Consider the following 140,434-nt stretch of genomic DNA (forward strand, 5'->3'; position numbering starts at 1 on the left):
AATATTGTCTTAGTAAAAAGAGCTCTTATAAATAATAAGCAGCCTTAATTTTGTATAATATGATATAACTTTAATTTTGTATAATATGATAATCAACTTATAAGATGTTCATTTTTTAAGAATGCCAAGAAGAAAAATTTCATGCCAGGCTTCGACCTGCGATTGTGTACCAGGTACTGTTTCAAACTTATGCCTGTATTAGCTTATCCTGTCCTCGTGACTTAATGTAATACAGACACGTGTTTTTAAATGTGCTATAAACAGGAATTGTAACAGTCAATACACTTGAAATTGTGAGGAAAACAGATGGGATTGTATTACATGAGAAGCCAAAGCAGATGGAATGAAAGCAAAAAAGGAGGCAGATATACAAAAAACAAAAAGCAATTTCAGAGCAGGAGGAATACCTGGGATCTTTAGGTTAAAAATGAGAACAGATGAGACAGATGCTTCTCTCCCCTTAAAGATAACAAATAAACATATGAAATCATGTCAGATTTTAGCTGTAAGTGGAAAACCCTAAAGTAGAACTACATGCCACTTCTCCCCTCTTAAATTGTTGGCACTGAAAATATATTTAACAGTGTTAGGAAAACATGGGGACCGGGAACACACATTCATTCTTAGAGCTAATGTAAATCAGCACAGACTTCAGAGAGCAGTTGTGTGATATGGATCTAAATTAAAGTGTCTAATGTCCTTTAGTTCAGCAAGTCTACTTCTTGATTTTAACCTTACAGATATATACTTAAAGAAGTTTACAAAGACATAGACACAAGTTCATTACTGTGAATTATATATAATAGCAAAAAAAAAAAATAAAATGTACTGCGAAATATCTACCACAAGGGAATAAAACGGTGGTAAAGCAGTTCAAAAATGTGTTCCTTGTAGATAACTCAAGTTTCATTGAGGAACGTTGTCAGTTCCAGATATCTACCCAACTGTATTTTTGAGAAATTTATCTATGAAAATGTATGTAGTTTCCAGTATACACAGATACTGGGCATTGAAAAAGTAAAGTAATACATTTGGAGGGATTTTATTTTCTCTTTTTTTCTGAAATGACAGAACATGTTGTAACAATAACAAAAATGCTAAAAGCATATGTTGAGCGATGCCAGGTTCATGGTATGATTACCATTGTTAATTCATATCATCTTTATATCAATCTTCTGTTGCTTGGTACCTGTATTCTTAACTCTCCTGTAAAGTAAGAAAAAGAGCCATTCAGTATAACATCACTTTCACATTAATCAGATGGGCATGACTAGCTAGAGAAACAAAAGCAGATGGAACTTCAGGGGAAGATATTTCAAAATCAGCAGAGATAAGAACAATCCTAGACACTCCACAGGCTCAGAATATACAAATGATAAGGACAGCCGGAGCCTTTCAGTCATCTTCCCGGAAGTAAATAAGCAAAAGACAGCCGAAGCAGAGAAGAAACAAGACTCAGTTGTTGGAATCCCAGTGATAAGTATTAAATAATTATCAATGTCAGAAAAAAAAAAAAAAAAAAAACGCTCATTAGAGATCCCTTGTGTAAAGTTTTAGTCCTTAATCATGTCCATCCTTGCATGAAATGTTCCCTTGATATCTCCAATTTTCATGAATAGATCTCTAATCTTTCCCACTCTATTGTTTTCCTGTTTCTTTGCATTGTTCACTTAAGAAGGCCTTCTTAGCGTTCCTTGATATTCTCTGTAACTCTGCACTCAGTTTAGGTATATCTTTCCTTTTCTCCTTGCCTTTCACTTCTCTTCTTTCCTCAGATATTTGTAAGGCCTCCTCAGACAACCACTTTGCCTTCTTGCATTTCTTTTCCTTTGGGATGGTTTTGGTCACTGCCTCCTATACAATGTTACAAACCTCTGTCTATAGTTCTTCAGGCACTCCATCTACCAGATCTAATCCCTTGAATCTGTTTATCACTTCCACTGTAAAATCATAAGGGATTTTATTTAGGTCATATCTGAATGGCTTAGTGGTTTTCACTACTTTCTTCAATTTAAGCCTGAATTTTACAGTAAGAACCTGATGATCTGAGTCACAAGCTCCAGGTCTTGTTTTTGCTGACTCTATAGAGCTTCTCCATCTTTGGCTGCAAAGAATATAGTCAATCTGATTTCGGTATTGACCATCTGGTGATGTCCATGTGCAGAGTTCTCTCTTAGATTGCTGGAAAAGGCATAGTGAAAAAGTTGACTTGAAACTCACATTAAAAAACAACAACAACAACAAAAAAAAACTAAGATCATGGCATACAGTCACATCACTTCATGGCAAATAGAAAGGGAAAAAGGGAAGCAGCAACAGATTTTTCTTGGACTCTAATATCACTGCTGGTAATGAACAGGGACACCTGACATGCTGCAGTCCATGGGGTCACAAAGAGTCAGACATGACTGAGCGACTGACCTGAACTGAACTGAATATCACTGCAAATGATAACTGCAGCTATGAAGTTAAAAGACATTTGCTGCTTGGAAGGAAACCTATGACAAACCTAGACAGCATATTAGAAAGTAGAGACATCACTTTGCCAACAAAGGTCTGCAAAGTCAAAGCTATGTTTTTTCTAGTAGTCATGTACAGATGTGAGAAAGCTGGTCCATAAAGGCTGAACACCAAAGGGTGCTTTCAAACCATGGAGGTGGAGAAGACTCTTGAAAGTCCCTTGAACTTCAAGGAGATTAGGCTAGTCAATCCTAAAGGAAATCAATCGTTAATATTCACCAGAAGAATTGAAGCTGAAGCTCAAGTATTTTGGTTACCTGCTGCTGCTGCTAAGTTGCTTCAGTCGTGTCCGACTCTGTGCGACCCCATAGACGGAAGCCCACCAGGCACCCCCATCCCTGGGATTCTCCAGGCAAGAACACTGGAGTGGGTTGTCATTTCCTTCTCCAATGCATGAAAGTGAAAAGTGAAAGTGAAGTCGCTCAGTCGTGTCCGACTCTTAGCGATCCCATGGACTACAGCCTACTAGGCTTCTCTATCCATGGGATTTTCCAGGCAAGAGTACTAATGCATATTAAAAAGCAGAGACATTACTTTGCCAACAAAGGTCCATCTAGTCAAGGCTATGGTTTTTCCAGTAGTCATGTATGGATGTGAGAGTCGGACTGTGAAGAAAGCTGAGCGTCAAAGAATTGATGCTTTTGAACTGTGGTGTTGGAGAAGACTCTTGAGAGTCCCTTGGACTGCAAGGAGATCCAACCAGTCCATCCTAAAGGAGATCAGTCCTGGGTGTTCTTTGGAAGGAATGATGCTAAAGCTGAAACTCCAGTACTTTGGCCACATCCTGCAAAGAGTTGACTCATTGGAAAAGACCCTGATGCTGGGAGGGATTGGGGGCAGGAGGAGAAGGGGACAACAGAGGATGAGATGGCTGGATGGCATCAATAACTCAATGGATGTGAGTCTGAGTGAACTCTGGGGGTTGGTGATGGACAGGGAGGCCTGGCGTGCTACTATTCATGGGGTTGCAAATAGTCGGACATGACTGAGCGACTGAACTGAACTGAATGCAAAGAGCCAACTTTTTGAAAAAGACCCTGATACTGGGAAAGATTGAAGAGCAAACAGAGAAGGGGTAGCTGAGGCTGAGATGGTTAGGTAGCATCATTGATTCAATGGATATGAATTTGAGCAAACTCTAGAAGATAGTGGAGGACAGAGGTCCATGGGGTTGCAAAGAGTCAGGCAAGACTTAGTGACTGAAAAAGTGTAAAGGTTGCCACATAATTTTAGCCTCAGTCCTTTATGATTTTGAAATAAATAACAAGAATTATAGAGAACCACTGACATTAAGGTTCTTTACTCAGAACCATCTTCTGTTATTTCTAAACCAAAAACACTGATGTTACTCTCTTCCTTTTTCTTTTCTTTTTCCTCCTGAATGCACTGTACAGTTATTCATTTATGACTGGCAGAAAGAAATTTCAATAAATTATGATTGCCACTTTATGAATTTTCAGAACATCTGAGTAATGTAAAATGATATATTTCAACAGAGAAAATGTTTCAGGTACTGTGGAGACATTTTCAATAGGTTTAGTGGGTAGATGAAAAATGGTATTTCAAAGACTCTTCAGTATGAAATATCCTTCAGAAAATGACTGCTCGAGTGAAAATTTCTCTCTGTATAACTAAGATAACTTTTATAGGGGTCGTCTAGTGATAAAGATAAGCTGGGGGGGAAAAAAACTTGTATGAGATGTAAATGTTAACTATGTTCTTTTTCAAATAGTTTTTAATCCCAGTAGAAGTCATAGAAAAGAAGAATGGTTTTCCTTTTCTCTTCATGGTAACTTGTGCTGGCTACTATTACTTATTTCCATGATTGTTCAAAGCGAAACAGGAGGAGACAGAAATTCTCAGTCTTTCTGCCCTATGTTATGGTGCCAATTTCACTAGTGCAAGTGAGAACTCAGTACCTTATCTCACCATATTTAGAGATAAAGTAAAGATCAGATGTAGTATTGCACTGTATTTCCTGAGCTAAGTGGATGCTGCTGCTGCTAAGTCGCTTCAGTCGTGTCCGACTCTGTGAGACCCCATAGATGGCAGCCCACAAGGCTCCCCCATCCCTGGGATTCTCCAGGCAAGAACACTGGAGTGGGTTGCCATTTCCTTCTCCAATGCATGAAAGTTAAAAGTGAAAGCGAAGTCGCTCAATCGTGTCCGACTCTTAGCGACCCCATGGGCTGCAGCCCACCAGGTTCCTCAGTCCATGTGAGTTTCCAGGCAAGAGTACTGGAGTGGGGTGCCATTGCCTTCTCCGAAGTGGAGGCTAGATGTTACCAAAGGCTCCTCCCAAACAAGTCCAGGACTGTATATCACAATCAGTACTAAGAAAGAATATAGGAAAAGCCCGACAGTTCAAAAGCATCAACCTTCTGGCACTCAGCCTTCTTTGTGGTCCAGCTGTGACATTCCTACTTGTCTCAATTTAAGCCTGAATTTGACAAAGAGGAGCTCATGATCTGAGCTGCAGTTAACCCCAGGTCTTGTTTTTACTGACTGTATAGAGCTTCTCCCCCTTAGACTATTCCCTGACTCTTAGTAACATGTCTTGAAACATATAAATGTAATTAGAATGGATTTGTTTTTAAAAAAAACTTTCAAAGTTGAGTTCATATACATAGAAAAAAATCTGTAACTTATCTTCAAATGAACATAAACTTTGAATTTCACAAATTTGGCAATTAAAAATGTGCCTTTGAGTTTTCAGCATAATTTCTTCTTGAATAAGGAGTTCTCAAAATAGAAATTTAGTATTTCTAGGCTCTTTAAAATCCCACTAGAAATTATTACAGTATGTTTTCACTACAAATATCAGTTTCTTATATGAGGGCAGGAAGCTAAAATTTTAACAAGAATTGTTGAAATGAGGAAAATTTAATTCAAGGAAAAAATAAATGAAGAAATATGGTTACTATTATATAGCTATTTGTATATTGAATTATTCCATGTTTAACAAATCAACTGACGAACAAGCAATACACATGTCAGAGAAAGTGTTTTGGGGATGTGAGGAGAAATAATACATATATATATGTAGTAGTAGTAAGTTTGCTGCCCCCCTGCTGTTGGTCCTTCTGTTGACTATAAAAATTGCCTTTTTCAAAATGAGTTTCAAGAAATCTGGTTGAGTATGCCCAGCTGGCCTTCTAAAATACTATCAGTTCAGTTTAGTTCAGTCACTCAGTCGTGTCCGACTCCTTGTGACCCCATGAATCATAGCACGCCAGGCCTCCCTGTCTATCACCAACTCCTGGAGTTCACTCAAATACTATACCCACTCATAAAATGGACAATGCTTGAGAAACAGATGAATTCACCTTGTTATATTTTCTAAAATTTACCTTGTAAATTCCTCCCAAATGAAGACTTGTATATGTCTTTGCAGCAGAGTTAAACGAGAGAATGTCTGTTGTGACTTTATTTTTTCCACAATATCTGTGGAAAATCTGTCAAACCGATTTTTATTATTTTAATTATCAATATTAATATAATTTTTTAAAAGAGAATGGCTTCTCATGAAGCTCATCAAGACTCATTTTATCTATCCTCAAAGACTAAATATTTTAGGTCTATTAGTCATAGGAAGGCTGAAATTATCTAGAGTGAAATTTAATTAAAAACTAAGCAATAAGATTCCAAGATTCTTAAGCCATAGGATATGGTTCATTAAATATTAGAGAATATTTTTAAAAGAAACAGTGTTAGACTTTTTGAGGATGGAGAAAAATTATCTGATGTGCTTCCATGATAAGCTGAATTATATATATTTTGAGAAATAAAAATTGGTGGAAAGTGCTCCATCATCATTTTGAGAAATTACTTGTTTTTTTAGACAAATTAAACATACTAAGTTAAAGAGAATACTAGGCCAGAACTCAAAAAATAACTTAATCTTAGGTATGTAGAATAAAAATTATAAGACATTCTCTTTAACCTCTGTGAGGCTGAAAAAGCATCTCAGAAGGGCAAAAACCTGTCCAAGTGCTGAGGGCATGAAAACACTAAATCAAGTAATAAGACAATTGGGAGAGATCTCCCACTAGCACTGTTAAAGAGAAAGGAAGGTAAATTCTTTTCCTAAGAGAGAAACTGTTGTATATTGAAAAAAATGAATTTAAATAAAGTTATTATGTGTGTGATCATCTACAGGCAATTAATTAAAAAAATCAGGAGAGAGAATCTCCCACATGTTGAATTCTGCAAAGGTAGCAAACACAGTTCCAACCCATCTGCCCATCTATCTGGAATAGCACAAGAACCCAAACAGCAGACAGTTAAAGTCTACTAATAGAAGGAGTCGAAAGAGTGTTTAGTAGAAGGAGTGTTGGTGTAGGAGGAGAGCAGACGTTATCTGGTGATGCTAGAGAGGGTCTGCAGTTCCTGGAGCCCTTAGGTCAGTTTTTTATTACTTTATTACTTGTTAGAATCAAGTGGGGTAGCTATGAAAAATACTCATGCTGGGGTTTCAGTTCTGGAAATTCTAATTGAATAGGTCTTGGATGTGAACTGAGCAGTGGGAATTTTGAAGAATCCTTGGGTTTTCATTTTCATCCAAATTTGAGAACCACTGCTTCAAGGCAGAGTTTATGCTTTCCAGGTTCCTGGCAGTCAGGGGACAGAATCCTATAAATGATTTTGGGAAAGAGTTTCAACAGTCATTTTAATGCTGGTGCTTCTAAGTGTGTGAAGGTGAAAGTGAAAGTGTTAGCCCATCAGACTTCTCTACCCATGGGATTCTCCAGGCAAGAATACTGAAGTGGTAGCCATTCCCTTCTGCAGGGTATCTTCCCAACCCAGGGATCGAACTCAGGTCTCCCACATTGCAGGCAGATTTTTTACTGTCTGAGTCACCAGGAAAGCCCATCTGACTCTCCAGATCTACCAACCATGGGATAGGGAGCTTCCCAGGAAGACTACTTTTCCTTTAGTTTCTGAGGATGGCAGGAAAACTCAGCTCAACAAAGCCCATCTGTTACTGTTAACCCTCAACCAAAGAGATTATTATGCCTTTACCAAACTAGCCAGACTCTGCTCAAGAGGCCATAGCAAAATGATACATGATGGCAAAAGAAACAAACTAAAATAAACAATCAGTTCAGTTCAGTTACTCAGTCATGTCTGAATCTTTGCAACCCCATGGACTACAGCATGCCAGGCCACCCTGTCCATCACTAACTCCAAGAGTTTACTCAAACTCATGTCCATTGAGTCAGTGATGCCATCCAATCACCTCATCCTCTGTCGTCCCCTTCTCTTCCCACCTTCAAACTTTCCCAGAAACAGGGTCTTTACCAATGAGTCACTTCTTTCAACCAGGTGGCCAAAGTATTGGAGTTTCAGCTTCAGCATCAGCCCTTCCAATGAATGTTTAGGACTGATTTGCTTTAGGATTGACTGAATGGATCTCCTTGCTGCCCAAGGGACTCTGAAGAGTTTTCTCCAACACCACAGTTCAAAAACATCAATTCTTCAGCCCTCAGCTTTCTTTAGAGTCCAACTCTCACATCCATACATGACTACAGGAAAAAGCACAGCTTTGACTTGATGGACATTTGTTGGCAAAGTAATGTCTCTGCTTTTTAATATGCTGTCTATTTTGGTCATAACTTTCTTTCAAGGAGGAAGCGTCTTCTAATTTCATGGCTTCAGTCACCATCTGCAGTTATTTTGTAGCACCCCCACCCCCCCCCCCCAAAAATAAAGTCTGCCACTGTTTCCCCATCTATTTGCCGTGAAATAGCAAACATTTAAGGGAATCAAAAACTTGAAGGATGAAAATCAAGTTGAACATCTAAAAGAAGGGGTTGCCTTTTTTTAATGTGGTGGTTGTTTAAAAATTATTATTAAGTACTTTCAAAATTACAGAATGATTTTGAAAATAGCACCAAGAACTCCCACAGCTCCTTCACTGTATTCCCAGTTTTAACATTTTGCTTCGTTTGCTCTATCATTCTCTCTTCCTGTAGAAGGACATATTTTTTTCTGAACCATTTGAGCCAGTTGAAGATCTAATGGTCATTTAAAAATATTAACTTCAGTTTATTCCATATAAAATTTTCTCTTTTTTTAATTTTATTTTTAACTTTACAATATTGTATTGGTTTTGCCATATATCAACATGAATCCACCACAGGTATACACGTGTTCCCCATCCTGAACCCTCCTCCCTCCTCCCTCTCCATACCATCCCTCTGGGTCGTCCCAGAGCACCAGCCCCAAGCATCCAGTATTGTGCATCGAACCTGGACTGGCGACCCGTTTCATATATGATATTACACATGTTTCAATGCCGTTCTCCCAAATCATCCCACCCTCTCCCTCTCCCACAGAGTCCAAAAGAGTGTTCTATACATCAGTGTCTCTTATGCTATCTCATATACAGGGTTATTGTTACCACCTTTCTAAATTCCATATATATGAGTTAGTATACTGTATTGGTGTTTTTCTTTCTGGCTTACTTCACTCTGTATAATAGGCTCCAGTTTCATCCACCTCATTAGAACTGATTCAAATGTATTCTTAAAGATTAGCTTGTCTTTTGGTCTTTGGAGATTTCTTATATAACATTATATAGATAGATAAACTTGCAATATATAAAGGCAAATATCTTGTAGTGTGTAGTCTTACTAAATGCTTTCTACTCACTATTATAAATAATTTATTTATGAATCTATTTTCATGGAATAATATACCATAAGCGGTTCTGCTACTTCCTTTTTTATTTGCTTAAAAATAGTCTCAGGTTAGTAACAATTTTACTATTCTCCCAGTTTTTATTTTTTATTTATTTATTTTAATTAACTTATTTATTTTAATTGGAGGCTAATTACAATATTGTAGTGATTTGTTCTATACATTGACATGAATCAGCCATGGGTGTACATGTGTCCCCCATCCTGAACCCCCCTCCCACCTCCCTCCCCATTCCACCCCTCAGGGTTGTCCCAGTGCACCGGCTTTGAGTGCCCTGTTTTATGCATTGAACTTGGACTGGTGATCTATTTCACATATGGTAATATACATGTTTCAATGGTATTTTTTCAAATCATCCCACCCTCGCCTTCTCCCACAGAGTCCAAAAGTCTGTTCTTTATATCTGTGTCTCTTTTGCTGTCTTGCATAGAGGGTCATCATTACTATCTTTCTAAATTCCATAATTAGTGGTGGATTCAAAAGAGAAAGAGAGACAGGCATCATGAGGGGAAATTTATGAAACCTGATAAAAATCTCAAGCAGATCAAGATGGATTAAAAAAAAATCAATGGGCTATCCTTACAAGGTTCTGCAAAAGGGAACAAAAGAACATGAAGAGAACTTATAGGATAACAATAAACATACTAGCTGAATAATCCCCTGGACTGTGGAAGAGTTTGCCTTATGAGACTGAAAGTGATCCCTGAGTCACAAATGGAATTAATGACAAATCTCATACATGTCAACATTCTCTGGTTAAATTCTAGATGTGGAAGGATAAAGAAAACAAAACCTTACAGATGTTCAGACTAAATGTGAAAATACTTTACCACTTAGAATGCAGATAGAGTTGGTTGAGATCTTTCATAGGTAGCACAGGGAACTAGGAAGCGATAGAAAAGTTTGAGAGAAGAGTTCACAGAATAGCTCATGAGAAAATGTTTTAAAAACTGAGAATCCCAAGAATTAATCCATTTTCTCTGGATGATTAGAAAGATACATAGCCTATGCAATAATATAGAAAATTCTAAATATAAATATGCATGTCCTGCATCTTCTGCATTGACAGGGGAATTCTTTACCACTGCACCACCTGGGAAGCTCCCAAGTATAAATATGTTTACCCATGTTCCATATCTCTGAAAGATAATTGATAAAGGACTTGAGCAAATGGCTAATTGGATCCAAAGAGACACCTGAAGATAAAGAAAAACAAAGTGGAAAATACTGAGAAATGTGTACAAGTGGAAAGCTGCATTAAGTTTATGAAGGTGAAGAGAAAATAGGATGATAAACTATTCTGAAAACAAATGCTTACATCAAATCCCAGGAGTTGGAAGGAAGCATCTGAGGAAATGTTAATAAAGTATTCCTAAATCCTCAAGTAGTTATCAAATAAACAATACAATTTTAGCCTGAAAAAGAAGTTTGACAAATGCTGTTGACCTGCCCTTTTTGGTTATGCTTTAGTCTATGATTGTTTTAGCTGTTTGGGTATTTGGGAAACATTTAGTCCAATCCCACCTTGCAACACACTCATAAAAATCACCTTCCTATTCGCTCCCTGAATCAAGGTTAGAGCAATGATATGGACTGAATTTTGTTCCCTCAAAGTTTGAATGCAAAAGCCCTAATCTGCAACGTGACCGTATTTACAGATACAGTTGTTGTTGTTATTGTTCGATCACTAAGTCATGTCCAACTCTTTGCAGATGGAGTACTTTCAGTTAAATGAGGTCATAAAGGTGAGCCCTTAATCCAATGGGAGTAGCATCCTTCTAAGAAGGCTAGACCAGAGCTTTTGCTCTCTCTTTGTGTGCACACAGAGGACAGGCCCTGTGGACACATAGCAAGAAGGTAATCATCTATAAACCGATAAGAATTGCATCCCCAGAAACTAAACCTGAGGGCACTGGGCTCAGACTTCCAGTCTCCAAATCCGTGGGAAACACTTTTCTGCTGAAGTCACCTACACTGTGAAATTTTGTCATGGCAGCAACATATCATTAAAATAGGTTTCTATAAGGTTTTTCTACAAAGAGACCAATACTAAATGTTCTCTGCTGTTATACTGTGAAGGCAGTCATGGATAATATGCAAGTAAATAACATAGCTGTATTTCAATAAAGCTTTCTTTAGAAAAACAGGCTGCAGTTGTAGCCTGCTAACTTCTGCTCAAAAAGTCTCTCAGTAACAGTACCATGTATCAAAAACATCCCAAGAGTTTGCTTCTGGCAGACACCTGAATCAACGCTTAATATTACCAAGAGAACTTGAATATTTCGTGCAAGGGTACAAGACACTGAAGAACTGAGAACACTTCATTCTGACTCTCCTGTGTTCCCCACGCCTGCTTTTTCACACATTCTCCTCATTGTCCTTTTAAAAATGCCCAAACAATGGCTTCTAATCCTTAAGTACACTATTCTCTTCCAAAACAAGCTACATTTTGCCTGTTTCCCTCCTTTTAAAGTAATCCTAGAAGATATTATGTCCTCCTTCTCAGATTAGAATGTTCCTTCAGGGCCTTCTCATGCCTGGAAATTCCACAGATATTTCTGCAGTTGTATCAGGCTCAAACACCCTCAAGCACATCTTTTATGTTGACTTAATTTTCTTTCAAAAAATTTCTTGCCATAGACTCCTAGTTCCTAGTGTCGAAAGCCTACTCCTTTATATCTCTCAAACCCCTGCACCTATAACCTGGGCCAGGACAGATTGGCAGAGGCAGGCAAGTAAGAAAAACCGGGATTGAGAGATATTGAATTTTTGTTCTCTGCAGGTTAATTATGCCTTTCATACATCCTTAATCCATCAGACTTCCTCAACATAAATCAGTCTGCACCATACTAGACCCTCCATAAATATTTACTGAATGAATGAATTGGAAGCACAATTTCATGTTTTAAATGATGTAAGATCTGTAGTCCAGGAAAGATCACTTTCCACCTTCAAATAACTCAAGCACAGTGGCTGCCGAAAATAGGAATTTTTAACACAGAGAGCATTACTGTCAACCATACATTCTTCTAAGAGAAAGGATTGATATAGAGAAAGACCGCCTGTCTAATACTTCTCCATAAATGTTTGCAAATCAATGCTCTTATTATTACTAACAATGCTGCAAAGAATAACCTTGTATATATTTCTTATCATCCATGGACAGGGAGGAAGGGTTCTGAACTCCTTGCTTCCTCTCTGTAATAGGAATACACTCACCCCCTTCCCATTGTTGCTGTTGTTTTATTGTTCACTTGTTAGGCCCTGTTCAACTCTTTCTGACCCTACGGACTTCAACATACCAGGCTTCCCTGTCCTTCACTATCTCCCGGGGTTTGATCAAATTCACGTGCACTGACTCAATGATGGTTTCTAACCATCTCATCCTCTGCCATCCCCTTCTCCTTTTGCCTTCAATCTTTCACAGCTTTCCCCATAGGTGGACTATACTCCACTGCCTGGATGAGTTCAGACTTAGTCATGTGACTTCTTTGTCCAATAGAATGTGGACAGAAGTAAGCCTGTGCTAATTTCAAGCAGAGACTTGCAGTCTGCCATGTTTCACTAAGTCCCTTTAGCTTCTGCTCCTGCATGAAGAACATGATCCTTATAGCAGGGGAAACTTTAGCACTGGTTCAGGAATGAGCAGTTTCCAGACAGAGCAGAAGCTGACCTGCTGCCCTCATACAAGCAATAATTATATGCTTTGATTGTGAGCCACTGAGATTTCAGAGTTTCTTATGGCTGCTACACAAGCTGACTAGCAGAGTAAGGCTAAATTTCCAGAACTGGGATTTCTGGGTCAAAGGGTAAATGCAATTTTTATTTTGATAGGTATTGCCAACTTTCACTCCATAGCAATAATGCCATTTTGCACGGCAACAACTTATCACTATGTCTATTCCTTAACAGCCTCTGCAACTGTTGATGTTAAATGTCTGGATTTTTCCCAATCTGAGAAGAAATAGTATGTTAGGGTTCTGTGCATTTGTGTTTCTCCAGTCAAAACTGAGATTATTCCTCTTTGTAGCTTAAGGCCCCTGTCTTTCAGAGAACTCTCTGCTAATAACTTTGTCCATTTTTTCTGTTGGTTTCTTCTCAATTTCTAGATGCTGGATAAGTAGTAAGATTAGTCCCTTAACAGTATGAGCAATCTTCTTTATTTGTCCTTTCTCATTTGACTAAGCTTAGGTGTTTTTTGTTTTTGTTTTTTTTTTAACCTTAAATGTTGTTTTATTTGACTTTAAATACCTAAATCTGTGTTATATTTTCATGGCTCAAATGGAAATCAGTTGTAACTTTTGAAGATGTTTCCAAAGGGTGGAAGAAGTAAATGTGGAAAATTATGTTTGAAAGAGCTCTTTGCTGGGTATATTTGGTTATGGTCAGCCTTTTAACATGTGAATTATGTATTTCACAGTATGGAGATACCTGGGTTTGATAAGTCCTACTTTTATTATAAGTAGACAAGAATCTTTGTCTTAAGATATTCAAATCCAGGTTCTATAAAAGCACAATTATTTTGCAGAATTAAATGCCAAGAAAACATTGTTCTAGCCAAATCTGAAAAGAATTAAATGGAATACAAGTCATTTTACATGGATGAATAAGAACAAAAATAACTTTTAAAAAGTCACAATAATGCTCCAAAAGCACAGTGTAGCAGAATAATCTGATTAGTAAAGTACATATACTTTATTTTTTGCTATTGGTTAATCACAAAAGACTGAAAAGTTTATTAGACAATTTACTTGCACATCTTTTATGTTCAATACTCACATCTATAGACAATAATCCAGTATCTATTTTCCAGAATGGTGATTTTTTTAAATATTTCAGTTAGTTTGCACTTTAAAAATTGTAGTGTGTGCTCTCTTAAACATTTTTCAGTGGGAATCTGAAATTATTCACCACCAGTTTAAACAGTTAGACTCTATTTTTAGTTTTTAATAAAAATAAATGGTTTAAAAAATCTTATTTGTGTACTTATATAGACAAGTCTAAGTTATGTTGGTCATAATTTTTGGATACTGCAAATGAATGTGTTACTCGACTTACTCAATTTCTTGAGAATATGAAAAAAAGAAAAAACCCACAAACAAAAAAATCTTATGCAGACATATCCAAAGGCTCTTAATTATACTGTTGATCTTTAACCTTGACACACCTTGATTAACTTAATATATTCAGAAAGGTTTGCAAAGATTGAAATATTGTTGATTTCAATATGTCTTTGCCAATAAATGTTTTGGGTAAAATGTTTTAATCTTATCACACTCTTTATTATATATGTTTGTCAAAACCTGGACTTACAGATTTACCTTATTCAATTTGGAAAATGTCAACCATATAACCTAATTGGTAAAACCAGTCAATACTCTCCAACTAATCAGCCACATCAGAATTCTTTCTGTCAGAGAAGGTTGGACTTCATTTTTCAATTCAAATAAACATATTAATATGCATTCCTATGACAACCAGCTCATTTCTGAATTCTAAGACAGAGCCATCCCATGAATATCTCAGGTGGATGGAATAGTGTGCTGCCATCTCCAATTTTTCTTATGGAAGTTCCCTTGATTTCCTTTCATAGCATTTTCTCAGGAGTAAGTAGTTTTTTCACAGTAGTTGGAGAGTGAAAGTGGGAAGGTCTCCAAATGAAAACTGTCATTGTTTCTCTACTGTCTTACTCTAAAATATATATAAATTACAACAAACTCTGTGCTTCTAAGGCCATTTTAGAAACAAAAAATTTAACTAAGACAGAGACAAATAATGCTGCTTTAATTAAAGGTGTCCTTCTGGAAAATAATTCTTATGTCAAACGATCACTTTGTTTTACACCTTAACAAATCCTCTTTGGATGACACAATCTCAGACTGAAAAATTTTAGGAAAGAACAGGTATAGAATGTGAGTTTCTGGAATATGATTTACTCAAAATGCTCTTGTCTATACAGTTGACCTTTGAGCAGCATGGTTTTGAACTTCCCGGGTCCATATATATGTGAATTTCTTTCACTAAACACACACTACAGTGCTCCATGATATGTAGCTGACCCAAAAAGTGGAACCTTGGATATGAAGGAACCAGGTATACAAGGGCCCATGATGAAATTATACATGGAGTTTTCTACATGCGGAGGATCAGTAGCCCTAACATTCATGTTGTCCTTGGATCAACTGTGTGCTTTGGAATGTTTTATGTACAACAAATAATTGTGCACAGTTTTAAGTTGATTATCTCAAAAGGTAATATTTCTTGCTCCTAGAGGAAACTTAACAGAACTTTTTTAACACATAACCTTTTCAGACAAATCATATTATCTGACAAGGGGGAAAATTTTCCATCTTGAGCAGACAGAAACTAGAAAAACCCACACCTGTAACATATTTAGAATCCCTGTGTACTGGGTTGAATCATGACCTTCCAAAATTCATGGCCACCCAGAACTTACGGAATATGACCTAATTTGGAAATATGGCCTTTTCAGATGATATCAAGTTAAGATGAGGTTATACTGAATTAGAGTAGGCTCTGAATCCAATATGACTGTTTTCATTATGAGAAGAGGGAAATTTGGGCACAGAGATACAGACACACATATGGAAGATGGCAGATGGAACCAACCAAAGCTAGAAGAGGAAAAAAGAGATTCTTCCCTATGAGGCATGGGAGAGAGAATGGCCCTACCACTTTCATTTCATATTTTTGAAATATGAAATAATATTCTCGAGAATAAATGTATTTTTTTTATTTACTACCTAGGTCATAGAACTTTATTATGTCAGTCCCAAATTAGATCTGATAGACAGAGTGCCTGAAGAACTATGGACAGGGGTTCATACATTGTACAGGAGGCACTGAACAAAACTATCCCCCAAAGAAACAAATGCAAAAAGGCAAAATTCTTCTCTGAGGAGGCCTTACAAGTAGCTGAGAAAAGAAGAGAAGCAAAAGACAAAAGAGAAAAGGAACGATATACCCATTTGAATGCAGAGTTCCAAAGAATAGCATGGAGAGATAAGAAGCCTTCCTAAGTGATCAATGCAAGAAATAAAGGAAAACAATAGAATAGGAAAGACTAGAGATATTTTCAAGAAAATTTGAGATACCAAGGGAATATTTCATGCAAAGATGGGCTCAATAAAGGACAGAAATGGTAGGGACCTAACAGAAGCAGAAAATATTAAAAAGAGGTAGCAAGAATACACAGAACTATACAAAAAAGATCTTCATGAGCCAGATAATCACAGTGGTATGATCACTGGACTAGAGCCAAACATCCTGGAATGTGAAGTCAAGTAGGCCTTAGGAAGCATCACTATGAACAAAGCTAGTGGAGATGATGGAATTCCAGTGGAGCTATTTCAAATCTGAAAAGATGATGCTGTGAAAATGCTGCACTCAATATGCCAGCAAATTTGAAAAACTTAGAAGTGGCCACAGAACTGGAAAAGGTCAGATTTCATTCCAATCCCAAAGAAAGGCAATGCCAAAGAATGTTCAGGCTATTGCACAAATGTACTCATTTCACATGCTAGCAAAGTAATGCTCAAAATTCTCCAAGACAGACTTCAACAGTACATGAACTGTGAACCTCCAGATGTTCAAGCTGGATTTAGGAAAGGCAGAGGAACCAGAGATCAAATTGTTGACATCTGTTGGATCATTGAAAAACCAAGAGAATTCCAGAAAAACATCTATTTCTGCTTCACTGACTATTCCAAAGCCTTTGACTATGTGGATCACAACTAACTGTGGAAAATTCTTAAAGAGGTGGAAAATTCTTAAAGAGGTGGGAATACCAGACCACCTTTCCTACTTTCTGTGAAACCTGTATTGCAGGTCAAGAAGCAATATTTAGAACCAGACAAGGAACAATGGACTGGTTCCAAATCAGGAAAGAAGTACGTCAAGGTTGTTTATTGTCACTCTGCTTATTTAACTTCTATGCAGAGTACATCATGCAAAATGCCAGGCTGGATGAAACACAAGCTGGAATCAAGATTGCTGGGAGAAATATCAATAACCTCAGATATGCAGATGACACCATACTATGGCAGAAAGCAAACAGGAACTAAAGAACTTCTTGATGAAGGTGAAAGAAGAGAGTGAAAAATACTGGCTTAAAGCTCAACATTCAGAAAACAAAGGTCATGGCATCCAGTCCCATCACTTCATGACAAACAGATAGGGAAACAATGGAAATAGTGACAGACTTTATTTTCTTGGGCTCCAAAATCACTGCACATGGTGACCGAAGCCACAAAATCAAAAGATGCTTGTTCTTTGGAAGAAAAACTATGACAAACCTAGACAGCTTATAAAAAGCAGAGACTTTACATTGCTGGCAAATGTTCAAAAAGTCAAAGCTATGGGTTTTCCAGTAGTCATATATAGACGTGAGAGTTGGGCCATAAAGAAAGATAAACACCAAAGAATTTATGCTTTTTTTATTTTATTTTATTTTTTAACTTTACAATATTGTATTGGTTTTGCCATATATCAACATGAATTGATGCTTTTGAGCTATGGTGTTGAAGAAGACTCTTCAGGGTCCCTTGGACTACAAGGAAATCAAACCAGTCCATTCTAAAGGAAATCAGTCCTGAATATTCATTGGAGGGACTGATGCTGATGCTGAAGATCCAATACTTTGACACCCTGATGTGAAAAACTTACTCATTTGAAAAGACCTTGATGCTGGGAAAGATTGAAGGCAGGAGGAGAAGGGTATGACAGAGGATGAGGTGGTTGCATGGCATCACTGACTCAATGGATATAAGTTTGAGCAAGCTCCACAAGATGATGAAGGACAGGGAAGCCTGGAGTGCTGCATTCCATGGAGTTGCCAAGAGTCAGACACAACTGAATATTGAACAACAGTTCATGGAATTTTATTATGTTAGCCCTGTAGCTAATACCTGCTGAGGTTAGGATCTCTTAAAAGTGCAGTGAAAGTGTAAGTCACTCAGTTGTGTCTGACTCTCTGTGACCCCGCAGACTATAGCAAACCAGGCTCCTCTGTCCACAGAATTCTCCAGGCAAGAATATTGGACTGGATTGCTATTCCCTTATTCAGGGGATCTTCCAAACTCAGGAATCGAACCTGGGTCTCCTGCATTGCAGGCAAATACTTTACCAACATAGCCACCAGGGAAGGGTCTCTTATATCTATAAATTATTGAATTTTAAAAGGTATGGATATATGCACATTTCAAGTGGCAGAGTTTCAGATAGTGTTGCTGACCTGAAAAGAAGCTAAAAATATCCAGTGATTTTGTTAGGCAAGGATGTAGCTCATAATTAGGCTTTGAATAGACCTTGTGAAATTTAGAAAAGACACTAGCTCCTTGAAAGGAAAGCTATGGCAAACCTAGACAGTGTGTTAAAATGCAGAGACATCACTTTGCTAGTAAAGGTCTCTATAATCAAAGCTATGGTTTTTCCCGTAGTCATGTGTGGATGTGAGAGTTGGACTATAAAGAAGGCTGAACACAAAAGAATGATGCTTGAGAGACCCTTGAACTGCAAGGAGATTAAACCAATCCTAAAGGAAATCAACCCTGAATATTCATTGGAAGGACTGATGCTGAAGCTTCAATACTTTGGCCACCTAATACTAAGAGCTGACACATTGGGGAAAACCTTGATGCTAGGAAAGATTGAAGGCAAATGAAGAAGGGGGTGGCAGAGGAAGAGACCGTTGGATAGCATCACTGACTCAATAGATATGAATTTGAGCAAACTCTGAGAGACAGTGGAGGTTAGAAGAGACTGGTGTGCTGCAGTCCATGGGTCACAAAGAGTAAGACACAATTTAGCAACTGAACAACAACAGACCTTGAGGATTTAGAAAGAGCATTAAATGCTTTAAGGGAAATAATAATTGGCATGAAACCAAAGATAAGTTCTCAAATTTGTAGGAATAGTTAGAGAGCAGAGACCCTCCACTTTCATGATTGACTTTAAATTTCCTCCTGCCCAGGGAGAATTACCCAGTGAGAGAGATGGGGATGGGATTAAATTATATGTTTTAGAAAATAAGAAGATATTTCTTACATATTAGTGTTGAAGAAGAGATCTGCACTGTTTACCTAAGGGTTAGGAGTTCTTGCTGTAGACGGTAGACATACCTTGAACAAAACAGTTGACACTGACTGACTCCCAGGTATTAAGCCAATGAGTTTTTGAGATTAGTAGACTTAAGATGCATGGATTTAAGGGCAAAAATACAAATATTCTTCAATTCTGATGATTTGGAGAAAATGATGGACTCAAATGAAATTGAGTTTGAAAATTTACTAAAAGATGCTTTAAAAATCTTGAGGATATTCAAGATAATTGGTAGAAATTTAAGAAAATGTGCAAAGGCCAATGCAGTCATAGTGAATTTTTCAAAATTAATTTTTGGGGGGGCTTCATACAACTTTAAGACACTATGAGGATAAAAAATAACTTAAAACCCCTTTCTCATCACTGATTTTCTAAAATAAACTAAATCTCTCCTTGTAGTGGAAAAGAAAAAATACAGTGGAGCTAATCTAAGTCTATCTGACTCAGTCTGATTATGGGACCTAAGACACGGTCAATAATATTGAGTTAGGCTCTAGGGAAGGTTTGTGCCTTCCAGAAAATGAAACAATTAATTTGCAGATACGGAAGATGCTTGCTTACATTGGTCTAGATGTTTGCTAATATCTTTTCTGTTACTTTCTGAATTCTATGCCTTCTTTCATTGTGAAATTTTCCAAGGCCCTGATGATTTTGAGTTTCTTTTGAAAAGATTTATGTTTTCCTATCACCTGTGGGTGGTTTCAATTCTGGGCTTCATTGTATTAATTTTTCTTTTTGAGGTCTTCGTGGGCCACACAGCCTGAAAATATACTGCAAAATCATGTAAGGGATCACTGGTGTTTATAAATTCTCAGATGAAATGTTTTTCCTCTCTTCATCTATTTCAAAGGTTCAGAAAACAAGTCTCTTCCTTTTCCCCTTTTTTGGTGAAACTATTATTTCTTTTTCACTCTTACACTGCAGGTATAACCTTTGGGGTAACACTTTGTACAGAGACATTTTGTCAGATTCCCTATTTTCTGTGAGCTAAGGGGGTTATTTTTTCCCCCTTTACTATAAGTCTTCAAAGTAGTTAGTGAATTCCTTTAAGTTTAGATAGAACTGCCTAATAAGAGAAGGCCTTTGAATGCTCTTAATTTCAAGTTCCTGATTTAGTTTCATTTCTGGGCTCTTTTCCCTATATTTGTGCCTGCTTAACTTTGGGTTTAAAAAGAAAAAGGAAAAAAAAGCAACATTGGAAATCAACTATAGTTCAATAAAAATATTTAATTTACAATTTTAGTTGGTTTTATAAGAACTACTTTACTCAGTTTTCCTTCTGAAAGTATAATTTCTTCTATATTTTTTATAGTTTCAGTTGTAATAAAGGATTTCTGAGAGTGTTATGGAATGATAATTTTCAGATTATTAACATAAGTATATCATCCCCCAAATGACTTAAATTGTATTACATTTTTTCTTACTAAAGATAGTAAAATAAATCCAATGCAAAACATAGCAAGCCTTCTAAGACTATTCACCTATTTTCCCCCACCCCTGACTTCCCATACCCCTGACAAAACCTCAAAACTTAAATCAAGTAGGGTTTGTTTTTTTTTTCTGACCAAATTTCTCTCCCTCAATACAAGCAGGCCACTGTAGCCTTTTAAATTTTCTTAGTGTTCTACCTGAGAATAAACTTTCCCAGCATTGTACGCATCAAGGCCATAAGCATGTACTCTAGATCAGCCAACAAAATGTATAATGAGAATTACTTAAAAGCGGTCCAATCGTGAGCTATTCAAAAAGGCAGACATTTGTCAAAAAAAAGCATGAGCGGCAGGAGTTTCTGTGGCAATCACAGTCCCTCAGCCCTGGAGGAGGCAGGTGGTGATTTGGATCAACGTTATTGCCTCTTCTGCTCCGAGACCTGATTCTTGGCTGTTCTTGCTGCCCTATGAGTTAACATCCTTAGGTATTTTCTTTTCTTGCTTAAATCATGTAGAATGGGTTTCTGTTCAAATCTAAACTCATGGCTAACTCGAGTACTGTTTTGCATGTATGGCTACGTATTGGTATCAACTGGGGTGGGGGTGGGGGGTGGTGCTTTTAAAAATACCAGTGCCTGGGATTCATTAGAATTAGTGAAATCATAATTTCTGTGGAAGGGCAAAGACATTTTCAGGTGAATCCAAGATATACCGAAAGAGTTGAGAAAGACAGTTCCAGGGGATATGTATAAAGAAGCCCAGAGTTACGGAAGCAAAAAAGAAATCATGATGAATCTTGTGTAGGTAATTTACCAAAAAATCCTTTCGATTACATCCCATCTGAAAACCAATATTACTCTGTTTATCATAGATCTTTCCCTAAATATTATAATAAAATACATGTGTTATCACCCTTATTTTCAGGCTCTGAATATTCATTCTAATTCGTCTTCAGAGGTCATTTGTTCAAGTTTAACCACAAGTGATATGAAAGAAAAGGAAAGAAAGTGAAATTGACCTTGAGACAGTTATGAACAATAATGAACTTAGCTACAGTTCATGCCAATTTCACAGGGAAGAAGGCTTAAGCCATCAATCAGGAGGCTTTCTACACTTATTTTCTATTTTTTTCTACTTTTTATTTTATATTAGAGTACAGCTGACCAAAGTTAAGACAGTTTCAAGCTAACAGCAAAGTAACTTAGCCATACATATATATATATATATATATATATATATATATATATCCATTATGCCCCAACTCCCTCCCATCCAGCCTGCCACAAAACATGGAGCAGAGTTTCCTGTGCTATATAGTAGGACCTTGTTGGTTATCCATTTTAAATACAGCAGTGGGTACAGGTCTATTTCAAAATCCCTAACTATCCCTTCCCCTCATTTTTCCGCTCTGGCAAAAATAATTTGCATTTAATTCTTAAAAAGGAAATTTGGTCAGCTTGCTTGCTTTTTATTTGTTTTAAAGCCACCTCACAAATGAACTGATGACTTAGAAAACAGAAAAGGATCCTAATAGAATCAGGCGTACTGACAACACTCAGAAGTTATGACTGACATAATAATGAAGAGAAAAACAGATGGAAAAACCATTCAAAGAGGTCAAATAATTAAGAACATGACCTAAGCTTATTTAATTGTAGTGTTCTACATGTTTCAGTATTCTAGATGGAAGATTGTATGACATAAAAATAGCTTTAATCATCAAAAAACATATTATGCTTAGCATCTTTACTAAGTAAAGAGAATATGTAGCTCATTTGAAAAAAATCTCAAATGGATAAATTTTCATGTTATCTTCAAAAGTCTCAAATTTTCTTCAAAATTCACTTTGCAACCATTGTACTACCTATTAATATTAAATGAGTAAAGCCTTATTGCATTTTCTAGAAATACCACTGTTAGTTGAAAACTAAAGTATATTGCATAGATTTTCAAATATCTGATCAATTCAATTTTCTACATGATTTTAAAAACACATTGCATTCATGTTTACTGTTTTAATAAACTTCTACCAAAACTCATATACGTATGCAATATCTGTAAAGTACATAAATAATTTGAACTTCTGTTATTCTTTTGTAAATATATTAAAAATTACTTTTTTCATTATTGGTTTGCTTTCACATATGTAAAAATGCTTCTAGTTTAAGCTAATTTTGGAAAAGTTGTATTTGGAAGTTTTTTTTGAAGTGTAAAATATCTAAAATGCTTTTTATATTTCAATTCAATCTTTCAAATAGCTTATTATAGCTCTGATCTGTAGAGTAAAATATGTTCTAAGAAAAATTTTTAGCTAAATGGCATATAGCCTCCACTTGACCAAAGATTAGTGAAAATGCAAAACGGGTTTCAAAAATTTTAAGGCCTGTGTTAACCATTGCTGAAATTAAAATAAGATCAGGAAACAAAATCGGAGAAGGCAGTGGCACCCCACTCCAGTCCTCTTGCCTGGAAAATCCCATGGACGGAGGAGCCTGGTAGGCTGCAGTCCATGGGGTCACTAAAAGTCGGACACGGCTGGGCGACTTCCCTTTCACTTTTCACTTTCATGCATTGGAGGAGGCCATGGCAACCCACTCCAGTGTTCTTGCCTGGAGAATCCCAGGGACGGCGGAGCCTGGTGGGCTGCCATCTATGGGACTGCAAAGAGTCGGACATGACTGAAGTGACTTAGCTTAGGAAATAAAATGGATTCTTCTGAGAAGAAGGTTGATAACAAAAACAGTTGGAAAAAATCTACTGTGTGACTGATGGAAGGTTTGGGTAATATAATTTTGTGAGTTAATGAAAAATAAGGTTCTTTTGGATCATTATTTTTAAATGTGTGTCTGTTTTTAAAAAAATCAAATATTACCAAATAGTTTAAAGCTAAAATCCTTTCCCCATATCCTCCTAATACAGGTTTACTTTAATTTATAGATGAATCACTGATCAATATTTACATTTTTATTTTGACTGCCTAAACACAATTACTTGTGATATCAAGCAGTTCATGTACATAATTATTTCCCTGTGTAATGTCCCTCTAGGATTTAATAATTTAATCATATTTCCATAAATACATTTCTAAAAACTTATTTTTCAAACTAGCCCTACACCAATCACCAGTATTTTTAGTATTAAGTTTTTCAAATGTTCAAAGGCTTGGTATCATTGTTGCTTTATTTCTTACAGCATCCCCCCAGCCCCTCGTTTTTTTCACTTAATGGAGCTGATTTTTGATAATGCTTTCTTGAGACAGTTCCCTGTTTCTCCAGATATCATATCTTCCTTTTTCTCAGATTTCTCCCTTATTTTGGTGCCAAATAACTTCCATTCATATTCTAAACTAAGATATATAGGAGATATACTTTGTATGTTTTTGTACATCTAAAACTAACTTTTTATTTGGCAATCACATTTTATTAGAATTTGATTCAGTTCAGTTCAGTCCCTCAGTCGTGTCTGACTCTTTCCCGCCAAATGGACTGCAGCACCCAGGCCTCCCTGTCCATCACCAAACCCAGAGTTTACTCAAATTCATGTCCATTGAGTCGGTGATGCCATCCAACCGTCTCATGCTCTGTCATCCCCTTCTCCCGCCTTCATATTCTGATACTTCATTTGTTTAGGTCTGATTTTTTTTTCGTTCATTGTTTGATCTTTTTTTTAATATAAATTTATTTATTTTAATTGGAGATCTTTTCTAACCCATTGACTAAAGGAGATGCACACAGAAAGAAAATTCGTCAAACATCAGAAATTTGGAGACAAAGAGAAGTAGGTGTTAATAAAAAAAAAGAAAAAGAAAGAAAGAAAAAGTACTTTGAGCATGAAAATACTCATTGTTTAGAAGAGATAGATCCCAAAATACCACACAGTAGCCCTAATATTCTGGAGGAGTGGGTTGAAGAAATTTGGTCAAAGATCAGAAAAATAAAATCATTAAAGCTAAGTTATATGCTAACTTGTGACTGGCTGATGTTCACAGAGTTTAAACACTGCTGTGATTCATGGGGTCACAAAGAGTCAGACAAGACTAAGCGACTGAACTGACTGACTGAGTGTAAAGAATCTCTAATCTGAATGTCAATTGTTAGTATAAAATATTCTCTGCCATGCTTTTAAATTCAGTGACATTAAAAATCACTCAATCATTCAATGTTTTGTTTTCGCTTGACAATTGTAAAATATTTAACAAAAATTAAAGTTGCCTGGGTTGATTTGAACTTATAATTTACAAGAAAAGTAAATGACGGAAGTGTAACTTCTTTAAAGGACTTATCACATTTGTATCCTTTAAAACATAAATGTATTGTCTGGTCTCTAGTAGGTGGATATATACCCTAGTATTTGTATTTACCTAAATCATAAAACATCAAAAATGTGTGTTCAGTTCAAACATCTGGTATTTTGTGGTACATAGAACATTGTTTTTTTGTTGTTGTTTAGAGTTTAAGAAGGATAACATATCAATTACTGGGCAATACCTTCATAGAGGATAGGTAAATGGGATTTTACTCATATAATTCTGTAAATCACAAGTAAATAATCATCCTAATAAACATCCTTTTGAATGTTCTTCAACTTTAATTTTTAAAATATTTCAAGTGTAGGATGTCATTTCTAAGAACATTGTACACAATTAAATAAAAATATCTTCAATACACAATGTTTTTTTGCAGCACACAAACTACAGCTGAAAGAAGTTTACTGCAAACTTTCAAAGAACATTTCTAAATTTCAAAGACTGAATCCTCTCAAAGTGAACAGATAGAAATTTAAAGTCAATTAACAGATTCATATTCACATGTGATAAATTTATACCCCACATCAAATGAATAAAATCCACTGGGGCATGTGATTGACACAATGAGAAACTCACCAAAAAGGCATTTTGATCATAATATGGGAGAGTACAAGAGTTCTCACAGAGTGTTCACCTAAAAATGAGAGAAATAAAGCTTTTTTTTATTGTACACCCTTCAATGTAGCCATCAATATTTCAACAAGTATGAATTCCATTCCCACTATTTTATAGTCAATTTGAGAGATAGGAAGTCTCCCATAAGTCATAGAGGAAGACAGCATCAGTCCTAAGGCTAGAATTCTGTTTCCACTCTGTTGATTAAATGCTGTATTTCTACAATTCCCTAAATGGAAACTATCAGTTTTAACAGGACTAAATAATTACCAATAAAGGAATAAATACATTACAGAGATTCAATAGGCAAAAATACAACAAGGTAAACTGAGAAACCAAAACACATAAATTACAGTAATGGAAAATATACAAGAGAAAACAGGGGGTAATCATTTCACTGGTTTAGAGGATGCTTCCTAGTTTCATGGTAATCTTCAAAATAGCCCAAGAATTCCCCAAGGTGTTTTAACTTCCTTATTAAAAACTGAAGATCCTTGTTTCCTTCATTCTAGACTACAAAAGCAAAATAAAATCAACAACACGGGGAAGAAATTACCATATAAGAGACTAAATATTGCAAATACTTCATTGAAAGTGAACTGATTCTTCCCCACCAAATGTTTCAGTGTGCCTTTTATCTTAGTGATGGAGTTTTTCCAGACCAAGATTCCCTAATTTGTTTTTAAGTAATATGATTTTCATTTAATTTTTAATTACCTTCCTAAGGTTCACAACTGCAACTATGAAAACCTTTATATATATATATATATATATTTTTTTTTTACAAAACTACATAGTAAAATTAAAAGCTAAGATCCATCTATTTTTGAAGCACAGACAAATTTTTTACTTTTACAGCTACTTCATTTTGGCAATTTGACCATTGTAAACTCTAGCATTGAACAAAATAGACTTCATTGCTTTAACAGGGCATGACTGTTACTCTTATTAGCTCTTCGCAACATTTAAGTTATTCCACCCATATTTCATGTTTATTATTTAACAAAAACTTCAAACTATGCCAGCAGTGGTTCGTTTGGTCATTTAATGAAAGTATATCTAGTGTTACAATTATGAAACATTATCAGCACCATTATCTGCTCTTTACTTTCCTTCTGTAGCCCATATCATATATTTTAAAAATGTTTTCACACTGCATGATCAACAATATCCAATTTCAATCTCTTTTCAACCATTAGTTTTGGGCTATTTCCATAAAAAGAAAAGTCATATCTTTATGTTTATCAGCTTCTAAGAATTTTTTTTTTTAAACCAGTAAGGAATAACACTCTGACACCTCTGTGATGTATTTATACCCTCCCTGCAATTCCACCCCTACCACCAAAAACATTACACTCAGACTTTAATTAAAACCTAGGATAGACAATGTACTTTTTGAAAAATGTGCTCATCTGAAATTGTTCTGAAAGTATCTTATAATATTATGATTTCCTATTAATAGATAGTATTGGAAAACAAAACCTTGAACACTTCTTCCTAAAATTTGATTGGTAGTATCTGGGACAGAAAAAGAAACCAGAAAAAAAAAAAATTGTTTCTTTTGGAATGAAGGGACTGTACGTCTTGAATACTGGATTGAGTGTTTTGCATTAAAAATATACAAATAAAGAGCCTTTATTGTACTGCTGTGTATTGTGAATCTCCAAGATTGAGCTTTGATGACATTTTCCAAACACAGAGCTTTCCATGTTGCTCTTTTTATTTACATCTATATGTCTTTGTTGTTTAGTTGCAGAGTCATGTCAAATTCTTTTGTCACCCCATGGACTACAGCCCACCAGGCTCCTCTGTTAATGGGATTTCCTAGGCAATAATACGGGACTAGGATGCCATTTTCTTCTCCAAGAGGTCTTATACCTTTAAGGGACTAATGTTAAAAACAAAAAACAACAACCAAAAAAACTATAGTTTGGAAAACTTAAGTTGAAAAACTTAGAACAACAATTTTGATGTTGACTTAGTGAACTCTGTCCATGGATGGGCTTTCAGAGATCCATAATCCTCCATATTTCTCATTACTGTGTAATTTTTGTTCTTTTATTTCTCTTGGATATTCAATATTAATTTATTTCTACTGGTATCTTGAATTTTAAACTTATTGCAATTAAAATAATGTGATACAGTGGCAACTTCACATTTGCAAATCCTAAAATCCCTAATGCTGTGTGCATAATTTTGTTTGGGGGGTATGCTTTTTCTGATAGAAGGGGAATGACACTTGACAGATAATCAGTATCAGAGGCTCAGAAAAAGCTCAGAAATAGTGGGTGGGAAGAAGAAACATTGGCAAGAATGAACACAGTATAGTGCTAAAGCAGAGGAACCAGAGATCAAATTGCCAGCATCTGCTGGATCATCGAAAAAGCAGGAGAGTTCCAGAAAAACATCTATTTCTGCTTTATTGACTATGCCAAAGCCTTTGACTGTGTGGATCACAATAAACTGTGGACAATTCTGAAAGAGATGGGAATACCAGACCACCTGACCTGCCTCTTGAGAAAACTATATGCAGGTCAGGAAGCAACAGTTAGAACTGGACATGGAACAACAGACTGGTGCCAAATAGGAAAAGGAGTACATCAAGGCTGTATATTGTCACCCTGCTTATTTAACTTATATGCAGAGTACATCATGAGGAACGCTGGGCTGGAAGAAGCACAAGCTGAAATCAAGATTGCCAGGAGAAATATCAATAACTTCAGATATGCAGATGACACCACCCTTATGGCAGAAAGTGAAGAGGAACTAAAAAACCTCTTGATGAAAGAGGAGAGTGAAAAAGTTGGTGTAAAGTTCAACATTCAGAGAACTAAGATCATGGCATCTGGTCCTATCACTTCATGGGAAATAGATGGGGAACAGTAGAAACAGTGTTAGACTTAATTTTGGGGGGCTCAAAAATCACTGCAGATGGTGATTGCAGCCATGAAATTAAAAGACACTTACTCCTTGAAAGTAAAGTTATGACCAACCTAGATAGCATATTCAAAAGCAGAGACATTACTTTGTCAACAAAGGTCCGTCTAGTCAAGGCTATGGTTTTTCCAATAGTCATATATGGATGTGAGGGTTGGACTATAAAGAAAGCTGAGCACCAAAGAATTGATGCTTTTGAACTGTGGTGTTGGAGAAGACTCTTGAGAGTCCCTTGGACTGCAAGGAGTTCCAACCAGTCCCTCCTAAAGGGGATCAGTCCTGGGTGTTCATTGGAAGGACTGATGCTGAAGCTGAAGCTGCAACTCCAATACTTTGGCCACTTCATGCAAAGAGTTGACTCATTGGAAAAGACCCTGTTGCTGGGAGGGATTGGGGGCAGGAGGAGAAGGGAATGACAGAGGATGAGATGACTGGATAGCATCACTGACTCGATGGACGTGAGTTTGGGTGAACTCCAGGAGTTGGTGGTGGACAGAGAGGCCTGGCATGCTATGATTCATGGGGTCGCAAAGAGTCAGACACGACTGAGCGACTGAACTGAATATTATACAAGTGGTCAAGTCAGATGATGTCAGTTCAGCTGAGAAACAAATGAGCTGTCAGGTGTCAGAGCTAGAGACCAAAGCAACAGCAAAATTAGAGTCAAGCCTTTAATCTTTTAATGCACTGGTAGAACCAAGTATCTAAAACCAGAGATGGTACAGACACGCCCTATTCTATCTCCCCTTGGAGTTGACATACTGGTTAAGAGTCAAGTGGCTTAACACAGATATGGGGGGTTATCTTCCTGTTGAGGTAGCCCCAACAGAAGACTCAGGCCACTTCATGGGATCTGGAATTGGGGAGGGGAGCGGGCAAGGGCTGTGATCTGGGAGAGTTACAGTCATCACTCGGTTCCGAAGTGTGGTTGTTTCCAGGACTCACTCCCCTGGACACCAATGCATGGAGGGACAGCTGTACTGGGTACTGGGTCCGAGTGGGAAACACAACCTCAAGGTTCCCACTCTTGCCCTCAAAAAGAGATGGAGTGAAGGCATTTGAAGAATGCCGAGGCCTCAGCTCTAGAGACCCAGTGATGCAATCCCAGGGCTAGAATGTAAATCTGTCAAAAAGCATGACTAACCCAGTGTTCTGAGTCATGACTGCAACTCCCTCCAGCATCTGGAGTGCTGACTGTGTCCCAAGGCTGGAGTACAGACAGCAACTTCACCCCACCAACACAACACCACCCCTCAAGGCCCACCAGATCAAAACTTTATAACTGCCAGTAGTGAAGCCTGAAAAATCAAACATAGGCTCTTAACCTGGAGCTGGGCTTCCCTGGTTTATTATACACTAGGTTATGCTCAGTCATGCCCAGATCTACCATGTACTTATATTTATATAAAGGCCCCATGGCTTATGGCTTCCCAAGTGGCACCATGGGTAAAGAGTCCACTTGCAATGCAAGAGATGCAGGTTTGATCCCTGGGTCGGGAAGGAGGAGGGTATGGCAACCCACTCAAGTATTGTGCCTGGAGAATCCCATGGACAGAGAGCCTGATGGGCTACAGTCCATGGGGTGGAAAATCAGACATAACTGAAGTGACAGCACACATGCACCCATGGCTTATTTTGTGTCTCCTGCATCAGCAAGTGAATTCTTTACCACTGCACCACCTGGGAAGCCTACATATAGACACATATTATATATATATATATATATATATAATACTGATATATAATCTGTAAAATCATATATATATAGTATAGATTACTATCATATGTATCAATATTATATTTTCATTCAGGAAAACATCTGCACCAAAAATATGCTATTAATCCAAAAGGATTTTTTTGAATATAAAATAATGGATTTGGAATTCTTACAATCTATGGCTGTTATTATGCCTACATACCATTTGAAATCTAGAGAAATGTAATTGTTATAAATTCAAAATTTTGAACTGTTTTTACATACTTTTCTGTCATAAAGCAATTCATTTGGATTAGTGACACTGTACATCAATGTGAGAGGAACAACAAAGAGGCATTAATCAAATGAAGCCCTCATAAAAAAAAGGTGTTCAGTGAATGATTTCGCTATGCTTGAAGAGTGAGGATTTTTAAATCACTCCAAAAACACTTGACAACATTTTTTCAGTGGCTAATAGATAGCATATTAAAAAGCAGAGACATTACTTTGCCAACAAAGGCCTGTCCAGTCAAGGCTATGGTTTTTCCAGTGATCATGTATGGATGTGAGAGTTGGACTGTGAAGAAAGCTGAGCGCCGAAGAATTGATGCTTTTGAACTGTGGTGCTGGAGAAGACTCTTGAGAGTCCCTTGGACTGTAAGGAGATCCAACCAGTCCTTCCTAAAGGAACTCAACCTGAATATTCATTGGAAGGACTGATGCTGAAGCTGAAACTCCAATACTTTGGCCACCTGATGCAAAGAGTTGACTCATTGGAAAAGACCCTGGTGTCGGAGAAGATTGAAGGCAGGAGGAGAAGGGTACAACAGAAGATGAGATGGTTGGATGGCATCACTGACTCAATGGATATGAGTTTTGAGTAAGCTCCGGGAGTCAGTGATGGATAGAGAAGTCTGGCATGCTGCAGTCCATGGGGTTGCAAAGAGTCGGACACTACTGAGTGACTGAACTAAATCACATATATACATACATATATGCATATATATATATATATATATATATATATGATTTTACAGTCCACACCATAAACAGCAATTCATAATGAATCACTTTTATTAGATAATCAACAAGTGTCTCTCATTTTCTGTCATGTACTCAGCAATGCACTATAGGAAAACAACAGAATTATGAAGTATAAGTCTACCTTTAGGATGACTTACAAGCTACCCAGGTGGCTCCGTTGTAAAGAATCTGCCTGCATTGCAGGAAATATGGGTTCATCCCCTGGGTTGGGAAGATTCCCTGGAGAAGGAAATGGCAAACCACTCCAGAATTCTTGCCTGGGAAATACCATTGACAAAAAATCCTGGTGGGCTACAGGCCATGGGAGTCACAAAAGAGTCATTCATGACTCTGTGACTAAACAACACCTACCGTTAGGGAGATAACTTAATTGAGGTGAAACACATATCTGTATATATCAGGGGAAAAAATCTTGCAATTCATTTCTATTATATTTTTCTGTACACTTCAGTTTTCCCTTTCCAAGTCAACTATCTCAAACCTCTGACTGCAGCATACCAATCTCATTTTCGGAAAAAAGATCAAAAATAAACGTATGGTTACCATAGAGGAAATGTGGGGGAGGGATAAATCAGGAGGTTGGGATTAACAAGAACACACTACTATATGAAAGTTAGATAACCAATAAGAAAGTACTGTATAGCACAGGCAGCTCTATTCAATATTCTGCGATAACCTATATAAGAATCTGAAAAAGAATGAATCTATGTGTAACCGAATCACTTTTCTATACACCTGAAACTAACACATCATTGTAAATCAACTATAATAAAATTTTTAAGAAAGGACTTGCTTACTGACTTAGCCTGAAGCAAAATTCAAGACCAAGAAACGGGTGCACATAGTCCATTTTCAGAGAACAGAAAGGGAATAAAAAAGTGAAGAAATGAAGAAAAACCAAAATGGGAGTCCATTACAGAGTTTACTGCTGTGGGCAACTGAGGCTTGACTCTACTGCACCTTCTCAAAACTGTCCACCCTATGACTAAATAGGGTAATATTTATTCTTTGGTTCTCAACCCACACTGATTTTCCTTGGGCTTGTTAATGACCCTACATTTCAAGACTGATCCGTGTCAAGGTACTTATCCACAGGCTTTAGCGTGTGCCCACAGCATGTCAGAAAGTTCAAGAGAAAGATGAAGAGTGACCATCTCAGACACTGTCAGTATGAATGGAACCTATGCCCGTACATGACTCTGCCAAAGCTGTGGCCCTATTGGAAGTAATAACTCCATAGTAAGAGCTGGAGGCACCAAAGACATATGATACACCTTCTACTATTACTCGACCATAAAAAGGAACAAACCTGGGTCATTTGTAGAGATGTGGATGGACCTGGACCTAGAGAGTGTCATACAGGGTGAAGTAAGTCAGAAAGAATAAATAAATAAATATATATATATTTATATATATATATATTAATGCATATATGTTGAGCCTATTTGCAGGGCAGGAATAGACACACATACGGAGAGAATGGACGTGTGGACATAGACCGAGAAGGGGAGGGTAGATGAATTGGGAGATCAGGATCGATGTCTATACACTACCATATGTAAAATAGATAGCTAGTCGGGGGAACCTGCTATAAAGCCCAGGGAGCTCAGCTTGGTGCTCTGTGATGACCCATGCGGGTGGGATAAGAAGGTTGGGAGGGAGGTCCGAGAGGGAGGGGATGTACGTATACATATAGTTGATTTACTTCATTGTGCAGCAGAAACTAACACATCGCAAAGCAATTATACTCCAATTAAAAAAAAACAAACAAAAAAAAAACTAGTTAAGCATTATCATATGAGAACTCCCTCTACTGAGTTCCAGCAAGATTTCTTCATTTTATACCCACTCTTTCCTTATTTTCTCCTGAGAAAATACACACCCTGTCTTTCTTGCTACTGAATGCTTAGTCCTCCAACCTCACCTTAGTTCTCATCCTCTTCCATTGTTACTTAAGTAACTCAATAAAATCACTCATGAGCTTGTTATGAAGTACAAAGAAACTACTAAAGTTTAGATATTGAGCTATAGGCTTGTAATGCATAAATAAACTGATATTTTAATGAGGGTAGATAAGTATTTTAATTTGAGGAGTCGGGGAAAGGTTAGAGGAATATACTCTAATTAAATTGGGTACTGATACTGTATTCAATTCATACATGCAAACAAATGAAAGAAAATTATTTCATGCGTGTAACTGACAGAAGAGCAAACACAGAGATTCAGAAATGAATATGCTATATATAAAACATGAGGTAATAAAACTTGGAAATAAATATATACACATAATAGTTTATAGTAAAATTGGGTAAAGTAGAACAATATCATTAAAACAATAAAACTTGAAAGATTGAAAATTATGTGCCAGGCTGGATGGGAAGGGGGTTTGAGGGCGAATAGATACATGTATATTTATGGCTAAGTTTCTTTGCTGTTCACCTGAAACTCCCAAAACATTTTTAATTCGCTATACTCCAATAAAAAAATGTTTTTGGTGTTAAAAATATATTTTTTAAAAAAGAGAGAGGATAATTGATAGCAGTAGATTAGGGTGTATAATCAAATAAAATGGGTAAAATGGAGAGAAATGCATAAAAGGAAAGCCAGCTATCAGGGTCTTGTGTTAGGTACATATGGTTGTGATTGATGGTCAGGCAACTGGATGAAAACAGCAGACGGAACCAATAATTATTTCAAATAGATTTTGCCACATTAGATATAGAAAATAAAGAGTAAAGAAAATACAGGATGAATTAAGCTTGATTTCAAGAATGTTTAGTCTAGGAAATAAATTATTTTTTTTTAATTTTAGGAATCATTAAGATGAAATTTTAAAGAGAAAAGCAGTGAGGAAGAAAAAGAATCTGTTGTTACAGAACAGATTGAGAACATTATTAATAATATCAACCCTATCCAGAATTTGGATGGGAATGGCAACCCATCTCAGTACTCTTGCCTGGAGAATTCCATGGACAGAGGAGCCTTGTCAGGCTCCAGTCCATGGAGTTGCAAAGAGTCAGACATGACTGAGGGACTAACATATACAAACTCTATCTCTATGAAGTCTAGGAAACTGAAGTTAGAGAATAAAATCACCAAATGTTAATGGGTCCTAGGTAGATTAAAAATGGCCACAAATTATGTACAGCTCCTCTCTTTAAGAGGGGTTATACATTCCCATATGTAACCTGAATTTCACCTGGTCTTGTGACTAATTTTGACTAATTAAATGAGATAACACTGCACAACTTACAACCCTAGTAATATTGCTGCGATGTGGTTCAGGCCACAGCCACTGCTATTTTCAGCCCCAGGGGGTAAGCTTCATGTTTGAAACAAGATATGACCAGCAGGAGGACAGATCATCACAAGCAAAAAATAAAATAGTTTTGTAATTAAAAAAAAAAAAAACAGTTTTTGGTGTTACACACTAACGCGTGTTCATTCAGTTATGTCTCTTTGCGGCCACATGGACAATAGCCCACCAGGCTCCTCTGCCCATGGAATTTTCCAGGCAAGAATACTGGAGTGGAGTGCATTTCCTACTCCAGGGGATTCCTCTGACCTAAGGATCAAACTCATGTCTCTTGTGTCTCCTGCATGATCAGGTGGATTCTTTACTACTAGTACCACCCGTAAGCCCCATTACACATTAATGGAAAACTGATTAAGTATCCCCCGAAGTGGAGTGACCTTTAAATAAAAATCAAAAACATGTGGCTTTGGCTTTGGGTCCAAGGAGGCTGAGGCTAGGGAGGTGGCAATCAAACTGGTAGAGAAAGAAAATTAAAATCTTGGCTTAGTTGATTGGTGTGTTCAGTTTGTTCTATTTTTCAGAGACATCACAAAATTGCTACTTTAATAATTAGAGGCAATGGAATTCATTTAAGTGTTTTAAAAAGATATCAGACTTTATTTTCCAACTAGCAATGTTGATTCTGTTCTCAAGGGGAAATGAAAAATAGAGGACTGTACAGGCAAAATGGAAGAAATGCCTTACATATGAGAACCAATCATCACAATCTGACCTTCTTTTGAAGTCTGGTGGTTTCAGGAGTTGCCTTCTGTATTTAATTACGTGTCATATGCCTTGATTGATAAATGGAATTTTTAAATGTCAATATGTATGAAGAAATGTATTGGTTAACTTAAGAACCTTTAGTATTTTATTCCATATGTCTCTGGACAGAAAGTTCTTGAAATGCTAGTGCATAGCAGAAATGAAGGTAGGAAATAATTGATCATAATGAAAAAGCTGGTGGCTGCCTCCTGTGACACTGATTGATTATTTCCACTTGGAAATAATCATTGTGCAAAGAGGACTGTTTATACTTTGAGGCTTGTGGTTTACCACAGACCTTATTTTATTTTTATGGTGGGATTAATATGGCATTAAGGGTAAAGGGTGATTCTGAAAACAAATTTATGAGAGAATACTGTTTCATTGACAACCACAACACCCCAGTATTTGCAGAAACTAAAAGTAAATGAGCCATCTTGATGACGAAAGATTATCCATACAGTAGACCAGCTAGTCCTCTCCTATTTGAGGTCAAATAGAAGAGCTGAACAGAATGTGAAATTAATTCATTTGAAGACCATAAATAGATAAACCTATGATGAGCATTTAAACAGCTTCCCATTAGAAAAGGAAAATGATGGATAACAATTAGGACCTACTGTATAGCATAGAGAACTCTACTCAATTTTCCGTGATGACCTACATGGGAAAAGAATCTAAAAAAGAGTTTAGTTCAGTTGCTCACTTGTGTCTGACTCTTTAGAGCCCATGGACTGCAGCACACGAGGCTTCCCTGTCCTCACCAACGCCCAGAGATTACTCAAACTCATGTCCATTGAGTCGGTGATGCCATCCAGCCATCTCATTCTCTGTAGTCCCCTTTTCCTCCTGCCTTCAATCTTTTCCAGCATCAGGGTCTTTTCCAATGAGTCAATTCATCGCATCAGGTGGCCAAAGTATTGGAGTTTCAGCTTCAGCATCAGTCCTTCCAATGAATATTCAGGACTGATTTCCTTTAGGATGGACTGGTTGCATCTCCTTGCAGTCCAAGGGACTCTCAAGAGTCTTTTCCAACATCACAGTTCTCAAACATCAATTCTTCAGTGTTCAGTTTTCTTTATAGTCCAGCTCTCACGTCCATACATGACTACTGGAGAAACCATCCCTTTGACTAGAAGAACCTTTGTTGGCAAAGTAATGTCTCTGCTTTTTAATATGCTTGGTCATAACTTTCCTTCAAAGGAGCAAGCATCTTTTAATTTCATGGCTGCAGTCACCATCTGCAGTGATTTTGGAGTCCCTCCAAAATAAATTCTGTCACTGCTTCCATTGTTTCCCCATCTATTTGCCATGAAGTGATGGGACCAGACGCCATGATGTTTGTTTTCTGAATGTTGTAAGAGTTGTAAGTTGTAAGTTTTAAGAAAAAGTAAGCCAACTTTTTCACTCTCCTCTTTCACTTTCATCAAGAGGCTCTTTAGTTCTTCTTCACTTTCTGCCATAAGTTTAGTGTCATCTGCATATGTGAGGTTATTGATATTTATCTCAGCAATCTTGATTCCAGCTCGTGCTTCATCCAGCCCAGCATTGCTCATGATGTGCTCTGAATATAAGTTAAATAAGCAGGGTGAAGATGTATAGCCTTGACATACTCCTTTCTCAATTTGGACCCAGTCTGTTCTTCCATGTCCAGTTCTAACTGTTGCTTCTTGACCTGCATACAGGTTTCTCAGGAGGAAGGATAGGTGGTCTGATATTCCCATTTCTTTAATAATTCTCCTCAGTTTTTTATGATCTGCACAAAGGTTTTGGCATAAAAAAGAGTGGATACACTTATGACGGAGTCACGTTGCTGTACAGCAGAAACAACATCGTAAATCAACTATGCTCCAATAAATTTATAATAATTTAAAAGAAAAGGAAAATGCCTCAGTCCTCTGAGATTTGGGGATATACTTTAATGGTGCATTTTCTGGTTGTGGGTAGAGGGTTTTTTAAACTTCATTTAATTGTGATAAGAAAACAACGTGAGACACCTAATGTTTCTTGTTTGCAATACTGCATTGACTGTATACACGATGTTGTGTGCAGATCCCTGGAATATATTCATCTTGCTTAATTGAAAGTTTATGTATGTTGATTAGGAATGCCTCACTCCTCCTCCTTCCAGTCCCTGGCAACCACCATTCCACTCTGATCCTATAGCCTTGACTTTTTTATATACCTCATATAAGTAAAATTATGCAATATTTATCCTTTAGTGACTAGATTATTTTGTTTAACATAATGTCTTCCAGGTTCATCCATGTTGTTACATAATGTGGAATTTTTTAAAAAGCTGAATCACTTTCCATTTTTTATACCGGTTGTTCAAAAAGTTCCTTCATTTTTCCATAATGAGCTTTCAGATAACAAGTGAACTTTTTGGACAGCTCAACAAATGGTGTAAAGGTCAATTCTCCACGAGGATAAAACAGTTATAAACATGCACACATACCCAACTTCACAGTGATTGACCAATATCTTGCAACTTGACTACTGTCATGCAATGTTAGATAGAGCAATGCTCTAAGACTCTTTAGTATTAATAGATAAGTAGGCAATGTGATTGAATGGATTATTAAAGAAGATAGTGCAATTACCTCCACATTCTTCTCATTTTGTTAATTGTAAGCAACAGAATGAAAATAGGCTTATATAATAAATAATTTCTTTTTAAACATGAGTGAAAATATTTTAACTTAGTATAAACCAATCTTCCTCTTGCCTTGGATTCTGGATCCCACTTAATTAAATCAGTCTTCTATCCTCTTCCAACCCCAAGAGATTACAGTATTTTACTTTGTTATCAACTTTAAGTTGTAAAGTTCTTAGAGGCCTGGAAACCTGTGACTTTAAACAAAGCCATGGTTAAGAAGCACCTTGCAAGAATTAAACGCAGAATTTCTACCTTACTTATTGAATATATTGACTAATTTACCTTGAGGGTTAAAAGGCATGAGAAGGGACAGGAAGGACCTCCCCAAAAAACATATCTAAGATAAATTAACAATAGGATGTGAGGGTTTGGAGAAAACTGGTAAAAGTACATTTAAAGCAAGAGGACTCATTGAATGGATTTAAGATTTTAGCAAATGGCTGAAATTTAAGATAAGAAGTGAGGGATACTAGATAGGAGAAAGACCCTATGAATTACATAACCTGGTTTCTAATTTGTAATCTTTAACCTGAGCTATCTTTGAAGCCCCTCTGGTGCTAGCCCAGTTAATCACATGGGAGTTAACATTCAGGCAGCTATTTTCCATGTATTTGATTTAAGCCTGGGGACACCTGAAGGTTCCCACACACCTGTGTGATGTCATCAAAGGATACATTTTCAAGTGCTCCCTCCCAGGCTTTCACACCTTTGTTTCTTCCTTCCTCGTTTCATCAATCTACTTACCTATGTATATCTCTATCATGTACTCCTTTTAACCCAATGAATTATTTTGAACCTGGCAACTTAATTGAACTGAGTATGTTTAAACAATGCATAATGAAAAGCAGAGACATTACTTTGCCAACAAAGGTCCGTCCAGTCAAGGCTATGGTTTTTCCAGTGGTCATGTATGGATGTGAGAGTTGGACTGTGAAGAAACCTGAGCACTGAAGAATTGATGCTTTTGAACTGTGGTGTTGGAGAAGACTCTTGAGAGTCCCTTGGACTGCAAGGAGATCCAACCAGTCCATCCTAAAGGAGATCAGTCCTGGGTGTACATTGGAAGGACTGATGCTGAAGCTGAAACTCCAATACTTTGGCCACCTTATGTGAAGAGCTGACTCATTGGAAAAGACCCTGATGCTGGGAAAGATTGAGAGCAGGAGGAGAAGGGAACGATAGAGGATGAGATGGTTGGATGCAATCACCGACTCAATGAGTGAGTTTGGGTAGTCTCTGGGAGTTGGTGATGGACAGGGAGGCCTGGTGTGCTGCAGTTCATGCAGTTGCAAAGAGTCGGACACGACTGAGCGACTGAACTGAACTGAACTGAAACAAATGCAATACAAAAAAAAGAGAGAGGTGGGGGGTGAATTTGGGGGGGTGGGTAGGAAGAGAGAGAGAGACAGAGAACGCACCAAATACCATTAGGTACCAGAGGTGAAAAGAGAATAGGATAGAGACAGGAAAAATGAAGGAGAGACATAGAGAAAACAAGATAGACAGAAAAGGAAGGGGAAAAAGAAACCAAGAGCAAGTCAAAATGAACATGTCATTAAAAAAAAAAAAGTAAATTTTCTACTAGTCATTTGTGAGACTTTGCTTTAAATCTCAAAGTTGCAGACTCTAACTAGATTCTATCATATTCCAACACAAAGTTTTCATCTTTTCACCTAGTATAATGTTTGCAAATATTAAAACATAAGTGTTTGTGGGTTAATTAACTGTGCACATCTAACCCTTTGAATAGTGGTGGTATAATTTGAGTTAGTTCTGGTTCTAAGTTGGGTGCATTTCAAAGAGTGAATTTTTTTAAATGTCTCAGTGGTGGAACAGACACTTGCAACAAAATCCAGTTTACCTTTTACAACAGATGTTGGTTTATGTAATTTATTTTTTCCTTTCTAAATTTCTTGACCCAAAGCTTATTTCCAGAAGCAGTCACTTGTACACCTGAAACTAATTAATATTGTAAATCAACAATTTTTGCTGCTTCTGTTTAGTTGCTAAGTTGGGCCACTCAAAAGGTAAAATAAAGAAGGAAAAAAATGGGCAAAAAGTAAATAACATGTTTTACAAATCTCCATTACATGTCAGAATTTTATATTAGGACCTTGAAAAATTCTATGTTTTTATAGCATGGGTATATATATATAACATTGAGACAAAATACTGACTGACGTATACCACTTTTGGTGTTTTCCAAGTAATTGGAATAATTCCATAAACTAATAGCACATTTTTTGTGACCCAAGATGTGGTCTCTTCCAGAGAATGTTCCATGTGCCCTTAAGAAAATGAATTATTCTGCATTTGGATGGAATGTCCTGAAGATATCAATTAGGTTCATCTAATCTAATGTGTTCAGAGAAGGCAATGGCACCCCACTCCAGTACTCTTGCCTGGAAAATCCCATGGACGGAGGAGCCTGGTAGGCTGCAGTCCATGGGGTCGCTAAGAGTTGGACACGACTGAGCGACTTCCCTTTCACTTTTCACTTTCCTGCATTGGAGAAGGAAATGGCAACCCACTCCAGTGTTCTTGCCTGGAGAATCCCAGGGACGGGGGAGCCTGGTGGGCTGCCGTCTATGGGGTCGCACAGAGTTGGACACGACTGAAGTGACTTCGCAGCAGCAGCAGCAGCAATCTAATGTGTCATTTAAGGCTGTGTTTCCTTGTTTTGGTGATCTCTCCATTGCTAAAAGTGGGGTGTTAAAGCCACCTACTCTAACACCCCACTTAGCACCCCTATTACTGTCCCTGTCCCTTTCATTCCCAAGTGGTGCTAGTTGTAAAGAACCTGCCTGCCAGTGCAGGAGACATAAGAGACGTGGGTTCCGTTTCTGGGTCACGAAGATCCCCTGGAGAAGGGCGGTATTCTTGCTTGGAGAATCCCATGGACAGAGGAGCCTGGTGGGCTGCAGTCCGTGGGAGTAACGAAGAGTCAGACATGCCTGAAGTGACTTAGTATACATGCACACTGTTGCCTTATGCATTGAGATGTTCCTATGTTGGGCGCAAAAATATTTACAATTACTATGTCTTCTTCTTGGATCGATCCCTTCATCATTATAAAGTGTTCTTCCTTATCTCTTGTAATATAACAATGCATTTTTAAACATGTTTGAAAACTGGGGAAAGAAATATTTAGAAGTCCTTAAAAACCTCTAAGTGTCTGAGAATCAAGTGATGTATTACTATTCCTCTAATTTTAATCCTATTAGTGATATTCAGGTAGTAAAAAGCTCTTTTAAAAGCATCTAAATTACATCTAGGTAATACCTTTGAGTTCGTATCCTCTGGCCCACTAATGGCTTCAACCTTATATATAAGCCCTTAAAACACTAGTACAGGAAAATAAACTATATCACAAAATATTTGAACAGTTGCAGTTACCAAAAATATGCATAATTTTTATGGCATTATATATTTATATGTATGCACACACAATGACAGTGATTATGCGTCCCCTCAAATTTTTCTTACTTATAAAATGATGAATATAGCCATGGTTCATAGAAATCTAACTTGCAAGCATCAACACAGAATCTATTTTTAATATCAAGAAGATTGAAACCTATTAAGAATATTGACATGTGTATGTTTATGTTAATTTATTTGAATTATAAATAAATATAACCCACATTCTAGAAGTATAGTATTATATCATGTTTTAAAATAGACTCTCTACCTATGTATCTGATATATTTATTATTTTGCAATCACTCTACCACAGGAAAGATAACCATTTTACAAGCATTGCAAGTGAGGTTTTGTTCAACTGAAAACAACTGTAAACATTTGTCAGTGAGCTAAAGCAAACATTTCCCTGCCAAGTACTATTATGGGTTATGACCTCAATCTTTTCACTCCTCATTTATCAGCTCTATTGTCTTACTGATGGAATCTAGAATCATTTTGAAGTCAAATTTGAATTAAAATTAGAAATTAAAAAAGACTTCCCAGCATTCCCAGCAACCTAGTAAAATATTAGCATCATATGAAGAACAGTTTGGGATTATCCCAATTTGCTTTATTATTGGGAAGATCACCTAGAGAAGGAAATGGAAACCCACTCCAGTATTCTTGCCTGGAAATTTCCACGGATGGAAGAGCCTGGCATGTTACAGTCCATGGAGTCACAAAGAGAGAGACATGACTGAGAAACTGAGCACACACACAATTTGATTTATAATATTCATGCACATAGTCGTATAAAGCCTGTATTCACTGTATGACCAAAAGGTCAAGCACAACAAACTTGGAATTTGGACTCAGACAAACCTCTGGCTTTATCCTCTAAGAAGCATAATTACTGTTTATGGACCTCATATTTTAATTGTTAAAATGAAAATAAGTATTATGCTGGCCAAAAATGGGTCAAGTGGAGTTACATAATTTAAGTTCAGTTCAGTTACTCAGACATGTCCAACTTTTTGCGGCCCCATGGACTGCTGCAAGCCAGGCTTCCCTGTCCATCACCAACTGCCAGAGCTTATTCAAACTCATGTCCATTGAGTCGGTGATGCCATCCAACCATCTCATTCTCTGTCATCCCCTTCTTCTGCCTTCAATCTTTCCCAGCATCAGGGTCTTTTCCAATGAGTCAGTTCTTCACATTAGCTGGCCAGAATATTGGAGCTTCAATATCAGTACTTCCAAAGAGTATTCAGGACTGATTTCCTTTAGAATTTCCTAGTTTGATCTCCTTGCAGTCCAAGGGACTCTCAAGAGTCTTCTCCAACACCACAGTTCAAATGCATCAATTCTTGGTGCTCAGCTTTCTTTATGGTCCAGCTCTCACATCCATACATGTGAGAGTTGGACCATAAAGAAACCATAGCTTTGACTAGATGGACCTTTGTTGACAAAGTAATATCTCTGCTCTTTAACATGCTGTCTAGGTTTGTCATAGCTTTTCTTCCAATGAGCAAGCTTCTTAGTACTTAGCACAATATTCAGCAGATGATAAATCTAAATTTATTAAATTTATCTTTTACACACTCTTTACTAGGCACTCCTTAAGGTAAATTCACATACTTACAAACCCTCTCACCATTATTAATATTGGAATGAGAAATAAAATCCATGATAATATATTATGCATCTTTCATGCATATTACACTACATGAACATCCGGAGAAAGGGAAGAGAAAAATACACTTTCAATCTAGAGAAGGGGACAGCCCACTGCAAGAATTGCATACTGATGGAAAGGAAACCAGCCTCCTCTCAAATGCATGACTGGTGATGACTGAGAGGCATATACATTATTCCTGTTATTAGCATTAGGATGGATGAACCACTCCTTCCATTTAAGAAGTCTGTATGTGTTACAGGCCAACCAATTCCTTCTTAGAATTTCCTAGTCAGTTGAAAGGTTTGGAACCTGCACTAAGTACCCAATTTATGACTTATAAGGTTGGCTGAAAGTGAAGTGAAAATGAAATTGCTTAGTCATATACGACTCTTTGCGACCCCGTAGACTGTAGCCTACCAGGCTCCTCCGTCCATGGGATTTTCCAGGCAAGAATACTGGAGTGGGTTGCCATTTCCTCTGCAGGAGATCTCCCGACCCAGGGATTGAACCCAGGTCTCCGGCATTGTAGGCAGACATATTACCATCTGAGCCATGGGGAAGTCCATAAAGTCGGCTACTTCCCCTTGATTGGGATCCATGATAGATTGTTTCATGCTTCAAACCTCATAAGAAAGGAAGTTCCCACTGTGCAAGTAAATGTGGTAATTATTCTTCCTCTTGTGTACATTTGTAACTTGTTAAAGGATACAGCTTCCATAAGGCAATACATAGCTCTATCATTTAATTAAGGACTGGAAATACTGTCTGCAGTTTATGGAGTAGGCACATGAGTCTCAGAACCGTTAAGTACCTTTCAGAAAAAGAATAAGTAATCAAGCTAAACAGAGGCTGGGACCAAAGTGCCTTTAATATGATTTACTTTAAATAGGGTGAAATTTGGATACTTTAATTGTAGAAACATTTAAGAATATGCATAAATGATACAAACATATCTTTTTAATAACTTTCAAATAAATCTAAAGAAAAGTTTAACAGATTTTATTCAATTCTCTGCTTAATACTTCTTAGTGAACAAATTGCTACATAAACAATTACTTGAGTCTAGTCATCCTGTTACTATCATACTAGAAATGAGTCTAGACATGTAGCTAAAAATAAATCCTATTTTATGAACTTGTGAAAAGGGTCAGATTCCTGCCTTGATTTTCTTTTTCCAGACAAGGAACCAGCTCTATTTCTTGAATTGTTCTGTAAGTTTATTTCAGTGTGTAATTATTATCCTTTATGGAGACTGGCCTTTAATTTAATTTGATAAGAAAGGGGAGAAATCAAAGTAGCCTTCCCCAAAGGGTTTCAGGAAAAAAATTATTTCCCCAGTGGATTAAATGCTCACACAGAGTTTGTGGTTAAATCACAGTTTGGCAAACATTTAGTTAAAATAAGTTCAAGATATTTCGCCTGTCCCAAGATAATGAAAGTAAGTTCCCATATTATCTTCTATATCTTTTATTTATGTATGTATTTATTTTGCTTCTTGTGGTTATGTACACAATTGACTTGAAATTATGTAGTTGGACATAGAAAACAAGTTCTAGTCTTTCCTCGATACTTTGCACACAGCTATACAGTGCTATGTTTATTATGGCTTCTCAGGAATGCAAGAGACACAGGTTCAATCCCTGGGTGGGGAAGATCCCCTGTAGGAGGAAATGACAACCTACTCCATTTTGCCTGAAGAATCCTGTGGACAGAGGAACCTGGCAGGCTACAGTCCATGGGGATCACAAAGAGTCAGACAAAGTCAACTGCCTGCACGCATTATGTCCTGTCTCTAGACTCATGGCAGCTCCGAAGGTTAAGAGTCTGCCTGCAATGTGGGAGACCTGAGTTCAATCCCTGGGTCAGGAAGATCCTCTGGAAAAGGAAAACGTAACCCAATGCAATATTCTTGCCTGGAAAATCCCATGGACCGAGGAGCCTGGTGACCTACAGTCCATGGGGTCATAAAGAGTTGGACATCACTGAGTGACTAACACACACTCTACACTCTTTATTCTGTTCCTTTTGTTTGTTCTTGAACTACTGTCAGATTGTTTTGATAACAAGGCTTCTCACCATCAACATGCTCGGCCATTTACATTTCTGCTTAAAACTTAGAGCAAGCTCATCAATTTCCACAGATACTCAAATGGGGAAATTTGAGCATTTGTGCAATGACTTACATTAATGGGGAAATTTTCATTGGATTGAATTGAATTAGTAATCAGTTTAGGGGGAATTGCCTTTTTTAAAATATTGTCTTCTAAGCTCTAATTGAGACATAGTATTTCCATTTATTTAATTCTTTAAATTTGTTTTATAATTTTCAGTGAAAAGATATGGAATAATTTTGTGATTATTTTAATATATACAATGTATTCTATGGTTATTGATATTAAGATATTAATATGTATTCAATAATGTAGTTATTATAAACTTTCACAACTTTAATTTCTTAACTTGAAAGTATTATATAGAAATTCAAATGTTTGTCTTTTATATTGTCCTTTTACCAAGAAACTTTATGAAAAAATGGTTACTGTAATTAGACATCCTTTTAGTTGTTTCTTTTTTTCCCCCCAAAAAGGTAGCTATATAAGTTGCTTTATAAGTGGACTATTCATGTTTCATTTATTTCACCTGGATCATATCTCTTTCTTTCTTAACATTTCCCTTCTGCTGCATACATACTCATCACAATAAAGGAAAGGAACTTGGGGAATAATATTACATTATATATATATATATCATATAATAATTAACATTTCCACAATCATTGAATACCTGAAAAAATTTTTCCTGCTTCATCTATTCCATATTTTGGCTGAATATAAGTATTCATAGAAGTCTCAAAACTCTAAAATAGTGACTTATTGACAATGCTTTCAATAAAGTGAATCTAGGTAAGTATTGAATTAACTTTTACAAGGAACCTGGGCTCTTAAGGAATTTAAGAAATTTAAGACTTATCAATCCTGAGATTCTAAGTTAGAGGAATCTGTTAGGGAAGAACAGAGTGCATTTAATTGAGGCTGATCAAGAAAGGGAAGAAACAAACAAGTGAACAAGATGGAAACTCAGTTCATAGAGAATGAAGAAATCTAGTCTTGTAATCAAGACAATCTGACAATACTTCAAGAACAAACAAAAGGAACAGAATAGAGTCTGGTGTGTGTGTTAGTCACAACTAACAAGTGGTAGTGTGTGTGTTATACACAACTCTTTGTGACCCAGTGGACTGTAGCCCACCAGGTTCCTCCATCCATGGGATTTTCCAGGCAAGAATGCTGGAGTGGGTTGCCTTTTCCTTCTCCTGGTTCACCAATTGTGTTTAAAAATCTATGGGAGGGATGAAGATCTGACACAGCATTGTTCCTATTCTGAAAGTCTTTCCAGAAATGGCAACCCTAACATGGCATTTCACTTTGAGATCAGAAGGCATGTGGTATTCAACCAAAAAGGTATTCTCAAAAAACAAAGTATATGTATACACACACACATATTATATATATATATATATCACTGTTGTAGTTTAGAAGACATTCCTTCAAGAAGTTATCACTTCTTGGAATTATCCTTTTCCTTAAACAGAGTCAATACATATACTCTTTAGGAGAATACCAATTTTTTACTGTAATGCCTTTAAAGTAATTGTTCTAAGACTGTTACCATCCTGTCAGGGTAGACCATATATAAAATAGTACATTTTTAAGTTTCAATCACACAATAAATTCCTGCTCGAGTTTAGTTTCAATCAGTTATCCATCTTTGTTTTTGTCATTCAGTTCAGCTCAGTTCAGTTCAGTCACTCAATCATGTCCGACTCTTTGCGACCCCATGAATCGCAGCACGCCAGGCTTCCCTGTCCATCACCAACTCCCAGAGTTCACTCAGACTCACATCCATCGAGTCCGTGATGCCATCCAGCCATCTCATCCTCTGTCGTCCCCTTCTCCTCCTGCCTCCAATCCCTCCCAGCATCAGAGTCTTTTCCAATGAGTCAACTCTTCACATGAGGTGGCCAAAGTACTGGAGTTTCAGCTTTAGCATCATTCCTTCCAAAGAAATCCCAGGGCTGATCTCCTTCAGAATGCACTGGTTGGATCTCCTTGCAGTCAAAGGGACTCTCAAGAGTCTTCTCCAACACCACAGTTCAAAAGCATCAATTCTTCGGTGCTCAGCCTTCTTCACAGTCCAACTCTCACATCCATACATGACCACAGGAAAAACCATAGCCTTGACTAGACGGACCTTTATTGGCAAAGTAATGTCTCTGCTTTTGAATATGCTATCTAGGTTGGTCATAACTTTCCTTCCAAGGAGTAAGTGTCTTTTAATTTCATGGCTGCAGTCACCATCTGTAGTGATTTTGGAGCCCCAAAAAATAAAGTCTGACACTGTTTCCATTGTTTCCCCATCTAGTTCCCATGAAGTGATGGGACCGTTTGCCATGATCATACTTGGTGTTAATTGCTGAGCCAAATGCTGACCATAATTTTATAAATAAGTGTGTTTCACATTTCTGCTAGTATCTACACTCTTGTCTTCTATAAAATGAGCTTTGTGCTTTTCAATTTATTACAATTAGCTATGTTTTCACTTTAGTTGTTCTATTACACTGCCTCAAATTATTATGTTAATAAGTAAACTTTAAATAAAAACGAAATGAATAAGAAGTGTAAATGTAATCAAATAAATTTTGGTAAAGTAAAAACAACAGAAAATTACTCCAAGAATAGTGAGTATGCCTATAAAAGTCAGCTTAAATTTATGTACCATATTTTATTGATAATCTCCCTATATTAAATATGTAGGTTTTTATTACTTTTAAATATTATAATAATATTTCATTGATCAACATTATAATTATTAGACAAAAAATTAATCCTTAGCATAAATTGATAAAATAGAATTGAAAGTTCGAGACCTTTGTTGTTTTAATTATCTCAACAAGTAACTTTCAAGTTATCCTTCTGTACCAATTTATAACTGAGATTAACATCTACAAACTTTACAGTTTCAGACAAATATGGCAGTGTGTGAGAATAACAGCTGAGGAGAAAAAGGCGGGTAGCAACTATCTGTAGTAACTTATCTGATTCTTTAGTGCTTAATCAGAATGAAAACTAAGGGTTACTAGATTTATAAAACAAATAAAAAGAATGAAAATAGTCAAATATACAAAAATGAGATCCCCAAGAGAAAACAGAGATCGTTCATAAGCAGAGGAGAGTGTTTTAAAGCATAGTATATTCAGAAGCATTCTAAATGATGTTTCAACAATATGAGAGTCATGAATAGGATTCAATGAAAAATAACTCTCAAAAAAATCCTTTGGAAATTAAAAATATACTGACAAAAATATGTAAATCAATAGGAGGATTAGAAGATTAATTCGAGACATCCTTCTAGCACACATATGTGAAAACACAAAAAGAGAAAGCCTGTAACAGAAAACAAATTGGTCAAGACTATTTATCTAGTAAATAAATAAATAAAAGTAGATAAAGATAGCTTATCTAGGACTTTCAAAAGAGAGACATTAATGGAAAAAATAGGTGGAAATTATTAAATAAGAAAATCTTTCAGAACTAAAGAGAATCCTGTCTCCAGATTCAACAAAACCCACTAATTGCTGAGCTCAATAAATAAATATTGATTCAAAGGCACATCACTGGTGTTTCAGAATACCAAGAATTAAAAGAGTAGATTTTGCTTTTAGAATAAATATGTAGACAGACAACAGACTGTAGTTTTCAGATACCAATGAAAGTAAATATATTGAATTTGGAAATATTTTAAATATAGTTAGACAATATTCAAGTAGAGAAGGTAAAAAAAGAATAAGCCAAGAGGAAGCAATGGGGTTTTGTTTCGTGTTTTGTTTTGTTTTTAGATAATAGTAACTCAATCTCAAAAATGACAGAATGATCTCTGTTCATTTCCAAGGCAAACCATTCAATATCAAAGTAATCCAACTCTATGCCCCAACCATTAATGGTGAAGAAGCTGTAAGAGAATGGTTCTATGAATATCTAAAGATCTTCTAGAACTAACAGCCAAACACAGATGTTATTTTCATCATAGAGAACTAGAATGCAAAAGTAGGGAGTTAAGAGATACCTGGAGTAACAGACAGATTTGGCATTGGAGTGAAAAATTAGGCAGGGCAAAGGCTACAGAGTTTTGCCAATAGAATGCAGTGGTCATAGCAAACACCGTCTTCCAACAACACAAGAGAAGACTCTACACATGGACATCACCAGATGCCCAACACCGAAATCTGACTGATTATATTCTTTGCATCCAAAGATGGAGAAGCTCTATACAGTCAGCAAAAACAAGACCAGGAGCTGACTGTGGCTCAGATCATGAACTCCTTAAGGCAAAATTCAAACTTAAATTTAAGAGTATAGGGAAAACCACTAGACAATTCAGGCATGACCTAAATCATATCCCTCATAATTATATAGTGGAAGTGACAAGTAGGTTCAAGAGATTAGATCTGAGAGACATAGTGCCTGAAGGACTATGGACAGAGGTTCATGACATTGTACAGGAGGCAGTGATCAATAACATCTCCAAGAAAAAGAAGTGCAAAAAGACAAAAAGGTTGTCTGAGGAGGCGTTACAAATAGTAGAGAAAAGAAGAGAAGTGAAATGCAAAGGAGAAAAGGAAATATATACCCATTTGAATGCAGAGTTCCAAAGAATAGCAAGGAGAGATAAGAAAGCCTTCCTCAGTGATCAGTGCAAAGAAATAGAAGAAAACAATAGAATGGGAAAGACTGGGGATCTCTTCAAGAAAATTAGAGATACCAAGGGGACGTTTCATGCAAAGATGGGCTCGATAAAGGACAGAAATGGTATGGACCTAACAGAAGCAGAAGATATTAAGAACAGGTGGCAAGAATACACAGAAGAACTATACAAAAAAGATCTTCATGACCCAGATAACCATGATGGTGTGATCACTCGCCTAGAGCCAGACATTCTGGAATGCAAAGTCAAATGGGCTTTAGGAAGCACCACTACAAATAAAGCTAGTGGAAGTGATGAATTCCACTTGAGCTATTTCAAATCCTGAAAGATGATGCTGTGAAAGTGCTGCACCCAATATGCCAGCAAATTGGGAAAACTCAACAGTGGCCACAGGATTGGAAATGTCAGTTTTCATTCCAATCCCAAAGAAGGGCAATGCCAAAGAATGTTCAGACTACTACACAATTGCACTTATCTCACATGCTAGCAAAGTAATGGTCAAAATTCTCCAAGCCAGGCTTCAACAGTACCTGAACCGTGAACTTCCAGATGTTCAAGCTGGATTTAGAAAAGGCAGAGGAACCAGAGATCAAATTGCCAACATCCATTGGATCATTGAAAAAGCAAGAGAATTAGAGAAAAACATCTACCTCTGCTTTATTGATGACACCAAAGGCTTTGACTGTGTGGATCACAATGAACTGTGGAAAATTCTTAAAGAGAAGGGAATACCAGAACACCTTACCTATCTCCTGAGAAATCTGATACAGGTCAAGAAGCAACGTTAAAAACAGACATGGGAAAACAGACTGGTTCCAAATTGGGAAAGTAATATGTCAAGGCTGTATATTGTCATCCTGCTTATTTAAATTTTAAGTAGAGTACATCATGTGAAATATCAGGCTAGATGAAGCACAAGCTTGAATCAAGATTTCTGGGAGAAATATCAATAACCTCATATATGCAGATGACACCACCCTTATGGCAGAAAGTGAAGAAGAACTAAATAGCTCTTGATGAAAGTGAAAGAGAAGAGTGAAAAAGTTGGCTGAAAACTCAGCATTCAGAAAACGAAGATCATGGCATCTGGTCCCACCACTTCATGGGAAATAGATGGGGAAACAGTGGAAACAGTGTCAGACTTTATTTTTGGGGGCTCCAAAATCACTGCAGATGGTGACTGCAGCCAGGAAATTAAAAGATGCTTACTCCTTGGAAGAAGAGGTATGACAAACCTAGACAGCATATTCAGAAGCAGAGACATTACTTTGCCAACAAAGGTCTATCTAGTCAAAGCTGTGGTTTTTCTAGAAGTAATGTATGGATGTGAGAGTTGGACTGTGAAGAAGGCTGAGTGCCGAAGAATTGATGCTTTTGAACTGTGGTGTTGGAGAAGACTCTTGAGAGTCCCTTGGACTGCAAGGAGATTCAACCAGTCAATCCTAAAGGAAATCCTCCCTGAACATTCATTGGAAGGACTGATGATGAGGCTGAAACTCCAATATTTTGTTCACCTGACGTGAAGAACTGACTCATTGGAAAAGACCCTGATGCTGGAAAAGATCTAAGGCAGGAGGAGAAGGGGACAACAGAGAATGAGATGTTTGGATGGCATCACCAACTCCATAGATATGAGTTTTAGCAAGCTCCAGGAGTTGGTGATGGACAGGGAAGCATGGCACACTGCAGTCCATCAGGTCACAAAGAGTTGGACACAACTGAGTGACTCAACTGAAATGAACTCACCTTATGAAGAGAACAAGAAATAGAAGTCTTATTATTGAAAGTTTCAAGTAGATAATCTAAAGTATAGATAAATGTGCTCATGTGCTCAGTCATGTCCGACTCTTTCTGAACCCATGGACTGGAGCTGTCTGGCTCTTCTATCCTTGAGCTTTTCCAGGCAAGAGTACTGGAATGGATTGTCATTTCCTCCTCCAAAGGCTCTTCCTAACCCAGGGATCAACCCCAGGCCTCCTGTGGTTCTTGCACTGCAGGCAGATTCTTACCTGCTGAACCATCAGGGAAGCCCATGTAGATAAATATAAACATCAAATTTAAGAGATGAGATCATGGAAATGAAAGATTAGTGGAAATAGATTAAACTATTGAATAATGCTAGGTAAATGGAGTGATACAGACAAGCGTGAAAGCACAATATTTTAAGGAACAGTGAAAAAAATCAATATGAATATCATTATGAAAATATTAGCTGGAGATGCAGTTTGAGAACTAACTTGAGACCTTATAGGAAAGAAATGCTTTCTTCTTGTAGTCTAAAATATTATTGTATGAGAAGTGAAGAATAGTTGATTTTCTTAATCACATGCTTCCTACCAAGGGAAATTAAAATTAAATGATAATATAAACCCATCACTTTAAAAAATGTTTTATGCATAAAATGAGTTCCTTCTTAATAAAAAAAAATTCAAGACAGTTGAATGAAAAGGAAGCTTAATGGATATAAGATGAAAAGACATTAGTCAAGAGAATAAATTTCCTTTGTTTATAGAGTACAGAATTCATAAAGTCTATGCATAAGTGAGGGGCTTCCCAGGTGGCTCAGATGGTAAAGAATCTGCCTGCCAATGCAGAAGACACAGGAGACAAGGGTTTGATTCCTAGGTTAGACGATCCCCTGAAGGAGGAAATGGAAATCCAGTCCAGTATTCTTGCCTGGGAAATCCCAAGAACAGAGGAGCCTGGTGAGCTACAGTCCATGGGGTCTCAAGGAGTTGGACATAACTGAGCATGCATACACATGTGAAGGACCTGGAAAAGCGTGGCTAACTCGAGTGCTAACAGTGCTAGAGTGCAGAGAATGAATAAGATGGGATTCTATAAAGAGCCACAACAATCAATCCACCATCTAGAATGGAGTAAAAACTCAAGTTCAGAGGCAATGTTTCTAGCCATGAATTCAACTTGTCTTTAATCATTCTAAACACTTTGTAGGATGCAGAGCAAAAATCATAAAGGTTTTTTCCCCAATTAAATACTATGTAAGAGTATTTCAATTAAACAGCAAATTTCTAAACCAATCTGATCAAGTTCTATATGGGAATAATGATACTTATTTTAATGACTAATTTACTTTCAGTGAGATTCATTATTTGATGTTAAGTATAAATTATTCAAACACAATAAATGAAGATGGCCAAGATAACATAGCTGGAAAGATCTTGAATTTTCAATTTCCTTATACTTACTGCCTAATATTGCAACCTTAATGGAGCCATAATGTCCTTTTATACTATGAGGAATAAGTGAAACTGATTTAATAACTAACTAAATGGTCTCAATCAAATATTAAGTATCTTAAAAATGGCCTCTGCTAGTTTATACCACTTATGTTGATTTGGTTAGCTGCAGATACTGAAAGTGTTTTCTGCCATGTCTTTATGTGACAGTGGAAAGATCAGAATCTCTTTTGCTTTTCTTATTTGACTTATAAGAGTAACTATCCCTTTTGAAAAATGTGGCATAGTAACTTTCATGTTGTTAATACTGAATCCTATAGAATTGTAAAATTTTAAACTGATGGTTAATAAATCATTTGCCCACAAACCTCAGGCTTCTGTCTCCTCAGACAAAAAACTGAACAAGCTTAAGTTCACTGCTTTGTTTTCGCCAGGTTGAAAAGAGCTCATTTCAACACCTCAGTAGGACATGCAGTAGTGGCAGACTATGTCTCTTGGTCACAGACTGGGAAAAAATATTTGCAAATCATACCTATCTAAAGCACCTGTCTGTAATATATGTTTTAAAAACTCAAAACTCAAAAGAAAATGATTCAACTTAAAAATAGGCAAAATTTTGAACAGACACTTCACCATAGAAAATATATAAGTGGCAAAAAAGCACCTAAAAAGATGCTCAACATCATTAGTCAAAGTAATGCAAAGTACAAAAAAAGGATATGACACTCAAACCTAACTGGAATGACTAAAGTGAAGAAGACAGAACATATCAAGTGTCTGGAAGAGTGTATTCAAGTGTGTATGCATGGAACGCGATTGTAGTTGAACAAATACCTGGGAAAAGAGTGTGACAGACTCTTGAAAACTTATCACCTTAGGATCCAAGCACTATATTACTAAATATTTATCCAAGATAAAGAAGACATATGCTCATACAAAACTTTGTACAGAACCAACAAATGGAAACAACCTAAATTTCTACCACTATGTGAATAAACTATAACATATCCATACAATAGACTAATATTCACCAATAAGAAGAAATAGATGGTTGATAAGCCCTGAAATAGAAATCAATTTCAAAAAGCATCTGAATGAAATAAAGCAAGAAAAACAAATGCATGCTGTATGAAACATAATGTAAAAATTTTGGAAATTAATGTTCAGAGAGAAAGGAGATCAGTGTTTGCCTGGGGAAGGAGAGAGAGGGATTCCTTTTTTGGGTAACTTATGTTCATTATCTTGAATATGGTGGTGACTTTATCCAAAGCTTATTAAATTCTATATCTTAAATACATGCCACTTATTAATACATATCCATTATACCAGGGTGATACTGTTAAAAGTTATGAGGAACAATGCTTAATTGAATAAATTCTGAGACTAAATTTGAAAGACATTCAAGAAATAGCAAACATAGGAATTGATGTGTGTGTATGTTGAAGAAAAAAAAGAAGATAGTTAATTATATAATTTCAGATCAGATCAGTCGCTCAGTCATGTCCGACTCTGTGCGACCCCATGAATCGCAGCACGCCAGGCCTCCCTGTCCATCACCAACTCGCGGAGTTCACACAGACTCACGTCCATCGAGTCAGTGATGTCATCCAGCCATCTCATCCTCTGTCGTCCCCTTCTCTTCCTGCCCGCAACCCCTCCCAGCATCAGAGTCTTTTCCAATGAGTCAACTCTTCGCATGAGGTGGCCAAAGGACTGGAGTTTCAGCTTTAGCATCATTCCTTCCAAAGAAATCCCAGGGCTGATCTCCTTCAGAATGCACTGGTTGGATCTCCTTGCAGTCAAAGGGACTCTCAAGAGTCTTCTCCAACACCACAGTTCAAAAGCATCAATTCTTCGGTGCTCAGCCTTCTTCACAGTCCAACACTCACATCCATACATGACCACAGGAAAAACCATAGCCTTGACTAGATGGACCTTTGTTGGCAAAGTAATGTCTCTGCTTTTGAATATGCTATCTAGGTTGGTCATAACTTTCCTTCCAAAGAATAAGCATCTTTTAATTTCATGGCTGCAGTCACCATCTGTAGTGATTTTGGAGCCCAGAAAAATAAAGTCTGACACTGTTTCCACTGTTTCCCCATCTATTTCCCATGAAGTGGTGGAACCGGATGCCATGATCTTCGTTTTCTGAATGTTGAGCTTTAAGCCAACTTTTTCACTCTCCATTTTCACTTTCATCAAGAGGCTTTTTAGTTCCTCTTCACTTTCTGCCATAAGGGTGCTGTCATCTGCATATCTGAGGTTATTGATATTTCTCCTGGCAATCTGGATTCCAGCTTGTGTTTCTTCCAGTCCAGTGTTTCTCATGATGTACTCTGCATGTAAGTTAAATAAGCAGGGTGACAATATACAGCCTTGACACACTCCTTTTCCTATTTGGAACCAGTCTGTTGTTCCATGTCCAGTTCTAACTGTTGCTTCCGACCTGCATACAGGTTTCTCAAGAGGCAGATCAGGTGGTCTGGTATTCCCATCTCTTTCAGAATTTCCCACAGTTTATTTTGATCCACACAGTCAAAGGCTTTGGCATAGTCAATAAAGCAGAAATAGATGTTTTTCTGGAACTCTCTTGCTTTTCTATGATCCAGCAGATGTTGGCAATTTGATCTCTGGTTCCTCTGCCTTTTCTAAAACCAGCTTGAACATCAGGAAGTTCACGGTTCACATATTGCTGAAGCCTGGCTTGGAGAATTTGGACCATTACTTTACTAGCGTATGAGATGAGTACAATTGTGCGGTAGTTTGAGCATTATTTGGAATTGCCTTTCTTTGGGATTGGAATGAAAACTGACCTTTTCCAGTCCTGTGGCCACTACTGAGTTTTCCAAATTTGCTGGCATATTGAGTGCAACACTTTCACAGCATCATCTTTCAGGATTTGGAATAGCTCAACTGGAATTCCATCACCTCCACTAGCTTTGTTCGTACTGATGCTTTCTAAGGCCCACTTGACTTCACATTCCAGGATGTCTGGCTCTAGGTCAGTGATCACACCATCATGATTATCTGGGTTGTGAAGATCTTTTTTGTACAGTTCTTCTGTGTATTCTTGCCACCTCTTCTTAACATCTTCTGCTTCTGTTAGGTCCATACCATTTCTGTCCTTTATCCAGCCCACTTTGCATGAAATATTCCCTTGGTATCTCTAATTTTCTTGAAGAGATCTCTAGTCTTTCCCATTCTGTTGTTTTCCTCTATTTCTTTGCATTGATCGCTGAAGAAGGCTTTCTTATCTCTTCTTGCTATTCTTTGGAACTCTGCATTCAGATGTTTATATCTTTCCTTTTCTCCTTTGCTTTTCGCTTCTCTTCTTTTCACAGCTATTTGTAAGGCCTCCCCAGACAGCCATTTTGCTTTTTTACATTTCTTTTCCATGGGAATGGTCTTGATCCCTGTCTCCTATACAATGTCATGAACCTCATTCCATAGTTTAAAGTGAGAAATAGATTTAAGGGCCTAGATCTGATAGATAGAGTGCCTGATGAACTATGGAATTATATAATTTAGGTGGTAGTAATATAGATATTTACTGTTTACATCTTTTAACTTTTTTATAAATTTGACATTTTACATAAAAGTATTAGAAATTCTATTTAACCACTAGAATACATTTAAAAGGAAAGATTATTTCCTGATACTTGTAAGTGAACATAACAATGATACCAAACTAGGAAAACTGTTTACAAATAAACCAAACAAATCTCACCTATGAATATGAAAGCGACTTACTAAAATATTAAGTATTGTAATCCGGAGAAAAAAAGTTTAATAACAGTTCATTACAAAATGAGGTTTATTCCAGAAATGAGAAGATTGCTGAATTTTTAGGAAATTAATTATTAAAATTAGTTCAATTTTTAGGAATTTATTAAAATTGAGGAAAATGGAATACTACTATATACATGTACACTAAAAGGCAAAATTTAGCAAGATTCACCAATCTCAAGATAAACCAGTACCACAGAAATAAAAACTTTCTTGATGTGTTAATTTTCAGTAACCAGCATTCTATATGAGAAATAGTAATTTTAACCAGAAAGACAAAAAACAGAAAGTATGCTCTCACCATGTAACTTTTTCAGTGCAAGTACAACGCAATATTATTAAGAAGAGAAAGTAATGATATTAATAAAGTTCTAAAAATTCGGAAGAGTAGAAGTAACACTAGATGGAAATTAATCTATATCACCATATTTATACACTTTACATTAGGATAAATTCCAATGTTTCAAGTGTAAATTTTGAAAGATGAGAAATTTTATCACTCCATAGTTATGAAGAAATCTCACCATGTCAGAAATTCCTGAAGTCCTAAACATTTTAAAAAACTAAATACATCTTAAAAATATTTCTGCATAGAAAACACAGACTCAAAAGATAAATGAGGCATTGTAAATTGGATAATCATATTTGTAATTCATATCTCACAGTGAAAATGCCAAATTTCACAAATATCAGTAAGAGGGAAACAGCTTAATTAATAACTGGGCAAGTGGTATAAAAGTAGCTCTTAACAATACTAAATTATTTTAAAATAAGATAGCTGCAAATTTAAGCTGCATTGAAATATAACTTTCACTTACCACACTGACAAATACATAAAATTTTATTATTTAGTATCAAAGATGGTGTAAACTGTTTAACTCGTATGTCAATACTTCTCAAAATTACAAATGAATATACATTTTCTTTTGGGTATTTTACTTCTAGGTATCTGTCTCACAAATATCATGCATATGGAAAATGTTCTATATATATAATATAGCAAAATATATTAGCAAAGTAAATATAATAGATATTTCTCTATAAATATAATAGCGAAAGTTTGGAAACAATCATACATGTATGCCAATAATGTTTTTAAAAGTAAGGCATATCTATATAATGGAATTCTATTCCAATGAAAAATCAAGATAAATCTTTGAATAAATCAGTTGGGAATTAGTAACAAGTATAAAAAGAAAAGGAAACATGTTTTACAAGTATTTCTATTTTAAAAAATGGAAAATATACATCTGTAGTTGCATGAAATGTCTGAAAGGGTAAAATAACAACAACAAAAATAATAAAACATACATAAAAATAAAATGAAAATATTTTAAAAATAACCCCCACAAAAATAGCAATAGCTATCTATTAAGAATTAAGTCTTAATTCTTAATAGGTCTTCCCTGATGGCTCAGATGGTAAACAATCTGCCTGCAATGAGGGAGACCCAGATATGATCCCTGGGTTGGGTTGATCGTCTACAGAAGGAATTGGCAACCCACTCCAGCACTCTTGCTTGAAGAATTCCATGGACAGAGGAAGCTGGCAGGTTACAGCCCATGAGGTCACAAAGAGTCAGACACTATTGAGCAACTAACACTTTCACACACAGGAGATGAATAATAAAGTGAGAGATATCTTATACTGATCTCTTTATACTTGTTTCCACTTCTGAACCATGTAAATATATTGAGTAATGAAAATGACTCTAATATACAAAACAGAAATCATTACTCCTTACAAGAAAAATCTAAATATGTGGACAATCAGTGACTTTTCTTGGTCATGTCAGAAAAGAGGTCACAAGGCAAACTGGCACTAAGTTTCAAAACAGTCAAATCCAGAGTCACACAACCATATCTGACTTCCTGGAACAGAAATAGCAGTAGTTATAAACAGGTGGAGACACTTAAATGGTAATTTTGATGAGTTGCTAAAGTCTAAGTGTAGACCATCATTATAGTGAGTAACTCCTAAGAATTGCAGTCCTAGGGACTACCAAACCTTCCTGGGTTTTAGTTACAGAATCCCCATCAGATTTTCATGATGAAAAACTGAGAGAAACTCTTTGTGACTTGGGCAGAGGGAGGAATAAGTAGTCAAAGATAATCTTTTCCACGAAATGACTTGCATAATTGGACATCCATATGCAAAAAAAAAAAAATCCAAACACATATATTACACCCTTCACTAACATTAACTCAAAACAGATCACAGATCTGAATGGGCAACACAAAACTGTAAAACCATTAGAAGGTAACATAGAAGAAAACCTAGGTGACTTGGATATTAAAAAAAACATTTCAATACAGCACCAAAGATATGGTACATGAAATAAATAATTGCTAAATGGGACTGCATTAAAATTGAAAGCTGCTACTCTGAAATACAGTATCAACAGAATTAGAAGACAAGCCACAGGTAGGGATAAGATATTTGCAAAAGACACATCTGATAAAGGACTGTTATCCAAAGTATTCCAAGAAAGTTTAAAACTCAACAACATGAAGAACCCAATTTAAAAATGAGCCAAACACTTAACAGACATCTCAAAGAAAATATACACATAATAAATAAGCATATAAAGATATGCTGCAAATCATGTCATTCAGTTAAGTTCAGTCACTCAGTCATGTCAACTCTTTGTGACCCCATGAATCACAGCATGCCAGGCCTCCCTGTCCATCACCAACTCCTGGAGTTCACTCAGACTCACGTCCATTGAGTCAGTGATGCCATCCAGCCATCTCATCCTCTGTCGTCCCCTTCTCCTTTTGCACCCAATCCCTCCCAGCATCAGAGTCTTTTCCAATGAGTCAACTCTTCGCATGAGGTGGCCAAAGGACTGGAGTTTCAGCTTTAGCATCATTCCTTCCAAAGAAATCTCAGGGCTGATCTCCTTCAGAATGGACTGGTTGGATCTCCTTGCAGTCCAAGGGACTCTCAAGAGTCTTCTCCAATATCACAGTTCAAAAGCATCAATTCTTCGGCGCTCAGCCTTCTTCACAGTCCAACTCTTACATCCATACATGACCACAGGAAAAACCATAGCCTTGACTAGATGGACTTTTGTTGGAAAAGTAATGTCTCTGCTTTTGAATATACTATCTAAGTTGTACATAACTTTCCTTCCAAGGAGTAAGCGTCTTTTAATTTCATGGCTGCAATCACCATCTGCAGTGATTTTGGAGCCCCCAAAAATAAAGTCTGACACTGTTTACACTGTTTCCCCAACTATTTCCCATGAAGTGATGGGACCAGATGCCATGATCTTCGTTTTCTGAATGTTGAGCTTTAAGCCATGATCTTCGTTTTCTGAATGTTGAGCTTTAAGCCAACTTTTTCACTCTCCACTTTCACTTTCATCAAGAGGCTTTTTAGTTCCTACTCACCTTCTGCCATAATCATGTCATTAGGCAAATGCAAATTAAAACAATGAGACACCACTCTCCACCCATTTGAATGACCAAAATCCAGAACACTGTCAATACCAAATGCTAGTGAAGAGCTGGAACAACAGGAACTCTGATACTTTGCAGTTTGGAATGTCAAAGGGTACAGTGATTTTGGAAGAAATGGGGAGAAAGCCAAAACGTAGAGAAATAAGAGACACATTGAAATCACTTTTACCTCGAGCCAGGCACAGTTGAACTTTAGTTTTAATGCATTTTTGAAGCAAACAGGAAATAAATTTTTTAAGAGTACCTTTTCCTGAAGATGGAGATTTATAAGAGGAGTCCTTCACCATTTGGCTGAATCCAAAGAAATATTCTTCTGGCAAGTACAAAGTAAACTGAGTTGTTCCTGAGCCAGAAAACCAATTTCCCTGAGATTTGTATTTAAATATGTCAGCTTTTGCAAATTGTCTTCTTGATTTGAAGCCTAAAATCCCAACACCTGGATGGTCTAAACAGTCTCACCACATACACCAAAATGCTAAAATCATCATTAAATAGGTTGCTATATCCCTCTAAGACTGACAAAAATTAGAATAAAAGACAAAAGTTGGAAAAAGATTTAGTGTTTTGGAAAACAACTAAATTAACTTAAATTTCTTCTCAGAAGGATGGCTTCTTCATTTATGTCTTCATTTAAGTCTCAAAGACGCATATTGAATAAGGAACAAACAACGAGCAACCCAAAGCAATGTAATTAAAAGCAGAGAAGGGTCACTGAATAGATAGCAGCGGAAACAATACACCATGGACAGAGTCCACAAAGATTTCAGATTGTAAATGAATAATGCTTATGATTAAAGAACTGCAAGCCAAGTTTTATAAGGTCTTTAGGGAACTTCCCTGGTGGCTCAGATGTTAAAGCATCTGTCTACAATGTGGGAGACCTGGGTTCGATCCCTGGGTCAGGAAGATCTCCTGGAGAAGGAAATGGCAACCCACTCCAGTACTATTGCCTGGAATATCCCATGGATGGAGGAGCCTGGTAGGCTACAGTCCATGGGGTCTCAAAGATTCGGACACGACTGAGCGACTTCACTTTCACTTAGGGAACATAAAACCAGTAAAAGTGACTTAATGGTTGGGGGAAAAAGTATCAAATAGGACACCTAAGAAGTTATTCTTTACATCAGAAAAATATATATTTCCCTTTATAAAAGAATTTCAGTAGTTTCACTATGATGCTTCGAAGTATAGATTCTCTTATAGTTATTCAACCGAAAATTTGTAAAGTTCCCTGAACCAGCAAACTATCTTTCATCAATTTTGGAAATTGTTGGTTTCTCTGTCTTGAGATATTGCATCTTTCACAACCCCTCTCTACTCCTTTCAGGATTTTTGTAACATGCAATTTAGATTTTAAACCATATCCCATATATTGCCTATACTTTGTGAAATTTCTATTTATTTTTCTTCCCATGGTCTACTCTGGGTATTCTAATTTTTTTCTAGTTTACTTGTTCTTTCTTCAGCTGTACCTGAACTTTCTTTAATCTACTATTAAAGAAAGAAGAATGAAAGGGAAGTCGCTCAGTCATGTCTGACTCTTTGCAACCCCATAGACTATATAGCCTACCAGGTTCCTCCATCAATGGAATTTTCCAGGCAAGAATACTGGAGTGGGTTGCCATTTCCTTCTCTAGGAGATCTTGACCCCAGGATTGAACCTGGGTCTCCTGCATTGTTGGCAGATGCTTTACCGTCTGAGCCACCAGGGAACTCCAATCTACTATTAAAACCACCACTCAACTATTAATGACTTCCCTTGTAGCTCAGTTGGTAAACAATCTGTCTACAGTGCAAGAGACCTGGCTTCCATTCCTGGGTTGGGAAGATCCCCTGGAGAAAGAAATAGCAACCCAGTCCAGTATTCTTGCCTTGAGAATCCCATGAACACAGGAAGCTGGCAGGCCACAGTCCATGGGGCCGCAAGAGTCAGGCACGACTCAGCAACTAGACCATCACCACCAAACTATTAACATTATTTTTCATCCTAGATATTATATTTGATATTTGGTATTTTTTATTTCTCTGGTGAAAGATTTGATCATGCTAGTTAATCCCTTGGATCTCTTAAATACAATGATTTTAAAATACTACTGATAAAACCTTTTCATATAAAGCCAATATATGGGTCACCTGCATTTCTATTCTTATTAGTTGTTTTTTTATTATGGATTTCCAACATACTTTAATACCTGATTATGTTTAATTGAGAGATGTCCTTATTTGTCATGAAGATCCCCTGGAGAAAGAAATGGCAACCCACTCCAGTATTCTTGCCTGGGAAATCCCATGAACAGAGGAGCCTGGTGGGCTAAAGACCATGGGATCACAGTGTCAGATGCAACTCAGTTACTAAACAACAGCAACTTATTTGTAGGAAAATAAAATAGATCTCTTTTGTGGCTCCAAATGATGTTATTGTCTCCCAGAGGGCATGTAATTTAGTTCTTACAGACAATCTTGCTATGAACAGATAAATTTAAATAACTCAGAAAATTAGCTGATAAAAAAGTTTGAATTTTTAGGATATGGGTTTATTTCAATTACTCCTTATTATGAAATTTGAACATTCTTTGACACCATCTGTCTTTGGAACTGGAATGAAAACTGACCTTTACCAGTCCTGTGGCCACTGTTGAGTTTCCAAATTTGCTGACACTTTAATAGCATCGTCATTTAGAATTTTAAACAGCTCAGCTGGAATTCCATCACCTCCACTAGTTTTGTTCCCATTAATGCTCCCTAAGGCCCACTTGACTTCATACTCCAGGATGTCTTGCTCTAGGTAAGCGACTGCACCACTGTGGTTATCCAGGTCATTACAGTCTTCTTTGTGTAGTTCTTCTGTGTATTCTGACCGCCTCTTGTTCATCTCTTCTGCTTCTATTTCGTCCTCACTTGTTTCTGTCTCTTATCATGCCCATCCCTGCATGAAATGTTCCCTTGTTATCTCCAACTGAGCAAAGGGATCTTTAGTCTTTCCTCTTCTGTTGTTTTCTTCTATTTATTTGCATTATTCACTAAAGAGGCTTTCTTATCTCTCCTTGCTATTGTGGAACTCTGCATTCAGTTGGGTATAACTTTCCCTTTCTCCCTTGACTTTCGTTTTTTGCACAATTCTGCTCATTTCACAAGCTAGCAAAGTAATGCTCAAAATCTTTCAAGCCAGGCTTCAGCACTACATGAACCAAGAACTTCCTGATGTACAAGCTGGATTTAGAAATGGCAGAGGAACCAGAGATCAAATTGCCAACATCCATTGGATCATCGAGAAAACAAGGGAATTCCAGAAATGACATCCATTTCTGCTTCTTGGACTACACTAAAGCCTTTGACTGTGTGGATCACAATAAACTGTGGAAAATTCTTAAACACATGGGGATACCAGACCACCTTACCTGCCTCCTGCAAAACCTGTATGCAGGTCAAGAAGCAACAGTTAGAACCAGACATATAAAAATGGACTGGTTCAAAACTGGGAAAGGAGTACGTCAAAGCTGTATATTGTCACGATACTTATTTAACTTATATGCAGAGTTCAACATGTGAAATGCCAGGCTAGATGAATCACAAATGGAAAAAAAATGGCTGGGAGAAATATCAACAACTTCAGGTATACAGATGATACGTGACAGAAAGCGAACAGGAACTAAAGAGCTTCTTGATGGGAGTGAAAGACAAGAGTGAAAAAGCTGACTTAAAACTCAACATTCAACAACTAAGATCATGGCATCTGGTCCCATCACTACTTGGCAAATAGAAGGCGGAAAAGTAAAAACGTGGGAGATTTTATTTTTGGACTCCAAAATCATTGTGGACATTGACTGCAGTCATGATACTGAAAAATGCTTGCTCTTTGGAAGGAAAGCCATGACAAACCTAGACAGCATATTAAAAAGCAGAGACATCACTTTGCCAACAAGTCAAAGCTATGTTTTTTCCAGTATCCATGTATGGATGTGAGAGTTGGACCATAAAGAAGGCTGAAGTAAAGTGAGGTGAAAGTCACTCAGTCATGACCAACTCTTTGCAACCCAGTGGACTATACAGTCCACGGAATTCTCCAGGCCAGAATACTGGAGTGGGTAGCCATTCTCTTCTCCAGCGGATCTTCACAACCCAGGGACTGAACCCAGGTGTCATGCATTGCAGGCAGATTCTTTACCAGCTGAGCCACAAACGGAAGCCCAAAAACACTGAAGAATTGATGCTTTTGTACTGTGCTGCTGGAGAAGACTCTTAAGGGCCTCTTGGACTGCAAGGAGATCAAACCAGTCTATCCTAAAGGAAATCAACCCTGAACATTCATTGGAAGGTTTGATGCTAAAGCTGAAACAACAATACTTTGGCCAAATGATGCAAAGAACTGACTCGTGTGAAAAGAGCCTGTTGCTGGGAAAGATTGATTGTGATTGAAGGAGGAGAAGGAGACACCCAGGGATAAGATGTTTGAATAGCATAACTGACTCAGATATGAGTCTGTGCAACTTTAATAATGATAAAATATTAACATAATGTTTATATATAGTCAAATACTTCAATATTAGAAGCATCAACATTCTCTAACAAATCAGTGAAATATAGGGAAATAACATGTGTCACTTAATTCTTATTTTAGACAAAACAACTGTTATTTCATCATTTTTAAAAATGTACTTGTCAGAGCTGCTAATTATACTTTTCATTCCTCTTTGAATATACTCAAGTGTGTTATTCTTCTTAAATTAATACTCCAAAATAAAAGCTATACCAAATAAAAATGATCTGATTAGTGTTTAAGTTTAATGATGGGAAAAAGCTCCATTGGCCCTTTACCGTATCTTGATCCATGCTGCTGTAGAAAACTTGAACCACTAAGGTAGCAGATATACTTCTGAGGATATTAAACAAGGTGAGAAAAACCCTGAATAATTAGCTACCTCTGAAATTGATGGTAGAAAGACATGATGGGGGAAAAATATAAATTAGATGTTCAAGGATGAAAAACTGAGCTATTGAAAATAAAACTAAAACCAAATCTGTCTTTGAATAATTAGTAAGAAATAGAGTGAAGAGCATCCTTAGGAATTATTTCACAGAACAACAGGTTTTCAGGCAGACTTTCTTGGGTGGATGTACCAAATCTTTTTAACTAAGAAAGTATCTGCAAGACCCCCATGTATACCAAAATTGGAAGTTTTACTCCAAAGTACATAAAACACAACATCCACAGTTCTAGAAATTACAACTCTACCTAAATATTACTTCCTTTAAATTAAAAAAAATATTCAATTATTTCTCAACTGATAATATTACAATAAAACTTGCTTGCCTACAGCTCAGATAACCAGTATCCATATCAAATGACTTATTTAGGTATCTGTTGCATCTTTGACTTCAACTTTATTATGAGAATTAGAGGCCAGCAATAAAAATGTAACCATTGTTATTCTTACCTCAAAGGTTTGCAGTCAGTAATTGAATTTACTATTGCTATTGTCTATTGATATTGATATTGGAAATTATCAAATATGGCATGTTGAATAGGCCAAATGTGTGTGTGTGTGTGTGTGTGTGTGTGTGTGTGTGTGTTAGTCACTCAGTCATGTCTGACTCTTTGTGACCCCATGGACTGTAGCCCTCCAGGCTCCTTTGTCCATGGAATTCTCCAGGCAAGAATAATTTGCCATTTCCTTCTCCAGGGGATCTTCCCAACCCAGAGACCAAACCCAGGTCTCCTGCATTTCAGGCAGATTCTTTACCATCTGAGCCACCAGGAAAGCCCCAGGCCAAAGATGCCTATGGCTTAATCCTAATCCTGGAAACTGTGAATATGTTATATTACACAGCAAAGGGGAATTAAGGTTGCAGGTGGAATAAATTTTGTAATCCACTGACCTTCAAATGGGGAGATTATCATGAACTATTCAAAAGGACCCAGTGTAATCACATCACTTTTAAGAAGTTAGCCAAGTAGGGCAGAGAGATTCAGCTTGATACAGATTCCTTCTACCTCTTCTGGCTTGGAAGACAGAGTGAGGGGTCATGAGCCAGGACTGTAGTGGTTCCTAGAAGCTGAGAATAATCTTCATTTGACAGCCAGCAAGAAAACAGTGAGCTTTTCCTGTAGCCACAAGGATCTAAATTCTACTAACAAAACAGATGAGCAAAGAAACTAATTTGTCCTTAGAATCTCCAGAAAGGAATTCTACTGATGCTTCATTTTATCCCTGTGGGGCCCATACCAAATTTCTGACTGGCAGAAGATAGAAAATTATATTCTGTAAACTGCTCAGTCTGTTGTAATTTGTTATAGTAGCAAAAAAGGGACACCAAAGTTACAGACCCCATCTCAGGAAACAATAAAAAAAAATACCTATTTCAAATGAGTTGTTATAAATGTGCTAAAAACACACATGTTCACATAAACACTTGAAATACTTTTGCTTACTAAGTCTACTTCATCTTAATTTTATATGTCCCTTATGAAAATCTTGGGAGTAAAGGCAATTTAAATTTAGAATAGAAAATACCATTGGGACTTTATATTTATGGAAATATGGTAAACACAACTATTCTCTCATTCCAATTTAATAGCAATCTTCAAGTGTCTGTTTTATTGGTTTAACCTTTATTAGATCACTTTCAAAGGGCTTGGGAAATGTATGTGTATGTAGACTTCAAACTCTAGGTGTCTGCTCTGTTGTACTCATATAAAACCAACATTAGATTTTAAGGTTTTTAACCTTTAAAAATAAAGCAATCCGTTATGGTAGGTTTTATATGGCATGCTTAATGTTTTCTGTCTCTTTCCTGTCCTAGATTTTAGGACAAAGCAGAGAATTATAACTACCTGAGGGCTGGAAAGATTATTGTTGACACAAAACGAAGAATAACTTAGTGTGATCATAAAATCACCCTGTGCAGCTAACATTAGGAAAAAATAAACTATGTCGATGGTAAAATTATTCTATTATAAACTAAAATAATTTACAATAAAATAAAATTAATGCCATCTTTGTGGGTGTGAATTTTGGTCCTTACATTGCTCTCAACAAATTATAACACCTTTAAGAGTAAAAACTCCCTGAAAAGGTCTTTGAGATGGATTAGATAAAAGAGTATCCTGAATAAACCACTGTGCAGCACTAATATGATACCTTATGATACATTCATACAAGAAGGACCACATATAAAGGAGAGGAACGTATTTCTTTTCTTTTTCTTTGTTTTTTAGATTTTTTTTTTTTTTTGATGAGGGCCACTTTTTAAGTCTTTATTGAATTTGTTATATTATTGCTTCTCTTTCATGTTTTGGTTTCTTTGTGGGATCTTAACTCCCTGACCAGGGATTGAACCCACAATCCCTGTGTTGGAAGGAAAAGTCTTAACCCCTGTACCTCAAGGAAGTTGCAAGAAGATGAACATTTCTTGACAGATTCCTTTCACAGCCATTTTCTATAAACAATACTATAAAAATATGCTGTCTAATTTTTGTAACTGTCTACATATGTATTATTAGAATTTATCATGTTTTTGTCTTACTATGTACAAGAATCTGTTATTGGTAATGAAAGACAGTCAATTAAGACAAGCTGTTTCTACTGGGAATTCCAGGTCTGTTTAGCAGTTTGGACTTTTATACCTACTATGATATAATAAATACTAATGCTTCATCATAGACATTTTATAGCAAGCATCAAAGGTAAATCTTAGTCAGCAAATTCAAAAGTTGGCAAGCTATGGGCCAGAGGTCAAATCCAGCTGGCTGCCTCTTTTTGTAAATAAAATTTTACCTGGACACAATCATGTATATTTCTTTTGGTTTTTGTTTGCTTGCTTGCTTTTTTTAGCTTGTCACTGTCTTCTTCTACATCCATTGCATATTTTTTCATTGGGTCTTTTCTTTTCATAAATTGTTATTTACATATTGTTTATGGTTGATTATGTTTATTATTCGTGCATATCATTTCACACTATAGTGACAGAGTTGAGTTGTTGTAACAGAGACTATGGCCCACAAAGTCTAAAATATTGGCCCTTTATAGAGAAAAATGTTGCCTAGTGATGTAACTGAAGGTAATGTTTGTATATAAACAAATAGTATCAATAAAATATTAATAGCATATAATATATCAATCATATAAATTTTGATTAAAAAATCAATGTCAAAGCTTACCTTTAAGGTCAGGAAACTCTCCCTAGAAGAGATAATGTTTCAGTTGAGTTTTTAATTATTAACTGAAATCTATTAGCTGGATAAGGGGGATACACAAAAATGGCAGTTATGCAAGGAAATGATATGTTAATTAGCTTGATGATAGTAATCATTTATCTCTTTATATATTTCCAATCATCATGGCATATACCCTAATATACTCAATTTAACTCATAAATAAGAACATGTTTAAAAAGTCCTCATGTTCATAACAGCACTATTCAGAATAGCAAGGATATGCAAGCAACCTGTGTCCATCGATGCATCAATGGAGAAATTGGGTCATGAATACACAATAAAATATTATATGGCATTAAAAAAAGAAAAGCCTGCCATTTGCAACAACATGGGTGGACTTTGAGAACATTATTCTAAGTTAAATAAGTCAGACTGAGAAAGACAAACACTGTATGATTTCACTTGCATGTTTGGAATGAAAGTGGTCAAAGTCACAAATTTCCAGTTAGAAGATAAGTATGTACTGGAAAGCTGAGCACCAAAGAATTGATGCTTTTGAACTGTGGTGTTGGAGAAGACTCTTGAGAGTCCCTTGGACTGCAAGAAGATCAAACCAGATAATCCTAAAGGAAATCAGTCCTGAGTATTCATTGGAAGGACTGATGCTGAAGCTGAAACTCCAATACTATGGCCACTGGATGTGAAGAACTGACTCATTGGAAAAGATCCTGATGCTGGGAAAGGTTGAAGGTAGGAGGAGAAGGGGACAAGAGAGGATGAGGTGGTTGGATGGCATCACTGACTCGATGAACATGAGTTTGAGCAAGCTCCAGGAGCTGGTGATGGACAAGGAAGCTTGGCATGCTGCAGTCCATGGGGTCGCAAAGAGTTGGACATGACTGAGCAACTGCACTGAAGTACTGGAAATGTCATGTACAACATGATAGCTATAGTTAACAGTGCTATCTGGTATATTTAAAAGTTTTTGAGAGTAGCTCCTAAGAGTCTTCATACAAGGATAAAACATTTTTCTTATTTTTGTATCAATATAAGATGACAGATGATAACTAAACTTATTGTAGTGATCATATTGAAATATATGGAAGTCAAATCATTATGCTATCTATATACCTTGTTATGCTAAGTCGCTTCAGTCATGTCCGACTCTGTGTGAGCCCATGGACAGCAGCCCACCAGGCTCCTCCGTCCACAGGATTCTGCAGGCAAGAATACTGAAGTGGGGTGCCATTTCTTTATATATACCTTAAACAGTGCTATCTGTCAATTATATACGCATGAAACCAGAGAGAAAGGAATTCTACCAAACTTAAAGCAAGAAACACAGTAACGGTGAAGATAATGATTTATGTAAATAAATATAAGTATTCCATAAAGTGGGCTTCCCCAGTGGCTCAGATGGTAAAGAATCTGCCTGCAATTCAGGAGACCCCAGTTTGATCCCTGGGTTGGGAAGATCCCCTGGAGAATGGAATGGCTACCCGCTCCAGTATTCTTGCCTGGGAAATCCCATGGACAGAGGAGCCTGGGGAGCCCCAGTTCTTAGAGTAGCAAAGAGTCAGGCACAACTGAAGCAACATAGTCCCATTGCACCAGCCTGTTTAGTTCCTTCACTCTCACCAACTTTTAGACTGTATAAAATCACTCCAGGTTGTAGCTGTTTTTCAGTAAATAACTATTGAATATTTTGAATGTTTCTTGTTTCAAGATATTTTATACTCCTCATTTCTATCCTCTGCTTTCTTCTGCACAAAATTGATTCTATGAAGGTCTTAGAAATGTTGAAGGCCTTTCACTATATGTCTGTATTCCAGGGTCCATAGGGATACCTTGTCAATTAACTTTGTTGTAAATATCTCTAATGCCTTTGATATAATTGCTTTTGCTAGTTAGTTTCTACTTTTGTTTAATAAGAAGACTCTGGGATGTTCAAAACAACATCATGGCTACCATCTTCCCAGAATCTTCCACATTTTCATTTTTAATTATTTGATATTACTGTTGCTAGAGATGAAATGAGAGCCATCCTACATTCATTGATCATTTAGGTTTAAAAAGACATTTCTGTGTCTTCTAAGCAATACTTAGTAGCATAAGGAATAATTTAAGAGGCGAGTAATTGAGTCTGAATGTTTATATAACTTGGAATTTAATGGCACAAACTCTGAAATTATGGAATGATGAATTAAAAGACCAATTTGTAAATCAGCTCAGAAGTCTATATGTGACTTAAAATTGCATATAAAAGTACCACTGCATTTATTGAAGCTGTTATTCCTTGCAGAATAATCTGGGCTTCTCTTTTCCTTATGAGTATGCACACTGCAACTGACTCTATACTTTCCAACATATCTTCCTTCAGCATCCAATCATTATTAATAAACAGAATTTTGAGTTTATGCTTAATCAAGTGTATAGTAGGAGCTTTACCAAGTTTCTTCCTCTTCTCTGCCTACATTAGCTTCACCAGAGATAATTAAGTTTTATCATGTAATTTAAGAGGCAGAAACTAGAAAGACAGAAAAACAGCAATTTATGCAATCTCTTTTAGCAGCACAAGACTTTTTAACAATGGGTAAGCAATGTAAAATGCAGGGAAATTGAAAGAATAAGCACAAGGCAGTTTTCCAATAAAATATTCTTTAATATAGAATTTATAAATACAACTGTTTCATTTACTACCATTTTAAATACATAAAATTGCATTTAAATGGTATCTTATCTTTCAGGTTAAGATATTGGATTATGAAAAAAAACATATAGAAGCTCTCCCCTCTCTTAAGACCTCATCTCAATGTAGGAAAAAAAATATTAAAGTATGTAGTATCAGGAACGGAGAAGGCAATGGCACCCCACTCCAGTACTCTTGCGTGGAAAATCCCATGGATGGAGGAGCCTGGTTGGCTGCAGTCCATGGGGTCGCTAAGAGTTGGACATGACTGAGCGACTTCACTTTGACTTTTCACTTTCATACATTGGAGAAGGAAATGGCAACCCACTCCAGTGTTCTTGCCTGGAGAATTCCAGGGATGGGGGAGCCTGGTGGGCTGCCATCTGTGGGGTCACACAGAGTCGGACACGACTGAAGTGACTTAGCAGCAGCAGCAGCAGCAGTATCAAGAAATTAATAAAACAAGAAATTCCAATGAATTTATAAAATATAGAGCAAATAAATAAAGCAGAAGTTGCTGCTTAAAGAGAAAGTAGAAGACGAATCCAACCTATTTTACATAAACCTGGAGAGGCTCAGAACATGAAGACTGAAGATAAAAAAACATAGAAATCAGTGGGATTCAGACCACAGTGTGAATTAGAACATCAGTGAGATAATCTTAGTTCTAGAAAGAGCTCATAAAATGACCTAATGAGATATGAAGAAAAAAAGATGGTAGTACCTGAGAATTGTGTCTTCTTAACCAAAGTTTTGAGGGTTCCCCTAAAAACACCTCAATTTCCAGACATGCATCTAAGATAATGTTTCTCAGACAACAGATCTCCCCACATACTGACTGCTTCATGGGTCTTCCAAGGATCTCCAGACATGTGATGAGAGCTGGAAATACAAAAAATTAGGAACAAGATTAAACAGAAAGGCTTAGCAGAAAGAGAAGACATAGAAATGGAAAAGATAAGGCCTGTAATAAGTATCACAAAACATATTTGTAGCCATACTATTTCTACGAAAGAAAATTAGGGTGTTATGTCACCCATATGGCAGAAAGTGAAGAACCTCCTGATGAAAGTGAACAAGGAGAGTGAAAAAGTTGGCTTAAAACTCAACATTCAGAAAACTAAGGTCATGGCATCTGGCCCCATCACTTCATGGCAAATAGCTGGGGAAACAAAGGAAACAGTGACAGATTTTATTTTCTTGGGCTCCAAAATCACTACAAATGGTGACTGCAACCATGAAATTAAAAGACGCTTTCTCCTTGGAAGAAAAGTTATGACCAACCTAGACAGCATATTAAAAAGCAGAGATATCACATTGCCAAAAAAGGTCCATCTAGTCAAAGTCATGGTTTTTCCAGTAGTCATGTATGGATGTGAAAGTTGGACTATAAAGAAAGCTGAGCACCAAAGAATTGATGCTTTTAAACTTTGATGTTGAAGAAAACTCTTGAGAGTCCCTTGGACTGCAAGGAGATCCAACTAGTCAATCCTAAAGGAAATCAGTACTGAATATTCATTGGAAGGACTGATGCTGAAGCTGAAACTCCAATACTTTGGCCACCAGATGCGAAGAACTGACTCACTGGATAAGACCCTGATGCTGGGAAAGATTGAAGGCAGGAGGAGAAGGGGATGACAGAGGATGAGATGGTTGGATGGCATCACCTACTTGATGGACATGAGTTCGAGGAAGCTCCAGGAGTTGATGATGGACAGGGAGGCCTGGTGTGCTGCAATTCATGGGGTCACAAGGAGTTGGACACGACTGAACAACTGAACTGAACTGAATTGAATTGATAGTGAAAGAGACAGAAACTTATACCAAGAAGACAGACAAAGACAGAAGATTAGGGAGCATTTCAGTTTCATTAATGCTAAGATACGACAGTGCATCAGGCTTCTCCAAGGAAACAAAAATAAATAATGTGTATACACACACACACACACACACACACACACACACACACACACACACATTCATATGTAAAATTTTATTACATTTTGAGGAATTGGCTGAAGTAATTGTGAGGGCTGGTGAGTCTGAACTATGTAAGGCAGTCTGACCAACTAGAAACTCATGTGGAAGGTGATGTTTCATTCTTGAAGCAGAGGTATTTTGTCTTTGGTGAAAACTAGTTTTTGTTCTTAGGGCCATCAAGGAATTATGAGGCCCATTTCCATTACTGATGACAATCTCCTTACAATGGAATACTACTCAGCCAACAAAAAATGAAACTTTGCCATTTGCAAACATACAGATGGACTCAGGGTATACTATGCTAAGTGAAATTAAGTCAAACAGAGAAAGACAAATACTGTATGATACCGCTTACATGTGGAATCTAAAACATATGATGGACTAGTGAATATAACAACAACAAAAAATAGACTAACAGATCTAGAGATCAAAGTGGCAATTACCACTGGAGAGAGAAAGGAAGGAGGGACAATGTAGGAGTTATGTACAAAATAAGTTATAAGATATATTATACAATACAAAGAATATAGCTAATATTTTATAATAACTATAAATGGAGTATAACCTTAAAAATTATAAATCACTATGTTGTATACCTATAACATAGATAATATTGTACATCATCTATAATTCAATAAAAATAAAATAATAAAAAAGAAAGTCAGCTGATAATAGATATTAACCACATTTATAAAACGCCTTCACAGAAACACCTACATTAGTGTTTTATCAATTAGTTTGGTACTACAGCCTAACCAAGTTGATACCTAAGACACTCATACCAAATATTCTGTTGAATACAGTACAATATGTTGGTTAAAATATGGATCCTATTTTATTAAGTATATCATGATGATCTCAAGAGAATAAGAAATTACCAGGCAAAATTCTAAGAGAAAACAGGGCACAAACAAGTTTGAAAAACATCAGAGCAACAAAAACAATTTTGCTAAGGACTAGCTGCTGATCCTAGCAAACTTGGGCCTTCCTCTGGGAGCCTAAGAGATGGGAATAACAGGAGCCAAAGTCAAATCCCCTTACTGTGTGGCTAACTCTTAGGAGAACTTGCCCATTCTAAACTGGGTCTCCAACAAGGTTGGCTCTCAAGGTTAAGGAAATAAAATTGCTCCAACTTTATGAGAAGTGATAAGGACTTCTGGATGCTAGGTGGCGCCGGGTTGAAAAAAAGAAAAGAAAAATGCATCCTGGAAAAGTTATAAAAGGGTCATCATACAGATTTTCAAGTCAGGATCAGATAGAAGCCTTCTGAGGGTTGAAAAAGACCAATCAGAGTTTTATAGTGTAAATGAAAGTGAAAGACGCTCAGTTGTGTCTTACTCTTTGTGACCCCATGGACTGCATAGTCCATGGAATTCTCCAGGCCAGAACACTGGAGTGGGTAGCCTTTCCCTTCTCCAGAGGATCTTCAAAACCCAGGGATCAAACCCAGGTGTGCCGCATTGAAGGCAGATTCTTTACCAGAGTTTTATAATAATTGCACATAAAAAATTTAAGCAATCTATATAATTCCTAGAAGATAACGCAGGAGAAAAAGTATTTGATCTTGAGTGAGAGAAAGATTTCTTAATCAAGACACAAAATAACACTAATAAGAAAGAAAAATACTAATATGTTCATCTAATTTAAATTAAGAACATCTTAAGGATCACAGGACTGGAAAAGGTCAGTTTTCATTCCAATCCCAAAGAAAGGCAATGCCAAAGAATGCTCAAACTACCACACAATTGCACTCATCTCACATGCTAGTAAAGCAATGCTCAAAATTCTCCAAGCCAAGCTTCAGCAATATGTGAACCAAAAACTTCCAGATGTTCAAGCTGGTTTTAGAAAAGGCAGAGGAACCAGAGATCAAATTACCAACATCCTCTGGGATCATCAAAAAAGCAAGAGATTTCCAGAAAAACATCTATTTCTGCTTTATTGACTATGCCAAAGCCTTTGACTGTGTGGAACACAATAAACTGTGGAAAATTCTGAAAGAGATGGGAATACCAGACCACCTGATCTGCCTCTTGAGAAACCTGTATGCAGGTCGGAAGCAACAGTTAGAACTGGACATGGAACAACAGACTGGTTCCAAATAGGAAAAGGAGTCCATCAAGGCTGTATATTGTCACCCTGCTTATTTAACTTATATGCGGAGTACATCATGAGGAACGCTAGGCTGGAAGAAGCACAAGCTAGAATCAAGATTGCCGGGAGAAATATCAATAACCTCAGATATGCAGATGACACCATCCTTATGGCAGAAATTGAAGAACTAAAGAGCTTCTTGATAAAAGTGAAAGAGGAGAGTGAAAAAGTTGGCTTAAAACTCAACATTCAGAAAGCTAAGATCATGGCATCTGGTCCCATCACTTCATGGAAAATAGATGGGGAAACAGTGGAAACAGTGTCAGACTTTTTCTGGGCTCCAAAATCACTGCAGATGGTGATTGCAGCCATGAAATTAAAAGACACTTACTCCCAGGAAGGAAAGTTATGACCAACCTAGACAGCATATTAAAAAGCAGAGACATTATTTTGCCAACAAAGGTCCATCTAGTCAAGGCTATGGTTTTTCCAGTGGTCATGTATGGATGTGAGAGTTGGACTATAAAGAAAGCTGAGCACTGAAGAATTGATGCTTTTGAACTGTGGTGTTGGAGAAGACTCTTGACCACCCCTTGGACTACAAGGAGGTCCAACCAGTCCATCCTAAAGGAGATCAGTCCTGGGTGTTTATTGGAAGGGCTGATGTTGAGGTTGAAACTCCAATACTTTGGCCACCTGATGGGAAGAGCTGACTCATTTGAAAAGATTCTGATGCTGGGAAAGATTGAGGGCAGGAGGAGAAGGGGATGACAGAGGATGAGATGGCATCATCGACTTGATGGACATTGGTTTGGGTGGACTCCAGGAGTTGGTGATGGACAGAGAGGCCTGGCATGCTGCGGTTCATGGGGTCGCAGAGTCGGACATGACTGAGTGACTGGACTGAACTGAAGCATCAGAGGATATCATGAAGTGAGTGAACAGACAAGTACCAAATTTGGAGAAAATATCATGTAACCAAAAAGAATGTATATACAGTGGATATACAAAAGAACTTCTTTAAATCAATGGTATTGTTTCTGGATTTTGCACCCAAAAAATGTGGAACAAAAACAATGGTAAAAACACAGACACCTTAATAGAAACACAAGCAAAAAGAGAACCATGATTGTGTGTTTCACACACCAAAAACTCCAAATGGCTCTGAAAAGTATGTGTTCCATCACATGTTTTGTACCAGAAGATAAAAGTATTCATCGTTAGTACAGTTACAAATGACACACATTTGGCATGTTAAAAGATTTAACATATTAAAAGAGGGGCTTCCGTGGTGGCTCAGATGGTAAAAAAATCTTCCTGCTAGGCCAGAGACCTGGTTTCAATCCTTGGGTTGGGAAGATCCCCTGGAGAAGGAAATGGCAACCCACTCCGATGAAGGACAGAGAAGCCTGGCATGCTGCAGTCCATATGGTCAGGGAGAGTTAGACATGACTTAGAGACTTAACAGCAACAGTCATCCATTTAGGGCTTCCCCGTGGCTCTGCAGCTAAGGATCTACCTGCCAATGCAGAAAACGTAAATTCAGTCCCTGGGTCCGTAAGATCCTCTGAAGAAAGAAATGGCAACACTCTCCCGTATTCTTGCTTGGGGAGTCCCATGGACAGAGGAGCCTGGCGAGCTACAGTTCATGGGGTGGCAAAGAATTAGATACAAATTAGCAACTAAACAACATCATCCATTTAAAAATAGATAATGAAGCTCTTCTTTAACAACAATAAAGATAGATCAATAGATAGATAAAGTTATCTATTAATAGTCAGCAGGGGAAGCCACATTTAAATAATATTTTCCCATAATTTTGTGAACAGGAATCAAAAATTATTCACATAATATATTGTATGGTTTTATTGGGAGATTAATGGATTAACTGGATTGAACATTTTCAAATTTGAAGTAGCTGATTATCTCTTGACCTCTTCAGGGGTCAGGAATCCAGAGGCAGTAAGCTAGTGTATTATATCCAGCTTTGCACATTTCTGGAGTATACTTTGCTATTACATGCCAATGGGTGTATATATTGGAACAGCCACTTGGAAAAAACAGTTGGACTAAATATAGTAAAATTCCAGATATGCATACATTTGACTTAAAAGATTCACCCCAGAGATAAACTCTAAAGAAAATTCTGCATATAAACACTATGATAAATACATATGAAAGTTTATGAGAGCTTTATCTATGATAGTTCCAAATAAGAAACAATCATATACGTTTGATTATGTCAAACAACAAACTGCTATACTCATACACTGGAATATAATACAGTACTGAAAATTGAAGGTAGATACAGGTACTTTTGGAGAAGGCAATGGGACCCCACTCAAGTACTCTTGCCTGGAAAATCCCATGGATGGAGGAGCCTGGAAGGCTGCAGGGGTGGCGAAGAGTTGGACACAACTGAGCGACTTCACTTTCACTTTTCACTTTCATGCATTGGAGAAGGAAATGGCAACCCACTCCAGTGTTCTTGCCTGGAGAATCCCAGGGATGGGGGAGCCTGGTGGGCTGCCATCTATGGGGTCGCACAGAGTCAGACACGACTGAAGTGACTTAGCAGCAGCAGCAGCACAGGTACTTTTAAAAAGAAATGAATCAAATATAAAACAAATTTGAAAATATTAAGATGTGAAGAATATGATAGAATTATTTTTGTTGAAGTTCTATAGCAGATAAAATCTTACTATATTTTTAAGGGTGCAAAATTATTTTTTTAGATGACAAAAATAAAAAGAAAAGCAAGGACAAAACTAAGCTAAAAATCTGCATAGTCATTATCTAGAGATAGTCGCTGGAGAGGAAGGGGAGAAAAAAGATAAAATGTGATTGGAAAAATGAGAAATATTTTATTTCTTGGCCTGGGTTATGCATACATATATGCTTTCTTATGATTATTTATTAAACTATTTACTTTTGTTTTCGAATTTTTCTTTACTAATGCCCCCCAAGGGTGAAGTAAAAGAACTGTTGACTAAAAGAGGATATTTACACATGATGCTTGTATACTAATTTAATCAATATTCTCATGATGAGCCTGAATATTTTTTAAAAGGTATCCAGATTATACTAGTGTGGATCCAGAATATAGAATCACATACCTGAGCCTGCAGTTTCTGTCTAAACATAATAATGCTATGGGCCTCAGAGATATTTCAGAAAAACCATGATTTAAGACACACTTTTTGGAGACCGAGTTTAAGTCTTTATTTACAGAAATGACACACATATATATTAAAATATTCAAATAATAGACTTCCCTGGTGGGGAAGTGGATATGAATCTGCTTGTCAGTACAGGAGACATAGATTCAATCCCTGGTCTGGGAAGATCCCACATACGGTGGAAAAACTGAGCCCCTGTGCCACATCTACTGAGCTGGTGCTTTAGAGCCTAAGAAAGTAGTTGTGCTCAGTCTTGTCTGACTCTTTGTGGCCGCATGGACTGTAGCCCACCAGGCTCCTCTGTCTATGGAATTTTCCAGGCAGGAATACTGGAGTGGGTAGCCATTTCCTTCTCCAGGGGATCTTCCCATCCCAAGCATGGAACCCGCATCTCTTCCTGTCTCCTGTACTGGCAAACAGGTTCTTTACCACTAGCGCCCCCTGGGGAGAGCCTGGGGATCTGCAACTACCAAGCCTGTCTGCAGCTAACGAAGCCCCTGTGCCCTAGAACTTGAGCTCCACAGCAAGACCCCACAGTGAGAAGCCTGTGCACCGCAATGAAGAGTAGCCATCCCCTTGCTGCAACTCGAGAACGCCCACGTGCAGCAGTGAAGACTCAGCACGGCCAAATATAAATACATAAAATTATAAAATTAAATTAAATATTCAAATATCTAATTATACTGCTAATTATACTATTACCTTTCTCTAATTTTGACTAGATAATATTTCCATATTTTAAAATGTTAAAATTTTTAATAAATACTTAAAATGTGTGATGTGAAAAGTAAATCTTCTAACTCTTAAGCCTATCTCATTCCTTTTCCAAGAGTCAATGATTCTTAACTGTTTCCTCAGCACTCCTCCAGAGATAGTCTGCATATATAAACACATATATTCATATCACTTTTGTTCACATAAACAGAGTATAGTGTAGCAACATTACAAGTTGCTATTTTCACTTCACAGGAACCAATATACATGCAGCTGCCTTGTAGCTTTCAGAGACCACAATGCATTGCTTTTGTGTTTGAATGGAGTTGTTTTTCAAATATGTAGGTACTAAAATTATTAAAGTATCACCTCATTTTAAATAGAAAAACAGAGAGAGCAAGAGAGAATGCTAGAAGTATTTTAAAGATACTGCTGAAGAATTAATAGAAGGAATGCAATATAGAAAAATATATATATTTTGAAACAAAAACAAAACTACCAGTAGTACCTGACAGAGCTTATTTATCAGAAGTGGGGAAGGTAGAGCCTGTGCCTGCGAAGCCCTAAGAACGGTGCGCAGATGTTGAGGAAAACAGCCTCTGGCTCCCAGGCCTCGCATTACGCACGCGAGAGTCGTTGCCTTATGCTGGGAGAGTTTGAAAACTGGGGAGCACTGGGGATAACTACAGCAACATTAAAACCCCAAACCAGCCAAACCAGTGTCTGCACTTGCTAAACTCATCAGATAGGCAGCTTGGGGAAAGAAGAAAAAATTGCCAAGAAAAAAGACCTTAGGTTCAATTGTTCTTCTGCACACTGCTCAGCATAGAGTTGAAAATTATAAGATGCAGTGAGAAAAAAAAAAAAAGCAACACATCTTTAAGTGTAGTTCTGCTGACTACTCATTAAAAAATAAACTAATTCATAGAACTACAGGCAGAAATGGTCCTAATGATAGAACAGTTAAAATGGGGTTGGAAATAACTATGATTATTATTTAAAGGATATGATGTAAAAGGTGGACACTGTCTGAGAACAGACACGATGTTGTAAAGGAGTGGTTGAAGCTATTTATGCTGGCAACAACAAAAAAATATTAGAGATAATGAATTCCTTTGATGGACTTTTCAACAGACAGAACACCACTAGATGAAGAAATAGTGAACTTGAACAATGATAATTAGATATTATCCAAACTGAAACACAAAGAGGAAAAACAAAGAGTAAAGGAAATCAAGCAAACCAATAGCAACAGAGCACTCATGAGCCATGGGACAATTTTGAATACCTAATATAGATACACTTGGAGTCCCAGAGGTAAAGAAAGACGAAGTATGAAAAGTATTTGAAGATCTCAAGGACAAGAATTTTTCAAAATTAATGAATGACTGGAAGCCACAGATGCAAAATCTTGGAAATTCCATGCAGGAAAAGTACAAAGAAAACATAACTAGACATGTAGTGAAGTGTTAGTAGCTCAGTTATGTCTGACTGTTTGCAACCCCATGGACTGTAGTCTGCCAGGCTCCTCTGTCCAAAACCCCTACCTTGCACCATACATAAAAATTAATTTGAAAGTGATCATAGAGTTAAATGTAAGCACTCAAACTATAAAGCTACTAGGGGAAAGTATAGGAAAAAAATCTTTACAACTGAAGTGAAGATTTTTTAATATGTGATACAAAGAAAAACATGAAACATAAAAGACAACAATGAGAAACTATATTGTAATTTTTAAGTTCTTTTGCTTGAAAAAACATTTAAGTTAATAAGAAGATAAGACTCAGACAAGGAGAAAATATTTCCAAATGACATTTCTTGCAAAGAACCTGTTTTCAGGATATAATAGAGAAACTTAAAAGTTTAATAAAATACAGACAAGCAGCCAGAATTAAACAGTGAGAAAAAAAGAAAAAATCAACAGACGTTTCACCAAAAGAAGGTACACAGAGAGTAGATAAGTACATGAAAAGTTGCTTACCATCATTAACTGTAACAGTAATGCAAATTGCTATGACAATAAGATTCTGCTTTACATGAAATAGATTAGCCAAAATTAAGACTGTCAATTATATATGAATTCAGTTTCTGGGCCACAGTCTAATCAAAACTGTATGCTAGGTGAAAGCCTCCTGTGTTTTGGTTTATTTGTTTAAGTAAAAACTAACACTCAGTGCCTGCTTCCCAGATGGTGCTAGTGGTCAAGGAGGTGCCAATGCAGGAGACTCAAGAAACAAGGGTTTGATCCCTGGGTTGGGAAGATCCCTTGGAGGAGGAAATGGCAACTTGGTCCAGTATTCTTGCCTGGAAAATTTCATGGGCAGAGGAGTTTGGCAGGCTACAGTCCATGTGGTCATAAAAAGTTGTACACAACTGAGCATGTGTGTGCACACACACACACAATGCTCAATATATGAATTATTCTACCCTATAGCCAAGCTGATATAGAATGTTTATTCTTTCTATCTTCTCTAGTATCTGCATATATATTCTGTATCTTAACAGAATGTGTTAACAAGGAGTGTGACTTTTCCTTTATGGAATGACTTACTCTAGGGAGGGGTGGAGGGTGTTGCACAACAATTTACCTGGTAAGTTTTTACAGTCATATAAAATTATGTGACATCAGGAGCTATAAGTTATGGAGTAGGAGATGCAACCCACTCCACTATTTTTGCCTGGAAAATTATATGGACAGAGGAGCCTGGTGGGCCATAGTCCATGGTATCACAAAAGAGTCGGACATGACTAAGTGACTGAGTATTCAGACAGAGCTATATGCTAATTTGTTCTTTCAAAAATTGTTTATTGAAGCATATTTTGTCTCAGATACTCTACTAACCATTGGCTTCAAGGATATTAATAACAGACTGTTTTGTGTTCATAGTTTGACTTCATTTAATGCTTTTGAGATGCATTAATATAGTTACACCTATCTGTTCTTTTTTTATTTCTAAGTATTATTACATTGCATGCCTATTTCACAATGTTTTTATTCATTCACTAATTGAAGGACATTTGGGCTTTTTCTACTTTTTTCTGAATAATGAATAAAATAGCTATAGATGTTTGCACCCAGATTTCTGTGCGGCTGCATGCTTTCACCCATTTGGATAAATTTCTAGGAAGGAATTAGCTGTGGTCGCATGTATGGAAGCATTTGGTTCAATGTATCTTAATACACAACAAACTGCCGAGTTTGTTTCCAAACTTATATCACTTTTAATTCCTATTAGCAATGTATAAATGTTTCAGTTGCTCCACATCCTAATCAGCACATCTAACCCACCTGAGCTTGCAAATCAGATTAGTGCAGTCCACCAAGTAGATTTAAATCTGTGAAAAATTTAGTGAAATTACTGCCAAAAGCAATAATTCTGTCAATGGGAATACTTTTGGGATCTCAATCCAATAATATTTGTAAAAATGAACCTAAATGCATTTAGGATTGATTTGTTTTACTTCATTTTGATTGGGAATTGTTTCCCTAATTTACTCTGCCGCCTGTGCAAATAATTTAATTCTGTTTCTCAATTCTTCCAACTTACAATGGTTGTAATTTTAGGGAGTCTATGGGGGAAAATTGCAAAATGATGAGGTAAATATTTATGTTTTCAAATCTACACCAATTGAAAGTCTCACTTTATGGATGAAATGTTTAAAAAAATCATAACACTATTTGTCTCAATTAGCAGAAATCTAGCTAGCAATAGAAGAAAAATAAGCAAATAAAAAGATTTTTGCAGGAGGAAAAAAGCTACATCCAACTAAATTCAACTGGATTAAAGTAATATACTGTGTCAGGGCATCACTGACTCAATGGACATTAGTTTGAACAAGCTCAAGGAGTTGGTGATGGACAGGGAAGCCTGGCGTGCTGCAGTCCCTAGGGTTACAAAGAGTCAGACACAACTGAGCAACTGAACAACAATAGCAGTGAGTTATAGTAGGAAGGGTACTGGGGAGTGCTGAAAAAGTTCAGAATCCTGAATTTTAGAATGAATTTTCAAACCAAGAAAAGTTTAAACTTATTTTAAAAACAAATATAGTATTACTTGCTATTTATGAAAATCCTCTTACTACGAAGGGGCATGCAATTGTATGATAATTCAGCAGTTACAGAGAGCTAATCTGAAAAGCTTTGTAAAGTCTCTCCTCTTCTAAAATATTACAGCTATTTTTTATGGTATATTCTACTAAATAGGGGCTTCCCTGGTGACACAGATGGTACAGAATCCACCTGCAATGCAAGAGACCCGAGTTCAATTCCTGGGTCCAAAAGATCCCCCAGAGAAGGGAATGGCTACCTATTCCATTACTCTTGCCTGGAGAATTCCATGGACAGAGGAGCCTCGTGACCTATAGTCCATGGGATCAACGGAGTGACTAACACACACACATTATTAAATAGAGGGCTTCCCAGGTAGGGCTAGTGTAAAGAACCTACCTCCCAATGTAGGAGACATAAGAAATGCTGGTTCAATTCCTGGGTCAAGAAGATGCCCTGGAGTAAGGCATGGCAACCCACTCAAGTATTCTGGCCTGGAATCCACTGGACAGAGGAGCCTGGCAGCCTACAGTCCATAAAGTCACAAAGCTTCGGACAGAACTGAAGTGACAGCATGCATGCACTACGAAATAGAGTTTTGGCTAATTTTTTGACAATCAAACCTAGGTTAGAACACATAGGCTATTTCAAATCTAAGTGTGGGTGAAAATGATGAGTTAGACTTTGTCCAAAGTTAAAATAACTTTGGATTCTTGGAAGTCAACAAATAAACAAGGTAAAATATACAAATCACAAAATGCTGCTGCTGCTGCTGCTAAGTCGCTTCAGTCGCGTCGGACTCTGTGCGACCCCAGAGACGGCAGCCCACCAGGCTTCCCCGTCCCTGGGATTCTCCAGGCAAGAACACTGGAGTGGGTTGCCATTTCCTTCTCCAATGCATGAAAGTGAAAAGTGAAAGTGAAGTCGCTCAGTCGTGTCCGACTCTAGAGACCCCATGGACTGCAGCCTACCAGGCTCCTCCGTCCACGGGACTTTCCAGACAAAATGGTGCTAGTGAATGGGAAAGTCTCGCTGTTGCCTGCCTCATGTCTCAAAGAAGTACACCTGGAGTTTCCTGGTCTTCAAAGCGAAACATCAAGGAGTTTAGCAAATCATAGAACCATGGGCTCACTGCTGTTACAGTTCAGCCATATCAGCACTCACACAGCCACTAACGTTGCTACTCATGAGTTACTTCTACATGATGAAAAAATACGTGGGCTCTGGGCCAAGGAAATTCTTGCTAATAAAACCAGATGGTTATCTCCCTTATCTGCACTTGCATTTCAGGATGTTTTTGACTGGATTCCAATTAAGGACATTCAGTTCAGATCAGTTCAGTTGCTCAGTCACGTCCAACTCTTTGCGACCCCATGAACTGCAGCACACCAGGACTCCCTATCCAACACCAACTCCCGGAGTCCACCCAGACCTATGTCCATTGAATCCATGATGCCATCCAACCATCTCATCCTCTGTCATCCCCTTTTCCTCCTGCCCTCAACCTTTCCCAGCATCAGGGTCTTTTCAAATGAGTCAGCTCTTTGCATTCAGGTGGCCAAAATATTGGGGTTTCAGCTTCAACATCAATGCTAGCAATGAACACCCAGGACTGATCTCCTTTAGAATATACTGGATGGATCTCCTTGCAGTCCAAGGGACTCTCAAGAGTCTTCTCCAACACCACAGTTCAAAACCATCAATTCTTTGGTGCTCAGCTTTCTTTCTAGTCCAACCCTCATTTCCATACATGACTACTGGAAAAACCATAGCCTTGACCAGACAGAACTTTGGTGACAAAGTAATGTCTCTGCTTTTCAATATGCTGTCTAGGTTGGTCATAACTTTCCTTCCAAGGAGTAAGCGTCTTTTAATTGCATGGCTGCAATCACCATCTGCAGTGAGTTTGGAGCCCAGAAAAATAAAGTCAGCCACTCTTTCCACTGTTCCCCCATCTATTTGCCATGAAGTGATGGGACCAGATGCCATGATCTTAGTTTTCTGACTGTTGAACTTTAAGCCAACTTTTTCACTCTCCACTTTCACTTTCATCAAGAGGCTCTTTAGTTCCTCTTCACTTTCTGCCATGAGGGTGCTGTCATCTGCATATCTGAGGTTATTGATATTTCTCCCAGCAATCTTGATTCCAGCTTGTGCTTCTTCCAGCCTAGGGTTCCTCATAATGTACTCTGCATAGAAGTTAAATAAGCAGGGTAACAATATACAGCCTTGACCTACTCCTTTTCCTATTTGGAACCAGTCTGTTGCTCCACTTCCAGTTCTAACTGTTGCTTCCTGACCTGCAGGTTTCCCATGAGGCAGGTCAGGTGGTCTGATATTCCCATCTCTTTCAGAATTTTCCACAGTTTTTTGTGATCCACACAGTCAAAGGCTTTGGCATAGTCAATAAGGCAGAAATAGATGTTTTTCTGGAACTCTCTTGCTTTTTCCATGATCCAGAGGATGTTGGCAATTTGATCTCTGGTTCCTCTGCCTTTTCTAAAACCAGCTTGAACATCTGGAAGTTCACAGTTCAAGTATTGCTGAAGCCTGGCTTGGAGAATTTTGAGCATTGCTTTACTAGTGTGTGAGATGAGTTCAATTGTGCGGTAGTTTGAGCGTTCTTTGGCATTGCCTTTCTTTGGGATTGGAATGAAAACTGCCCTTTTCCAGTCCTGTGGCCACTGCTGAGTTTTCCAAATTTGCTGGCATATTGAGAGCAGCACTTTCATAGCATCATCTTTCAGGATTTGAAATAGCTCAACTGAAATTCCATCGCCTCCACTAGCTTTGTTTGTAGTGATGCTTGCTAAGGCCCACTTGACTTCACATTACAGGATGTCTGGCTCTAGGTGGGTCATCACACCATCGTGATTATCTGGGTCATGAAGATCTTTTTTGTACAGTTCTTCTGTGTATTCTTGCCATCTCTTCTTAACATCTTCTGCTTCTCTTAGGTCCTTACCACTTCTGTCCTTTATTGAGCCCATCTTTGCATGAAATGTTCCCTTGGTATCTCTCATTTTCTTGAAGAGATCTCTGGTCTTTCCCATTCTATTGTTTTCCTCTATTTCTTCAACAACCTAATCCACTTCCATTTTCCCTCCACTCTTGTCTTCATCTTACAGATGTAGAAATTCAAGTTCAAAATGATTAAACATATTTCTCACAGTCATAGAGCTGGTCAGAGCAGGGTACATTTTCCCCTAAAGATCAATCAAGATTTCAGAAACCAAATTTAACCATTCTTCAGCTCTGTCTTTTCCACAAATAAAAATCATCATTTGCCCTCTGGTCAGATTAGTCATAAGACACTTTGGAGGAGTCATGGAAATAGTAATCAACTAAATGACACTATTTTTCTGTATGACCTTGGCAATGTTTTGTTAACTCTCTCTATACCTTGAGTTCCTCAACTGAAAAAATTTACAATAATGCCTACCTTATAAGGTTGCTGTTGAATTAAATGAGTTAATAATTGAAAAGTAATTTAGGGACTTCCCTGGTGATCCAGTGGTTAAGAATCCACCTTGCAATGCAGGGGACACGGGTTTGATCCCTGGTCTGAGAAGATTCCACATGCTGCATCCAACTAAGTCTATGCACCACAACTACTGAGCATATGCTACAGAGTCCACGAGACACAACTGCTGAAGTCCATGCTCTCTACAGCCCCATACTCCACAACAAGCAAAGCCACCACAATGAAATGACCAAGCATCACAACTAGAGAGTAACCCCTACTCGCTACAACTAGAGAAAGCCCATGTGTAATAACAAAGACCAAATGCAGCCAAAAATAAAATTAAAGAAGTGAATAAATAAGATTATTTTTTCAAAAGTAGATTAAACTAGATCTGACTACTGAGACAGTAGATCTGACTCAACATAAGTGTTTTATAACTGTCTGAGAACTACGGTGATGATGGTGATAATTGTGATTTTTCCACTTAGAGATGGAAGGAGAGATTCATTTGTCTGTCGGGCCCAATCATGGAAAGCAAGTATGTGTCTTGGATATTCTGGGAATATTGTCTTTGGAGATCACATTTTAAGCTCACCAGCATCCTAGGTTTTAGCAGTGACTTAGAAATCCTGTTATCAGCAAAGAATATGATTTTTATTAGGGCAGTGGCCACTACCAATGACTTGAGTTTTATTTACCCATAATCAGTACCAACCATCCCTGTAAAAGTCAAGTCTCCTATACAATTCTCAATTGGGAAAGGAATATGTTAAGGCTCTATACTGTCGCCATGCTTATTCAACTTATATGCAGATTACATAATGAGAAACACTGGGCTAGATGAAGCACTAGCTGGAATCAAGATTGCTGGGAGAAATATCAATAACTTCAGATATGCAGATGACATCACCGTTATGGCAGAAAGTGAAGAGGAACTAAAGAGATTCTTGATTATGGTGAAAGAGGAGAGTGAAAAAGTTGGCTTAAAATTCAACATTCTGAAACTAAGATCATGATATCCAGTCCCAACCCTTCATGGCAAACAGATGGGGAAACGATGGAAATAGTGACTGACTTTATTTTCTTGAGCTTCAAAATCACCACAGATGGTGACTGTAACCATGAAATTAAAAAAAACTTGCTGCTTGGAAGAAAAGCTATGACAAACCTAGACAGCATATTAAAAAGCAGAGACACCACTTTGCCGACAAAGGTCTATAAGGTCAAAGCTGTGGTTTTTCCAGTAGTCATGTATGGATGGGAGAGTTGGATTATAAAGAAAGCTGAGTGCTGAAGAATTGATGCTTTCAAACTGTGATGCTGGAGAAGACTCTCGAGAGTCCCTTGGGCCACAAGGAGATCAAACCAGCCAATGCTAAAGGAAATCAACCCTGAAGGACTGACACTGAAGCTAAAGTTCCAATCCTTTGGGCCACCTGATGCAAAGAATTGACTCATTGGAAAAAGACCCTGATGCTGGGAAAGAATGAAGGCAGGAGGAGAAGAGGACAACAGAGGATGAGATGGTTGGATGGCATCACCGACTTAATGGACATGAGTTTGGGCAGACTCTGGGAGATAGTGAAGGACAGGGAAGCCTGGCCGCTGTAGTCTAGGGAGTCACAAAAAGTCAGACTGAACAACAACCTAATACAATGTTTCCTTTTTGTGATTTCCTTTTTCCTTCAAGTCAATTTCACATATTCATTTTACTTGATTTCACTTTTATGAAAATATATGATGGAGAAAATAAAATATGCTATGATATGCCTAAGGCTTCAAAATTGCCTCTAGGGATTTTCAGGTCTTATTCTACTAACCCTCCCCCCTCCACTCTCTGCAATGGATTTGAAAAGGCAGCATCTGAAGAAAAACTTTGCATATTTCAATTTTTGGCCTAAAGCCAGCCTACTTTACTACTTAGAGAAGGCTTTGAAGCCTGAAATTTATTTATTCAGGCATAGGCACAAATCCAGCAGTTCCACAGTTTCTGTAGACTCAGTGCTAATAGTTAACATGTTATTGTGCTTATTCACTTAACTTAGGATGTTCAAGTTTCATAAAATTCAATTTCCTTTTCAACAAAACAAAGAACAAAATTGTATTAGACTTCTGCCTAATCTTGTGTTTTTAACTGAACACCATACATTAATGACTGTCAAATAGACATTTACATCCCTGGCTCTCTTCCAAGGATATTTTTATTTTCATTTTCCTGTAGGATGCTTATTTCTAAATTCACTGCAATAATAAAAATGACCAAAAAATAAAACAATAATAACAACTACCATTTATTCAATACTTACCACTTAACTGGCCCTCATGGTTACTTTATGTTCATTATCCTATTTACTTTTCCTCTGAGATTAATAATCCTTTGAGCTGTATACTCACTGCTATTTTACTTTAAAAAATAAAAAATGGAAGCTCAGAAAGATTAATTTTGCAAATCTATATTGAGTATGGAGAAATATGTCCTTGTTACTTTTCGATCAAATTTAGAGTCCCCATGTTTAATTGTAAATTCTAACTTGGAAATTCTTATCAGTTTAGTTCAGTTCAGTCACTCAGTTGTATCTAACTCTTTGCAACCCCATGGACTGCAGAATGCCAAGCTTCCCTGTCCTTCAACAGCTCCCAGAGCTTGCTTAAACTCATGTCCATCGAGTTGGTGATGCCATCCAACCATCTCATCCTCTGTCGTCCCCTTCTCTTTCTGCCCTCAATCTTTCCCAGCATCAGGGTCTTTTCCAGTGAGTCAGTTCTTTGCATCTGGTGGCGAAAGTATTGGAGCTTCAGCTTCAGCATCAGTCCTTCTAATGAATGTTCAGGACTGATTTACTTCAGGATTGACTGGTTGGATCTCCTTTCAGTCCAAGGGACTCTCAGGAGTCTTATCCAACACCACAGTTCAAAAGCATCAATTCTTCGGTACTCAGTTCTCCTTATAGTACAACTCTCACATCCACACATGACTACTGGAAAAGCCACAGCTTTGACTAGATGGACCTTTGTTGGCAAAGTAATATCTCTGCTTTTTAAGTTGGTCTGTTTCAGGTCATAGATTTTCTTCCAAGGAGTAAGCGTCTTTTAATTTCATGACTGTAGTCACCATCTGTGGTGATTTCGGAGCCCAAGCAAATAAAGACTCACTGTTTCCATTGTTTCCCCATCTATTTGCCATGAAGTGATGGGACCAGATGCCATGATCTTTAGAGTTTGAATGCTGAATTTTAAGCCAACATTTTCACTCTCCTCTTTCACTTTCATCAAGAGGTTCTTTAGTTCTTTTTCACTTTCTGCCATAAGAGTGGTGTCATCTGCATATCTGAGGTTATTGATGTTTCTCCCAGCAATCTTGATTCCAGCTTGTGTTTCATCCACCCCAGCATTTCACATGATGTACTCTGTATATAAGTTAAATAAGCAGGGTGACAATATACAGCCTTGGCGTACTCTTTTCCCAGTTTGGAATCAGTCAGTTGTTCCTGTTGCTTCTTGACCTATATAATCTTGAGCAGATTTCTCAGGAGGCAGGTAAGGTTTTCTGGTATTCCCTTCTCTTTAAGAATTTTCCACAGATTGTTGTGATCTACACAGTCAAATGTTTTGGCATACTCAATAAAGCAGAAGTAGGTGTTTTTTTTCTGGAACTCTCTTGCTTTTCCTATGATCCAATGGATGCTGGCAATTTGATCTCTGGTTCCTCTGCCTTTTCTAAATCCAGCTTGAACATCTGGAATTTCATGGTACATGTACTGTTAAAGCCTTGTTTGGAGAATTTTGATCATTACTTTGCTAGCATGTCAGATGAGTGCAATTGTGTGGTAGTTTGAATGTTCATCAGCATTGCCTTTCTTTTGGATTGGAATGATAACTGACATTTTCCAGTCCTGTGGCCACTACTGGATTTTCCAAATTTGCTGGCATATTGAGTGCAGTTCTTTCACAGCAACATCTTTTAGGATTTGAAATAGCTCAACAAGAATTCCATCACCTCCACTAGCTTTGTTCATAGTGATGCTTCCTAAGGTCCACTTGACTTCGCATTCCAGGATGTCCAACTCTAGGTGAATGATTATACCATTGTGGTTTTCTGGATCATTGAGATCTTTTTAGTATATTTCTTCTTTTTTGTATAGTTCTTCTGTGTATTTTTGCCCCCTCTTCTTACATCTTCTGCTTCTGTTAGGTCCATACCATTTCTGTCCTTTATTGTGCCCATCTTTGCATGAAATGTTCCCTTGGTATCTCTCATTTTCTTGAAGAGATCTCTAGTATTTCCCATTCTATTATTTTTCTCTATTTCTTTTCATTGATCACTGAGGAAGGCTTTCTTATCTCTCCTTACTTTTCTTTGGAACTCTGCATTCAGATGGGTATATCTTTCCTTTTTTTCCTTTGACTTTAGCTTCTCTTCTTTTCTCAGCAATTTATAAGACCTCCTCAGACAGCCATTTTGCCTTTTTACATTTGTTTTTCTTGAAGATGATTTTGATCATGGCCTCCTGTAAAAAGTCATGAACCTCCATCCATAATTCTTCAGGTACTCTGTCTTTCAGATCTAATCCCTTGAATCTATTTCTCACTTTCAATGTATAATCATAAGGATTTGATTTAGGTCATACCTGAATGGACTAGCAATTTTCCCTACTTTCTTCAATTTAAATCTGAATTTTTTTTTTTCTTCTGTCAATAAGGAGTTCATGATCTGAGCCACAGTCAGCTCCTAGTCTTGTTTTTGTTGATTGTATAGAGCTCCTCCATCTTCGGATGCAAAGAATATAATCAATCTGATTTCGGTATTGACCATCTGGTGATGTCCATGTGTAGATTTATCTCTTGTGTTGCTGGAAGAGGGTGTTTTCTATGACCAGCGTGTTCTCTAGGCAAAACTGTGTTAGCCTTTGCCCTGGTTCATTTTTAACTCCAAGGCCAAACTTGCCTGTTACTCCAGGTATCTCTTGACTTCCTACTTTTGCATTTCAGTCCCCTATGATGAAAAGGACAATCTTTCCTTTCATCAAGACTATCCCATTTCAGGAAATTCATATGATATGTAAACTTGGTATGTCATTCACATCCCAAGTATTTCTTCAATTCAGTCAAGCGTCAACTCTTAAGATCATGGTGGGGTGGGGCGGGTAACCTTAAAAAAAAAAAAAAAAAAGCTATGGGGAGTTCCCTGTAAGTCCAGTGGTTAGGACTCTGCTTCCATTGTAAGGGGTACAGATTCAATCCCTGGTCAGGGAGCTAAGATCTCACATGTTGGGTGGTGTGGACAAAAAAAAAAAAAAAAAAAAGACTATTTTATCTTACTTAAAATTGTTTTTATGTATTTCCTACAAAATAAAAATCCAAATTTCTTAGCTGACTTACAAATAACTCACAATCAGACCACTTATTATTCCTGTTGACACTCACTGGACACTTCCACCAATCCATTCAATGTTTGAATGACATTGGGGCTTGTCATATTCTCAATCACATCATGGTCCTTCATGGCTCACTGTCTTTCTGTCCTATTCTTCCTATTTAAAAAATCTAACTATTTTTAATATTAAGGTCAGAGAAATCCCTTCTTGTAAAAACTTAACTGATTCTCTTCCAGAATTGACCCAGCCCCTTCCCAGTTTCCTCAGTACTTTGATGTATTTGGTTGACCACATGGAATCATCAGGCCTCTGACTGACTTATATATTGCCCCATCTGCAATCTTAGATCCTTAAAAATGAACTGAATAGATAAATGAATAAAAATAAATGAATCAGCAAATCTAACCTGACACCACATTATCCAGAAATAACAAACCTACATACATCAGGAATCAAGAGATCTGAATCTAATCCTGACTTTTTTTCTCTTTTGTAATCTTAAGAAAGGCTATTAACCAGAATGTGAACCAAGGATATTAATACCTCACCTGTGGGAGCAGGGAATTGCAACAGATTACAGTTCAACATGCCTTTAGCTTTAGGACCTATGAGTCTATGAAACAGTAATTTGAAATATCCTTTCTAATAGGCCATTATCAGAGGAAGAAGACTTATACTGATTAATTTTTACCTAAAAAGTATCTATCTGTACCATGCCTCATCATTTACTTTTTGTTTCATCTTTATTATATTCCAAGTCTTCCATTTAGCTCTGGGCATTCCTTGTAAAATGTTAGGACAGTCACAGAAATGCTGAAGAGAAACACATTTTGCCCCTGGATAGTAATGAGAATCTATTAGTGCTTTATCATTCTGGTAGACAAGTATATGTAGGCAATGAGCGAAATGTTGAGCCAGTTCAGGTATTAATCATCAGAAACAGCTGAGGAATTATTGCATATTTAACCGTACACAGACTCCAATCACCTGATTCAAAGTACGATAAATCAATGATCTATAAATGCCCAACCTTATAACAACTCACTGTTAGATGCAAATGATTATTTATAACACATAAAAACTCTGCTGATAAATAGAAAATGTCATAAAAGTTTATAGTTTGGAAGATGTCACAGCTTACTCAGAAGTATTTGATTTCTGACTTAGGGAATTTAGTTTCAATATTCCTTGCAATCTTGGAGTATTTTGAGAAGGTGTGAGGCTAAAAGAGTATATAATTTAGATTGGTTCAACTATATAACCAAAAGACTCAAAATAACTAGTGTATTTAATGAGGTAGAAATGTTTCCTTTACCTAAAAAGTCTGTGTAGCTAATCCAAGCTGATTGGTGCTACCACAGTCATTAGAGATCTAGATCCTTCTGAATAATTATTTTGTCAAACTCACCTTGAGCTTCAAATTAATAGTCTAAGATGCATGCTCTAGCTCTAGCTAGAGTCTGTACCATAGCCAATGGAAAAAAAGAAAAAAAATGTATTAAAAAACCTTGACTTTAGGAATGCAACCTGATAGAAGCATAAATCACTTCTGCCCACATCTTATTAGCCAAAATTTGCAGGGCATGTGATCATATCTTTCTTCAAGGGAAACATAAAAACATGGTAATTGTGCAAGGAGGCTGTGGGCCTGCCGGGGTCCAGCCCCAGCTGATCCAGGGTATTCGAAGGAGAGACGGCATAGGCGAGGGTCAGGAAACAACTGCTTAATTACACGTTAATTAAGGATACAAAGAGTAATAGAATGAGGATAGCTCAGTAGGAAAATTCAGTGGAGAAAAGAGGCTGAGTAGCTTGGTTTACGCGGGAGACCAATAAAACTTCAAGACAAGAAATTTGCACCACTTACGTAGGCCGCAGGCGTCCTTCCATTCTCCCGAAGGAGAGGAGACACTGAGGCCTCCCCGGTCGGATCTTAGAAGCCCAGGCATAATTAGCAAGCATGGTGGGTTCCGCGCTCCAGATGGAGACTCAGCCAGAATTTGGGAGAGAGAGTGACATGGGGAGACCAAGTCTCAGTGAACAAGGCCCGCACTTTATTTTCCAAAGTAGTTTTTATACCTTAAGTTATGCATAGAGGATAATGGGGGAAGGGGTGGAGTCATGCAAGGACAGCAGTTCCTGGTTCTAATCTAAGCCAGGCTTTCAAACTTATCATATGCAAAAGTTCAGGTGATTGACATCATCTTCTGGCCCGGAGGCCTGTTAACATTTTAAGAAACTTATTTTTCTCTAAAGGTGATTATTCCAAAGTCAGGCACCAGCCTCCAAAAAAGCATTGGACAAAGCTGCATTTTACATTTCTATACACCCATTATATCAATCAATACACTGCCAAGGACACAGTAGGTAAGGAGTATGGAGACTTAGCAGCAAACATTGGCCCAACAAGTGAAAAACCCTTCACCAATACAATTTCTAATCAATCTTTTAACTACTCAAAGGAATCTGTGTTTAGGCAGTTTAGAACATCTCCTGCCTCTCACAGCTGGGAGGCTCTGAACAATCACATGTGGCCGGAAAAACCTATTCAGGCAGGCTAGAGGATTTCCAAAGGAGTTTGTAGGTTAAACACTGTCACACCCAGGAATTAACTGGAGCTGTAAGCTAATTCTTTTTTCAGAGAGAGGTAGTGGGGGACAGCCCCCCATAAAGTCAGAGGTGTAGGTGAAAGCACAAAGCAGAAAGTAGGCAGACTCTGGTTTTGGGGGTAGATGCTCGAGAATTTCCAGGGGGACTCCTGAGGCTCGATCCCGCCTTTGTGTATGCCGAGCCTCCTTCCTCATGACCTTTGTCATGGGCCGGAGTTCCTCACGCTGGCTCCCGGCAGTAATAGAATTCCAGTTGAGCTATTACAGATCCTCACTCAATATGCAATATGCCGGCTCCCGGCATGGGCCCAAGTAATATCCAGATATGCTATTTCCAAGGGAAAAAGGGAAGAAGAGAGAGGACTGAGAGACTCAGCCACAAGCATGCTCCAAAAATACAGAAGCATTCCACATACCAAACAGAGGTTGGTTAATGTATATTTTATTTACCATTCAGGAAAAATTCAAATCACAGTTTTCTTAATTAAATGTTTTTAAAAGATATTTTTCAAGGAACAGTTATCAATGATGACCAGAAAACAACTAGCAAATATCACAAGAATAGGAATGTGAAAACCTGCAAAAAGTTAGTTGTGACTATATTGTCATTGACCAGTTTCTCTACCACAGTAGAAGCCTGGGGAGATTTAATAAAGCATTGTAGATGCTGTAGAGGGAGCTGATGGCAGTACGAATGCAGTTTCTTGTGCAATTCTGTTGTTGGTGAAGGTAAGAGTTGAAAAAGCCAAGTTTAATGACCCACAGAAGCAAGTACAAGAGAGTATGACACCAATAATGGCCCAAATGTGATACTGAGAAGAAAGGTATATGACTAGGCTTCAGAATGATGCAGGAGATAGAAAGAAAAGAAAAAACATGAAAAAAGGAGAAACAAAAAGATAAAGGAGAATGAAAAAAAAAAGTGGTTAAGAGAATGAATAAGGTATGCTCATTACCTTGGATGTCCATGGACTTTTCATTTACCCTATGGGTGTATTTCTTGGGTAATTCCTTACTTCAAGTGAATACATTTTTATTCACTTTTACTGTTATACCGCCTAAGATCCACATCACAGTAACAAACAGAAAACTCCTAAAATGTGAGATTCTCACACTCTGTTTATTTTTATACATATGTATCCTCCTGATCCTCCTCTTCTTTCAGCTACTGACACAGTCTTTACTTCCCTGGATTCCCCAAAATTTTCTCTATAGTTTTTCTTTCTAATTCCTCTTCTCCTGCTGCTGCTGCTAAGTCGCTTCAGTCGTGTCCGACTCTGTGCGACCCCAGAGACAGCAGCCCACCAGGCTCCCCCATCCCTGGGATTCTCCAGGCAAGAACACTGGAGTGGGTTGCCATTTCCTTCTCCAATGCATGAAAGTGAAAAGTGAAAGTGAAGTCGCTCAGTCGTTTCCGATCCTCAGCAACCCCATGGACTGCAGCCTTCCAGGCTCCTCCATCCATGGGATTTTCCAGGCAAAAGAGTACTGGAGTGGGGTGCCATTGCCTTCTCCGACTCTTCTCCTACTCTCATTTAAAACCATTCCAATCCAGCTCTTATATCAAATATCCTAGCGAAACTGTGTTGTTTGCCAATAAGCTCCAACTTACTGAATATAATATCAATTCTTAGTGCTTATATTATTCAATTAATTATTAATATTAAGCACATATGATTGATGACTCTTTCCTTCTTTAATTCTCATTCTTCACTTCTCTTTATTACTTCCCTCTATTCTTTATTGGTTCCTTCTCGTTATGTTGGAGTCTCAATATTGGTTTTCAGCCGTCAAGTTTTAGACCCCCTTTCGTCTCTACTAATACTCTGTTGGTGATATCATCCAGTCTAACCAGTTCAAATACCACCTTCTGAGGACTTCCCTGGCAGTCCAGTGGTTAAGACTCTGTGTTCCACTGCAGAAGGCACAGGTTTAATCCCTGGTTGAGGAACTAAGACCCACATGCCTCGAGGCATGGACAAAAAATAAATAAAACTACCACGTTCTTGCTGTCCATGCCCAGCAGTGTGCCTCTAACTCAGGCTTCTCCCCACTGAAAGTGTTAGTTGCTCATCCATGTCCAGCTCTTTGTGACCCCATGGACTGTAGCCCACCATGTTCCCCTGTCCATGGAATTCTCCAGCTAAGAATACTGGAGAAGGGTATTCACTTCTTGGGGGGATCTTCCTGACCCAGGGATCAAACCTGGGCCTCCCGCATTGCAGGAAGTTTCTTTACCATCTGAACCACCAGGGAAGCCCTTCTCCCCCTGAATTCCAGACTTATACTTTCAACTAACTATTTAATATCTCAACTTGGATATATAATATGCATCTCAGGCAAAATATGTCCAAAACTGACCTACTCCAATTGCAAACATTCATATCTAATTTGATGACAGCTCTTTAGATCTAGTTTCTCAAGCCAACAGTCTAAGTCATCCTTTCTCTCACACCAGAAGTTATCATATTTTCTCCTGTGAACATGTATTAATATCCAGATGCAACCTTTTAAATTATTTCCATGCTGATGCTCTTGTCTGACTACAATGATCTCTTATCTGGATCATGTAACAACTTTCTAATGTCTCTCAAATAATACACATTTTCCTCAGAACAGTGACCCTATCAAAGCATAATTCAAATTTTGCTACTTCTCTGTTCAAAACCCTGCAAATGCTCCTTATTTAAAGTAAAAATCAGGCTCTTAAAAAATACCTAAGTGAATTGAAAATGAAAGGGAAAGTCGTTCAGTCCTGTCCGCCTCTTTGCAACCCCATAGACTATACAGTCCATGGAATTCTCCAGGCCAGAATCCTGGATTGGGTAGCCTTTCCCTTCTTCAGGGGATCTTACCAGCCCAGGGATTGAACCCAGGTCTCCCATATTGCAGGATTCTTTACCAGCTGAGCCACAAGGGAAGCCAAAACAAAGAAAAAAACTAAGGAAAATAAAACCAAAAATGAAAAAAATAAAATCCTTCCTGATAGGCATCCTGTTCACTTTCTAACTATGTCTTGCATATTCTACTTCAGACTGGCCTTCACATTTAAATAACAAAAGCCATATTAAAGCCTTTGCTTCAGATAATCTGTCTGCCTAGAACAGAGTTCTGTAAGATATCCACTTGATTAGCTTCCTCATTACATTCAAGTCTTTCCTCAAATACTAATTTCTTGAGGAACTGTACAACACAATGTGACTTAATATTTCATTTTCTCCCCTCTCTCTGGGAATTGGTATTCTCTAGTTTCCTTTTTTTTTTTAATAATTGATCACTAATTTGATTTATTGTGTACAGAGAGAATGTTTTCTACATGATAACAAAGCTTTGAAATATAATGAGCTTTTATTCATACCCCAGTATGTGGTCAGTTTTCATAAGTGTTCCTTCAAGCTTGAAATGCTTTCTGCCATTGTTGAGTGTAGTGGATACTTATCCACTGGATCAAACTAGTTAATTGCATTATTCAAATCTTTTGTATCCTTAGTGATTTTTTTTTTTCTGCTCAATTTATCAATTACCAAGAGAAGTGTATTTAGAGTCTCCTATTCAAATGGTACACTTTTCCATTCTTCCCTGCAGTTCTGCGAATTCTTTAAATATTTTTGAGTCTGATACTAGTTGCATATAAGTTTATAGTTTTGCATCTTTTTCTATTTATTGAACTTCTTGTTAGTATAGAGAGGTCTTCTTTATCTTTAGTAATGTTTTCTACCCTTTGTTGTTATTCAGTCACAAGTCATGTCCAATTCTTTACAACCCCATTAACTGCAACACACCAGGCTTCCCTGTCCTTCAGTATTTCTCAAAGCTTGTTCAAACTAATGTTCATTGAGTCAGTGATGCCATCCAACTAGCTCACAATTTTTATGGAAGTAAAACTTGATCTCCTTCAACCTGTAGTTTCACTTTGGATCCAGACAAATGGAAGCACCAGAAATAGATCCAGGGGCAGGGTAGTCTTTCTCTACCTGAGGCCACAACTACTGTGGGACAGCCTTCCTCTGTACCTGCAAGTCTTGCTTTTCCCCCTAACTTCTTTAGGTGTGGCATTGCCAACGCCTCCCTACTATTTTGATCCTTGGAATACTTTATATGCCTTTGTTAGCTTTCCTTAACATCTTTCTGGAGAGCCAGAACCCCTTGACTGAAAAAAAAAAAAAAAAAAAAGAACAGTTAGTATAATTTCTAAGTTCAAAGTTCCAGGAACCAGGAGCACTGATGTCCAAAGGCAGGAAAAGTTGGACATCCCAGCTCAGGAAGAGAGAGAAGCCACCCTTCTCTTTACCTTTTTATTCCACTGGGCTTCCAACTTAATAAATGATAACTCCCCAGATTGATAAGGGTAGGTCTCTTTATTCAGTCTACTGAAATAACAGTTCAGTTAAAAATTTCACTGGATTCTTCATGTGAAAGAGTACTCACTGGGAAACAATGTGATACTGAAATTTGGAACGAGGACATCTGGTTGGATCTAAATAACACTATTGGACTTCCAAGACATATAGCCTTCCTTACCAGTGGAGAAGCTTTCCCTCCAATGATCAAGATCAGACTTCCTCTGATGGAGCAAACAAACAAACAAAAAAAATACTTTGTTAATTCCACTTGAGATAGATGCCCTGAGAACCATCATTCTCCTTATGGTCAACCACAAATACTCTTTGTGGTCACTTGACCAAAAGCTAGGGTCAAATATGAGTATGCCCCAGGGGACAAGTATATAATATAACACCACTAATCAGAGCCTATCTATCAAAAGAATCACCCAAAAACTTTATTAAAACTTACCTAGTTTCTCTAGTGCTGAGCTCCTGTAGCTTGTAGGTTCTCCCATTCCTGGCTCCTGCCTCAGCTCAGCTCATGAAGCATATTTCCCCAACATATGTCTTCTAAAGTGATGGTTTTCTCCAGGGCTGGTTCCTGCAGTTTCTCCTTGTACTTCCTCCATCTTCCCAGTGGAGTGTCACTGATGAGGGACCACCCCATGAATGGCTCCCCTTTCAGGTGCCTTTCCAATAAGTTCTATTGTATGCAATTGTCAGGCTAGTGTATTCTCAGTTCTGTATCATCTCAACAAAAATTTGAAGCGATGGATGTTAGAGCCCTAGGCGTATCATAGCTCTCAGACAGACTATGTTATAGCTCTCGGGTCTTGGACAGATCGTGTTATAGCTTTCAGGTATCAAACAGACCGTGTTATAGCTCTCGGGTCTTGGACAGATCGTGTTATAGCTCTTAGACAGATCAATGTTACAGCTCCATGTTACAGCTCTATTTTATTTAGAAAATAGCAGGAAAATCCATCCTCGAGGAATGAGGGTATGCTGACCCAAAGATGCAAAGATAAGAAAGTCAGGGAGCATGCCAGTGTGCAGGAGAGAGAGAAACCCCTGGCCCTTTGGCTCTTTTTATATGTTTTATTCTCCCCCTGGGCCTGCCCTATGTAAATTGGGCTAGCCAGGAGTGCTGTTTGTTCTACCTGAGGGCCTCACTCCTGTCGGACCTTCCTTTGTTCTATTTTCGTGGGCTTTTCCCTTCCTTGTCTTTTAGCCACCGCCATTTTGGACTCCTGTTTCCTATTCTAACTACCTAACAGAATCATCCCTTGGGGCAGGGCAGGGGTGGGGGACACATTCTAAGCAAGTTCCATTGACAGGGCATTCAGTTCAGTTCAGTTCAGTTCAGTCGCTCAGTTTTGTCCAACTCTTTGCAACCCCATGGACTGCAGCACAACAGGCCTCCCTGTCCATCACCAACTCCCAGAGTACTCAAACTCATGTCCATTGAGTCGGTGATGCCATCCAACCTTCTCATCCTCTGTTGTCCCCTTCTCCTCTTGCCTTCAATCTTTCCCATCATTGGGGTCTTTTCAAATAAGTCAGCTCTTCGCATCAGGTGGGCAAAGTATTGAAGTTTCAGGCTTTAGGGAAATTAAATAAATTGTCTTGTCTAGGCTTCAGAGACAGCAGAGCAGACCTCTGACCTTGCTTCTAACCTGCCTGGACACTTCCCTGACTGGGAGTGACTGGAAGTGACTGCCTGCTGTGAATGTAAGATGGGGGAGAAATCTTGAGATTGTTGAGCCTCTGGAGGGGTCCTGGCCAGCCAAGCCCCAGGCTTAACCACATTCCAAGTTTTACACAACAAAACACACAGCTTTAACATGAAGCCAAATCTACAAATTGGTCACAGACTGATGATGATATCAGTTTGTGTCCTGGGATTATAAATGGGAACCCTGAATTGCAATCTTTGAAGTCTCACCCACTAATCAGACATGCTGCCTGGGACATTTTCCCAGTTGGGACTCCAGATGTACTGTGTCACAGGAGTTGCCAGAGCTGTTTAAGTCTGGATGTTGATCAAAACCCAATTTGGTGATGTATCTTCTGCCCTATTTCTCTTCTCTTTTAATGTTAGTGTATTGAAAGTAAGCTAGATAATTCTCTAATAAATATTTGTATTATTTATTTGTATATGACAAATGGCTTATTTTGTTAACAAGTCCTTTCAACTTGAGACAAAAGTGAAAACTTTCAGCAAAACACAGGGTCTCCTAATAATGTCAACACCATCCACTAGACTATGGACAGACATGCCCCCCTCTTTGAGAAGATATGGATTTGTGGGTGCTTATGTTTTTGGCACTCTACTTCAGCCGCAGGGAGAGTGGCTGTTCCCTGCATCCATGATTCTCGAACTCTCTGGAATTCTCAGGATTTCTTACTAGTCTATCTCTCCTCACCCCACTTCCTGTGACAGTTTATTTTTTATTTTAAACTTGTCCTGTTCCATTTATTGTGTGTTTTCTGTCACGTGGTTGTCGCCCAACTGTTTGATTACAAGATGTCAATAATCCACTCTAGCACTAACAATTAATTATTCATTCATGAATTAATTATTGCTTCATATAAAAGCAAACCTCCTCCCCACCTCCATTTTTGGCTGTACTGTACAAGGGAAGCATGGAGTCTTAACCACTGGACAGCCAGGAAGCCACCCCTCCCCACTTTTTTCCTGATGAACTGCATCACAGTATATATAAAGACAGAGGAATTAAAAATATTTTTTGATCCATGCCACATATATTAAATAATATATTAGACACCATTTCTTTATATCAATTAGCTCTAATGTAGATTTCAATTTTTCTTCATCAAGGAAAAAATTAATATTGCTATAAACCTATAGTACTAGTATTTATTTTAATGTTCTCCTAAATTACTTTTAGATATAAAGAATTGCCAGACCCTTTAGGAAAAAGTCACATTTCCTAATTTTAGTTAAAATATTCTGTATTAGAGTGATGTTTCCTCTTTAAGTGTTAAGTAATGTATATGATATGTCTTCCTTGTAGTAGTTTTAAAATAGGCTGTATGTAATACTTCAATCAATTGATTATTAATTAAAATAAGAAAAATCAAAGTATTATGAATTCTTTATAATTCACTTCAAAAGAAAAATGTTCTACATTATGAAGGAAAAAAAAAAAAGAACTAAGAAATATTCCAAGTGGTATTACATAGTGTTTAAAGCAGACCCCATACTATTTATTTATTTATTTAATATTAGAATGCAGGCATTCCTGATGGTCACTAAGAACCATTATATTTTTGTGATTTCATAGAAATTTGTATGCAGGTCAGGAAGCAACAGTTAGAACTGGACATGGAACAACAGACTGGTTCCAAATAGAAAAGGTGTACGTCAAGGCTATATATTGTCACCCTGCTTATTTAACTTCTATGCAGAGTACATCATGAGAAACGCTGGGCTGGAAGAAGCACAAGCTGAAATCAAGATTGCTGGGAGAAATATCAATAACCTCAGATATGCAGATGACACCACCCTTATGGCAGAAAGTGAAGAGGAACTAAAAAGCCTCTTGATGAAAGTGAAAGAGGAGAATGAAAAAGTTGGCTTAAAGCTCAACATTCAGAAAACGAAGATCATAGCATCCGGTCCCATCACGTCATGGGAAATAGATGGGGAAACAGTGGAAACAGTGTCAGATTTAAAAAATCACTGCAGATGGTGACTGCAGCCATGAAATTAAAAGACGCTTACTCCTTGGAAGGAAAGTTATGACCAACCTAGATAGCATATTCAAAAGCAGAGACATTACTTTGCCAACAAAGGTCCGTCTAGTCAAGGCTATGGTTTTTCCTGTGGTCATGTATGGATGTGAGAGTTGGACTGTGAAGAAGGCTGAGTGCCAAAGAATTGATGCTTTTGAACTGTGGTGTTGGAGAAGACTCTTGAGAGTCCCTTGGACTGCAAGGAGATCCAACCAGTCCATTCTGAAGGAGATCAGGCCTGGGATTTCTTTGGAGGGAATGATGCTGAAGCTGAAACTCCAGTACTTGGGCCATCTCATGCGAAGAGTTGACTCATTGGAAACGACTCTGATGCTGGGAGGGATTGGGGGCAGGAAAAGAAGGGGACGACAGAGGATGAGATGGCTGGATGGCATCACTGAGTCAATGGATGTGAGTCTGGGTGAACTGCGGGAGTTGGTGATGGACAGGGAGGCCTTGCGTGCTGAGATTCATAGGGTCGCAAAGAGTCGGACACGACTGAGTGACTAAACTGAACTGAACTGAACTCATTTCTCTGTCTCCCTAAACAAATGTCACCCAATGCCAATGACAATCATCAAGTTCACATACTCCACAAGGTCCCTGAAAATAAAGCAATCTTTTGTACACTGAAACATGCATTAGCATGAACATCCTGAAGACAAGAGAACATTCAGTCCAGAAAGAAAAATCAAAGCAAGATCACTTTGGAATTTTCAAATAATGAAGAAAAACATTGAAGATAAAAGAGAGAGAAAGTAAGCTACAAAATGTTTATAGAAACACAAAGTAGTAAATCAATGCTATGGGAAATCACAAAATTTCTGGTATTTCTTTCAAGGAAATTATTCCACTGTAAGTGTTGGGAGGACATGCTAAGACTTAGAGTTGTGTACAGACTATACAGTTAACTTGTGCTGACGAGCTCAGTCATGGCCGACCCTTTGCGACCCCATGGGTTGTAGCCCACCAGGTTCCTCTGTCCATAGAATTCTCCAGGCAAGAATACTGGAGTGGGTTGCTGTTTCTTTCTCTGTGGTTAACTTGGAGAGCTCAAATTGAAGCCTATCAACCTATTTGATTCATCACCAAAAGATAGCATATTTCTTTTCCTGAATTTTCTTCCAGACAGAAGTGTTTATAGTATTTAAAATGTAATGAATGTTTTAAAGGTGGAGCAGGCCTGTAGAATAGTACCCAAGGATCTCTGTCTTCTATTTTCATGCCCTTCTGGAATCTTCTCTGCTTACCACTACTTATGGGAATCTTACATTTGTGAATAGGTATGATGCAGGAGACACAGGAGATGCAGGTTCAGTCCCTGGGTTGGGAAGATCCCCTGGAGAAAGAAACGACAACCCACTCTAGTATCCTTGCCTGGAAAATCCCATGAAACAGAGAAGCCTGGCAGCCACAGTCCAAAAGGATTACAGAAAGTCCTGACTAAGTACATGATCCCCATAAGTAACGGTAAGGATCAAGAATAAGTACAGAATTATGAACAAACATCAGAGAGTGATTGACCTATATGGGTGGAAATGAACTAGTGATAACACAGTGAAGCAATGTATCTCATCACTTCAGGCTTTTTAAATTGTCAGAAAGTTTAAATAGGGAAATACATCTTTAGAGAGGTATATGAAGAGAAGTGAATGAACAGAGTACTCTTCTACAAATTTGTAAACAGTACGTCCCATGACTTGCTCTTACTTTGTCATAACAAATTCCTTGCTATTAACCAGCCTGGGCCAACCTGTCAGATTATGAATTAGAGAATGACCTAATTACAACCTAGCTTCCCTGGTGGCTCAGACGGTAAAGGGTCTGTCTACAATGCAGGAGACCCGAGTTCGATCCCTGGGTCGGGAAGATCCCCTGGAAAAGGAAATGGAAGTCCACTCCAGTACTATTGCCTGGAAAATCCCATGGACAGAGGAGCTTGGTAGGCTACAGTCCATGGGGTCGCAAAGAGTCGGACACAACTGAGCAACTTCACTTAATTACAACCTTAGGAAATGAACCTATGGGCACATTAAAAATAAGTGGAATGATAGATATGTAGGTAGACAGACCTACAGATAATACAACAATGAAGATTAGCCTCAGGAATTGTTCTCTAATTTAAAAGAAAGCACTCTTAAATATTAATACTCCCTCTTGTAGAGAAAACTAAATAGTCAACAAAACAGCCTTTTCTTCCTTCTGAGAATTCAATTACTTTATTTCTGTTGCTTCCTTTGAAATTAGGACCACTCACGTGATAAGCTTAGACCAAAGACCTTTGCTATTTTTAAGCCAGACTGATGAAAATTCTACATAGTCCTTTCTGTTTCTGAGTGCCTGGCATATAGACAAATCCTCAAGAGACTGTGACAGTAATAAATTGAAAATGGCCTGATCACAACAGAGAAGAAGCCTTGTCATCTAATTTACTACTCAGAGGAGCACCATCCAGACAGCAGCATCACATCAGAGTGAGAGCTACATCACATCAGAGCGATAACTACAATTATTCAGTTATATCATTCTGTGTGTTTGTGTGCGTGTGTGAGTTTTCAGATGTGTCTGTTAGAACAACCAGCATTTAATTGTTCTGATCATTGTACTTTGCAGATAAAAAGTTTCCAGGGAAAAAACGAATATCAGAGAAAGGATATTGAGAAGATTCTGCATATAGAGAAAGAGCACAAATTCTTGAACTGAGTCTGAACTCTAGCCCCACCATTTACTAGTTGTGTAAAGTTGGGCAATGTATTGATATTTGAATTCTCTATGCCTCAGCTTCCTCAGGTATAAAATGGGGTTAATAATAGTTGTTATAACTGTTATACTTGTTCTAGTGAATAAAAGTGTAGAGACATTTGCTGCACATGACATAGCAACCGGCACATTTAAAGCAATCTGCCACTCTCAGTGTTGCTTCTTATCCACTTTCTTCTCCTTTTTCTTTTATTTCCTACACTTATCCCTTGATGAGCATGCTTTTTTTTTTTTTTCCCACAGACTACAGGAGGACTGAAATAAACAAAATATATGTAGCAATTTTGAGATAAGTAGAAAGGATTTCAATCAACTGAAGCTGACACTTGAGTATAAAATAAAAAACAGTTTTTTGACTCCCAGTAAATTAGGCAGGATTTTATCCTTTTGGAATCAAGGGTAAAAGACTGTAATGAGAATAATAAGCTAAATAACAGAGTAAAAATGGAAATTATAACAATTATATTTGCCTTAAAACATTTTATTTAAATATAGTTTTAAGATGGTTTTTAAGATCGCCTATTGGACACAACTGAGCAACTGATCTGATCTGATGTTATAATTTTAGTATTTATTTTAGAATATGACCTTTTTGGAAATGTTGAGACTAAAAATCCAAGCAATTGGAATACAGAGCTGTTAATCAATCTCTGAATGATATAATTTTGCTATGTGAAAAATAATGATTAAGGCACCCTTTTGTTCCTTGGTGCAATAATAATAGTAATAATTATAATAAGTCTAATGGCAAACATGTCCATGGCTATGTACTAGTCACTTTTATAAGATGGTTGAATGGCACCCCCAACTCGATGGTCATGAGTTTCAGCAAACTCCAGGAAATAGTGAAGGACAGAAAAGCCTGGCGAGCTGCAGTCCAAGAAGGCACAAAGAGTCACATACGACTAAGGGACTAAATAAAAGCAACTACATCATCTCTGAGAAAATTCATTTGTAAAGATAAGGTTAAATAAACCTCGTATTTTAATAAGTGGCATATATTTCAGGATTCAAACCAAGGCACTCTAGCTGAAAAGTGCATGTTCTTAATGGGGGTACTTTGCTGTGAAGGATTTATGAATTGTTACATCCAGAATTTTATTTTTTTTTAAGAAATGGATGAATCCTATTAAATCTTAACTTTTCATTTTAGGCGGTTATTCTTACTTTGAACTAACCTTTAAAGAAATCTCCCCAGAAGTTTATGTGTCCACATAGCACATATTTAGAACAGCTGGAGAGAGAGGTGCAGCCTGTGATTATGGAGCAGATTTGCTCACTGAAAAGCTGACTGAGTGAAGAGGAAAGTCTAGTCCAAGGATCAGCTTGGAACTAAGCACTGTAGCATGAAATGAAATGCAAAGGATGATTCATACGCAAATGCAATGATGAATGGCAGTCTGCTGAATTTTAAGGCAAACTTTAATGGGACATATATGGATCAATGCTAGGTCAGGTCTTGTTAAACAGCATTTATAATTAGCTGGGACAGGAAGTAATGATTAGATTAATGACTCTTACAGGTGGTGTTAATTTGAGAAGTAAAACAGGCATCTAGATATCAATATGACAATATTTTATAGAAACTATGGTGAAAGAAAGAGAGGAAGGATGGGAGGGAGACGAAAAAAGAAGGAAAAAAAGAAAAAAGACATGGACATATAGATAGTGTCTTAAAATATGGAGAAAAAAGTGTTCCTATTTTGACACTGATAGCGTTTGGTTTTCTAAATAAATTCAACGTATTTAGTACATATAATTTCATACATGATGATTTGGTTTCTTTATAATCTTCTGTCGTGGTAATGGTTGAGATATTTTAATGACACGTTTGAGACTATTTGAATACAATTCTTGCCTCTGATTCTAGAAAAGCTATACTTTCAAGTTAATTGACTACTCTTATGGTGTATAATTCCTTACCTTCAGGATCTTTGCTGTCACTTATTGTTCTTTTATTTCTTAACTGTCTCTCAAATCCATTATAATTTATTATAGCTATGTGCATTTTTACATTCAAGCTTATGAGAATTGTATACAAATGGTCTTGGAATGAGGATCTAAAGATTCTGTGTCTTCTGAATGAGATAATGAAAGCGCTGTGACAGATCTTTATTAAACTTCTCTGTGTTCCTAAGTTGAGGTTTCTAGATGTGATTTCCAGATAAGTGAGGTGATCTCAGAATCCTTAAGGCTTTAAATTCTATTCCTTCCCCTACAGGATCATTTTATAGATTAATTTGATAGAATTTGTTTGCAAGACTGAAATGTGGAAACCTACTTTGATGATAAATGGAACAACAACAAAAAATAACTTTAGTATAAGTATACAATTTCTTCCCAAAGTTTTTTCTTTAATGTATCATTTAAATTCCTCTTCTATAAATCCTCATACCCTCAACCTACTATTCTTATTAATAAATCTCTCTTGCTTTCCATACCCACATTGACAGCGGCCGATAACAAGCAGGATACACTAAAGAGTTAAAAAGAAGACAGTACTTATCTGAGGCCTTTTTACAAGCTGCAACTATCAGCTCTGAAAGGGGAATATTAGCTGTTGCAACATTCTGAAGCACCACATTAAGTTTTCCTTAATGCTTTCTTCAAGTAGTCCTTGATCCTGCTTCCACATTGCTGAAAAATATTAACATGTTAATTCTGCTTTCCCTAAATTGTCTTCCTCCACAATGTAAACAAGATACAAGGAGTTTCACTATGTTAATAAAAGCATACTGATATTCTCTGGATCAATTTACACTAACTGACACATTTCTGACAAACACAAATTTTTCAAATAAAGTTAACAAACAGATCAAAATACAGTAACAATAAAATGAAATTAACTAATAATTTGAGACCCAAGTATAAGACCAATTGCTTTTATCAAGAAAGACTAAATTTGTCCCAATCATTTGTACAGAGGTCCAAAATAAGCTGCTGTTATCTGAATTAAATAATACTTTCATGATTAATGGAAAGGTACACACTTTAAATTATTTTGCTTGTAAATTATCTCATTATAGTAAAAAAAAGACTAACTACTTAAGGATTTTATTCCTGTAATGATCCCTTTCTCTTCTTCTACATGACCTTTTTATTATGTCTATGAATATCCAACCTGCTCTAATAGCCTCATTTTTAATCATTACATCTTCCTCCAGCCTGCATGCTCAGTCCTGTCTGACCCTTTTCAACCCTTTGGACTGTTACCCTCTAGGTTCCTCTGTCCATGATGTTTTTCAGGCAAGAATATTGGAGTGGGTTGCCATTTCCTAAGCCAGGTGATCTTCTCGATCCAGGGATCAAGCCAGGGTTTTCTGTGTCTGCTGCATTGCAGGCAGATTTTTCACCCACTGAACCATAGGGAAGTCCGTAATGGCTACACATCAGATTTCTATTCTACTCAGGCTACTACTCTGCTACAATTATGTACCATTTTACTTCTAATACTATTTATTTGTCCTCCATAAGTCTCTTCTTTTTAAAGCAATGCCACCAGAGCTTCTACAGTTCATTATTTTTTTCTAATAAAACATTTTGGGGTGAGTTCATCCTCCTTATTGCCTCTTTGTTTACTTATATTATTTTCTGCTTTTATTTGTGTTCTTTTCTCCTACTTTTGACTTTTTCTATTGCTTTATTTCTATCTAAAAGCAGATGTTTTTAACCTTTCTTTTCTACTAGATATTATTTTCCTGCCATAGATTTCACAAGCTTTGATATTTAATATTTTTAATCTCACATTTCTTAGTGGTTCTAATGTAATAGAATTTCTTCTTTTTGCTTTTCATACAAGGGTCGACTAAAAAAATACACAACGTGAGAGTTACGGTTAAGTTTTATTTGGAGCAAATGAGGACTGTAGCCCAGGAGAAAGCACCTCTGATATCTTTGAGGAACTGTTCCAGAAAAGGTAGTGGGGGAAGGTCAATATATAAAATTCTGTAAAAGGGGTTGTTGTTCAGTCACTTGTTCATGTGCAACTCTTTGTGACCCCATGGACAGTAGCACACCAGGCTTTCCTGTCCTTCACCATCTCCCATCTTCACCATCTCTCAAATCCATGTCCGCTGAGTAAGTGATGCCATCCAACTATCTCGACCTCTGTCATTCCCTTCTCCCATTTATTAGTTTTGGATTTTTTTTTTTTTTTTTGAGAGCTCTGTTGAGATTTTCTACATAATCATGCTATCTACATCTGGAGAGTTTTATTCCTTCCCTAACTGTATGCTTTTTATTTATTAATCCTGCCCTATTCTTGCCTAATTGCACTCAGTAGAACTGCCAACACTATGATGGATAAGAGTGTTGAGAATGGGTATCTTTGCTTTGTGTTCAGTCTTAGGGTTAGACTTAGTCGTCTTTTGTTGGAGCTGTTTTTCTTTTATTTTTTTTTTTTTTTTTTTTTTTTTTTTTTTGTCTACCGCTGTTGACTTTTAGTGTCAGACTTTATTTTTTTGGGCTCCAAAATCGCTGCAGATGGTGACTGCAGCCATGAAATTAAAGACGCTTACTCCTTGCAAGGAAAGTTATGACCAACCTAGACAGCATATTCAAAAGCAGAGACATTACTTTGCCAACAAAGGTCCGTCTAGTCAAGGCTATGGTTTTTCCAGTGGTCATGTATGGATGTGAGAATTGGACTGTGAAGAAGGCTGAGCGCCAAAGAATTGATGCTTTTGAACTGCGGTGTTGGAGAAGACTCTTGAGAGTCCCTTGGACTGCAAGGAGATCCAACCAGTCCATTCTGAAGGAGATCAGCCCTGGGATTTCTTTGGAAGGAATGATGCTAAAGCTGAAACTCCAGTACTTTGGCCACCTCATGCAAAGAGTTGACTCATTGGAAGACTCTGATGCTGGGAGGGATTGGGGGCAGGAGGAGAAGGGCACGACAGAGGATGAGATGGCTGGATGACATCACTGACTCGATGGATGTGAGTCTGAGTGAACTCCGGGTGTTGGTGATGGACAGGGAAGCCTGGCCTGCTGTGATTCATGGGGTTGCAAAGAGTCGGACACGACTGAGCGACTGAACTGACTAACTGAACTGAATAGTTGACTTTTGTGCATTGCTACCTTCTTAAGCTTTGACTGTGGAATATATGAAGCAAAATGAAAGCCCAGGGAACTGACCACCATGTCATTCCTTGGCAGCTGAAATCCCTAACCTGCCTGCCTTCTTGTCTTCATATCTCAGAGTATCCTAATGTTTGTTCTATACAAAATGTCCAATGTTATTTAGCTGAACATTGTTGGTGGATAAGGGGAAAATATATCTATTCCAACTTCTCTAACTTTTATATTTTGACTCCAAAGTACTTCCTTAAGCTTCATCATGCTACGATTTTGCCAGCCGTGCTTAACCTGAGAAGTGATGGTCAACTTTTTACAAGTAGAATATTCTGCTATTTTGCATTGACAGTATGAATTATTTCCATTAGCATCATGGTGAATGGAGATTTTAAATTCCTATCTCCTACCACTGGACAAACAGACCCAACGATACTTCAGCAAACAATCCAATCCCTAGCTGCAGAGGTTCAAGGGGATGTAGCAACCTAAGCATTTCATATCCAACAAATCTGCATTATCATCTCTTTACAAAACAGTGACAACTTGCATGTGTTTGTCAGGAACATAGATACACAGAACATAATTCAATTTGAGATAACATATTGTTTCCAAAGAATAGAGGAAAATTCAATAATAACTCCTGTATTTGGAAAATTGAAATGGCAAATTTATTTTAGTCTCAGTGTCACTGGCAGGAAATCTGGAAAGAATTCTTGCTTTGTGACTCCCTAACAGCTGGATTTATTGCAAAGCAAGCCTTACTTAATTCCTGGGATTAACAGGACTAGTATTAGGATATTATTTTTCCCCAGTATTTTATTAAGCACAGCTGTACTTACTCATGGACAGAGAAAGGAGAGGAGATAAATTTCTAGCTTGTGTGTGATCATCAAAAATATCATTCCTGAGGGTCACCACAGTCCTAAAAGCCATTTACTGGTATTCTGCAGATAAACTGCAAAATTAGCAGGATGTCTAGCTCCCATGGTGGAGAGACTCTATTCAAAGAAAATTAAACAGCTCACTAATTTGGATATTGCACATAGTCTTAGTATACATTTATCTGAATTTTCAAAAGTATAACAGAAGCCTGCAGTATGCAATTAGGGATGTAACAAAGAATTTCATGTATTTTTTCAAAGCCAAATTGTTATGAATTTAGGTCCTTAATATGCCATGCTTAATTAGACTAATAGAGAACAATAATTTAAAGGACAACTTTAAACCTGGAAACAAATTTCAGATATTTTGTCATAGTGATTCTGTTCAAATGTCCTATATTGAAATAATATATAAAATGCTATGTATCTTTACCATTATTTTATCCTCATGGACTCTAACACATCTTGTAATGGAAAATAGAGTTTTCATCTCTAAAAATATAGATATCTCTACAGACTTCGTAATGTGTTGTAAATAGTACAATAATTATATATTTTTGTTTGATTTTGGTTTTTTAAATTTGAGCTACATCCACTAAGCCATACACATCCTTCTTAATGATACTAATTTAAGCTTAACAACAAGACACAAAAACTTCTAAATTTTATAACAAAAAATGTCTTCTCTTTAAACTTGCTCCCAAATTTCAATATATTCTTATTTTACACCTATATGAGGATAATGATCACTCCCTAGTTACAATTAAAATTCCTTATCTTTTCTTGAAGTAATAATAAACATGGGAATAATTAAGAAGCAGATGTTCACAAAATGAAAAACAAGTATAATAGCATTATCTGATTAAAAGCAAATTTAAAACAAAAAAAGACTAATATCATTGCCTGGAGACAAAATATATCATGAAGTTACCAACAGTGTGGTATCTTGGTGACCTAAGACTGATATTAGTCAACAAATTTTTTTTCTCAAGTTTCTTTGAAGCAAAAACCACTCCAAGTTTACTGAGACATAAATGAGTGAGACATAAATTAAAAGCAACTAGGCTTATAAACTTCTTTCAGCTTCACTCATATGAAAATCTATGTAAATGAAATCATCATCCTCTTTTGTTGAAAAATGCAGTCAGAGTAACCTCTTTTTCTTTCTTTCCTTTTTTTTTTTTAATTTGGTATGAGAAGGAAATTGAGAACTAAGATTTGTCACCAAATCATAGGAGTCACAAATCACCAGTCACAAGACTGGGCTCAGGGAAATATTTTAACCCAATCTCATAACTTATGAACGTATCTAATAGTGATATTTATAATATCCCTATTGCAGAAACAGGACATTCTTCACAGCTGATGTAGACAATTTTTGGTTTCACCCCAAATTCATACAATGAAGCCCCAATCCCCAGCGTGATGGTGTTGAGGCCTTTGGGTGGAAATAGGGTTTAGAAGAAAACATGAGGGTGATGCCCCGTGACAGGATTAGTGTCCTTATAAGCAGAGGAAGACACCAGAGTCCTCTCTGTCTCCCCTATGTGAAGACACAGCAAGAAGAAGGCTGTTCAAATCAGGAAAAGGGCTCTCAGCAGATACCAAATCTTCTGGCACCTTGTTCTTGAGAGGGTAACAGGCAGGCAGGCCAGGGGTCTCCAAATGGAGGAAATAGGCTACAAGTGTCAGACAATTGTTTATCTCTCTCTTAAGTGGCAGGAGGAAACAAACTAGTGTTATATTTTTTCCCCTTCTCTATACAAATTTAAAAAGAGATTTCTCTTGTGTTGCCATAATGACACCTGGTTCCACCTAAACTTAACTTTTCTCAAACCTTGAGCTAACCAATGCATTTTTCTTATGGAAATATTTGTCTTAAGCTATGTTAATGTACTATGCATTTACCCCAGACTCTGTCTTCAAGTTGGTCCTGGTTCAGCCTAAAGACTCAAAACCAACTTGACAAACCAGTATGTTTTAGTCAAATATTGTTCTCCTAACGTATGTTAAGTGACTTAGCAGCAGCAGCAAGACTTCCCTGGTGGTTCAGATGGTAAAGTGTCTGTCTACAAAGCGGGAGACCTGGGTTCGATCCCTGGGTTGGGAAGATCCCCTGGAGAAGTAAATGGCAATCCACTCCAGGAATATTGCCTGGAAAATCCCATGGACAGAGGAACCTGGTAGGCTATAGTCCATGGTAGACTATAGTCCATGGGGTCGCAAAGACTCACACACAACTGAGCGGCTTCACTCACTAACGTATGTTAATGAAACTATATATTTGCTTGGAAATCTGCCTTTCTTCAAGATTCATGTCAATAGTTTTATGGCCTGGGATGACTCACCTGGTGCCAATGTTATCTCAATGCATGTTATGGGTGAGGGGCCTGGTGCCAATCTCTGATTTTTGAGATATTTCCTTTCTTTTTTTTTTTTTTCTTTTTTTAACTTTACAATATTGTATTTGTTTTGCCATATATCAACATGAATCCACCACAGTTATACACGTGTTCCCCATCCTGAACCCTCCTCCCTCCTCCCTCCCCGTACCATCCCTCTGGGTCGTCCCAGTGCACCAGCCCCAAGCATCCAGTATCGTGCATCGAACCTGGACTGGCGACTCTTTTCATATATGATATTATACATGTTTCAATGCCATTCTCCCAAATCATCTCACCCTCTCCCTCTCCCACAGAGTCCAAAAGACTGTTCTATACATCAGTGTCTCTTTTGCTGTCTCGTACACAGGGTTATTGTTACCATCTTTCTAAATTCCATATATATGTGTTAGTATACTGTATTGGTGTTTTTCTTTCTGGCTTACTTCACTCTGTATAATATGCTCCAGTTTCATCCACCTCATTAGAACTGATTCAAATGTATGCTTTTTAATGGCTGAGTAATACTCCATTGTGTATATGTACCACAGCTTTCTTATCCATTCCTGCTGATGGACATCTAGGTTGCTTCCATGTCCTGGCTATTATAAACAGTGCTACAATGAACAGTAGGCTACAGGTGTCTCTTTCAATTCTAATTTCCTCAGTGTGTATGTCCAGCAGTGGGATTGCTGGGTCATAAGGCAGTTCTATTTCCAGTTTTTTAAGGAATCTCCACACTGTTCTCCATAGTGGCTGTAATAGTTTGCATTCCCACCAACAGTGTAAGAGGGTTCCCTTTTCTCCACACCCTCTCCAGCATTTATTGCTTGTAGACTTTTGGGTCGCAGCCATTCTGACTGGCGTGATATGGTGCCTCATTGTGGTTTTGATTTGCATTTCTCTGATAATGAGTGATGTTGAGCATCTTTTCATGTGTTTGTTAGCCATCTGTATGTCTTCTTTAGAGAAATGTCTATTTAGTTCTTTGGCCCGTTTTTTGATTGGGTCATTTATTTTTCTGGAATTGAGCTGTAGGAGTTGCTTGTATATTTTTGAGATTAGTTATTTGTCAGTTGCTTCATTTGCTATTATTTTGTCCCATTCTGAAGGCTGTCTTTTCACCTTGCTTATAGTTTCCTTTGTTGTGCAGAAGCTTTTAAGTTTAATTAAGTCCCATTTGTTTATTTTTGCTTTTATTTCCAATATTCTGGGAGGTGGTTCATAGAGGATCCTGCTGTGATGTATGTTGGAGAGTGTTTTGCCTGTGTTCTCCTCTAGGAGTTTTATAGTTTCTGGTCTTACATTTAGATCTTTAATCCATTTTGAGTTTATTTTTGTGTATGGTGTTAGAAAGTGTTCTAGTTTCATTCTTTTACAAGTGGTTGACCAGTTTTCCCAGCACCACTTGTTAAAGAGATTGTTTTTAATCCATTGTATTTCCTTTCTATAATTAACAGCTTGCTAATAGCTATATACCACGCAGCTAAAGACTAGCGGGGGGGCACTCTTTCTGCTCCCTTCTGATGTCTATGTCAGAAGCTTTCTCTATTTCTGTTACACTTTAATAAAACTTAATTACACAAAAGCTCTGAGTGATCAAGCCTCATCACTGGCCCCAGATTGAATTTTTCTCCTCTGGAGGCCAAGAATCCCAGCGTCTTTGATGGTTCAGCAACAACCTTTCAATCTCTGCTTAGCCTTCAAAAATGTAAGAATTAAATGCTTGTTGTTTAAGCCACAGAGTATAAGATTTTTTGTTATAGCAGTCCAAATTGATGAAGACAGTAATATATCAGTCAGTATTTTCCAGAAGAACAGAACTAATAGGAGATAGCCAAGTAGATATTTAAATAGATCCAACCATGAATATTCATTGGAAGGAATGATGCTGAAGCTGAAGCTTCAATACTTTGGCTACCTGATGCAAAGAGCTGACTCCATGGAAAAGACCCTGATGCTGGGAAAGATTGAAGGAAAAAGGAGGAGGGCACAGCAGAGGATGAGATGGTTAGATAGCATCACTGACTCAATGGACCTGAATTTGAGCAAACTCCGAGAGATAATGAAGGACAGAGGACCCAAGCATGCTGCAGTCTATGGGGCTGCAAAGAGTCAGACACAGATTAGCAGTCAAACAACAACAACAGATAGATAAGAAAGATTAGATAGACAGACAGACATAGATATATGAAAAGGGAGAGAATGAATGAGATTTAATATAAGGAATTGGCTCATTTGATTATGGAGGCAGAGAAGTCCCAGAATCTTCCACTTGCCAACTGGTGACCCAGAAAAGCCTGTATTACAGTTTCAGTCCAAACCCAAAGACCTGAAGATTCTAGAATCATAATGTAAGTTCCAGTCCAAGTCTGAAGTCCCAGTCTCAGAGCCTATGAAGACCAGCTACCAGCTCATCAGTCAGGCAGCGAAAGCAAATTCTCCCTTCCTTGGTTGGTTGCTTGCTTGTTTTATTCAGGCCCTCAACAGATTGGATAATGCTCATCCACAACCAGAAGGCAAATCTGCTTTACTTAATTTACCAGTTCAAATGCTAATCTCATCAGGCAGCATCTCCACACATACCTAGAAATGTTTACTCAAATATCTGGGCACCCTATGGCTTTGTCAAGTTGACACATAACATTATTCATCCCAGTAATCTGTTATTGTCACTACTAGAAGATCTCTTTTCCCCTTTTTCCCTCACAGTTTTACATTTTTATAAGGTATTATGTTCATTCATTCATTTGCCTTCTTGTATTATGTTTTAGGCACTGTTCTAACCCCTGAAAAAAATACAAAGTCGCATATGGAACGCTTGCAACTAATGAATAGTTTCCATCTATGGGTGAAAAAAATTCAGATTAACTATTATGCAAGGTGATAACTGCTGCATTTACCTTGTGAACCAAAATTATGCAAAAAGCAAACAGACACAAATTAAGTTTTATTGAGAAAGAATAGAGTGTGTTTTAAAGAGGAAGTGATGTATTTTTAACTGTGTCTTAAAGAATTAATACACTTTTACAAGAAATAGAAAGGACATGGCAAGCAAAGGGAATAGCCTATGAGAAGGCACAGAGGCTTGTTGAAATGGGTGTGTTGAAATGGGAGGAATCAAGGTGGAGAGACTGATGGTAGGATGCTGGAATAGACAAGAACCTCACTGGATGGTGAATTCTCTGAGCAATTATTATCTTTAGCGATCTAGCAGCAACAATTATATCAACCACTTTCTTTTGAAACTTCCTATAAATGCCTGTCCTCTCCACCATTTTCAGAGATTTAGGAGGGTAAGTAAGTGTGGTTCATTCTGTGTAATGCTTTCATTAGTCTTATCCTCCAATGGTATTGTAATTCTTTCAGGTTGACCATATTACTAGGGATGGGTATTGTAGATAAATATGATTTCTCAGAAGGGCAGTAAAATGGACCATTAAAAACTTAGCACAAATTAGCTTTTTCAATGTAATTGACTGCACACAGAGGGACCATAAGGGATTTGGGACATGACGCAGGCTCATTTCAATGCAAATGAAAAGGAACAAAAGTGTGCAGATATGGGAGGCTATTCAGTTAGGGCAGATCTCAGCAGAAAACCGAAATAGATTTTTTGGATAATCTAAGAGGCAGCATGAGACTTTTAATTATCAAAACACAGGAAGTCTCTAAGGCAGTGATTGACAGATCCTGAAACCACATATGACTCAACTATGTCAGTTCAGACCCAGGCTCTTCCAGGTTTAAGGACTAAAGAGAAAAACAAACTGTCTTCATTTCAGTTTATTGTCAGCACAGCAGACAAAAAGTACAAAAGAGTCACATAGTATTAAGTTTAGCAGAAGTGGATATGGTTCACTGCTGTTTTCCTTTGCTCTTCATAAAAGCATATTCAATCTTCTCTGGCCCAAGCAGCCCTCATGGAACTCTTATCCGCAGGTGAGGGAGCTCAGAAGTACAGACTATTACCTTTTGCTTTTTATGCCAAAGTTGGCTAGATGGTTGGAGAGATATATCAGTACTCAAGGGTCTATGCTATTCTCATGAATGGAAATATTTATAAGGGCACATTTTACATGTTACTGAGTCATTGTATCAGTTAAAGGTACCCATGTGGCTAGCCTGCCTACGAGTCCACCATATTTATCTGCCTCCATTTTGGTTTCTACCTAAGTTTGTTCAGTCTACATATAGAGAGAGAATATATATTTCAAAGAGGTTTCCTACAACAGTAAAGTTTATTCTATCTAATTTCATGTCACTTAATATTTAATTTTATACAGAAAGAAATTATTGTCCAATTTCTTATTCTATGGGAAGTCATATCAATTTTAACTCTTCTTTGAACTTTCCAGTTTAATTCAACTTATAATATTTCAGTAGTAAATACATAGGTGGCTTCTGACCTGCCTCTTGAGAAATCTGTATGCAGGTCAGGAAGCAACAGTTTGAACTGGACATGGAACAACAGACTGGTTCCAGATAGGAAAAAGGGTACGTCAAGGCTGTGTACTGTCACCATGCTTATTTAACTTATATGCAGAGTATATGAAAAACACTGGGCTGGATGAAGCACAAGCTGGGATCAAGATTGCTGGGAAAAATATCAATAAATTCAGATATGCAGATGATACCACCCTTATGGCAGAAAGTGAAGATCTAAAGAGCCTCTTGATGATGTGAAAGGGGAGAGTGAAAAAGTTGGCTTAAATTTCAACATTCAGAAAACTAAGATCATGGCATCTGGTCCCATCACTTCATGGGAAATAGATGGAGAAACAGTGGAAACAGTGTCAGACTTTATTTTTGGGGGGCTCCAAAATCACTGCAGATGGTGACTGCAGCCATGAAATTAAAACACTGTTACTCCTTGGAAGGAAAGTTATGATCAACCAAGACAGCATGCTAAAAAGCAGAGACATTACTTTGCCAACAAAGGTCCATCTAGTCAAGGCTATGTCTTTTCCAGTAGTCTTGTATGGATGTGAGAATTGGACTATCAAGAAAGCTGAGCACTGAAAAATTGATGCTTTTGAACTGTGGTGTTGGAAAAGACTCTTAAGAGTCCCTTGGACTGCAAGGAGATCCAACCAGTCCATCCTAAAGGAAATCAGTCCTGAATGTTCATTGAAAGGACTGATGCTGAAGCTGAAACGCCAATATTTTGGCCACCTGATGCAAATAACTGACTCATTGGAAAAGACCCTGATGCTGGGACAGATTGAAGGCAGGAGGAGAAGAGGACGACAGAGGATGAGATGGTAGGATGGCATCATTGACTCAATGGACATGGGTTTGAGTAAACTCTGAGAGTTGGTGATGGACAGCGAGACCTGGCGTGCTGCAATTCATGGGGTCTCAAAGAGTTGGACATGACTGAGCGAAAACTGAACTGAACTGAGGTGGCCTCTAATTATTTAGATGTACTTAAGTCAAGAAGAGGTGATGGAATTCCAGTTGAGCTATTCCAAATCCTGAAAGATGATGCTGTGAAAGCGCTGCACTCAATATGCCAGAAAATTTCGAAAACTCAGCAGTGGCCACAGGACTAGAAAAGGTCAGTTTTCATTCCAATCCCAAAGAAAGGCAATGCCAAAGAATGCTCAAACTACCACACAATTGCACTCATCTCACACCCTAGTAAAGTAATGCTCAAAATTCTCCAAGCCAGGCTTTAGCAATACGTGAACTGTGAACTTCCAAATGTACAAGCTGGTTTTAGAAAAGGCAGAAGAACCAGAGATCAAATTGCCAACATCTGCTGGATCATGGAAAAAGCAAGAGAGTTTCAGAAAAACATCTATTTCTGCTTTATTGACTATGCCAAAGCCTTTGACTGTGTGGATCAAAATAAACTGGGAAATTCTGAAAGAGATTGGACATACCAGACCACTTGACCTGCCTCTTGAGAAATCTGTATGCAGGTCAGGAAGCAACAGTTAGAACTGGACATGGAACAACAGACTGGTTCCAAATAGGAAAAGCAGTACATCAAGGCTGTATATTGTCACCCTGCTTATTTAACTTCTATGCAGAGTACATCATGAGAAACGCTGGGCTGCAAGAAGAACAAGCTGGAATCAAGATTGCTGGGAGAAATATCAATAACCTCAGATATGCAGATGACACCAACCTTATGGCAGAGAGTGGAGAGGAACTAAAAAGCCTCTTCATGAAGGTGAAAGTGGAGAGTGAAAAAGTTGGCTGAAAGCTCAACATTCAGAAAATGAAGATCATGGCATCTGGTCCCATCACTTCATGGGAAATAGATGGGGAAACAGTGGAAACAGTGTCAGACTTTATTTTTGGGGGCTGCAAAATCACTGCAGATGGTGACTGCAGCCATGAAATTAAAAGATGCTTACTCCTTGGAAGGAATGTTATGACCAACCTAGATAGCATATTCAAAAGCAGAGACATTAGTTTGCCAACCAAGGTCCATCTAGTCAAGGCTAGGATTTTCCCAGTGGTCATGTATGGATGTGAGAGTTGGACTGTGAAGAAGGCTGAGCGCCGAAGAATTGATGCTTTTGAACTGTGGTGTTGGAGAAGACTCTTGAGAGTCCCTTGGACTGCAAGGAGATCCAACCAGTCCATTCTGAAGGAGATCAGCCCTGGGATTTCTTTGGAAGGAATGATGCTAAAGCTGAAACTCCAGTACTTTGGCCACCTCATTGGAAAAAACTCTGAGGCTGGGAGGGATTTGGGGCAGAAGGAGAAGGGGATGCCAGAGGATGAGATGTCTTGATGGCATCACTGACTCGATGGACGTGAGTCTGAGTGAACTCCGGGAGTTGGTGATGGACAGGGAGGCCTGGCATGCTGCAATTCATGGGGTCGCAAAGAGTCAGACATGATTGAGCAACTGAACTGAACTGAAGTCATGATGACATATTTCAGCACCTGTTCGAAATCCATGAAAGTGATTTCCAAAGGGGGTCATGGAGTATTCCCATAAAGAATGAAAATGTACTTGGCCAAAGAGTACCTCCCAATGGTGTCCTGAGTTCTAGCAATACTTCCCATAGTTCTGATTTCATAGAGAATCAAAGACAAAATCCACTTGCCCATTTGGGCACTTTGCTTTTCTAAGCCATCTGATCATAATGTTTAGGGGCCCATGCCTCATCAGTCATACATAAGCTGTCTGTAAAAGTGTGCATGCCATTAAAGTACTTGCTACAGCAGAAGGTAAGTGAACCTATGGCATCTTGTGCAAATATGTATCGTACAACAGGCACATAAAGGAATAACAGCTTGTCCCATGTTATTCCATTTGTAACCTTTATCAGAAATAATAGTCTTACTTTCAAAGTATGGATATCAATGCATATCATAGAACAACCCAAGTGATACACTGGGTTGGTGGATTGATACAGTACACCCAGTGGGAGAACAAATATGCCTTCATTTTTCTCTCCAGAAGGGTCTGTCATTGAATTTATTCTCAGACATTCAGGAAAGCGAGTGTGAAATCTCACTTGAAAGTGAGAGGTCATGAGAGATGCCCAGGGTCCTCAGAGGCACCAGTATTAACAATGTTTAGAAATCAAACAGGTGCTCAATATGGGGAGGCCTTCTGAATGTCTCAACGCATGAATCTGTTTCTTCAAAGTGCCTAGTATGGCTCCAGTCCTTGAAACATCCTCTCCAGTTCATAGCATCCCTTACCAATACACATGTTTAGCTGCCAAATCCAGGATTCACTCTGGAATAGATCTTATAAGCTTAAGCTAAAGAATTAATTATTAAAAATAAAAACTACTTTAAACTCTTTTTGAGGACCCTTGTTCATTCATTAGCCCCACTCACATTCTGTGAAATTCAGATAAAGCAATATGTCCTTCTTACAAGAGTTAACATCAGATCCTTAGTGACATGCATGCATATGGATAAGCTGAACATATAAATTACATACAGACATATGTTTATATGAACTCAATGTTGTGTACAGAAATGGGTGTTTACATTTGAAACGAAGAACAGAATGGCATCTCAGAAGCACTGATCTATAATATTATAAGGATGGAGCTGGTTCAAGATACCTAAAGCATAATATTTCTTCTACTACATATTCCTCTTCTTATATACCCATAATATGAAGAATTTGGACTTTGTGAAACTGGGTTCTTCTCTAGTTGGCTTCTATAATTATTAGATAGTAAAGCAGGCATAAGAAATGATAGAAGTAGTGAATAGATTTCATAACTTCACATAGGATTTCTTGTTTACTGCATAAAGCCCAATATCTTTTCTATTGATCAGAATAAAGTCTGAAGGCTGTATATAAGGAGGTGCATTGAAAATAAAGCCATAGTTTTATTTTAATCATAAAATGCATGAGCATTTAACTCTGAAAAACTAAAGAAACAGAGGTGACTTTGAAACCATCAAAAGTTTAAAGTCTTCTTCCTCACAGAGACATTGGAAAAGTTAATTCCACTTTTCAAGACTCGAACTTCTAAAAATGGAAAAAATTCAGTAGAGTACAGACAATTTTTGATAAAAACTCCAGGCCATTTCTTTTTACCACCTGGAAGTCATTAAGAAGTTTAAGGAAGATGGCAGGATTCACCTTCTTCCATCCTTCTTTTTAGTGACTTAAGTGGAAACAGGTGTTTGTGTCTTATACTATGTAAATGACCCTGTGCAAACACCTGCCAACTGAAACCCTGCGTGATCCCTGAGCATTGGTTTGCTACCAAAACTTATCCAAAAAGTTAGTTTATATTTAGTATTTTCCAGTTCATCTAACTCTCTATGGATTTTCATCAAGTATATGTGAGGAAAATGGCTAAACATCCGTGAACGTGTTCAGTAGACTCTGGAGTCATTGAACATGCCTGGAAAAATTATCCTGTTGTCTCCAGCAACCCACAAGCAGAAACCCTGCACATATGGATAAATCATTTTAAAAATGCATATTGATGGTAAGAACTATTAAAGTGATGAATAGGCCACATATCTAAGTCTCTCCACATACAATCAATACTGAAAAGCCAATTAATCAAGAAATAGTCACTGAACTACTATAGGTAGATTGCTGTACTCAAAACCAAAAGGTTTTAGAATAGAAAACATTACTTTGCACAATGCCAGTCCCAAATTCATAGAGAACATTTATCTTTGATCTGCCATTTTTTTCTTCTCATGATTGTATAAATCACAGAAAGTTACATAAAGATATGAATATAGACAAAGATATAAATATATAAATTAATGTATATATAGAGAGACTATCTAAATATATCATTTTAATAGTCTGTTTTACCATGCTCTATAAATATTGTAATGTTTTAGGTCAGCCTAGGTTACAATACAATGGCACCTCACTCCAGTACTCTTGCCTGGAGAATCCCATGGATGGAAGAGCCCGGTAGGCTGCAGTCCATGGGATCGCTAAGAGTGGGACACGACTGAGCGACTTCACTTTCACTTTTCACTTTCGTGCATTGGAGAAAGAAATGGCAGCCCACTCCAGTATTCTTGCCTGGAGAATCCCATGGACAGGGCAGCCTGGTGGGCTGCTGTCTATGGGGTCGCACAGAGTCGGACACGACTGAAGCGACTTAGCAGCAGCAGCAGCACATTACAATACGGAGAAGGCAATGACAACCCACTCCAGTATTCTTGCCTGGAAAATCCCATGGCTGGAGGAGCCTGGTAGGCTGCAGTCCACGGAGTCGCTAAGAGTCCGATACAACTGACCAAGTTCACTTTCACTTTTCACTTGCATGCATTAGAGAAGGAAATGGCAACCCACTCCAATGTTCTTGCCTGGAGAATCCCAGGGACGGCAGAGCCTGGTGTGCTGCCGTCTATGCGGTCGCACAGAGTCGGACACGACTGAAACAACTTAGCAGCAGCAGCAGGTTACAATAGGTTAAATAGAGAAATGTATAAATTTGAGATAAAAGTATAAAGAGGGTTAATTTCTTCTGAAGCCTTTCTCCTTCCCTTGTAAATGGCTGTCTTTTTTATGTGGCCTCACGTGGTCCTTTCGAACATCTGTTTCCAAACTTCCTTCTCATATGACACCAACAATTTTGAATTAATGCCTGCTTCCAAGTTGACACTAGGGGTGAAGAATCCAACTGCCGATGCAGGAGACTTAAGAGAGGTAGGTTTGATGCCTGGGTTGGGAAGATCCCCTGGAGGAGGGCATGGCAACCCACTCCAGAATGCTTGCTTAGAGAAGCCCATGGACAGAGGCGCCTGGCGGGCAACAGTGCATGGGGTCACAAAGAGTTGGACCTGACTGAGCGGCTAAGCAGCAGCAGGCCTAATGGCCGAACTTTAATTTAATTACATATGCAAAAACTCTATTTTCAAGTGAGTCTGAGGTCTTGGGGATTAGGGCTTCAACATATGAATTTGAGGAAGGGGCACAGAGTTCAGAACAGTGTCTTTTGTGTCAAAACAAATCTTCACTTACCACGGTTTGAAGAAAATATTCTCCAATGTTTTCTTCTAAGAGCTTCAAATGTATAGTTTTTGTGTTTGGGTCAAGATTTATCTCTAGTAATTTTTTGTTAGTTCTAGTTAGAAATTAAGCATATTTTATTCCATAAAATAGCCAGTGTTTACAACACCATTCGTTGAAAATAATTTTCTTTCCCCATTGATTTCTTTTGGTGCTATTGTCTAAAATTAAAATTAATTAGCCATGTTTACAATATTGCCTAAAATGTAAAATTGGCCATATATTTGTGAGTTCCTCTCTGGATTCGCTGGTCTATTTCTTTGAGCTATTTTTCTATCTTTATGTCAATAACCACACTCTCCTAATTGTTTTATACTAGAGCACAGTAGCTTCATTATAAGCCTTGAAATCCTCTTTATTCCCATGTCTTGCAAATTCTAGCTGCTTTAGCACTTTCACATTCCATTCTGTGTTTTCTCCATCTACTGAGATTGCTTTTTGTTCTTGTATTTTATCTCTTTGCATCATTGTTTAGAAAATGCTTCCAGGCAAAAAGATGCAGTAAACGTGGAGCTTGTTTCATTTCTCTTAAGACATGAAGTCCTGCAAGATCTGCTGTATAATAACTGTGTCTTCATAAATTTGCCAGTTGAATAACTATTTGCCAGGGGAAGTAATCTGAAACCAGCTACTCCATCATGGCTGGATCAGAAGTCAGCCTTCAGTTGCTTTGATCCATCAATTATTCTATTCCAACAACTTCTGGAATTAGGTTTTGTTTGATAACTCTGTATCCTTACTTCCTACTCAGAGCGACAACCTTAGAGATACCTCTTATACTTGGATATTTTATCGCAGTAAGAAATGGGTGTGATTATTAAACTAGTTGGGTGTGTCAATACAAACTGTCAAAAGGGAGACTCACCCTAGGTGGATGTGTTAGGCATTCAGTAATTTATTTGTATAGAAGCATAGCCATCATGATCAACTCCAGATTTCAACAAATAGAGAGGCTCTGTGTATAGATAACTTGCAAGGGCTGCTTTTGCTGGTTTTTAATTGGCGTATAATTGCTTTAGAATGTTGTGTTAGTTTTGACTGTACAACAACATGAATCAGCTATATGTATAAGTATATTCCCGCCCTCTTGTGCCTCCCTCCCAACCCCCTCCCCCATCCCTCTAGGAATCACAGAGCTCTGAGCTGAGCTCCCTGTGCTGTACAGCAGCTCCCCACTAGATATTTTACGCAAGTTAGTGTATATATGTGAATGCTACTTTCCCAATTCCTTCTACCCTCCCCTTCCTCCACTGTACCCACAAGTCCATTCTATACATCTGCATTTCTATTCCCGCCCTGCAAATGAATAACACTTTTTCTTCCATGAGTGATAATGCAATGAAAACAGCAAGGAGATACACAAAACCAGTAGAAACCGGGCTTGAGGCTTTGTTATGTCCACATGATAGTCACTCCAACTACCAATGTCTTTGGGGCTTCCCAGGTTGTGCTAGTGGTAAAGAACCTGTGTCCGGAGCCGCATTAGGCATTACTGACAAAATGGAGGCATGGCCCCAACCCTCTCCTCATCTCGCAGGCACAGTCCCAGGATGAAGGAGTTAGGCTTTGGGATTCTGACTTGTTCTTTCCTTTCTTCAGTTGAGTTGGCTGGAAAGAATGTTAAGGTGCTTGAGAGAAGCATGAGAAAGCACAAAGCCTTCTACAGTTGTGCCCAGAAAATAATCTATAAAATAACCATTGACATTTGTTCAAGGATCTTTACAAACAAAAAATGTTCCAGGATGAGTACATAGGCCACAGCTTGAGGCCATGGGAAGGACTGTTTTCTGAGACCTGTTTGTGAGGGAAATATTTATGGCAAAAGAAGTTTGCTGAGTATAGGGTTTAGGAATAATTAAGAATAATAGCTAGAAGCCCTTTTGGGAGAAGGCAATGGCATCCCACTCCAGTACTGTTGCCCAGAAAATCCCATGGATGGAGGAGCCTGGTAAGCTGAAGTCCATGCGATCGCGAAGAGTCAGACATGATTGAGCGACTTCACTTTCACTTTCCACTTTCATGCATTGGAGAAGGAAATGGCAACCCACTCCAGTGTTCTAGCCTGGAGAATCCCATGGACGGAGAAGCCTGGTAGGCTGCAGTCCATGGGGTCACACAGAGTCAGACACAACTAAAGCAACTTAGTAGTAGAAGCCCTTTTAGGAGATAGTGATCTTAAGATGCTAGGGGCAAACAGGATTTATAAAGATAAGAAATAAACTGAGGAATGTAGCATGAATTACAATGTAATCACAAGTTAAGTATAGGACACATAAGAGAAAGTAGAACAGACCAGATCAGATCAGTCGCTCAGTCCTGTCCGACTCTTTGCGACCCCATGAATTGCAGCACCCAAGGCCTCCCTGTCCATCATCAACACCCGGAGTTCACTCAGACTCAAGTCCATCGAGTCACTGATGCCATCCAGCCATCTCATCCTCTGTCGTCCCCTTCACCTATTGCCCCCAATCCCTCCCAGCATCAGAGTCTTTTCCAATGAGTCAACTCTTCGCATGAGGTGGCCAAAGTACTGGAGTTTCAGCTTTAGCATCATTCGTTCCAAAGAAATCCCAGGGCTGATCTCCTTCAGAATGGACTGGTTTGATCTCCTTGCAGTCCAAGGGACTCTCAAGAGTCTTCTCCAACACCACAGTTCAAAAGCATCAATTCTTCGGCGCTCAGCCTTCTTCACAGTCCAACTCTCACATCCATACATGACCACAGGAAAAACCATAGCCTTGACTAGACGGACCTTTGTTGGCAAAGTAATGTCTCTGCTTTTGAATATGCTATCTAGGTTGGTCATAACTTTCCTTGCAAGGAGTAAGCATCTTTTAATTTCATGGCTGCAGTCACCATCTGCAGTAATTTTGCAGCCCAGAAAAATAAAGTCTGACACTGTTTCCACTGTTTCCCCATCTATTTCCCATGAAGTGATGGGACTGGATGCCATGATCTTCGTTTTCTGAATGTTGAGCTTTAAGCCAACTTTTTCACTCTCCACTTTCACTTTCATCAAGAGGCTTTTGAGTTCCTCTTCACTTTCTGCCATAAAGGTGGTGTCATCTGCATATCTGAGGTTATTGATATTTCTCCCAGCAATCTTGATTCCAGCTTGTGTTTCTTCCAGTCCAGTGTTTTTCATATACTCTGCATATAAGTTAAATAAGCATGGTGACAGTACACAGCCTTGACGTACCCTTTTTCCTATCTGGAACCAGTCTGTTGTTCCATGTCCAGTTCAAACTGTTGCTTCCTGACCTGCATACAGATTTCTCATAGAAGTTAAATAAGCAGGGTGACAATATACAGCCTTGACGGACTCCTTTTCCTATTTGGAACCAGTCTGTTGTTCCATGTCCAGTTCTAACTGTTGCTTCCTGACCTGCATACAAATTTCTCAAGAGGCAGGTCAGGTGGTCTGGTATTCCCATCTCTTTCAGAATTTTCCACAGTTTATTGTGATCCACACAGTCAAAGGCTTTGGCATAGTCAATAAAGCAGAAATAGATGTTTTTCTGAAACTCTCTTGCTTTTTCCATGATCCAGCAGATGTTGGCAATTTGATCTCTGGTTCCTCTGCCTTTTCTAAAACCAGCTTGAACATCAGGAAGTTTACTGTTCACATATTGCTGAAGCCTGGCTTGGAGAATTTTGAGCATTACTTTACTAGCGTGTGAGATGAGTGCAATTGTGTGGTAGTTTGAGCATTCTTTGGCATTGCCTTTCTTTGGGATTGGAATGAAAACTGACCTTTTCCAGTCCTATGGCCACTGCTGAGTCTTCCAAAAATGCTGGCATATTGAGTGCAGCACTTTCACAGCATCATCTTTCAGGATTTAAAATAGCTCAACTGGAATTCCTTCACCTCCACTAGCTTTGTTCGTAGTGATGCTTTCTAAGGCCCACTTGACTTCACATTCCAGGATGTCTGGCTCTAGGTCAGTGATCACACCGTCGTGATTATCTGGGTCATGAAGATCTTTTTTGTACAGTTCTGTGTATTCTTGCCATCTCTTCTTAATGTCTTCTGCTTCTGTTAGGTCCATACCATTTCTGTCCTTTATCGAGCCCATCTTTGCATGAAATGTTCCTTTGGTATCTCTGATTTTCTTGAACAGATCCCTAGTCTTTCCCATTCTGTTGTTTTCCTCTATTTCTTTGCATTGATCGCTAAAGAAGGCTTTCTTATCTCTTCTTGCTATTCTTTGGAACTCTGCATTCAGATGTTTATATCTTTCCTTTTTTCCTTTGCTTTTTGCCTCTCTTCTTTTCACAGCTATTTGTAAGGCCTCCCCAGACAGCCATTTTGTTTTTTTGCATTTCTTTTCCATGGGGATGGTCTTGATCCCTGTCTCCTGTACAATGTCACAAAGCTCAGTCCATAGTTCATCAGGCACTCTATCTATCAGATCTAGGCCCTTAAATCTATTTCTCACTTCCACTGTATAATCATAAGGGGTTTGATTTAGGTCATACCTGAATGGTCTAATGGTTTTCCCTACTTTCTTCAATTTAAGTCTGAATTTGGCAATAAGGAGTTCATGATCTGAGCCAAAGTCAGCTCCTGGTCTTGTTTTTGCTGACTGTATAGAGCTTCTCCATCTTTGGCTGCAAAGAATATAATCAGTCTGATTTCAGTGTTGACCATCTGGTGATGTCCATGTATAGAGTCTTCTCTTGTGGTGTTGGAAGAGGGTGTTTGTTATGACTGGTGCATTTTCTTGGCAAAACTCTATTAGTCTTTGCCCTGCTTCATTCCGTATTCCAAGGCCAAATTTGCCTGTTACTCCAGGTGTTTCTTTACTTCCTACTTTTGCATTCCAGGCCCCTATAATGAAAAGGACATCTTTTTTGGGTGTTAGTTCTAAAAGGTCTTGTAGGTCTTCATAGAACAGTTCAACTTCAGCTTCTTCAGCGTTACTGGTTGGGGCATAGACTTGGATTACTGTGATATTGAATGGTTTGCCTGGACGAACAGAGATCATTCTGTCATTTTTGAGATTGCTTCCAAGTACTGCATTTCGGACTCTTTTGTTGACCATGATGGCTACTCCATTTCTTCTGAGGGATTCCTGCCCGCAGTAGTAGATATAATGGTCATCTGAGTTAACATCACCCATTCCAGTCCATTTCAGTTCACTGATTCCTAGAATGTTGACATTCACTCTTACCATCTCTTGTTTGACCACTTCCAATTTGCCTTGATTCATGGACCTGACATTCTAGGTTCCTATGTAATATTGCTCTTTACAGCATCAGACCTTGCTTCTATCACCAGTCACATCCACAGCTGGGTATTCTTTTTGCTTGGGCTTCATCCCTTCATTCTTTCTGGAGTTATTTCTCCACTGATCTCCAGTAGCATATTGGGCATCTACTGACCTGGGGAGTTTCTCTTTCAGTACCATATCATTTTGCCTTTTCATACCGTTCATGGGGTTCTCAAGGCAAGAATACTGAAGTGGTTTGCCATTCCCTTCTCCAGTGGACCACATTCTGTTAAGTATAGGACACATAAGAGAAAGTAGATAATAGATAGTAAAGCCAATTCTGAGAGAATCGCTGAAGCAGGAAATCTGTAGGGCAACAGTGATTTCTGGAGACAGTAAATCTGGGTGGGGAAAACTAAAAACGTCAAACCTCTGACCTAATGCTTTTGTCAAAGTATAAAAGAAAACCTGAAGTTTGAAATAAATGTGTAGTTCCGTACTATGAGTCAGAGACTACATCATCATACACTGATGCCGCTCACCACTTCAGGTTGATTCCCTGGCAACTGGAGCTGGACTCCGGCAAACCTGCCTGCCAATGCAGGAGATTGGGAAGATCCCCTGAAGGAGAGCATGGCCACCCACTCCAGTATTCTTACCTGGAGAATCCCCATTGACGGAGGAGCCTGGTGGGCTACAGTCCACAGGGTCGTGAAGAGTTGGACACAAATGAAGCAACTTAGCACACATGCATGCACATCAATCTCCTCGTGGGTTGAAATGAAATCATAGCACTGCTTTTTAAGGTTGTTTCAAGGATTAAAACAGTTAATCCATGTAATATGTTTATCAAAGCCACTGACTCTATCTTCTTAATAAATGATAGTTATTATTATTTTAACTGAAGATGAATGTAACTATCTTTGGCTGGATGTTAGAGGCAACAAATATCATTGCCTCCTGGCAAATATTCAGAATGGGCTGATAGTTGAATGATGTATACAGCACATTAAAAGATAACAAAGAAACAAAACAAGAATTACTTGGAGGTGGATGTCAGGGAGAGGAAAAACAGAAATTCACCTTTGGTCCCAACAAACCCTGGTATATTCTGAGAAAATAATCCACGTGACATTTACTCTTCTAGCTTAACGTAAATTTCCTTCACTTCCGGTATGACTCTAACTCACATTTGTGGCTATTGAATGAAAACAGGAAGAGGCATTTAACACTGAATGTGTGTACTGTCTGTATGAATATGCACAGAGCCAATACATGACTAATTTTGTATTCCTGTCAATTTTAATATTTACCAACTTTTCCACTTCAAACTGGTATAATTTAACCTTCATACGTAGTGCATCTTTAGAATCATAATGTTATTTTATGGTTGTAAAAATTCTTTATCCCCTGTTGTTGGGAAAGTTTTACTCAATAATAGGAAAAATATACCACCTTAGAATCTTGGTAAGGGTTAAAGAATGAGCAGATGAAGGGATATTTTTAAATCACTTGCCACTTCTTAATAATGATGTTTACTTTAACAAAATATTATATACCCAATTTGCCCTTGTGTGCATGCTCAGTCATGTGTGACTCTTTGTGATCCCATGGACTGTAGCCTGGTAGGCCCCTCTGTCAATGAGATTTCTCAGGTAAGAACACTGGAATGGGTTACCATTTCCTCCTCCAAGGGATCTTCCCAACCAGGGCATCTCCTGTATTGGCAGGTGGATTCTTTACCACTGAGCTATGTGGGAAGCCCCCCAGTGTAGAAAAATTATTTTAAACCCCACAATATCTGTTTTCTTTTATGGAGAATTCACAATGGGTTCACAGGGAAAGTGGCATTCTTGTTTTGTATTAACATATCCGTTATATCCCTTGGGAGATCAGGTAGGGGAAGGAATCTTTTAGGTCAAGAATACACAGAGTTTTTAAAATGTATGCCATGCTTAGAAAATAGGTTAAGAGTATACATTTTATGGAAGAGAATGACAGAATGTGATACCAGAAAGACAGGTTGCAACAGATTCTGAAAGGTTCTAATGTCATCCATTTTAAAGTGTTAGATTTTATATTTATGGAATTCAGAAGCAGATAAATTGTGTTCAGATCCTTTTTTAATGAGATATGAAATATTCTATAGACAATATAATATATAATGTAACAAAGTATATAACAGAATATATACTCAACGTACTATCATTGTTATGTAATATTCAATGGATAATGATTGATACCAAATTTTTAAAAATTACTAGGATTTGAGCAACATGTATTTATTTATTGCATGGAGAAAGCCATAAAATAACAGCTTTGTACCATAAAAATTATAAATGTATTATACATTGTAAACTTGGACTGAGGTATCTTTATGATTTTTATAGATGAAAAACCATTTCAATACATTCTTCTGTATGGCCTAAATTTTTGTTTCATCATACTGCAGGTACGGAGTGGATCTTGTTTTTATTTCTCTATGTTATTTGAACAATTTAGTGATACCTGGGAAATTACCCATTTTATAAATCTTGAGTCTGTCTCCCATTAGCTAAACTATGTCCCTGGAAGGTTTGGATTTGTGGGTGACCTAGATATATGCCTAGAATATTGCTTCTGGAGTCAATAACTAAAACACACAGGAAAGCAAACACAAGAGGTTTCACTGTAGCTGTTGTTCACTATATTTGAAAAGCGTAGTTTCTAGAGGAATAGCTGCAATGGTACCCCAGCAGTGCCGGTCTCACTGGGCTGGTCTGTGAACTTTGAGTTTTGACTGTGGATCTGACCTGACAGCCCCTCTTTTCTCTGTTCACTGAGGCTGCTTCTCTGAGCCTGATTGTCCCAAGTGTCTAGGCTTTCAGAAATTCTTTGATTCACCCTAGTTTTTTGCAAACATTTATTTCTTGCATATGCCCTACACAGACACATTTTATTGCTTACAAATCAGATCTCAAATGCAAGGTAGGTCAACTCTTTGCGAGTAGGAGTGGTGTTTCTACCTTTGCAATCTTAAGCACAAAATCTGTGCTTAAGTTGTGCAACTGTTATAGAAAACACCTATTTAATAAATTAATAAAGAATGCTAAGCATTTAAATGGCATTTATAATCTGAAAATTATGGATAACTCTTGTAAGCGGCTTTACTAGAAACTTGGCATGCTTTGAATAAAAGACTATATAAAGTACTTTTGAGTCCAAGGAGATATCTAAGAGCTTCCAGAATTAAAGCAGCATCTTAGAATGGAAGACCTTTTGATGAGCTATTTAGTTCTCATTAGTCTTGTTCTACATAATTTGAGTATCTCTGTGGGAAAGTGCCATATGGTGTCAATAAATAAGTCTTCAGTGTGTTCACTTATGTTCTGAAATGTATATAAGAAGGTCAATTATCTCTAATTAAGTCACCATTTTCTTTGGTAAGGGTGTGTGTGTGTTTTTCTAATCAAGCACTCAGTGAGATGACAGTGTTTCTACATGGCTGATTAAGGATATGTCAGAGATAAGAGTCAGAAAAAAAGTTGAAATGCCTTGCTGTCTTAAAAATATATATATACTATGGTGTTTTGCACATTATTATCAATCTTTCATCTAACCACTATACCTCTCCTCACTTAGGTGGATAGAATGTAAGGATAATCTAGAATAGGGTCATGCTAGGTCTGTTTCTTAAGAACTGACACCCATCCTTCAAGGGCTCAGTACAAATCCACAAGAGCACATTCATTGAGCTAAGGAACAGCCCTTGAGAGAAGAGAGCAGGTTCAGGCTGTAGGGAATTAAGTCCCACTGATGCTGGGAGGTCCCAGGAATGGAAAACAGGAACTCTAGGGAAGCCCAATCAGTATGTTTTACATAACCATTCTAAGACTTTAGGGAAACATAAATGACTTCATTAAAAAATATGCAATAGGAAAAGTTTGTATTCACCCTGATATTCAAAGCAGCACTATTCAGAATAGCCAAAACATAATAACAACCCAAATGTCCATCAACAAATGCATGGGTAAAGAAGATGTGGTGCATATATATGATGGAATATTATTCAGCCGTGAAAAAGAATTAAATAATGCCATTTGCAGCAATAAGGATGGACTTAGAGATTATCATACTAAGTTAAGTAAGTCAGAAAGAGAAAGCCAAATATCACATGATATCTATTATATATGGAATCTAAAATATGACACAAATGAACATATCTATGAAACAAAAACAGATAGACATAAAGAAAGACATAAAGAACAGACTTGTGGTTGCCAAGGTGGGGGCTGGAAGAGGGAAGGATTGGCAGTTTGGGATTAGCAGCTGCACACTATTATATGCAGAATGGATGAAGAACAAGGTCCTATTGTATAGGAGAGCAAACTATATTCAAAATCCTGTGATAAACCATAATGAAAACTATTATGAAAAAGAATATATATATATGTATAACTGAATCACTTTGTACAGAAGGAGGTAACAACATTCTAAATCAACTATATTCAAATAAATTTTAAAAAAGAAAAGAGTTGCATTCAACTCTCATATTATAACAGACTAAGGAATAAAAATTGAGCAGGAAAATTTGTATGCAGACAATAAAGGAATGTCACAAAGCAAGCCCCACAACAAATGGAAATTGTAATTTAACATTTTAAAATGAGCTAAAATAAATAAAACAATAGACATTATAAAAACAGTGCAAAATCCTATTGAGAAAAGTTAAGAAATGCAACAGTTAGGCAAGAAGAAACAACTAAAGAGAAAGCTAAGAGAACAAGGGAAAGAATAAGAAATTAAAATGTATTAAATAAATAAAAACTATGCAACAAACAAAGAATAAACTAGAAGGAGTGCAAGAATGGATATGACATGACAAAATAATGCCATGAAAGTAGGAAATGGAAAGGAAATACAGGGAAATAATAGACAAAGAATGAAGGGAAATAATAAAACTAAGACAACAGAATAAAACAATAACAGCAATTCAAGAAATACATTCTGAAGTGAAAAGAGATTTAAAGGTATATATTTATATTAAAAGAAAAACAATAAAAGTATTCTATTGGAAGAAGGAAAGAATAGAGGGAAAGGAACAGGAATAGAAACTAGAAATTATTAAATATACCATGTTTTTAGATTTGAATTTGGATATATGCAAAAGAAATGATAAAAAGTTAAGTTAAAAACTTAACCCCTGATAATAAAAGGCATTAAAAACACCTGTTATTTACTCAGTGGTGAACCCACTCAAGGAGAAACTAATGCCAAGTGCTTTTACACATAAGTAATTTTACTGTATATCTCTTGATAGGCTATGTCTTAGAACAAACCAAAAGTACTGCAAAGACCCTTATTTTGATGATTATTTCCAATAACACATGATTGGTGGTACTGCTCATAGCTTTAATCCAAGACTTTTGTGTGTGCATTGTAAAAGACAGTTAATGAGTATTATATTTACTTCATTGAGAATAGAGATTAGGATAATGGAAGAAAGAGTACAAAGGTAAGATTGCTGAAAGCAGGGTAGTTTTTTGTTTGTTTTTTTTTTTTAATTTTAAAAACTATCCTCCCGATTTTGCATCAGAAGCCTCATCATGAACTCATACTATATTTTTCTTTCTTTTTTTTTTTAAACAGTCTGTTAAATCATATGGATTTAATATGGATTTGACATACGGAAATACAAACAATTCACTTGGGGTTGACCATAGCCTCTGAGAATGTAGTTTTTGTCTCAATAATAATGACAAATATTACATAGAGCTAGAAATTAGCCTAAAATTAAAATTAAAAAAAATTTTTAAGAAACAAAGAACTGGTAACTACATACTCCAAGTATTCTTACTATCAATGTGGATCCCAAAATGCATTATAAGTAATTAAAACCTTTTTTAAAGTTTGTTACATGTCTTCTGCTCTAATCTTGTAGCTATATTTTACCAGTTAATTTATAAATTCTCTGCTTATCACTCTCTTTTACAGACAAAATTAATTCTGTCACATCCAAAAAGAAAAAGTACTTTTCAATGAAGCCTTAAAACAATTAAATTATATGTATGGTAAAATTTTTACCTTGGACGAGGGGTATCTCCTCACCACTGCCCTTCCTGACCTTGATGGACAGGGAGGCCTGGCGTGCTGCGATTCATGGGGTTGCGAAGAGTCGGACACGACTGAGCGACTGATCTGATCTGATGGTAAAATTTTAAGATTTAAAATTAGTTTACAGTGTAGCTATTGAAAAGTAAGGTGTCATGCCTCCAGTTATATTATAGAAATATTTCCTCATCTTTCTCTCTCTCTCCCCTATATAAAGGTTAATCTAAAATGATATATTTTTTAAATTGGAGGCTAATTACTTTACAATATTGTATTGATTTTGCCATACATCAACATGAATCCGCCATGGGTGTGTACGTGTTCCCACTCCTGAACCCCCCTCCCACCTCCTTCCCCATACCATTCCTCTGGGTCATCCCAGTGCACCAGCCCCAAGCATCCTGTATCCTGCATCGAACCTGGACTGGCAATTCGTTTCCCATATGATATTGTACATGTTTCAATGACATTCTCCCAAATCATTCCTCCCTCCCCCAACAGAGTCCAAAAGACTGTTCTATACATCTGTGTCTCTTTTGCTGTCTCGCATACAGGGTTATCATTACCATCTTTCTAAATTCCATATATATGCATTAGTATACTGTATTGGTGTTTCTCTTTCTGGCTTACTTCACTCCGTATAATCGGCTCCAGTTTCATCCAGCTCATTAGAACTGATTCAAATGTATTCTTTTTAATGGCTGAGTAATACTGCATTGTGTATATTTTTCAAAAAGGAAAAGCCACATATTTCCTATCCCTCTCAACTAAAAACATTTAAAAACAGTGACACGCTAACAGCCATAGTGCTGACTGTGAATACAGTTTTATATTACATAAATAAGGACTTGTTAAAGATATGCCTGCTTCTAGATACAGGGAAGGAAATGTGTTGGATAAGTTAAGACTATTCTGTCTTTTCAGGAAGTAAGTAAATATCAGAGATGACGCATAGGGAGTCCTTGGCAGTCCGGTGGCAGGACTTCACACCTTCACTGCTGTGCTCCAGTTCAATTCCAGATTAGGGAACTAGGATCCTGCAAGCTGCTCAGGATGGCCTCCTCCACCCCACCCTACCACCACCAAAAGTAGTTTACAAAAAGACGACAGGGATAATGTCAAAAGAACTCTGGGACCAACTTGAAGCTTCTAATAGTCAATGATGGATCAGTTTGAGCATCTTTAAAAGCAAGAACTGCAATGTATTTAAAATTATAAAAATGTTTAAACATGTGAATTCACAGTTATTATATGCATATAAAATTATATAAATAATGGTTCAGACATTCTATAGAATATTTTGCAGCATTTTTAATTGGGTTTGGAAGGTCAGTCAACAAATTGGAAATGCTTATGGTTTTACCTTAAGTAAGATAATAATGCTGACCCAGGTGGTACAGTGGTAAAGAACCCACCTCTCAATGCAAGAGAGGTGGTCCCATACCTGTGTGGGGAAGATCCCCTGGAGAAGGAAATGGAAACCCACTCCAGTATTCTTGCCTGGAAAATCCCCATGGGCAGAGGAGCCTGGCAGGCTTCAGTCCACGGTGTTGCAAGAGAGTCAGATAGGACTGAGCAACTGAGAGCACATGCACACACACACACACACACACACACACACACACACCTCCTGACCCTCACAGTATGTAGATAATAATAACTACTACATAATTGTACATAAAAGGCAATATACAAGTATATTTGTACATGTACATGAACACAAATATAGGTAGATAAATGATAGAGAACAAAAAAGCATTTAAAAAGTGATGAAATTGTGAATGATTTTCTTAGTGACTTCCACTTCATGGTTTCAATGCATGGTTTCGTGCAATAAAATCAAGTTATAATTAATTAACATTTAAAATTTTTGCACACTGATAGATTTCCTTTTCCCTTAAGTGAGGACAGCATGATATGAAAAGAAAGTGAAAGTGTAAGTCGCTTAGTCTGACTGTTTGCAACCCCATGATCTATAGCCCATGGAATTCTCCAGGCCAGAATACTGGGGTGGGTAGCCTTTCCCTTCCCCAGGGGATCTTCCCAACCCAGGGATCGAACCCAGGTCTCCCACATTGCAGGCAGATTCTTTACCAGCTGAGCCATGGAAGCCCAAGAATACTGGAGTGGGTAGCCTATCCCACTATGAAAAGAACAAAGTTGTTAAAGTCAGTTGTATCTGGGTACAGATCTTAGATCTGTCATTACTTTAAACCCTGGCATAACATCCTAATTTAACACTTCAATCACAATGAATTTCTTTAGGAATTCTTTGGCCGATAACTTGGTGTAAAAATATATCAGATCAATACATTTTTAATTCTCTTTATTTCCTATTCCCTAATTTGATACTCAAATTTGAGAAACATTTTTATTTTATACCATTTACCAAAACTCATTAAGATCAAACCAAGTTATAATATTCAAGTAAAACTTTCTATTTGAATAAGACTATTCAAATAAAATTCAAGTATAAGACTCAAATAAAAATCTGCATCAATTCATGTTTTCTTTCATGAATCATTTATTGATAATTTATGATTTTTCTACACAAAGACTTCTGCATTGTCTATAACTCATTTTCACCAGATTCCCCTTGCAGTCTTTCTGATAATAGGAAACATATTAATAAAATTTACGTTCTTGGTATTCATTTTCTGCAGTGAAATCTGATTTGATGTCTAAATATGCTCTTTTTATTCTTTATCGTTTCAATGATGAGTAAATTACAGTTGTCCTCAAGTTTTTACCACATTAAAATTTCTCAGCTTGTGTCTCTTAGAGGACAAAAGATATTTTGAAACATAGGTTTTGCTTTGGCTACAATTTAATCAGGTCTCTAAATCCTGCCAATCACCTTCAGACTAAAACAGCTCTTCTGTTCAGATCAAAATATCACCTTTAGTGCCTGTCTGTCATTTCAAGTTCATGCCATTGTAAGTCAAGAAAGTGTCCTTTGTCACTCTCCACAATGAGAGGACATTAAGGAGTTCTGGATTGAATTCTGCTCCTCAGATTTCAGACAACTTCAGACTTAAAATGACCTCTCATTCTGAACTCAGTCCTGCCTTACTCTTCTCTCGGCTCTGTGATTGGCTCTCTGAAAGCAGTCCAGGGCACTTCAAACTCATTCTTATCATCTCAGTATCTTTCCTCTTCATCTTCCTCTTTATATTTCAAGGACTACTTTCAGATCTGCCCTGGAATGTCATTTTGTACAAACCTTGTACTGTATACATTGCCTTTAGTCATATATAAGAACAGAATGCTCTTAGCTGACAACTTGGCTAATAAGTATTGATTACTGTTAATTAAACTAAACTAGATCGGTATAACTTGATTCTTTGTTTACTTCCTACAATTTCCTAAAAAATCTGCCTTTCTAACTAAATTTGAGTATTTCAATTTACAGGAAAATAACTATTCACAGATTAATTAATGCTTGATCATCCTTTCCATGGAAACTGCATATTTCCCCTTTGAGTTGTACTCCCAGACTTTCTAACCTGTGACTTTTGTCCTTTCCAAACATCTTAAATAATGATTTTTGATTAGGCTACATTTACACTGACTTCTCTCTGCTAGAAATTATGCTTCACTAGGGCAAGGGTCTTCATCTCTTTTATTCACTGATACGTGTCACATGCCTAGAGCAGAGACTGGCGCATGGTAGATACTCAACACTTCCTATCATGGAATGTATACATAGTTTCCCATTGCTTTCTTTTGTTTGATAGGGAAGAGGATATAGAATGTTGTATTGGGATATAGAATTTTGCATTATTATTTTCTTTCATTCAGGTCATTTGGAATTTGTCTTTTCATCCACTAATACATTTGTAGGAATGTTATGCTCGCATGCACACTAGGCCCTGATGAGATGACTCCCTCGTATGAGTCCCATGATTTGTAGTTATGTAATGGAGCAGGATGGAAGAGCCACAGTGATGCACAGTTTACTATGCTTGCAGACAAAGGCATCGTACTTCATATAAAGAAGGTAATTAACTGAAACAAAGTCATGAGCAAAATGTTAATGGAAGGGTTCCTTAAGGAAGCCTTGGGCTTTCTTTCCTTCCCTTCTGCAGCTCTTTGCCTCTTTGGCATTGTCCTTTTCTTTAACTCACATACTTTCAATATTGTTTACTATATAGACTCTCAGAAAATGCTTTTAGATGCCCATGCAACACAAAGCTGCAAAACTGGTAAAATTTTATCTGCGACGTTTGCAAGAAGCAGTTGAATTTTCATACAGAACAAAGCATTTAACTAAAGAGGTGGAATGCAAAAGTCTATTACTAGAATTCAAAATATATAGATGGGTAAATCAAAACCATTTTGGCACAATGACAATTCCTTTGACCTGAAATCATTGAAGTCAGAAATCAGCTACTGAGAATTTGACCTACCAATTTACTCCCCCAGTTCCCAATACTTTTAAGAAATATTGAATATTGTGCTCCTATATTTACTATAAATCTTATTCAACTGTACTTGGAAGGGTCCCTTTTCTCACATATACATGAAAAGCCAATCTCTGGCAAAACCCTAAAGGAGAACCAGCATGTTTCTGCAAACTTCACCTTGGCCCTTTAAGGATCTACTAGGAAAAGGGAATGGAGGAAATTCAAAGTGCTCTGTAATGTACTCAGCATCCGTATCTCTTTTAAGTAAACCCATTTGTTCTAAGCAGACAGTCCAATAACTCATGAAGAGTTAAAGGCACTAAACCTTCCAGATGGTTACAATTTTAAAGCACACTCCTGAACAAAGA

General features: G+C 37.6%; 2 long non-coding RNA genes across 2 annotated transcripts; both read right to left on the reverse strand.

Annotated features, from left to right (window-relative positions):
* Nucleotides 1-1,026: 1,026 nt before the first annotated feature.
* LOC123334911 lies at nucleotides 1,027-72,100 on the reverse strand. Its single transcript, XR_006553110.2, has 3 exons — nucleotides 71,949-72,100; nucleotides 25,654-25,711; nucleotides 1,027-1,206 (listed from the first exon to the last, which is right to left on the reverse strand). It is a non-coding gene; the product is annotated as an uncharacterized LOC123334911 (long non-coding RNA).
* Nucleotides 72,101-76,173: 4,073 nt separating this feature from the next.
* LOC123334912 lies at nucleotides 76,174-94,004 on the reverse strand. Its single transcript, XR_006553111.2, has 2 exons — nucleotides 93,948-94,004; nucleotides 76,174-76,817 (listed from the first exon to the last, which is right to left on the reverse strand). It is a non-coding gene; the product is annotated as an uncharacterized LOC123334912 (long non-coding RNA).
* Between the last annotated feature and the right edge of the window lie 46,430 nt (nucleotides 94,005-140,434).

The sequence above is a fragment of the Bubalus bubalis genome, chromosome 8, assembly GCF_019923935.1.
Source record: "Bubalus bubalis isolate 160015118507 breed Murrah chromosome 8, NDDB_SH_1, whole genome shotgun sequence".
Lineage (NCBI taxonomy): Eukaryota > Metazoa > Chordata > Mammalia > Artiodactyla > Bovidae > Bubalus > Bubalus bubalis.